Source organism: Castor canadensis, chromosome 9 (genome assembly GCF_047511655.1).
Source record: "Castor canadensis chromosome 9, mCasCan1.hap1v2, whole genome shotgun sequence".
Lineage (NCBI taxonomy): Eukaryota > Metazoa > Chordata > Mammalia > Rodentia > Castoridae > Castor > Castor canadensis.
Window position 1 is genome coordinate 135,628,191 of NC_133394.1, and position 144,179 is coordinate 135,772,369.

At 41.2% G+C, this 144,179-nt stretch overlaps 2 protein-coding genes, 1 non-coding gene and 2 pseudogenes across 4 annotated transcripts; 3 read left to right on the forward strand and 2 right to left on the reverse strand.

The window, feature by feature from the left end:
- Window positions 1-12,385: 12,385 nt before the first annotated feature.
- Window positions 12,386-42,436, reverse strand: Pi4k2b (phosphatidylinositol 4-kinase type 2 beta). 2 transcript variants are annotated; one of them, XM_020157991.2, is made up of 10 exons: window positions 41,972-42,436; window positions 32,950-33,104; window positions 31,573-31,773; window positions 30,577-30,708; window positions 28,550-28,703; window positions 27,423-27,490; window positions 24,738-24,837; window positions 21,788-21,921; window positions 18,786-18,845; window positions 12,386-14,371 (listed from the first exon to the last, which is right to left on the reverse strand). In XM_020157991.2, exons 1-10 carry the CDS (start codon window positions 42,267-42,269, stop codon window positions 14,198-14,200), a joined length of 1,476 nt encoding a protein of 491 aa, XP_020013580.2. In that variant the 5' UTR covers window positions 42,270-42,436; the 3' UTR covers window positions 12,386-14,197. The 2 variants fall into 2 exon arrangements, with proteins under 2 accessions (XP_020013580.2, XP_073898616.1); XM_074042515.1 differs by lacking the exon at window positions 31,573-31,773.
- Window positions 42,437-64,400: 21,964 nt separating this feature from the next.
- LOC141411044 (U1 spliceosomal RNA) lies at window positions 64,401-64,564 on the forward strand. Its single transcript, XR_012435901.1, has one exon. It is a non-coding gene; the product is annotated as a U1 spliceosomal RNA (small nuclear RNA).
- A 7,747-nt stretch (window positions 64,565-72,311) lies between these two features.
- Window positions 72,312-72,421, forward strand: LOC141411095 (U2 spliceosomal RNA; annotated as a pseudogene).
- A 21,183-nt stretch (window positions 72,422-93,604) lies between these two features.
- On the forward strand, window positions 93,605-131,118 carry Sepsecs (Sep (O-phosphoserine) tRNA:Sec (selenocysteine) tRNA synthase). Its single transcript, XM_020185542.2, has 11 exons — window positions 93,605-93,830; window positions 94,933-95,087; window positions 97,233-97,351; window positions 97,677-97,835; window positions 98,692-98,845; window positions 101,727-101,829; window positions 108,084-108,213; window positions 108,330-108,421; window positions 122,851-122,944; window positions 124,371-124,461; window positions 126,727-131,118. Exons 1-11 carry the CDS (start codon window positions 93,717-93,719, stop codon window positions 127,031-127,033), a joined length of 1,518 nt encoding a protein of 505 aa, XP_020041131.1. The 5' UTR covers window positions 93,605-93,716; the 3' UTR covers window positions 127,034-131,118.
- LOC109700382 (large ribosomal subunit protein uL30-like 1 pseudogene) lies at window positions 110,030-110,783 on the reverse strand (annotated as a pseudogene).
- Window positions 131,119-144,179: the final 13,061 nt, after the last annotated feature.

The window sequence follows — 144,179 nt, forward strand, 5'->3', positions numbered from 1 at the left end:
CAAGCGTGAGGCCCTGAGTTCGAAATCCAATACCGCCAAAGTTAAATAAATTTCAAGAACGCAGAGTATTTGATATGAAGGGGGCCCAATTCCTCCAAGGCTGGGAACCTTGGAAGTAACCAATGTCACTCAGCTCAGAGAGGGGCAGGGGCACTGAGTCAGGGAGCCCTTTGTACTCTCTCCTATGTACAAGCTTCAGACCTGTAGGCAAGCAGTGTGACATCTCTGAGCCTTCCTGGTTTTGTTTTTGCAGGGTACTGGGGTTTGAATTCATGGTCTGGTACTTGCCAGGCAGGCACTCTACCATTTGAGCCATGCCCCCAGCCCCCTTGGATGTAATGGGGGGGAGGGGTAACAACACACATGAAGTAAGACTTAAAAGGTGGTCACCTGTGCAACACACAGGATCCTGGAAGAAACAGATGACACAGTTCATAAGGGCTTTTTACCAAGTGAAGATGACCTTGGGGCTATTAGCTGCCAGGGTCATTTCCGCCCCCAGGCCAAGGGGAAACAGGAGGTTCTGGAAGCCAGATATGGAAAGGGGGAGGGGTGTTAAAGAAATGATAGAGAGGATCGGAGGGGAGGGGAGGGGAGAGAGACCCCTTGCTCGTTTGGACTAGAGGAATGACAATTGTTAAAATGTCTACAGAACCCAAAGGGGTCTACGGAACCTGGGCGATAAATGACTCTAACCTCGTCCTCCCCCTTCGGGCCTCAGCTGTTTCTTCTGCCTCCCATTGGCAGGAAGCAACAGGAGTGGGGAGCGGAGCGGCCGTCCACGGTCAATGCTGCGTGTAAAGGTCAGGTCCCTGGCAAGAACCCTGGGGCGGGAGGATCGGGGACAGCAAGAGAGGGCGGCCAATGTCCGGCAGCAAGGAAACCTGAGCACAGCACCGGGCGCAGTCAAGTGCTGCGCCCGGGCGCGGGGCAGGTGCCCAGCATCGCGCTCCCCGCGGCCACCGCAAGGCCGCCTGGCCAATCCGCGACGCCCCGCACCTGACCTCTAGGTTGCGTCCCAGGCCTTCTCCTTGGCCTTCCTCCCCACACAGGGCAGGGAAGCCCTCCCGGACCTGCACTGTGCTGTAACGCTCGCCATTATTTGAACTGACACTTGCAGACGGAATGGCTTTCCGGAAGGTCCCCAAACCAGCTGAGATAAAAGGCTCTTGTTCCCCCATGGCATCTGGCCCTGGCCTCTGGTTAGACCAGTTTCAGGGTCAGGGATCGGCCCAGGCTGTTTGCCCAAGTCCACTCGCCTGGGGCCGGGAGGCTGCTTTGTCCTCTGGGTGCTGTCAGAACCTTGGCTCAGGTGGGAATTGTGAAACCAGAGCCACGCTGCTGGCAGGCCTCCTGGAGTCTAAGGAAAAATAAACATTTCTCTTTGCTTACAGAGATTAGCTGCTGCTTTTTGAAGTCACATGCTTTCAACTTAAAGATTGTTAGAAATATCTTTAAGATGTTGGAGTGCCACAAGAGAGATGTCAATAGGCAAGGCAAAATTGACTTCTGCAGAAGGGTGCATACCAGCGAGTCTGGGAGGCTTGCACACCTGGAACTCTGAAGGGGTTTTATCTGATGCCATGTTGTCCCTCTCCTGCCCCTGGATTGGGCAGGTTTTGGGCTGACAGTCTAGCAGTTGGCTAATTAGAAAGGGGCCAGGTTAGGAGGGGGCTTTGGGAACAAAGAAGTTTAGAAGTTCAGGGAAGCAATAACTGTTTTGGGTTATCAGCTCCAGAACCAGGGCATCTAGCGGAATTCTTGCCCCACTGAGGATAGCAACCCTTTGTTCTTAATAGAAACCTTTATCTCCTTAAGCAGAGTCCATGAAGCGAGCGTATGGGAAGTGAGTTAGTAAGACTAACATTTGTAATAGCAGTGGTTACTGAGTAAATCCTTTGACAGAAAAGACCCAACCTAAGCTGATTCTCACAAAGATCTAGGAAAAAAAAACAAAACAAAGTGACTCCTAAAGGCACCAGACACTGACTGTCAAGCTACCACCTGACCACTATACCCAGGCCCCAGGACTTTTTTGGGGGGGGGTGGGGAAGGGTGGTACTGGGGTTTGAATCAGGGCTGCTTGCTGGGCAGGCACTCTAGCACTTGAGCAACTCCCCCAGCCCCTTTTTGTGTTGGGGTTTTTCTAGATAGGGTCTTACAAACTATTTGGCCCAGGCTGGCTTCAAACTGCAATCCTCCTGATCTCTGCCTCCTGAGTGCTAGGATTACAGGCGTGAGCCACCGGCACCCGGCAGGACAATACCTTTTGAACTGTTGCTTCCTTTCTCAGGGACTCAGGTTCAGATAAATGTCATCCCAGCTGTAGGTGCCTCTCCTCTATACCCTAGGTTACCCGTACATGCCACTTAAGAGAAAAAAAAATAGCATATGATTCTAAATTTGTCACCACGCTCTGAGAAAAATGACAAGTGTAGGGAATTGCATGTGCACATATTCCCTTTATGTAGTAATAATCCAAACTCGTAAACAGTTGCATGCCTTATTTCATCATCTAAAACAAAAATGCAAAAGAACCGTTAATACACACAGACACCTGCTCACAAAACATGCCTCATTTTCTCCTGGGCACTTGACCAGGAGGGTTCATATGTATTCTATGTGGGGAAAGTTGGTTTGACAGATTGTAATGTCTGTCGACAAGAGCAAAGCTGGGATTTAAAAGCTCATATTTCTTTCCAAGTGCCAGTGGCTCACCTGTAATCCTAGCTACTCAGGAGGGAGGATCACAGTTTGAAGCCAGCCCGGGCAAATGGTTTGTGAGACCCTATCTTGAAAAAAACCCATCACAAAAAGGGCTGGTGGAGTGGTTCAAGGTGTAGGCCCTGGGTTCAAACCACAGTACCTCAAAAAAAAAAAAAAACCCTCAGATTTCTCAATGCACAATACACACATGGAAACATCACAGTGATGTGATGATGTGTTAATGAAAATAGAAAATAAAAAATAAAATGAAAAACGCTGGTTTCTATTCCAATCCCAAACTCAAGAGTATTGTACATACTTTCCGTTCATTCAAGATAAACAATATTCAGAGCATAAAGCTTACAGTACTGTGAAATGCTGTTGCTCAGTTGGTAGAATAAAAACATTAGAGCTTAAGATTTAGGTACTTGAACAACTCTTTGCATGGATTCTTTCTTTTTGTAGTACTGGAACTCATTACTGGGATGTGCGGTGTTCTAAGATTTCCCCTCGGTCCTTAGACTCTTAGAGAGCGTCTAAGATTGGGGTGCCACGCCACATGCAGCAACAAAATGCTGAAGAGCAGAAAGATAGTAAAGAGTGATTCACTGCCAGGGGATGTAGCTCAGTGGGTGAGTGCTTGCCTAGCATGTATAAGGCCCTAGGTTCGATCCCCAGTATCACCACCACCACCAAAAATAAAAATGATTAGCAGAGTGTACATGGAAGCTTTTGGGACTTGGGGTTTTGTCCAGTGGAGTGGAGTTACAGAATGACTTGAAACTGAGAGTCCTCCTGGAGTGTCTTACAGCTGTGCTTCCCAGGTGTGGGAAGGCCTATGCCTGCACACTTGGTCCTCTTTGCTTTTCTGGGTTTAATCTTGACATGGGAAGTGGGCTCTACAGGGAGCATATGAGGCTGTTATCTTAATTTTGGATCCCAGAGAGTGGGCCACTAACCCTTGGTTGGGAATGGGGAGGAGGAAGACACACATTATGTCAAATTTTGGTCCACATGTGTGTCATTAGTTTTAGTGCTCTGCCTGCTCCAAGGGAAGTAGCCTGGGGCCTGCACTAACAGACTGACTCAGGGCCTCACCTTGTTCCTAGCTATTTAGTTTTTATTTAAAAAAATTTATTAGCAAATATTATTTGTACCAAAGGGTTTCATTGTGGTACTCGCACACATGCATACACGGCACCTGAATCAGATTCACCACCTGTATCCCTCCCTCTCGTCACCCTACCCTCTTCTTCAAACAATTTCAACAGGTTTCAAAGTCCCCTTTTCACACCTACGTGTAAAGTGCTTTGACCGTATTCATCTTTCTCCTTCACCCTCTCCTTTCGATGTCCCCCATCTGCTGGTATGCACCCCAAACAGATCCGCTTTACATTCCTATTATTCATTTTTAAGGACTAGATTCTACATGATATTTGTCTTCCACAGTCTGGTTATTTCACTCAGCACGGTGATCTCTATGCCGTCCCCTCCATTTTCCTGCAAACAGCATTTCATTCCTCTTTATGCCCAAATACTACTCCATTGTATATTATCTATACCACATTTTCTTTATGCATTCATTGCTTGATGGATAATCAGACTGACTCCATATTTTGGCTGTTTTGAATAGTGCTGCTATACTCATGGGTGTGCAAGTATCTCAACTGTATGTTGACTTACATTCCTTTGGACATATATCCAGGAGTGGAGACAGGACTCACTAACTTTGCCTAGGCTAACCTTAAGTTTGAGCACCTCCTACCTCTGCCTCCTGAGCAGCTGGGATTACAGATATGTCCCACCATATCCAGCTATCTTTACTTGGATTCTGAAGCAGGTTAAACCTTAACCTACGCTTTACTCAGCATGAATTGCATAAAGTGATGCTGACTAACAATGCAGTTTACTTGAGTGGATCTATTTTTTGATATATACTTTTACTGTGGAATCCAAGGGCCACTTAACATTAAGGGATCTTCAAATCAGAAGCATTTCGTAAAGCCAATGAGGTCATAAGGGTGGAGCCCCATGGTGGTATTAGTGGCTTTAGAAGAAGAGGGAGCCACTCAAGCTGGCATGTTTGCTCTTTCTCACCAGGTGATGCCCAGCGTGGCCCCAGGACTCTGCAGACAGACCTCAGTGAGAGGTCTTTCTCACTGAGACATCTGAGAGGTTGCTGGATGCAGCTACCCTATCTTGAAGTTCTCAGTCTTCAGAACCATGATCTAAAACCAACTTTTTATTCTCCATAAATTTGTGGTGGGAGGGGGTGGGGGCAGGGGGGAGAAATGACCCAAGCATTGTATGCACATATGAATAATAATAATAAAAAAAAATTGTGGTATTCAGTTGTAGTAACAGAAATGGACCGTGACAATACCCAACCAAATATTATGCAATTTTTAAAAGGAAGGAAATTCTGCCATGCCATTTGTGATAACATGGATGAACAATGAACATCATGCAAAGTGAAATAAGCAGGCACAGAAAGACAAATACTACATGAGCTCTCTAGTATGAGGGATGTAAAAAAGTCAAACTCATGAGAACCAGAGTGCAAATGCCGCTTACCAGAGGCTGGGGGTGGGGGATTGGGGAAATGTTGCTACAGGACACAAAATTTCAGTCAGACAGGAGCTCTATTGTACATCACAGTGACTGAAGTCAACAGCAATGCACTGTATTCTTGAAAATGGGTAAGAGAATAGATTTGAAGAGTTCTCATCACAAATATTCATTAAATATGTCAGGCAACACATATGTTGAATAGCTTGATTTAGCATACATATAAGAGATTGTATTATAAACTATAAGCATAATAAACTATAAACTTACTATCAATTTATAAATATAAAAGAAAGTCAAAATATCATCATCATAACCTTCAAAGAATCAAATTAGAGAAAATCATAGTTTTCAAAGGTATACAGGGAGATGTAACCGCACTGTAGAGAGACAAGAACAGTTTATGATTTGCAAGGTGAACAGAGCTCCTGCTCCCACAGCTCTTCTGGCTCCTGAGGATTTCCTTTCTGATCATGATGCATTCTTTAATAAAAATTAAATACCCCTTAGCTAACTCCTAATGTAAATGCAATAAGAAGTATTCAGCAGCATGGATGCAATTTTCTTGCCCAAAGTCTTTAACCTGAAACTCCTCAAGCTTCTAGTTCTCTTCCAGTCGATAGAAAACACAAAGGATTAGAGGATCAAGTTGGACACCAATCAGACAAATCAAGAACGGGGAATATGTTAACATCCGTGGAAAAGTGAAGGAGCTGTTCTAGATTAAAAGATTAACAAATGTAACGTATGATGATCCTAACTCAAAAACACCTAAGCTTTAAAATACATAGTCGGAGAATAATTGAAGAAATTTGAACAGGGTCTAGAAGACAGATAATAGGAATTTTTGTGAATTTTCTCAAGAGAGGGGATGTGGGAAGGGAAGGGCATTCTCTCTCAGTATGGCCTTTCCACGAGACAGGCTTGGGTTTCCGCAGGGCGTGATGCTCTCTGGTTAGCTGAGCTGTCATGGAGGGCAGTTGACTTCCCAAGATGAAAGGGGAGGCGCCTTTGGAATTTCTCCTACTAAATGCCAACCTACACCTCGCGAGAATCAACTAAAGTTAAGTCTTTTCTGTCAAAGGGGTTAATGTAACATATCACTGTATAAATGCCAGCCAACCTCCCCGAATTGCTGCCTACATGCTTTGTGAAACGTTGCTTGACCTTGCAAGGTTCTTTCGGTCAAACCAAGAGCTGTTTATCACCAGATGTCCTAATCTTAAACTGCTTGCTTAAAGATGAATATTGCCCAAAAGAATTTTCTTGTTCTCCCTGCTTCAAGGTCCCCCTTACTCCATATGCCCCCTTTTCTAAGTAATCAATCGCAAACCCGTCCATCAGGACTGAGGAGCAGAGAGAGATTAAGAACTGAACTGACTCCCCACTCAGTGTGTTCTGCCTATGAGACAATGGTCTGTGGCTGCACCCTTCTGCAGAAGTAAAACTTTTCCTTTTGCCTTGCTGAGCGACGCCCGCAGGTTTCTTTGATCACTGTTTGGGAACGGTTTGGGAACATTTCTAACAACCTTCGCTACATGGTGTTGGTTAAAGCAAGCTGCAAAACCAGCCTGGGTAGCAGGGGAGGAGAGGCAGATGACACGTGCTTACAAAGAGGGAAGGCGTGCTTATAAGCAACGTCTTATAAGCTATCTACTCCCCAGTCCTGAAGACCAGACTCAATTTGCCAGCAGGGGGAATGAAGTCTTATTCTCACAAGAGACACCTAGACACTAAAAAATACGCTTCCGTTATAAATAAGAAAACTGTAGACAAGTTTAAGACAGTTATCTTAATCTGTTTTGTGTTTCTACAGCAAAATACCCAAGACTGAAAACATTATGAAGAGAGGAGGGATATTTTGGGTTATGGTTTTTGAGGCCCAAGGGCATGGCACCAGTACCGGTTTCTGGTGAAGGTCTGACGGCAGAGAGGAAGCAAGAGAGAGTGAGCTGACACAGGCAAACTTCCTTTGTAATAACCCATTCTCATGGCAACTAATTCAGTCCCAGGACACCGAGGAGGCAGGTAGGGTAGTGGTTATCACACACATAGGCGCTTAATGCCTTTACACGCTGGGTGTGTTATGGACTGAATTGTGCTCCCATTCATCTGTAGAAGTCCTAATCCCCAATGTGACTACATTTGTAGATAGGTAATTGTTATGATTTGAGTATGGCACGTTCCCCCCTTCCCCAAATGCTCATGTACTGAGGATTTGGTCCCAAATTGGTGGCAATATTGAAAGGTGATTGAATAATGAGGGTTATAGCTTTGTGAATGGATTAACCCATTAACGAGTTCATAGCTGAAGGATATTAGGAGGTGGAGCCTAGTTGGAGGAAGTAGGTCACTTTAGGAGTGCCTTTGAAAGGTGTATCTTGTCCCCAGTCCCTTCTGCTGACTCTGCTTCGCAGCTGTTACAAAATGAGCAGCTCTGTTCTCCCACATGCCCGCTGCCATGATGTCTTAACTCATCAAAGGCCCAGCCAGGCAACCTTGGACTGAAACATCTGAAACTGTGAGTCAAAATAGACCAGTCCTTTTTTGATTTTCTCAGGTATTTGGTCTCAAAAAGCTGGCTGACACAGAAAATTGGCACTGAGTAGTGGGGATGTTGGTGTGAAAACTTGACCATGTGGTTCAGAAGTCTTATTTGGAGATGCAAGTTAGAAAACCCCGAGAATAATGCAAATAGAACTTAATGAGAGAGTCTAGTGGGAGCTCAGAAGGCCACAATGCTGACAGGAAGCGACTGTGCCCATGAGGACTCTACTGGAAACTGGACTAGGGGCCAATCATGTTACATGCCTACATTTTGTCCGTTCCCTGAGATTTTGTGGAAGGCTAAATTTAAAGGAGATAGGCTAATTAATTAGACAAAGGAAATTTCAAGACAACCCAGCATTCAGATTGTGGCATGGGTATTGCCAGCTGTTGTTAGTTTTACTGTGAACATTGGGAGTAAAAAGCAGAGCATAAGGATTTGAATCACTTCCAGAAAAGGAGTGTATTTAAATTTGGGACCAAGGAAGTTGTGGCTGCTGAAGAGACTAGTGCCATTACTTTGCACAAGGACAATGGGAAGGACACCTAGCAAGGATCTCAGCAATCAGTAAGATCCCTGCCATTGCAGGCTCAAGGGTACAAAAGTGTGAACTCATTTGAAAGACTGTCCCTTCAGAACAGAGCTCCTGGAAACCCAGGCCTGCTGAACTGGGCCACCTATGGAAGTGTTTCTCTGTGTTCAGCCATCTGTAACCATAGTCTAAGTGGCCCACCTACTGCTTGAGTTGGTGGCAGATTTTGTCATCGTTCACATGATGCTGTTTTTGCAGACAAGCAAAATGTAAGAACTGTTGGGTCACAGAGGCTTCCACCCAGATTTCAAAGGAAAGCCTGGGAGGCCAGGCAATTTGTGGCAGGGCTGAGATCCCTGCAGGCAGCTCCTGAGGGCAACGCCTGAAACTACAATGGAGAACCCAGGAAGTTAGATATTAGGAGCACGGAACTTCTGCCAAGGAAAGCCACAGGCAGTGTGCAGAACCAACCCAGGAGGGAAGACATGGGGAAGCTCAGCTGTCAGGGTCATGGAGGCATGGCTGCCCAAGCCCTTCAGAGCTCGTATCACACCACCACATGCTCTGCATGCTGGGCCCAGAGCTAATAGGATTAGATGTTTTCCCTGCTGAGTTTTAGTCTTGTTTTGATCCTCTCTCTCCTTTTTATACCCCCATTCCTCCCTTTTATCCTGTTCCATTTTATGTTGGAAGTACATACATTTTTTGGATTTTTATAGGGACTCACAACTAAGTTTGTCTTGAGTCTTATGGGAGACTTTGGATTTGGACTTTTGAGCAATGCTGAAATTGTTGTATTGAGACTTCAGGGACTCTTGGAGATGGACAATGCATTTTGCATTGTGAGATGGACATGAGTGTTTGGGGACCAATGGCAGAATGTTATGATCTGGATGCTGAAGTGTGTTAAAAAGGCTTGGCCCCTAGCTGCACACACCATGGAGACGTGACTGGATCATGAGTGTGTTAACTTCATCAATGAACTCACTGATGAGTTCCTGGCTGAATGGGCTATTAGGAAGTGGGTCCAGATAGGAAGAAGTAGGTCACTGAGGGCATGCCTGAAAAAAGTGTATTTGTCACTGACCCCCTTCTTGTCTCTGCTTCTTGGTTGCCAAGGGGTGAACCTCTATCACACACTTCTGCCTCACTTCAGTCCCAAAGCAATGGAGCCAACTGACCTTGAACTTAAACTTCTGAAACTGTGACCAAAATAAAAACTTTTCCCCATGAGCTGCCTTTTTCAAGTATTTGGTCACAGTGACAAAAGCCTAACAGTGTAATTAAAAATCTTTAAGAAGGTCATTAAATCCTGAAGGGGATTCTGGGACTACAGCCCCTTCCTCTCCCATTTCCTAGCCATGAGGTGAGTGATTTTGCTCAGTTATGTGCTCCAGCTATGATGTGGCTGGTATGCATGAAGCCCTGGATTCCACCCCTAGCACTACCAAAAACCAAAGCATAGGGACATTAGCCTAGATTATTTGGGTGGGCTCAGTGTAAGCACAAGGGTCCTTAAAAGTATACGGTAGCGGAGGAGGAAGAGGGATACAAGGCAAGTGAGGTGAACAGGACAAGAACGTGGATTGTCCCCTAGCGCCTCCAGGGAGGAGCACAGTCCTACTGACACTTGACAGGTAGCCCTCTGAGACGGGTCAAGACTTCTAAACTGTGGAACTATGAGGTAATAAATTTGTGTTTTTTTAAGCCACTAAGTTTGTGACAACTGATTATAGCAGCAATAGAACACTAACACAGAAAGCTTTCATTTTTCAGCACTCTGATGCTTCTTGTTGTTGGAGTTGGTGATATGTTGTCTTTTTCTGATGTTCCTTCTGGTTTAACGTGAAACATGTTTTGACCCTAGTGTTTCCTCTGAGTTCTCTCAACTCTCATTTTATTTCCTTCTGTTGCTTTAGAGCTTTTCTGATTTTGATATTATTGTTCTTTCTTAGCTTCTCAAATTCCTTCAGCAAATTTTTAAAACACTCGATTGAGTCAGGTGCAGTGGCGCACATACTTGTAGTCTTTGCTGCGGAGAGCAAGAGGCGAGAAGTTTATTTGCATGGATGTTTGAGACCAGCCTGGGCAACACAGCAAGATTGTGTTTAAACAACCAATCAACAATTAAACTATTAGAGCATGACTCTGCATTTTCACTAGTGTTTCTGGGGTATCCTCAGTTTCTGTGGTTGTTACAGATTGCTAGCCTGTCTTTTCAAAGCATACTGTTTCACTGAGATGGATTCTCCCACCATTTTCCCAAGCTCCCTGCAGGAAGTGAGATTCCTAGCTTTATGGTTATAGGCTCTCTTCTTTGTAGTTAGCAGTGTGTTGGGCCACCTCATTGTGTCACTGAAGGATAGACCGCAGGAGGTCAAGGGGACACTTCTCCTCCGAAGGAAACACCTGTTTGCATCTGAAATGCATCTCCGCCCTCAGGCATGCAAAAATAGGCTATAAAACCCACTCCCCACCCTGACCCACAGGATCACCAGTTTCGGGGTCCCCCTACTTTCCCCAATATGCAGTCTTTCTCTTCTCTTTTCTCCAACTAAATTCTCTACAAATAAAATCTTTCCGACCTCTTGCTGTTAGAGTCTGTCTGTGCTTTCATTCTCAGAGCAGGCTCAAGAACCCTGAGCACCTGAAATTCCTGTGCATGTCATCCATGCATCATCACTACCTTGTAATTCCAGCTCATTAGGTGGCCATTTCTATCTGTACCTGACCACCCTCTTCTTTCCCCAGGGCCTTGCCCTGTGGGTGTGTTCTACAGCACTGTCTCTCAGCACACACCTATGTCCTCTCACCTTGCAGAGATTGAGCAGGATACTTCTTTGGAGCTGAGCACATGGTGGCAAATTATGGGTTCCCTGGCTCTTAAGAGTCATTATGAGTCCCCCTTACTTCTGTGTGCTCTTCCAAGTTAGTGCCCATGTGATCTCGTGGCTATTGATGGTTTTTAACCCAAATTATTCAAGTTCTGAATTCAGAGCTAATCTCTCACCTGGTAGTGGTGAAGCTGGTGTCATGCTGTATTTCTTTGCTATCCTAGTTGCTCTGCAGGGATGGAGGGATATTAAAAAACTACCTACTGCTGCTACCATCCTGCCTCCTGTAATTAGCTTCTAACTGTTTATTTTAAAAATGCACATTTTGCTATCTACATTACAATGCATAGGGCGGGACGGTCTACACTACTGGTGGTAATAAATTCCAAGTTTCAGTGACTGAACACAGCACTTCTTGCCCATGTCCCAGTCCCACAAGGTCAGAAGGCTTTCCTGGTAGATTTCCTCCAGCAGTGATTCAGCCAAACTGAAGCCCAGAGCATGGCCACTCATGACAAGTTTTACTGCCAGCCCTGGAAGTCACATCTCATTGGCCACAACTCAGTCACGTGGTCCCACAGAACCTCTGCTACCAGTCCATACAGTTGCCCCACTTGGCAAAAGCAGGCAGACTATAATACCTAAGAGATGCTTTCTCTCCACATACCTGCAGAAGGGCTTGAGATGTAACTTGATCAAATAACATGTTAACATTTTTTGATAGAGCATGAATCTTACTAAATTTCAATAAAATTTCTCCAGTAACACTAAATAACAATAACTGCTGCTTCCGTTGTTTTTAAATAAGTTTTAATTCTATAAGCACAGTATATTAAATTTTGTAAAAATTGAGGCTGCATTTGTCTAGCATGTGCAAGGCTCTGGGTTCAATTCTCAATGCAAGCACAAAGCCTCAGGTTCAAACCTCAGTTCCACCCCCAAAAAAAATTCAAGTCTGCAAAAAACTGTCTACAGTTGCTAATTGCTGACAAACTCTGAGGACAATAAGACAGCATGGAAGTAAATAAAGTTAAATGACTCCAAATACAATGGCTTTAGTTCAAATGAGTTTCTGAAAATAAAAAGAGATAAACTGTGCCACAGTATCTGAAGTGAGAAGTAGAGTTCTGCTATCTGTTGTAAGCATTTCCACAGACATTCTGAACACCGAATAGTCATCCATACAGGAAGATCAGCCTCGAGCCAGTGATTTTTATTACCTTTAGTCTACCAAGTTTGACAATATAAATATAGTCATTGAAAAAAACTTCACAAAATTTAAATAAGAATTAAGTTCACAAAAGTTTAAAAAACACAGCCAATGTACTCTGAGTTGTAATCTTATCTTTAAAAATGTCAATTTTACTGTTCTGGTATGGTCAGATATTTAAAAATATTTTCACACTATTTTAATTGTAGGATATAAAACAGCAATTTACTAAGTTTTCTATTACAAAAATTAATACAGTTCTCAAAATACTGAAAATTGTTTTATGAAAGCCGTACTACTGGCAACTTCCTTCTTTTTAGAACACATCTTCAAAAGGCACTAGCATTCACCCAGAGAGCATTCACCCACAAAGAGCAGTGGGGGTTTGATTTTCCAGTCAATTTCCCACATCTCAAAGCAGAGCAAACAGAGAGAAGAATGGGAAGAGGTAGGAGGACGCCGTTCCAATCGACCCTTCCAGGGTGGCAGCAGGCTCGTTCACCACAAAGACCAAGAGAAAGACGAGGCAAGGACACAGAGCTGTCCTGTACCCAAGTTGGCCACCTGGATATACTTGTTACACAGGAGGCCAGACCACCCATTGCCCAGTCAGGTGGTTTTGAGCCTGAAGAAGAGATCAAAGCTTTTCTCTGGAATCACATTTTCTTTTTAGGCTCATTTACACTTAAATCACTTGGTGGCTTAATAGTGCTGCAAGTCCAAGAGTGTGAGACGTACTGGTACTAAAATAAAGTACAAAGTTAAATTTCAAAATCAAGTGTAAATGAATTGACGGTTATCTCTACCACGGTTCCCTTAAATTGGGGATAATAATCTAAAACTGATTCTAATCAGAATATCTGTAATTTCAAGTAGTACTATTATTTTTTAAGACTTTCTGAACTTAAGATCCCCAAAATGAAATACAATGTCCACTGCAGGTGTGGTTAACTTCTCAGTGACGTTTAATATTAAGCTGACCAGTATCACACTCTGAAGTATGAATTGATCCCATCTAAGACACAAAAGGGAATTTTTAAGGCTATTTTGGAATTTCAAAATATTGGAGATGTACCTTAATTTTATATTATTCATCTCAAGTCCCAGTTGAGTGTTCTATTTCTTCCTTTTTTTTTTTAAAGAGGGGGAATGTCTTTAGATTTTTTTCCTTACTCAAACAAAAATTCATCAAAAACATAAAGTATAAGAAAGAAAATGATCACGTGTCACTGAGCCAAAATATATCTTCAGGTCCCCAGTAATGCCACCTAGGGGCACTAATTCCAGTTTTAAAACAGTAGCTTTTAAGTTAAAGCAACACTGCTCTGTTGTTACCTGTTTTTCTGTTGACTATTCTGTTAAAATCCTCCAAAGCACTTTGAGACTCGACCACTCTCAAAGGCCTTTAGAAATGAAAGTAAGATCAGTTAACATGAATTTTCTTCTCAGTGTTTAAAGGCTATATAAAATATTATTGTATTCAAAGTCAACCTATTTCTCTACTTAGAATTCTAGAGCAATTACAATCATTCTCACATGTGTAAACCATGAAATTGCCTTTTAAACAAATAACATAATATACAAATTTTCTACAAAAATACAATATAGGACATGTATCACTTCTTCCCTGAAATAGAAATTTAATATTTGGACAAAAAACTGTAAACTTGATTACATTCAAAATATAATCTTTAAAGATTTGAGTTATTTGAGGTTTTGGCAACTGGAGGTCTTAACAGCAGAATTTCATCACTTGAGGTTTAACACAGTAACATCAACAGTTGTTCCTCTCACACCAGCTACCAGGAGGAAAAAAATGGCTTCCTGCAATGCACAGTCTGGGTAAAGGAGCTGCTCAGGTGGACAATCCGCCCCTGACCTCCACCTTGACTGCGCTCCACAATCACACAAGGCATCTGTACCAGCTGGACAGGGCTCTTCCCATCTCTCAATGCCTGGGTGAGATTTAAGATCTGTAGAAAGAAGAGAAATCTTTATCAACTTAAAGAAGACAAAAAAAACCTTTTCAATGACATTAACTATTTATTCAGTTTTTATTTCATCCACTTATACACAACAAATTGCAGTGAGGAGTAAATGCTATAAGTATGTGTTACATGGTTGTCTAACTGTTTATATACAAACAAATGCACAAAATTAGAATTAAGTAACTTTTACCAATTAATAACTTTAAAATATTCTAGAATGTACATATGTTCAGAAGTAATGAATTTAGAAATGAAGTGACAGGTTCTACTATTTCACATGACATAAAACTTAAGCAAATACTGGCTTAAATATTTGCCTTTTCCACTCATTCAACAAATAAATTTATTGCATACCTACTATTTTCTAAGTGCTGGAGGATATGACTTTAAAAATAAGACAAAACCTTTAAAAATAAGACATCCCCAACCAAGCAAGGGCTGGGGATGCAGCTCATTGCTGAGTGCGTGCCTAACATGCATGAGGCCTGGGTTTGATTCCCAGCCCTAAACACACCAAACAAACAAAATTCATTTTAGCAGGGGAGGGGCCAATAAACACGAGCAGGTAAATTATATCATGTGCTATCAGAAGGTGACAGTACTATCAGAAGACGAAGTCAAGCCGAGAACTCAAGAAGGTGCTCATTTTAGATGAAGTTTTACTGAAGAACTTGCTCTTAAACAGGAAAGACAAAGCTAGGAAAAGTCCGATGCATTAAATCCCATATTCAAGAGTACTCTTAGACTTTCCACTTTTGAGCATACGGGTAAGGTCATGAAACTCGATTGCAACCTACTATAACCTGTGCAGATAAAAGAGAATTTCAGTAATTCGCTTCCCTTTGTCCTGCATGCTAGGGAAAATTCTCTTTATTATGTACTTTGGCATTTGAATCTCTGCTTCAGGTATTTAAAGATACCTAATAGACACATGCTAAGCAATTCACTGGTTCTTATAAATACTAATTAGTAGAGATAAGCATGAAATTTTCAACATAAAGCCACAGTAATAAGTAAACTTCATAAAACTTTGACTAGTATAAACTAGGCAGTTTAGATATTTGACGATTTGGAGTATTCCAATAAGCCATTACTGGCAACAGCAGTTACAGATTGTGTATTTATATTTTAGAATGCCTTTTAAGTTTTCTTAAATTTTTTCTAGGATGGCTGTATTTGGAAAACAAGAAGAAAAGAAATTTAAGTTTCTAAGTATTATTTGTACCATGACATACAAGGTGGACCAGGATGGCTAAGGAGTGCAATGTTTTGGTAAATGTCTTCTCTGTGTCTTAAAAATACTATTCCAAAAATGTTGCTCTAAATATGCTACTTTCCTGACTCTAAAAACAATCAACTTTCAAATAGATACACAATAGTAATAATTATTCCACCCTAACCTATGCTATTACCATTTCTTTGGGAGTTCAGGAGACATTTGATACTCTTGCACTGATGGAGAAAAAAACATTTACTGAGGGTGAGGAGAGGAACTGAATAGGAGGGAAAACCATGGAGCCCTGAAAGAATTCACATTCTAGAAACAAAGGGCCACACAAACAAATAGCCTCAATGCAGGGTGCCAGACCCTGGAAGTGCAGGGGAACTGTACCATCAATTTAAAATCCCATCCCTTCCCCCACAGAGCTCCCATTTTTTTCACTGCTCAAAGAATATACAAGTTTGTTGTATGTCTGAATGTGAGAGATTTTTAAAAATAGAATGGAACAAACACTTCAGAAAGCAGGACAATTCTCCACCAATGCCACACCTGACAGCATGACAGGGGTGTTTTAGTTACCGCAAAGGCAGAGGGTTTATAATTGAGGACTTCTACATAGAGACGGCCTTCCTTCAGGTTAGCACCCTGACCCTCCAGCTTCAGTTGGCAGAATTACTGTACTGTGCATAGAAAAACCGCACATTCTACTTCACAGTCCACTTCACAGTCCACTTCACGCTACTTCTCAATAGTAATGTACTCAATGCACTGACTTAAAAAACAAAGTTCTGAGTAACATGTGATACTAGAGGGCTTGGAAGTCAGAACAATTTCCCAGGTGGCAGGAGGAGCCCAAGATGGCTGAGCTGCTCTCTAAAGGAGAGAAGGCTCCAGGGAGTAAGAGCAGGTCCCGGTACCATGAGAAATGGAAGGAGAAAGCATTCAGCTTGGCTAAGCTCAGGGCAAGTGGGAAAACAGCAAGAGAAAGGGGTAGGTGCATGGGGAGAGGCCAGAGTGCCAAGGGCCTGCTTGGCTGTGTGGGCAGCCTCGATATTAGCCTGTGCACACGGGCAACTCACAGAGGTTTTACATTGCAAAAGACACCGTCAGATTTGGTTTTGAGACTGTCCTCATTTGTTCTGCTTGTTTGTTTTTGTTCTGTGGTATAAGGAGATCAAACCCAGGGCCTTGTCTGTGCCAGGCAAGTGCTGTACCACAGCACCAGACCCCTCACCCTGCTCCTGTTTCAATGTGGAAGAACACGGGAGGACAGGTGAGTATGCCGCTTAAAGTATGTCAGTAAATCCAGTGAGGAGACGGCAAGGGCCCCAGGCAGAAGCAATTATCTAAATGCTGAAGATCTGCCAAGCTAAGACACCCCCTCCCCCCATTATTTCACAGATACAACATGCTACTTAAGACCTCAGAGCCAAGCCTCTTCCACACAGAACACATGTAACTATACAGAGTTGCTGTGAGGATAAATGATAGCATAAAAATGTCCAGTAAAAAGGGTCAAGTACTCTGGAGGGACTAAAGTATTCACTTCATTTTAACATCAATTCTTATTAAATCTGCAAATGAGTTTCTGACTTATCAACCACTAAGTACAAGTTCACTGTGTGTTCATAAAAGTTTTATTATTTCTGCCATTTTTTCAGGTCATGTGGAGAAGACACATCCACTCAAAGTCTTGGACCATATCCCTTGAGGGTAAGAGAAGACTACTGTGCACTTGAGGGGCAAGTCCAGAAGTTGGACCACATTGACATGTCAAGTCAATTTGTGTTAAGGAAAAGGTTGAACTGGTGCTATAATCCTCTGTGCCTGAAAATTTAGCTCAAATGTATTTGGGGGTGCTGGTGGAATGGCTCAAGTGGTAGAGGGCCAGCCCAGCAACTGTGAGGTCCTGAGTTCAAACCCCAGTACTGCCAAAAAAAAAAAAAAAAAAGTTTGGGGAACACAACATTCTACTGCATAATTATAATCACCGACCACGGAACTCTAGTGACCAAATGGCTCTGGTCTCCTCACCGGCTAAGCGAATCTGCACTGCTGTCCAGCCTTACCTTCTGCAGGAATTCTTTGCCTTTTTTGGATTAGGGATCCATAGGAGACAAATATCCTGTCCTCACACCCAAAATGCACTTAGAAAGAAAGAAAACCTTACACACGACGTTAAGGAGTATCCAGAAGAAACCCAGGACAAGGTTTCCTCTACAAATATTCTTTTATCACAACCTTCCTTTAATGCCAAACTCCTAACTGCTTAATCTCTCCCGGATATTCTAGTTCTTAAGGCTCTTAAGAACCTGGTTCTCTCCTACTGGTTTTGTCTGTACATATTTGATTAATGAGTACCCAGTAATTACATTACTTATATGATACAATCACCAATGCAAAAACTAGACTCATCTGCTTTGCCACAGGCACTGCAGCAAATAGTTACCTTATTAATGTTTTAGTAAGAGAACATTAATTTGGAAGTTACTAAGAGCCAATGTCTATAGTATAATTTATTTTCATTTCAAGTCTTCCTTTTGGAATAGAGTGGAAGAAGGAGATGTTACCCATGAGTCTGCCTGGCCTGCAGGTCCACACCAACAGACCTAATACCTTGCATGTCTGACAGGAGGAGGTGAAGAGGAAGAGGGCTAAGAGGACTGAGTTAAAATTATATAGTTCTGTCATGTTCAATTAGTGCTCAACCCTGGTGACATGGTTATCTACTGGCTGCTCTAGCTCAGCCCAAGGAAAACAATCCACTGACCACACAACGTGGTATTGAAATGTCCAAGCAAGCAGACTGGAGGAAGAAATAGGTAGTGACACTCAGAAAAACAGCCATCAGAATGGAGATTGGGAGAATGGGATTGGGAGTGGGGCTCAGTGGTAGAGCATTTGTCTAGCTCACAGGGGGCCCTTGGTTCAATCCCCAACACCACAAAAGAAAGTGTGAATGAAGAACTCACACTAGGGAGGAGACAGCTGGTTAAATAGCATCCAACAAGGTCAAAAGCAGGAAGTAGGATACTAATGACATCAACTTAGCTAACAATCCAAGCAATTTTTGGTTCTGTTGACCAGGTTCTTATTCTGTGTTCACTGAAGAAAAAAGTTGATGCTGTCTCCAGAGGCACTGTTCTTCATGAACAATGTCATCAGAAAGTGACCTACCTGGCCCCTCATCACAGACATCTGTCTTTCAAAAGTGGCTTTGTCAAATCCTTTGTCAGTCTATTACAGAAAGGAAAAAAAAAAATTAATTCTAAAAGCCAAGATCTTTGAAACAAAATACAGAATTTGAAACAAATGAACTCTTCTATGTAGCGAACGATTTCCTAATTGATAATGAGAGTATTTTTACCTGATGTATTTTTTGTTGACCCCCAGAAAGATGATAAGAGTTTTATTTGTTTATATACCATCTTGTTCCAGAAAGGAACTTTCTAGCCAATGAGTTTACGCTTTTTACAAGAATTAAGTTATACCAGGTTCCCAAACATGTATTATAGTTTAATGAGTAATATTGTAAAAAATCAATTTTTGTTTTTTGAGACAGGGTCTTGCCATGTAGCCTAGGCTGGCCTGGAACTCACCATCCTCTACTCAGTCCCTGAGTGCTGGGATTACAGGCATGCCTTGTCACACATGGCAAATTTCAACTTCTGAGAAACATGACTCCTCAATTTTAATGTAGGCTCATTTTAAAGAATACTCATAGTAACTGTAATTTTACAGGTTTGTGCTCCTGTAAACAAAACTGCTAATCCCTCCCTGTTACATCAGGTTCTAATACAAACAGCAATATAAGAAGTGAACTGAATTTGCTAAATCAAGAAAATCGTCTTTTATAAGATTTCATTTTCTGAAATAATCAAAACTAAACATTTTAAAAAAGTAGTATGGGCGAGGGAGGAGGAGGTGGCCCAAACAATGTATACACATGTAAGTAAATATAAAAACAATAAAAGGAGAAAAAAAAAGTTTGCTTTATTTTTTCCTCCCAAAAGCTGTGCATTCCCCTGAGCTACTGATGAGAGCAAACTAGCAGAATTAAATATAAGTAATGTTGGTAAGACAGATGTGTGCTTGCATTCTAAATTTCAGCAATGAACTTGACCTTTCTTAGCATTAGTTTCATCAACAGTGAAACTGAAATGATAAAAATAGTGCTGCAAGGTTGTTGTAAGTTTAGAGTTAAATATAAATTTCAAAAAGCCTGGTTTTTGAACCAGGACTGAATGCTTGTCCTCCCCCAGATTCATGTGTTGAAATCTCACACCCAATACAACAGTGTTTGGACATGGGTGTCTGAGGTGAAATTAGGTCATGAAGGTGGACCTCTCATGGATGTAAGTAATGTACTTCGAAGACGCAATGAATGAAAAGTCAATGGTACTAGATGGAAGGAAGCCCTCCCCAGAAGCTGACCATACTTGCCCCTGATTATGGACTTGTAGTCTCCAGAAGTGTGAGAACACTGGTTGCTTGTAAGTTGGTGGCCATTTTTCTTTCTCCCTCCCTCCCTTCCTTCTTCCTTCCCTCCTTCTCTTTTCTCCCTCCCTCTCCCTTCTTCCCTCCCTCCTTTCCTTCCTTCCTTCCTTTCCTCCCTTCCTTCCTTTTTCTCTTTCCTCTCTCTCTGCATCCTGAGATATATTTGTTGTTCAAGAAATTCAGAGGAAAAGCAATTACTTCAAACTTGAAAATTTTAGAGATGCCATTATAGAAACACAACCTCTGTACTGGAATTTGAAAGCCAGATAGGATTTGGAGGTATACAGATGCCTGGAAGACACTGTTTCTTGTTCTCTTGTTCTTTAATACCTAATTCAGGTATTATTTGTTCAAGAAAATTTTCTCTCATTCTTCTTTACCTACTAATTAATGTAGGTAGGCTGAGCCTCTGATTTAAGTATAAAATGGGATAATTTTAGGGACAAAAAATAAACAACCTGGAACTACACATTAAGAATGCAGTAAAATCTACTATAGATGTTAGAAATGCAATAAAATAAAAATACAGTACACATCAGGTTCTTAACTGAGACCTTTCTCCAAAGTCTTTGGCTTGGAAGTACAGCATAGTGAGTGGTTTAGAGCACAGTAGCCTGAACTTCCAGTCTGCCTGGGTTTGGATTCCAGCTCAATTCTCAGGCACTGCTCACCTGTGCTAAGTTATTTTAACCTCTTATACTTCTGCTTCTTCACATATGAAATAGTATATGAAATATGATACACTTTTTATTACAAGATTATTGTGATAATTAAGTGAGTTAGCATGTTTTCATGCAACTTTTCCAAAAACTATAGTCTGACTTATTAAAGCACAATTGCACTGTATGATTTGGGGATCATTAGTAAGGACCTTTTCCTTAAAACACAGCTTTCCTTACTCACTTCTTTGATGTCTTACCATATACCAGCATAGATTCATTTCTTGCCTTAAGTCTTGTATGTGTTTTAATTAATTAATTATATTTATTTTGGGCACTACTGGGGTTTGAACTCAGGTTCTTGCACTTGGTAGGCAAGTGTTCTTCTTGAGTCACAGCCCCAGCCTTCTTGTGTATCTTTTCAAATTAAACTTACATTTTAAGCTTGAGGGAAGGGGTTAGGTTTCATTTATCTTTGCTTCCCCATATTGTACAGTTCCTAACATAGTTTCTCCCCCTTTGTCCCTTATAGACTACCTGATACAAAAAAACTAGTATGATGATGCTAATGTGTTTCTTAGGATGGCCATTTCTTGTAACAGCCTAAAACCACATTTAAAATTTAATGTGGGGACTTGGGATGTAGCTCAGTGATCGAGCACTTCCCTGGCATACACAAAGTCCTGAGTTTGATCCTCAGCACCACAAGAATTAAAATGAGAATAAAATAAAGGACAAACATAGTGATATACTCCTGTAATCCCAGCTACTCATGAGGCAGAGCTACTCAAGAGGCGATGACAGAAGGATCTTGGTTTGAAGCCAGCCTGGAAAAAATATTACTAGGTCTCTATCTCAAAAAGTAAGCTAGGGGCTTAAGGTATGGTCCAAGTGGTAGCGCCTGCCTGGTAAGTGAAGGGTCCCAAATTCAAATCCCAGTATCACTAAATAAACAAAACAATACATAGTTAATGTGGAAAAACAAATGTACAAACCAGAACCCCTCCCAAATTGAACATTCACCTTAAAAAGTTCATAAAGGTCTTCACACAAGTCCTGTACAAAGTTCATATCAGAAATAGATGGCAGAATCAAGTTTCTTATTTCTTCCGAAAATGGAACTTTCGCTTGAGGAAGCCAAGCCCAATGAAATGGATCTGACAGAAAAAGAATTCTGTGAATCAGTGGCAGAAAATGGTTTATTCAGACTCACATTTATCCTGCTTCTTTCCCACAACTCATGGGCTCTCCCCAAACAGGACAGGACAGAAGCGTTACCAACACAACTATCCTTTGTAATCAAACTCCTCAGATTCCAAGTTCGTACAGCCAATTCAGAGTGTAAGGCATAGTAAGGTGCTACCTGAACTGCTTATGCTTCTGAGCTTTAGAGAGTAAAGAATCAGAATTTGATAATGAGCTTATCTCAAAAGAAAGTATCTCAACCTATCTGGTTTTGAGTTTGGAAGGTGGTGGGTATCACTTTATTCGCAACCCCAGACTGAAAAAGCCTGGATAAAGATTCTCTGTCCTCCACGCTGCAAATCATCAGGAATTGAGGCCCTTGTATATAGAAGATTTTTTCAATTTTTGATTCATTAGGAAGCAAATGGGTGGCTTTAAGGGATAAAAGATCCATGGCTCTAGGCTAGGGATGTAGCCCAGAGGTAGAGCACTTGTCTAGCATGGGTTTGAACTCCAGCAATGCAAGAAAAAAAGAATAAATCCATGATGCTGATCTAACTCTAGTTCTCCCCAAGGAGAGCATAAAATCCACATAGTCCCAGGGCTACAGACATCTGTACAATGGTGGAATCTTCTAGAGAGGGCACATATGCAGATTCTAGCCAGCATCCCCAGTTGGGAGGATCCCACCACTCAGAAAGTCTACATGAAGCAATGTGCCCTCACTTCTCTTCCATCCACCTCTTTGCATGTCGTGGCAGGTACAGCATGCACTCTAAAAAAGCCTTCCCTCTGCCCACATGTCCTTAAAGCTATCTCAGTTTCCTTTTACCTTTCCCTAAACAATTCATAAAAGAAAAGCATTTTTGCTTTGCCCACCTCTACTTCTAACCCCTATTTCTCACCTTCTTCCACCACCCAAATTCCCTTGACCCTGTTGCTTTGGGTCTGTGGCAGCACAGGACATCATGGGGAATGTGTGGCAGAGGAGGCTGCTCACCTCATTGCAGCTAAGAAATGAGAGAGTCCACGAGGCCCCACATTTAAAGGTTCCACGTCCACCCCCCATAACACCACAGGCTGGACCCCAAGCTTATAACACATGGTCCTTTGGGGAATGTTCAAGATTCAAACTATAGCCCTGTGAATTCTTATTAGGCCACATGTTTTCCTCTGGTGTTATTCTGGCCTCACCAGAGAGGACATGGGTGCTACTCTCTTGTTCTGCTTTGCATTTCACATTTTCTGATTTTCTTTGTGACAAGTATCACTGATTTAAAAATTTCTAGATAGGCTGATTTTTAAAAAAATGATCCATTGTCATTTTCAAATGTACGTTATTTTCCATTATTTTTGCAGTATGGGAATTTGGCCCCTGTGAGTTGTTTTTTGCAATTTGTTAGTAATTTCTTTATGATCTTATACATGGCCAATTTGAAGGACTATATCTGAAAAGAATGTATTTGAACACAAGAGTTTTTTGTGTCTGCCTGCTAACTGAAACTTATTAGTTGTTAGTCTTGCTTGCATCCTTGACCTATTTTTTGGTCACTTAATCTGTTAATTTTTTTTTTGGTGAGATCGGAGTTGACATGGAGTTTTAGCACTTGCAAAGCAGTCTTTTGAACTGTTTGCCTAGGCTGACTTTGAACCTTGATCCTCCCTATCTCCACCTCCCAAATCTCAAGGATTAAGGTGTGAGCCATCAGCACCCAGCTGTTAGCTTTTGAGAGACAATTAAAAGTCACTGTGACTGTCACTTTGCTGACTTGCATTTTTGCTTTGTATTTCGCATCCATCTGATACTGTAAGTCAAAATAAACTTTTTCATTCCTTTTTTTCTCAGGTATTCCTTCACAGTGATGGAAAGCTAACAAACATTCATAGGAAAGCTAGAGAAAAAGAGTAATGGTGGAAAGCACAAGTCAATGAAAGAAAAAACGGTAAAGAAACTGGAAACTCTGATTGATAAAGTCATCCGAGGGAAGCAAGATCTAAACAAACAAACAAATAAATAAACAGGCTGATGCTTAACAAGAGAAATCGTTGGCAAGCTCAAACATGGAAAAAGCACACTAGTAAACAGTAGGAATTTAATAGAGGTAGACTCAATTATAGCTGCAGAGATTATTTTTAAAATTTATTCTATTTCCAACTTGAAAAAGTTTTAAATTCCAAATACCCTAATCTGTTAGGTATCTGTTCCCCCAGTTCTGCCTCCACAAGTACTTTAAGGAAAATTCTGGATAGTACTTCATTTTACTGTCTAAATACTTAATATGCTCAGAGGGAGTTTTTAAATTATAAGAAAATTCTATATAAATCATTATACTTATAAATCTGAAATTCATGGACAGCTTTAAACAAAATACAAATGTCTAAAATTGTCCCAAGATGTAGAAAAATCTATCATAAACCATAGAAGAGACTGGGAAGGGAATTAAAATATACTCACTAGAAGGCGGGGAGAGGCCATAGTCCACCAAAATATTAAAAATAGATAATCTCCATGTTATATATACTTTAAGAATTAGAAAGTTACCAAACCCAGACCAAGGCTAACAGAAGGCTAAAAACCAAAACCAAACACAATCATCCTAAAATAAGCAAATGATACCCAGCAAGACCCATGTAGACATTTGCCTCCCTGCTGCCTAGAACTGAGTGCTAATGAATGGTTATCCTTTGTTTAGTTTTCCTCTGCTATTCTGGTATCTGTAAGTTTTGTTCCCTTCCCATTTGGGAAAAGGGGTAATTACAGACTTTTCAGAAGGCTCTAAGTACTCACATGTTCTCCATTCATCAGGATGTTTAAAAGGAAATGCTAGGCCATTATCAATTGCAGCTATTTTAATAAGCAGTTCTTTATCATCAATCCAGTTCGATTCCTAAAGAGGAGAAAAATATCTGTTGATAAAAGAACCTATATCAGTATCTACAAAGGAAAACTATAATAATTATTGAGGTTTAAAGACATATTGTCTATCAAGAGTCCACAAAAAATAAGTTGTAGGAAAGAATACAAATTATCCCAGGAAAGGAAGGGACTGTCTTAAGAAACAGTAAGAATTCATAATCACTGTTTTTTAAATTTGGCATTAATTGTTTACTTAGTAAATGGTTTCACTGCTTTTTCCTCTCTGGAGAAGAGAACTTGAAAATGTCAAGACTTTAAAAACTGGTATTCTAAGCCAGGCTGGTGGTTCATGCCTGTATCCTAGCTACTTGGGAGACTGAGATTAGGAGGATTGCAACTCAAGGTCAGCCTGGGCCAAAAGTTCATCATCTCCAAAATAACTAGAGCAAAAAAACTGACAGGAGGAATGGCTCAAGTAGTAGAGTGCCTGCTTTGTACAAGTGAAGCTCTGAGTTCAAATCCCAGTCCTACCAAAACAAAACAAGTGATATTCTAGGGAATTCACTGCTAGATTCATCTCTTAATGCACTTTCCAATTTTTTCAAACAACTTAACAAAATTACCTTATTGAAATGTAGTCTTCTCTTAAGAGTATCAGACAAATAATTAGGTCAAATATAAAGTGAAAAATAAAAAAAACCCAAAGACTATAACTAAATATGATTAAGGTTAGCAGAAGGAACCTCAGGACAGGATAGTCTTTTTTTTTTTTTGTTGGTACTGGGGTTTGAACTCAGGGCTTTATGCTTGCAAAGCAGGGGCTCTACCACTTCTACCGTTTGAGCCACACCTCCAGTCGTCAGGTATCCTTGACTTATAGAATGTAGATCATTCTTCCTAGCAGAAACAAAGACCTCAGGAGCCAGACATAGTACTTCCTGTTCTTTAAAGACAAAGGGTTGCCATTAGTAAGTGACCTAGATAAAATAAAAAGTGAAAGAGGCAATTTTTAAATTAAAAGTGCTACTGTGAAGACTGCCAACATATGCCAGGTTTCTCTTAGTTTATATCAAATATCTCATCTCAATGAAAATACACCAAATAACTAGAGCAAAAGAATGACGTTCTCAGCAAAACTTAACTGCTGTAGATATCCCAATAAAATAAATTCAGGAGCTGCTACAAATGTGCATTTTAAATCAGCATTTGCAATAACTGCAAAATGTTCAGGTTGATTTCTATCACTCTTTTCTATACAAAACTTTACTGAGGTGCTACAGTGGACAGCTTGCTAACCCCTGACACATGTGAAGCTTTTACACCTTACCTGTGTTCCTTGGCAGTCCACCCTCCCTCCACCCTCTCTCTGGGCAGCCCCTGGTCTCGCCTCACTAGGGACTAATGTGCATCTGAGATTTTTATACAAATGGTACCATTTGTTATGCTCCTTTTTCCAGCTTTTTTCACTCAGGGGAGCATGAAGTTTCCTCCATGTTATTTTGTATAGCAAGTTTTTTTTTTTTTTTTTTTTTATTGCTAAGTGCTACACTTACGTGTTTTTAAATTTCCTGGATACGTAAAAATACAATCATTTCAGAATGATGCAATAGTTCTGAGTGAGCACTAGAGAACACAGAGATTCAAAGTACTAAGTAAGTTATTTTTTTAGTTTCTTTCAATTTTCTTCAAAATTTTAAAACTTTAAAAACTATTCTAAAAATGTCTTATGTAAACATCTAAAATTTGAGTTTGGGTACTCAAAGTTGATAGCAATGAATTTAAATCTATAATTCTGATATTGCTAAGGGTCTATTCAGGGGATGTGGGTGTGGCTCAAATGGTAGAGCACATGCCTAACAAGCCAGAGGCCCTGAGTTCAAACCCTAGTACTGCCAAAAATGGGGGGAGTATCTTTTGGTTTATTATGTAAGTCTAAAACAGTTTCTTATAAGGAATAGGAGTACTGTTTTTTTAAGTTAAGTGGACATGATTCACAAATAAAACACAAATATACCGTTTTATTAGGTTATACTGGATTATCTAATGTTGAGAATACTCAGAAGGAAATTAGTTAGTATTACTACAAAAATGTCACCAAAAATACTAAAAGCCTTTGTTATATAAAAGTAAAGTAAAATTGAAAGTTCCACAAATTTCCCAAGCTCCAAAAAAGTACTGAGCTGTCATCATTCTTCTATTTTAATACAAAACAAAGAATAAAGCAGCCCACAGATAATTTAAAAAAAAAATCAAGAAATGCAAAGTAAACAAATGACAGAAAGAAAAAAGATGAGAACAGAGAAAGGGGTTTAAAAACCAAGAATCTATAGGAGAATCGAAGTTCAAGGCTAGCCCAGGCAAATAGTTCAGAAGACCCTATCTCAAAAATACCCAACAAAAAAAGGGCTGAAAGGGGCTGGGGTGGCTCAAGTGGTACAACACCTGCCTATTGAGCAAGAGACCCTGAGTTGAAACTCCAGTACCATCAAAAAAACAAAAACAAAAAAAAACAAGGCTCAAAACGAAGGAGAAAATGATGAAGAGAAATGTGACTCGAAGAAATAGTTTATACAAACTGAATATATACTTGCTGCTGTTTAATGAAAATTTTCTTACCTGATGATCAATTTCCTTTTCACACTTCTCCTTTTCATATTTGATCAACCAATTATCATTTCCCCTGTCTTTCAAAAGAAACAAAACTTCTGTTAATTGATGTTTACAGATATTAGAGCTTAATAGAAAGGGGTGAGACCTAATCAACCCATTATTTTTGAGACTTTCACTGGTTTTTCTGTAGCATGTATTAAGGTTAAAGATTCCAATTTATCACAAACTAAAAAAATATATAAATTTTAGCTGGCATTTGTTGAATGCTTTCTTTGTGCCAAATACTGTTGCATTAATTCACTTAATCCTCATAACCGCCCTGTGAGGGTGCAATCGAGAGATCAAGGTTATCAAAATCAAGGATAACGTCTCTTCACCTGAGAAGAAAAAGCAGGTACTCCTGTTCAGGAAATTTCACAGTAGGCTCCCCTAATCTGGGCTATACATCAATTTTAACATTAGTTTAAGCCATGTTAATTAAGGAGATCAATCTAGAAAATTATATGATGCTTTTTCAGAAGCTAATATAAATGGTAAGAAAACTTTAAATCAGTGGTTCTTAAGCTTTAGATTGCATCAGAATTAAAACAGAGGGCTGGTGTAAACACAGGCCTGTCCCCTTCTCGCTGCAGTTTCTGTGTCGGTGTTTCTCTGAGAAGCTGCAAATTTAACAAGTTCCTGAGTACTGCTGACCTTGAACCAGGGAACCACAGCTTTTGATTGTCTCCATTACTGTTCCCTCACAACACAGAACAAATGAAATGTTTACTGTTTTATAACTCTGCTACCGGTTACATGCTGTTCAAATAAGGATCTAATATAATTTATGTAATCAAGTGTCAATTTTTCATATTATTCAGATAACAGTTCAACCATCTGCTCTTATCCTGGTCCCTGGGGACAGGAACTGATGCTCTCTATAGCCTGGGCAGGAGACTGCAATGAGTGGAGGGAGCCCCCATACAGGATGAATTCTGCCCAGTAGAAGTCAGTACCACATCTGTTTTTCAAAACAGGTAGAGGAAATGGACTTAATACTTCTGCTCCAAAGTTTTATGGCTTTGATTTCAATAACAAGAATCTAGTTGGAAAGCTAACAAGATGGGAATGAACAAATGAGAGAACTTCAATACCTGTGTTTCTGATGATGTAATCCAAAACAACTAATCTTTCAAATTGTGACTGAAATTGTTTTCTAATATTCTCAGGCAAAGGATCGGCTTCAAATTTCCTGAGCCAATATTCAGCCTCCTTGTAACCTTCCACAAATAACTGAAAGGAGCCAATCTGTAATTTTAAGAACTACAGTTAGAAAAGAAAGTAAAAGAACAAAGGGATTAAATTTTTAAATTTCTCAGCAGTACTGTCACAAAATGTTACATAAACAAAATAAGAAAAATAGACTAATTTAGATAAACCACATTTATCAAGAAAGCTATTTTTAGGTACCAATTTCACTGAAGAACACATAGCAAGTACCTTAGACTTTCAAGGAGCATGGCAGCTATTTTAGGATAATTAAAAAAGAAGATAAACATGTGCCCTCAAGGTGACACTCCAAACAAGAATGCTGCTTCCTAAAAATAGTCATTAAAATGAATTTAATTATGGAGGCCAAACTGTATACCTGCCTTGGTTATTTCATTATAGTGCAATTTTATCTTATGAAGCAACATTTCAGGGTTCTTTTTGCAGCATCCAATACAGAAAATAATTTTACTTAAAAAACAAAATGGATTCTTTGACTATGCAAATTAAAGATCTAATCATAAATTTTAAAGAAAAAAATCAATTGATCATACTCTCTACTGTGGCTTGTTTTAAAAAAAAAAAAAGTCCTTTCCTTGAAGATACGTCTATTTGAAAAGGCAGTTTTATTCTTAAAATTACAAGTTAACATTAAGCAATATATTGAGGATGGGATACAAATTTTAACAGAAGATACAGAGATAATGAGTAACCTATTTGTCTCACAAATGCAAACAAACAAATCACCACAAAAAAATGTATTTCTTATCTTAAATTCTTTTTTTTTTTTGGCAGTACTGGAGTTTGAACTCAGGGCCTCATATTTTCTAGGTTATCCAGCATTTTACATTGTTGTTGGTGGTGTGAAAATATTAATAACTTCCTAAAGGTTTTCTTTAAAGCATTTATAAGTAAGTACTAGTAGTCACAAGCAGGGAAATGAAAGTTCTTTAGTCATACATATTTTAGCTCAACCAGGGAAGAACATGCCTTATAAAAATTTCCAAAACTTCTGCCTCGGTTGGGCAGGGTGACTCACACTTATACCCAGCTACTTGGGGATGGTGGGGGGGCAGAGATAACAAGGGTCATGGTTTGAGGATAGCCAGGGCAAAAAAAGGTTAGCAAACCTATAAGTCCAGCTATGCAGGAGGTGTAAATAAGAGGATCATGGTCCAGAGTAGCCTGTGCAAAAAAACCTACAAGACCCTCTCTGAAAAATAACAAAAGAAAAAGGGCTAGAAACATGGCTCAAGTAATAGAGTGTTTACCATGCTTGAGGCCCTGAGTTCAACCCCCAGGCCCACCAAAACAAAAACCAAAAACCATTCCTCTTACTTAGAGTACAATTAAAAGAAAAAGAAAAAGTTAGGTTAACCATGAATTTCAACTCAAGTTCTCTTATCTAGGAACCTGTATAGCAATAACAAAATCGTAAGTCAAATATATCAAAAAATAACTGCTAAAGCTTTGTCTTTTAGGCCTTTCCCATTAGCCCTCTCTACCCTTGCTTGTATTGGGTTACTCAGAAGTGTAAGAGGAAACAAAGTCTAATGCACCATGAGTAAACAGTCACTGCCACTGCCCAAAGCCTCAGAGCTAACTTGTGTCTGATACCAGACCTGTGCTTTTAGCCATTACTTTATAAAACCTTTGATGCGACATCCTTCTGACTCCCACAGATTCAGTCGGCTGTCCATCTTCTTTTTCTTTTGCAGTGCTCCAGAGACTTGGGCGAGTGCTCTACCACTGAGTTACATGTCACCCTCGCCACCTCTCTTCTAACCTCTCAGAGCTCCCTGAACTTACCATCCTACAAACAGCTTTATCAAACTGCATTCACTTCTTGTTTCCTGGAGTTCAGGACATGCCTGCCCAGCCGCCTCAGAGTAAAGCTTATGGGAGCACTTACCTTGGGAGGAAGTCCAATCCGGTGAAACTTTCTACCTACTTTTGGCACTTTCTCTAAGGCATACTTTTTGCCTCTTGATTTTGCACGGTCAATTGCACTGTAGTTAAATGTTTCACTGACAAGCCAAACAACCTAGAAACACAGAGTTTAGAAAAACGGTTGCAATTTGCATTATAGTACTTGTAGTCACCCACACCATCAAACTCACTCTCATGTTGAAACGAGCAAATGTTAGCCCTGTAATAAAGGCTCAAAGAATCTAAAATACGAAGACCAGCTGTGGCACACGGTTTTTCTAAAAGAGGTCTAAAAGCAGCCTAGAATTTTTCAGTAGAGAAAAGGTACAAGCCAGAGCCTTGAAGTGCAGAATTAGGAATGAACATTTTGAGGAGGCCTCAAGTAAAAACATACAGAGAACAAAAAGAAGCAAGAGCAGCGTTGTGGACAGCCAGGAATCTCCACCTTCAAGGGCTCTGCAGACACAGAGCTCCCCAGAACCTTTCTCCCCTCCCTCCTCTCTCTCCTTTGTTTTTTTGAAACAGGGTTTTGCTATGTAGTCCATGCTAGCCTAGAAACTCGCAATCCTCCTACCTCCACCTTCTGAGTCCTGGGATTAAAGGTACGCGCTTAGCTCCTTTTCTGCTTCTTTGTTTTGGTTTTACTGTGTTTTGTTTTGTGGCAATTGAACTCAAGGCCTTGGTCTTGCTAGGCAAGCACTCTACCAATTGAGCCCCACCCCCAGTCCTCTTTTCTGCTTTCTAAATGCTCATTAGTCTTTTCCCTCTTTTCATTAGCCTCCTGTGATTTCACAGGAACTGAAGACAGTGCCTTGGATACTCTGTGGATCTATAGTAGGGGTCAATTTATTAGTCGTTCATGGCTCTTGGATTACCAAAAAGGGACTCCAACCTTAGGCTCTGTCACTAGGAGTACCCACAGATGAGCAAAAGCAAGCTGTCAATTAGAAGCGCTGGACTGCTAGCAATTTTCCTTTACCTTAGTCTTAGGTACAATGCCCAGATGAAGCTTTTCATCCACCAGGTGGGCCCCAGACTCAGAAAGGTAGCCCTGGTTAGGAAGCAGGCAGCCTCTGCCAAAGCAGCAAGGGCAGCAGACCTTGTGAACATATTTGGTCCATTTTGGATTCAGTTGACCATAAGGCTCTTCTGATTTGGGTTTAAATACACCAATAACTTTCTATAGGAGAAAACAGTAGAAATCTCACTGGACTTTTATATACGTATGGACAATAATCCACAAAATACATTCTGATAAATCATTCTCTATTGCTCGCCTCTGCTACTCCACATTTAAGCATAACCTTCAAGTGTTAAGAGGTGTAGTTCCAATCACATTTTTACACTCATTCTCACTCAGCGAGCTAAGAACCAACAATCCTTTGGCCCACTACTTTTTGAACTGTGCTCCGACAAACCTTAGAGGGTGAGTGCAAGGCTTCCTGCCATTTAACCTGTGACCCCACACCTTTTAACTAGTTGAACTCTGATTTCACTTGTTTTTTATTGTTGGACTTTCAAGTTAAGAAAGGACTCCATTCATTTTGTTTTGTTTTGAGATGGAGTCTGCTATGCTGCCCAGGCTGGTCTTGAACTTAGGAGCTCAAGTGATCCTACTGCTCAGCCCCCAGTACCTAGGACTATAGGCACACATTCCCCTATGCAAAGATATTCAAATCTCAAAAAAGGATTAAGTTTTAAAATCACTTTTGAAATATAAATCTTTGCAGAAAAATTGGGTGAAATTATGAGTTTTATTCCCCCTCAAAAAAAGAATCACTGCTTAGCATCACACACAAAGCTTTTTAGAAAAGCTAGCATCAAGTTTTGAAAAATTCTGGACTATGTGGAAGAAAGCGCAGTGTTAACTTCTCTTTTCTGCTCCAGAGCCATATTTCGTTTCCTTTTACTTTGTTGCACTCTAGTGCTTTTCAAGCTTCAGGTCTCCCAGCCTCCCTCCACCCAGTACACAATGCCAGAAAAAATATTCCTAGGGCAAAACAGACCTTTGGGACAAAATCCAGCACTTGGAAATGACATTAGGTGGGTTTTGATGCTTGGCTAATATGGTAGGAGGCTTCTATAAGGTAAGGACTTACGAATACATGCTCAGTAAGTCTACAGGTAAATGTGGCTATTAAATAAATGCTTAAACCCAAATGCAAAATAGCAGAACAGAAAGCTACAACTTAAAATGATTAGCTCTACTTCTATGCAGTAGAGTGCTTTACTAATAAACAAAAACCTGACCTTTATTTTAGAAAAGAGGGTGCAATTAGATTTAATAGGAAAGTATGATTTAAATTAGTGTTTTCCAAGATTTCTGTAATACACAGTAGGTCTGGGAAATTCTCACCCTCTTAGGATCCTTCACAAAGTAACTTCCACTTGACCCTTGAGTGATTCTTTCTGGAAAAACTCCAATTTCTATTGCTTGCTCTGCTCTCAATATGATATCAGCAAAATCTGGATCATCCAAGAATGAATTCATCTCTGCAGTAGCAGTGGTTACTGTATCAAGAAGAGAGACCAGCTAAGAGGGTGCTCATGTTAGGAACCTGTATGTGTGCATTAGGTTATTGGCTTCAGGACAGTAAGGTACAGAAAAATGTAATCAAAGCACAGACAGCTTTGATTCTCCTGGCTCATCCCAATCCCACTTCTCTGAGTTCCAAATAATAACACATAGGGAAAAAAGTTCACTATTTGTTGAAAAAAGATCACGTGGATACCCCTCATTTCTTTGCATTCTCCAATGCTGTCTTCCATTCCCCAGCAGCTCTACCTGCAGTCTGGCCTCTCACACCGCAGCCTCCCCGCACTTTCACTCTCAAGCACCACCTGTCTCGCTCTTCGGTGCCTCAGGAACTCTGAATGCAATGCTTCTTCCATCCCACAAGAACCTACAAAGCGCAGAGTAACCACGTTGTACTTGGGCTTCCCCCTTCTTGTCATTTCCCTCCTTGGCCAGCTTCACCTGTGGCCAATCATTACAGAATCACTCTACCTGCCTCCCTTCATCATGGTCATCAGGAAAATCCCCATCCTGGTTAAACACAACTGTCTGTTCATTCTATGCCTACGCCAAGACAGTTGAACTCCAACAGAGAAATGCATATAAACCAGTTCCTCAAATTCTCTACATCTCCTCCCCCACCCTCTCTCTCAGCAGACAATCTACCATTCTACTTCACTAAGAGACACAATGAGAAGAACTACCGCCAGCCAGCCCCACACCACATGTCGTGACCCATCCTTGACTGTAGGCGGCCATGGGTCCAGTTTCTGCTCCTCCTCTCCCCTTTATAATACTAAGGACTCCTCAAGTTTATCACTTCTGCCCTGAGCCCCCACCCACTGTACTCCAGCACCTGGATGCTAGTGGACAGCTCAGTCTTTACCACGCTAAACCCATTTCCTCATCTTCACCATCCCTCCTGAAGTGTCATCTCTATGCTGCCCTATTCCAGCTGCTGGCAAGTCGAAATCTTCCAGTTGCTTAAGAACCAAATGTTAGACTCATCCACGATCTCTCATCCTCACACTCTCCATCCAATCTCCCAGAAAGTCATTTTGTTTCTACCTTCGGTAAGTATTAGTACTCAACCTTCTTCCCTATCACCTCAAGCCTCCTCCCTAGCTTCCCCCTTCCGCCCCGCCTCTCTGTACTCAACAAGTAAGCCCTTAAAACATAGGGCAGATCACATCATGCCTTTGTACCAAACGGCCTGAGGGATTTCTCATTTCACTCAAAGAAAAAAGTACAAGTCCTTAGGACTTCTAATACCCTCACCCAACTGCCACTAGCTCTTACTTTTCTGCCTACACTGATCATCTAATGTACTGCGTAATTTATGTACTTTGTGAGCGTCGAGCAGACAGCAATTTCTTTCACTGCTGTATTCCCAGAAGTTACATATTTCCCAGAACACAATAAGCACTCAATAAACACTGAATGAATGAATTAATAATTAATGGTTTAAAGCAGTAGGTAGAAGCTGGTGGCTCACTACTAGTTACTTGGGAGACTGATACTGAGAGGATCACGGTTCGAGGCCAGGCCAGGCAAATAGTTTATAAGACCCCCCCCTCCCCATCTCCAAAAAAGAACCACAATCTCCAAATGGACTGGAGGTGTGGTTCAAGATGTACAGCACCTGCTCTGAAAGTATGAAGCCTTGAGTTCAAACCCTAATCCCACCAGAGGGAAAAAAAAAAAAAAACAGAAAAAAAACCCCAAAAGGTAGGTAGACAAAACAAAAGCTATTTATGCTTTCATTTGGAAGGTATTTTAATGCTGTATGTGCATTACTATGAAAATTCAAAACAGCCAACTTTCCTTAATTCAGACAGAAACAACGCTATTCACCGATTTGTAAGTTTGTGCAGAGCAAAATACTACAAAAAGGGCTACTGGGCATATTTACCTAGTCAAAAGCATAAATAATTCAAGTATTTTAGTCACTTCTGTTCAACTGGTAAGCTCATTCCAAATCATTTTTACCTTCAAATGCTCAAGAATGAAGGGAGGAACTTTGTCTTTCGTGTGCATTTGGAAGAGGGGTCAGCATTTATAAATTTATTTAAATAAATGCAAGTGCTAGTAACCACTGATCATTTGTCAAATGAGATTTCTTCCAAACCAGATATTCAGACTCCTGTGTTTGTTTTCTTGGAGACAGGGTCTCATTGTTATAGCCCAGGCTGGCCTCAAGATTGCGATCCTCCTGCCTCAGCCTCCCAAATGCTGGGATTACATGCCCAGCTCAAAGGCTCTTTTTTTTTTTTTTTTTTGTCTTTTCTTTTTTGGTGCTGGGATCAAACCCAGGGCCTCACACATGCTAGGCAAGCGCTGTACCACCGAGCTACATCCCAGCCCTCAAAGGCTCTTAATGACAGAACAAACTTGAAAAGTTACTTATATCAACTGTTCCTAGTTCCTGCGCACTTTCTGTAATATGTCACCCAGCAAGCGGTCTTTGGCCCATGTGCAAACATTTGCAGAGACAGATCACACCTTTTCTTTTTAATGTTCCTTTCTGTGTGTTTGAAAACAAACACAAACTTCCTATTCCATAATGAAGTGTATCCCCTGAAATTTTACCCTCTATCCTGGACTTCTGTCTAAAACTCTCCAAAAGACTGAAGATGACTCACATTTCCCCATGACTCATGTCTCCTCTGTCCCCCATCTCCTGCCATATGAAGTGTGTTTGGGTTTTTCAGCATCCTAGCTGCCCACCTGCTTCATGCCTCAGTATTTCAGTGTTCCTCCTTAAAACAAGGTCTCCAGCTGGGCACCAGTGGCTCACGTCTATAATCATAGCTACTCAGGAGGCAGAGATTCAGGAGGATTGTGGTTCTCACCCAGGCAATTAGTTCCCAAGACCCTATCTCAAAAAAAACCATTACAAAAAAAGAACTGGTGGAGTGGCTCAAGGTGTAAGCTCCAAGTTCAAGCCCCAGTACCGCAAGAAAACCAAAAAAAACCCCCAAAAAACACAATCTCCAGAACCAAGCAGCCCATTCAAAGGACAAAGGCACCTCAGTCTTACATGAACCTGAAAGAAGAGGAGTCCTGCCACTACTGATTTATGTCAAAACATCTAACACTACACACAGGCCTTCACACTGTTCCTATGTAACGCCACACTGGCTTATGAACTGCATTTTGAAGTTCATCACAGAACCTGCCTTTGTTGCTGTCAAGGAGTCCACCATCACTCTCTGAATACTTAATAATGTAGCTTCCATTCAAATCAGATCAGTCAGAAACATTTCTGTCAAATAAGCCAGGCTGCTCTCAGCCCCTTAATGAGACAACACCCTCCACAGGAAAATGTGCATTTTTTATTTGAAGGTGGCCTGCATTTACTATCACAATCTACAAAACCACTTAAAAAAAATAACTGGTCCTATTACCTAATTACTGTCGGCAACAAAGCCCACATATCAACTGTTCTAAAATCAAAGCAATGGGTTTTTGGAAGGTAACTTTTCCTTGACCGATTCATGACTGGTGATTGCGCTCTACAATTCTCTGCATTCTAGTTGTGTACATGCACAGCAGTAGAGTCTCACTTGGAGGCACCCAGATGCTATGCTGCTTCCTGCCACACGTGCTACGGGGATGTTCTGTTTGAAGGCTTTTTGTCGGTGGTTTGGATTTTACTCTCTGAGGACACAGCTACATTTTCTTTGATTTTTATGGTTCTGGAGCCCTGGGAATTGAAGCCAGGCCCTTTCACATGCTAAACGAGGTGCACCACTGAGCACACCTCCAGCCCTCTTTTGAGTTTTTTCAGTTGATATTACAGTCACACTTTTAAGGAATAAACCATGGTGTTTTTTTGTGTCTCTCTCAGAAAATTTCAAAGTTATTTTCTAAGGAGAATCTCAGTTTTACCTTTGGACACTCTCTTTGAGTCACCCCCTCAGAAGAGGTGGCAGCCTTCTAGTCAAGTGCCAGCTTTTCGGGTTCCTCACTTTTCACCTTTCCTTTTCTATTCCTGTGAACACACCAAGCTTCTTCCCATGGCTGGTTCTTATTTGTCATTCACAGTTACTATTCTATGACAAAACCATCAAAGGTCCAGGGAAGAAGCAATCTATGCTTTGTTCTCTGATGTATCCCTCACACCTAGAGTGTTAAGCCCTCAAGGAATTTTTTTTTTAAAAACTAACATGCTGAGCATGGTGGTTACATGCCTGTAATTCCAGCACTTCGGAGACAGAAGTAGGAGGATCATGAGGTACGAGGCCAGCCTGGGCTGTATAGTGAGTCCATGTCTCAAAAAAAGACAAAAATTTAACAAACTATTCCCTGGACCTTAATCAAGGGCCATTACTGGCCCTATGGAAAGCAAGAACTGAAAATGGATTAACAAAACTCATTGTATAAACTTTCATATTCAGATGGATGCAAGCATGCATGCTAACTTACCAAGTGTTTTCGTTTTTTTTTTTTTTTTCTTTTTTTGACAGCACTGGAGCTTGAACTCAGGGCCTTGCATTTGCGAGGCATGCACTGTACCACTTAAGCCCTTTTTGTTTCTATTTTTCAGATAGGGTGTCAAATTTTTTGCCTAGCTGGCTTGGGCCACAATCCTTTTATTTATACTTCCTGTATAGCTGCATGACAGGAGCGCTCCACCATGTCCAACTTTATTGATTGAGATAGGTTCTTGTGAACTTCTTTGTTGGGGCTGGCCTGAAACTGCAATCCTCTAGATCTCTGCCTCCTGAGTAGCTGGAATTACAGGTATGAGCTACTGTACCCAGTCCCCAAGTTTTCATTTTAAATAAATAAATCAAATGAACTTATTTTCCCTTGAAGATTAGAACCCTTCTTTCCCACATCTCACTCACTAGCCGGAGTATGACGTGCTGACAAGTTAGGTGAATTGACCCCTGCCTCAGGCACTGCAATGCTATTCATCCCTCAGGTCTTACACTGGATACCACTTCCCTGCTAAATCTCTTCCAGCCCCGACAGCTAGCATGGGACTCCACGTCTCCACGGACCCTTACTCAGCATTCACCTCAGAGCCTGTGGTTTCCACAGGCACTCAGTGGGCACTCACATATCTGATGATGTGTCTCTGTAATCAATGGAAAACAAAGAGCTGTATTTTAAGCACTGGCTAAGGAATAATCTCCAACACATCACTGCTTACTTTCAAAAGCTTAGTTATGGAGGACTGTCAAGGCACATAGGACATCTATTCGTCTAAACCTTTCTCACATTAGATCATAGTATCAGGGTCTTGAACCTAGATCAATCAATACTGTCAACACCAGCTATTAGACTACTTCTACTTCTGCTTCTAGACAAGGGCTTCAGGGATGTTGTAAGAACTAGCCCTACGAAATCAATCATTCTTATTACAAAGACTTTGGTCAGCATACGGTCTCTTCCGTGACAGGTTATCCTGTTTTGGTTCAAATAACCAGTTTAGAACTGGCTATGTATTCCAGGCTGGCTTCAAACTCACCATCCTCTTGCTGCTCAGATTTCTGAATGCTAGAATTACAGATGTGCACCAACACCCCGAGTCCTGGTCAGAAGTTTTAAAAGTCAAACTTGTGGGCAGCCTATAGCTGATGTGTATTTTGTCTACCAATATTGCAGTCCCCATCTTGTTCAGCTCCTCACTTGTATTTCTTGTCCTCTCCTTTCTTCTTCGCTTTTAAATAATCTTCCTAGTTTGTTTGTACATTTATATATTAGCCATGATGAATCACTAAGTGATTTACACTGACTGCTCCTTTGTAAATTCAACACTGCTCTCTGTTAGGTTCTCTAACAGAAGATATATGCTCAATATGTTTGTATTAACTCAGACCTTGGAGAGTTTCTTTACTCCTCCCTTGCCTTTTTGGGTTTTTTTTTTTTTTTTTGTCAGTACTGGGGTTTGAACTTAGGGCCTCACACTTGATAGGCAAGTGCTCTACTGCCTGAACCACTCCACCAGCCCTTTTATGTGTTGGGTCATTTTTTTTGGTACTGGGGCTTGAACTCATGGTCTTCACCTTGAGCCACTCCACCAGTCCTATTTTTGTGAAGGTTTTTTTTTAGATAGGGTCTTGCGGAAATTTGCCTGGGCTGGCTTCAAATTGCGATCGTCCTGATCTCTGCCTCCTGAGTAGCTAGGTATTATAGCATGAACCACCAGCTCTTTTTCGTGTTGAGTATTTTCAAGATAGTGTCTCCTGAACCATTTGCCCAGATTGGCCTCAAATGGTGATCTTCCTGATCTTTGCCTCCTAAGTAGTTGGATTATAGACATGAGCCATGGCACCCAGTCCTCTTTGGCTTCTTTTATTTTTTTGGTGGTACTTGGGTTTGAACTAGGGGCCTTCAGCTCCTACCACTTGAGCCATTCCACCAGCCTCCTGCCCCTTGCCTTCTTAAATGGGAACAAAAAAATAGTCACTTTGTAGGGTTAGTTATGAATTAATACATGTGAAACACACAGAGCCATGCCCAGTGCATGTAACTGCTAATAGGTAATAGGTTCTGGCTATTATCATCTTTATTAGGATCTGATTCACTGATTAAAATGATAACTAGACTAAGGAATGCCACACCTTTCAACTTTGACATTGACCTAACAACTAAAACTGTGGTTTATGCTATTTCCGGACGTTGTCAAATGCCTTGTTAAAATAAAGATAACAGACATATGGCATTCTTCCACTTGGTAAAGTATGTACAGCTCCTGTTTATATAAACAGAACATTTAAGCATCATAAATGATGCTACTACAAACCTAAAGGTGATTATGTCTTTTTTTGTGTCTGTGGTCGTAACTGGGGTTTGAACAGGACCTTGAGCTTGCTAGGCAGGTACTTTACCTCCTGGGCTAGGCCCCCAACAAGAATGTCTTGTAATTAAAGGTGGTTTTATGGAAAATGTATGGCAATGGACACACTTAAAAAACTAAAACTTGGGCTGGAGGCATAGTTTAATCGGTAGACTGCCTGCCTAGCAAGCACAAAGATCTGAGTTATAACCCCTGTAATATCAAAAATAAAAATAAATGGAATCATACAGTATGTGACCTTAAAATAAAAACAGCTAAAGCTGTGGCTCAAGCCATAAAGCACCTGCCTAGCAAGCACGAAGCCCTGAGTTCAAACCCCAGTATTTCCAATATTACCTGATCATAAACTGTTTTAGGAATCTGCTTTAAACATTTCAAACAGTTTTTAATAGCTCAGAATTATTTTTAAATCTCATTAAAAATGAAATATCCATAATTACCAAAACTAACAGTTACTTTTATAACACTTAGGGATCTACAGCAAAACAGAAAAAGTCCAGGACAAGAAAAAAGAAAAACGGCTCAGTCCTAGCTTTACCACATCCTCAGTATTTGGCTTTGGGCAAACCACTTACCCCTAAGTTCTAAGAACTGCAGTTTCTTTAATTTTCAATTCTCACAACAAAAATAACAGTCATTAACAACTAAGATGAAAGCTATTGTAAGAATTAATGAAATGGCCAAAAAAAAAAAAAAAAAGAACCTAGTAAACTGTAAAGTGTGATAAATAAGTTATTACCGTTAGGAAGGTAGAAATTCTCAACAAATGCACTTTCAACACAAGCTCTATTAAAATCTAGCTACACCAGTTAACTTTGGGGTGGAAAGAGGCAAGAGAGCCATGTGGACCTTAGTCACCTCAGTCTCAATTCTATTACAAGTGCAGACTCAATAAAGCTAGGTGAATGTGGGTCCACTTGTGACCTGGTTCCAACTCTGCGTTTGGGCTATGAAGTACTGTATTGCAAATGCATCCACCAGCTAACACTATAATGGTAGCGAAAACACTCTCACATGTTTTGGACAGACTGTTTCCTTTTCTCTCTGATTTTAGAACATTTATTTATGTTGGTTAGAACTTGAGTGACTTACTCTGCCCAAAATTCTTTAAAACTGCTAAAAGCACATATAACAACTCCACAAAAAGTAAGCAGTATTAATAAAAACTTCCTTAAATTGTCACATGGAGTGACACTCAGGCACTGTGCACACACCACCTTTCTGAATCATCCTAACACCAAGTGTTACCATCAGCCTTTTACAAACAAGCCTGTCTCAGCTGTGGCTGGGACTCTCATAAATCTACTCAATTTCCACCAAATTAGTTTTAACTCCACACACCATTATCTCACTCCATAACAAACATCCAGGCCTGCACTAACACGCCTAAATTTTACCAACTTTCAACAATGTTTCAATTAAGTCTCTCTCTCGAAGGCAACCAGTCCACTTAATAGTCAAAGTGGTTTTTTTTGTTGTTGTTGTTTAATGCCTAAGTACAGAAGCGACTCAAGAAATAAAAACTTTGCAAGAGCGACAACAGCAGGATTTCAACTGCCTCTGCCCCTCTGGCTAACGTCACAATCTCAACATTTAGTTTTGAAACGTGTCCCAGTGGCAAATGGTCATTCTTTGTGAACATCACTCTGCGGTCATCCACCCTGCAAATTCGCAGAGTTCTTAATTCAGAACTCATGTCCTGAGTAAACGACATCACTGTACCGGGCTAAGTTTTTTCCTTGGGGTTTGATTCCTTCGGACCCACTTCTGGGCGAGGGAAGGGGCGCGGGGAGGCGGGGGGGAAAGGCTGAAGATTCAGAGTTTAATGACAACCGCTGGCCTTAGGGAAGCAGCCTACAGCAGGTGAACGGTGGGGCAAGGGTCTGGCCGGCGCTGCCCAGGGAAGGGAGAGCCTTTCCCGCCGGGGCAAGTTCAAGTTCAACTGCAAGGCAGAGCGCCGCGCGGGACACCGGGAGCGGCGGGCAGGGGCCGAGCGCGGAAGCAACAGGCGCTGGGAGACGCGCGCACGCGGGGACGGAAGGCCGGGCGCACCTGAAGTCGAGGGGTGGTTACGGTCCATGTCGGCGGGCGAGCTCCAGGAGGCCCCCGGGTCCCGGGAGAGGAAGCCGGACGCGTCCCTAGGAGGGGGCAGTGGCTCCTCGCCGCCGGCCTGGGGGGAGGCGGCCGCGTCCACAGCCCCCGCGTCCTCCAGCTGCCTGACGGCGCTGCCCGGCGCGCCTTTCCGCGGCCCAGCCCAGGCGACGCGCGACAACAGCGGCTCCCGCTCCTCGTCATCCTCCTCCTCCCGGCCCGCGGGCGCCCGCCCTGCCGGCTCGCAGAACTCCGCCATAGCCTCCCTCCGCGCCTTCCGCGCTCAGGCCTGATCAGAGTGGCCAGGGGCCCGGGTCTGGCCTCAGCATCGCGGGGAACAGGAGCGGATGGGTCCCACCAGGGCCACCTCACCAGCTCACAGGGCCACGAGCCGCCGCCCCTTCCCGCCGCCGGCTCCGCCCTGGGCCGCCCCGCCCCTCGCTCTGCTAGGGGGCCGAACTCGCGCCTGCGCAGGAGGGACGGGGCGGGGCCGGGAGCGGGGCGGGGCAGCTACCGGCTCCTAACAGTCTGGGGTGGGGCTCAGGTTGCTCCTTCTGGAGTGCTGGGATCAGAGTAATTTCCTTGGAGGTTCTCCCACCCCCAACCTAAATTGGCCTCTCCTCTACTACAGAATTCTCTTAGAGTGTTCCCAAATCTATACATCATACAGATTTATTTGAATGACCAGCATCCTCCCTGAGCAGTCAATGATGGCAAGAACTTATCTTTGTTCACACCTTCTTGATTAGTGGTAGTTTGTATTTTCCTTCTTGCTGACTAATCTAGTCAGAGATCTTTTCACAAAACCATCGTTTGTCTCCATTTTCTGTTTTTTAGTTCATTGATTTTTTGTTCTTTACTACTCAGGGTTTGATTTGTTTTTCTAGTTGCTTAGAGAAAATTGCATTATTGATTGAGGATCTTTCTGTCTTTTTCAGATACATATTTAAGAGCTATGAGTTGCCCTCTCTGCATTGCTTTAGCTGCATTCTACTATTTTTGATGTGTATTAGTTTCATTTTCTTTCAGCTAAAAAATAGTTTTTAATTTCTGTTATGATTTCTCCTTTGACTCACTTCTTTGAGATGTATTGTTTGAATTCCAAACATTTTTTTCTAGATATTGTTACTTTTAAGTTTATGTGGACAATGAAGAAGCTCAAACACTTCAGTCTTGTAAAATGTATTCAAACATATTTCATAGTCTAGCATGCTACGTAACTTGGTGAACATTCCATGTGCATTTTAAAGAGAATGTATACTCTTCAGTTGAGTGGTTTTATAATTATCAATTGATTCTATAAATATCAATTCAGTTAATTAGTGATAATGTTGCTCAGGCCACCTATATATGGATTTTTTTTGTCTAGTTCTATTACTGACTGAGTGAAGATTATTACAATTCTATTTGTTATTGTGGATTTCTCGTGTTTTTAGTTTGGTGAGGTTTTGCTTCATGTACTTTAAAGCTTGTATTATTAGATTCATGTGCAGGATTTTGATCTCTTTAGCTGGTTTTTATGTCTTCTTACTGATTTTTTAAAAAATTATGAACTCTTCTTATCTCTGCTAATTCTTCTGACTTGAAGTCTACTTTGTGTGATACTAACATAACTACTCTACCTTTTTCAGCTTACTCTTTGCCTCAGATAAGTTGTTTTCCACTCTTTTCAATCAATTTGTGTCTATGTTTAAAGTGTATATATCTTATAGTTTATAGTTGGTTCCTGATTTTTAAAAATTCAGTCTGATACTCTGTATACCTTAGTTTTTTAGTCCATTTACATTTAATGTAATAATGATGTAGTTGTATTTATAGCCCTCATTTTGTAATTTTTATTCTATTTACTTCATCTTTTTTTCCTGTTCTTCTGCTTTCTTTAGTATTGATCTATTTCTGATTAGTTTGTCATAATTCTGACTTTGGTTCTGGTATATTTCTTTATATTAATTTTAGTAGTTGTGTTAGGATTTTTAATATGCATCCTTAAATTATCTTGATGTATTGAGAGCTTATCTTGCACTATTTGACTTAAAATGTAAGAACCTGTTAAAAATGTATTTTCATTTACTCCCTATTCTGTATTGTTACTGTGTCATATATAGTAGATCTACATATATTTAAATTTAGTAAATAATTTTTGCTTTAGACATATGTTTTAAAGACATTAAGAAAACATTTTATAGCATTTTCTATTTACCCTAATGTTTACCATTTCCATTATTCTTCAATCCTTCTTATGGATCTGAGTTTCTATCCAGTATTATTTCCTTCCCTATGAAGAACTTAAAATTCCTTAGATCTGGTGATAAATTCTGTTTTTATTTATTTGAAATTGGCTTTATTTCACCATTATTTTAAATGATATCTTCTCTAGATAGAGAATCTAAGTTGAGGTACCCCCTTACTCATGTACATTAAACTCTAAAAATGTCATTTCATTGCTCTGGCCTTCATTGTTTCTGAATCATATCCATCTTTGTCCTACCCATCCAATTTGTACCATGTAATTTTTTTCCAACTGCCTTTAAGATTTTCTCTTTCTCTTTGGTTTTAAGTAGTTTGGCCATGTTGCTTTTGGTGTGATTTTCTTTTTCCATATCCTGCGTGGGTTTTGCTAAGCTTCTTGAGTCTATGGATTTATGATTTCCAAAAAAAATGGTAGAATCTCAGTTATTATGTTTTCAAACATAATAACTAATTTCTGACTCTGACTTCTTTTTTTTTTTTTTTTTTTTTTTTGTGGCACTGGGGATAGAACTCAGGGCCTCATGCATGCAAGCCAAACACTAAACCACTGAGCTATATCCCCAGCCTGTCAAACATAATAACTAATTTCTGACTCATTCTCTCTTCTTTCCTTCTGAGGTTTCTATCACCTGCAGGTTAGACTCTTACATATCTTCCCAAAGGTCAGTGAACCTTTAGTTATTTACTTTTTCAGTAGTTTTTAATCTCTGTTATTCACATTGGATAATTTCTCTTAATCTGTTTTAAGTTCACTGACCTGATTATTTTCGATCTGCTCTTAAACTCATTCAGTGAATTTTTTTTTTTTTTTAATTTTGGACCTTGTACTTTCAGTTCTGGAATTGCCACTTAGTTCTTGGGGTCTCTCTCTTTTTTTCTTTCTTTCTTTCATTCATTCTTTCTTTCTTTCCTTCCTTCCTTCCTTCTTTCTTTCTTTCTTAATTTCTGTTTCTCTGCTGAGATTTCCTATCTGTTAAGTTGTTATAACCATATATTTTCTTAAGTCCTTGAGTATATGTATAAGTGTTTAAATGTCATTGCTAATTCTTACATTTGAATTATATTGGAGTCAGTTTCTATTCACTGCTTTTCTCTTAACTATAAATCAAAATTTCCTGTTGTATTACATATCTATTAATTTTTTGTTGTACTTTGGATATTGTGGATGCTTTATTACAAAGCCACTAAATTCTCTTACCTTCCTCTAATGAGTGTTGATTTGTTCTAGCAGGTAGTTAACTTGACTGGAGTCAAATTCTATCTGAAATTTCTGATAACTCCTTTCAACAATCCAGCTGTTGTTTTTTGCTGGGGTCCTTTGCAGTCTCCCCCAATGCAACACAGTTCAGAGGCCAAGTAAGGATTTGGGTAGGGTGTATGTGCAGATTTGGGGCCCTACCTGTCTCTGACTTAGTCCTTTTCAGGGTTTTCCTCACCCATTTCCAGGTCCTCTGAGTTAGACTCTATCTAACTCCTTAAGCAAGTAAGACTAGCTTTCGGATTGAGTGCATACTAGGAGGTGCCTTCAGGCACAGTATATGGACATAAACTTCATTTATTATATGTTTAACCTTTGTGGAGTAACCACCTCCTCAATTCTGCTGGCCTGGTTTTGCTTGTTTTCCAGTGTCTTCACTTTTATATTTTGTCCAAAGTTTATCATTTTTATCCATAAAAGGGTTAGTCTGACATAATATCCTATGACATACTTTTATTGCAAATGCATCTTTTAGTGAAATGAAAAGTGCTACCTTTTCCTCAGTTCATGGGGCTAGTAGAGAAATATTACTTACATCAAGATGAGATAGAATTCAGCATCAATTCTTTTCATAGTTTTATTTTTATAGACTTAAGCACTGAGGAAATCTGTCCACATAAATAGATGGATATGGGAAACATTTGGTTAAATCATTCAAATCTTTTATCTCCTTCAAGAAGCATGCTAAAAATCATAGTGCATTACCATGAAAAATATTTTTGCGATCTATCATAAGACACCTCAATTAGGGCTTTGTTTGTTTTTTGATTTCTGGAATGTGTACCAAAAGGGTTTTTAAATGACATCAAAAACAACAAAAGATTATCAAATTATTAATAATTTTACCATAACTTTTCTTAGGGCCCCTTATTTTCTATTTCAGAGTTGAGAAAATAGAACTATTAACATTTCTATAGGCCTTTTTCCCACCAATATTTTTTTTTCTAAAAGGCTTTTAGTATGAACTACAAGCATATATTTGTCAAAACTTTGAACTACAGATTTGTCTCATTCAATGTTTGTTAAACGTCTAACACATAAGTTAATGAGCAATGCCAGGCTTCATTATCAAACCAATCAGCCAAAGAGAACATCCTAAAATATATCTTTGTATCGGGCTGGGGATGTCACCTGGCATTCATGAGGCTCTCAGCTTGATCCCCAACGCACAGACACACATTGCTGTGTCAGTGTCACAGTTTTGAACGCTAAGGTTCTGTCACCTTCAATAATTCTTACTGATACTTTCATTACTTTGTCCCATGGAACACTCCCTCTGGAGTGCATTCTTTAAAAGACCTTCAAGCGAAACTTGTCATTACTCCTACAATCTCGTTCTAAACACATAGGAATTCTGAACATTCCAATATGGGCCAAAATACACTATGTTCAATGTCACCATTCTCCTTTAATGAGAAGAGACAGGAAATGGTGCTGTTACTTCTCGGGGCCTTTGTCAAAGGAGACTTGGCCACACATCTGCATTTCAAATTCAACCTTTGCTTGTTTGCATAAACATTGGAGCAAAGAGCCATTGGAAGATCCAGGATGAGTGTTCTTATGTTCTGCCATTCAATCCTGGCATTAACCATGCAGAGTTAGTGCCACAACTTAAGGGCTCAGTCATGCAGGAGACTTGCTTCAGATGCCAGTACACTTCTGGGCCCCTTATGACTGAGTGGGGGAAGAAAGTGTGTGCTTGCCATATAAACAAATGAGCAAATGAATGAATGAGTAAAATTATATTTAAAGGAGTTCCATAAATAAATTTTACAGTGATATCCATTAACTTTTCTTTGGCAATGCTGATATTTTTCCTTGTAATCAACAAGACAGCCTGTGTTAGAGGTCCCAAGGCCTTCTGCAGATTTGGTGAGTCACCAGGGGACTCACAGTGTTCGTCATTTAGTCTTATTACAATGAAAAGATACCAAACAAATCAGCAAAGGGAAAAGGCACAGAGGCTGTCTAGAGGGAGCCAAAACTGACTCCAAGAGTCCTCTCCCAGCCAGGTGTGGTATTACACAACTATAATCCCAGTACTTGGGAGGTGGAGGAGGGTGGTAAGTTTGAGGCCAGCCTGGGTTACATAGTGAAACCCTGTCTCAAAAAAAAAAAAAAAAAATCCTCTTCAGTGGAATGGGTTGTGAAGCCACACATGAAATGGTAGCCACCTAGTAGACATTAGAGACTCACTGCCTGGGGATCTTCGGGACTCATCCTGCAGGCATCCTCTACCTGGCATAAACCAAAAATCCAGGCATGCAGAAGCACAGCAAGTATTCAGCATAAGTTATATTTTTGCATAAATACTTTAGGTATAGTTAGCCATTCTTAACAGGAATGATGCAACTCTCCTGAAATCCAAGTCTCCAGATGTCAGCCAAGGACCAATCCTTCTAAGAACAACAGTCTCAGGCCTGCTATATTAACTGATTTCTGCACACAGTGTACTAATAAGACAAAGATGAGTTCATAGCTTACCATGGAAGGAAGACCAGCACCCCAAACTTGGCAGTGACCCTGAGGTGAAAGGGCAAGGTTAGAATGTATTAAGATCAGGAGTTTGATTTAAGGTCTTATATAACCTTGATTAGGATTGTGTTCGAGTTTGTGGAAAGAGCAGAGCAAGGATTTTTGAGACAAGAAATTCAAAGAATTTCAGGGCTCCAATGTCTTCAGGTGTTTCCTGTTGAAGAGCTGATGAGTTATTTGTCTGGACCAGAGTGCCAAAGCAGTAAAGTTACACTGAGAAAGACAATGGATAGGAAAGTTAAACTAATACAGATGGATGGGGAGGATGGTAGCTTCCTTTCTCAGTAATTATGCATTTTTAAAAATAGATTTTGCTCAGCACATATTCCAATAGTGAAAGTTAATTTACACCTGAAGTTTCTAAGAAAAATCATGAGCAATTAATTCAGTGCACTGCCAAGTCATGGGGAATCTGGATGGATTTATTCTACAGAATCGACTCTAATCTCCTACCATTCTATTCTGGGAATGACCTCCACAAACAAAGTGAATGTGTGCTGACATGAGAGACGATTTGAGCGAAGAGGAGAAATGCAGCACCAGGCCTTCCAGAGCATCTGCCATGGAGCAGACATGTTTTCTACTCCACTGCCTCCATTTCTGCCCCAACCCAAAAGGTTTTGTCATCACCACTGTAGATGAGAAGCCCAAGATTCAGAGGAGCTGAAGAGTCATCTGTGTTCTCATTGCTAGAGTAGAGGAGTTGGGATTTGAACCCAGGTTTCTTGGGCTCCAGAGCCCATGTCACAGGGCTACATCCCATCCCCTCAGATCACTTTAACTTTCATAGATTCTTACAGGTGCTGCCTTCCTCAGGCAGCATTCGAAACTCTGGCTTTTCTCCACGCTCAGATTGCCCTTTGCACAAAAAATCTGCAGCACTTTGATAGCTGCTTAATGTAGCATACTGTGGGAAAGGGTACAGCTGAAAGGAGGACTTTATCTCCATTTAACCAACTGACCATCTACTAGGAATAGGGCTGTGTCGGGAAGAGTCCTGGCCTAGCATGATAATGGGTTCATGAAATGCAAAGCTGGGACAATGGTTAAAGACATATGTACTTGGCACCACATCTGGTGGTACACACCTGTAATCCCAGCTCTTGGGAGGCTGATGCAGGAGATTGGGAGTGTGAGACCAGCCTGAGCTGCACAGTAAACCCTTTCTCAAATAATAATAATAATAATAATAATATAAATGTACTTGATTACCATGAATTGCCATTTCTAGTTTGTGTCATTTGCATTATTTTTAAGAAAAAGTTTTATAACTGTAGAAGTAGACAATTCAGTTGTTTGTTTTTTCATTTTACTAATAGAAAAGTGTAACACCAAAGTGCCAATATAATTCTAGATGCTAGATAAATCCAGGAACTAGAGTATAGGAACTGAGATTTAAGAGTTTTATACTCTTTGAAATTTCTCCGGGATTCTTATTTGTGTTATTTGTGTGGTTGCCTGTCTATTCAACTACAATAATTAGTTTTAAAAAGCAATTAAACAAAAAGAAGGCCATGAGTCTTGTCTGCAGGACAGTGGGGAGCTGGGAAGAGTATGTAGCAGCCTCAGGGAGAGCAGAGGGCGAGTGAGGGCAGTTGCTGCAAGGAATGGAAAACAGTCCAGGTCCCCCAGCCCAGGCAGAGGGAAGGAAGTGGGCAGAGAGGCCTGGGGCAGCCCTTCAAACCCGACATAGTTTCCTGGCACTACTATAACAAATTACCATACACTGGGTGGTTTAAAAATACAAACAGCTTGTTCCCTGGCTCCCAGAGAGCTGGAGCCTAGGAGTTCAGAATCAAGGTGTTGGGAATCGGAGTGCTTCCTCTTGAGGCTCTGGGAAGATCCTCCCTTACCTCCTCCCAACTTCTGGTGGCTCCCAGCAGTCTGTGAACTGAAGCTATGTAAAGAGGAAATGGGGGGTGGGGGGCAGGGGAGAAAATAGAAAGATGGAGGAAGGGTGAAATCAACTATGATATATTATAAGAACTTTGCTAAATGTCACAGTGTACAACAGGGATGAAAAAATTTTAAAAAAAGAGAATTTTAGGATACCTAAAAAATAAAAAAGAAGGTAAGGATTGCATTAGCAAGTAGCAGGCACTACTTTCTCTGCTTTAAGGTCATACTAGGTCACTAAGCTGCAACATACAGCTTAAAAAAAAAGGAGCAGCGCGCCCTCTGACCTTGCCCATTAGCCCAAATGATGACTACACTGTGCAAACTGAGCAACACTATCAATTTTTTGAGGCTTGAACTCAGGGCCTTCACCTTGAGCCACTCCACCAGCCCTATTTTTGTGAAGGGTTTTTGAGATAGGGTCTTATGAACTAATTTGCCTGGGCTGGCTTCAGACTGCAATCCTCCTGATCTCTGAGCCACCAGCACCTGGCTCCTTTTGGAGCCCTGCCTGGAGCTTCACCAGTTGTAGTAACTGCTGCAGGCTGCTTGACCTTGGTTGATTCGAACATGGTGATTGTGGAGAGATGGAAGGCTGTAGGTCTGGAGCCAAAGTTATCTTGGGCTATCTCAGTCCCTTTTAAAAACCAATTACCTCAACTTTTGCTTTTGACCTAATATTCTCGTGACTCACAGATAACGTTCTTGGAATGTACCACTAAGATTGGCAGACCTCCAAACAGTTGATGTGGCAAGAATGCTCTAAGACAACATCTGAAACAGATGACAGAGATTGCCCAGCTTTGCTGTGAGCCGCCTGCCTGAAGTTCCCACCAGAAATTGGAAAATGTATTGTGCTATGACTCCCTTTTTGCTCTGGCACTATAAAAGTTCACGTAGCAGTGTCCATAGTGGAAAACGCCACTCAGAGTAACTTAAATTCATATTCCATGGTCACTAGCAATTGACTTAACAAAAACTGTTTTCTTATTTCCTTTAAAACAGAGTTGTTACTTTAGGTCGAAAAATTCTTGGGGTTTCCTAGCCTTCATTCTAATGTATCCTCCATTGTCACTTGGCTTTCCCTATGTTTATCTCTATGAGTTTCTCCTCTTATAAGGACACCAGGCATTGGGTTTAGGGCACACCCTAAGTAACCTTAACTAATTACATCTGCAAAGATCCTATTTCCAAATAAGGTGACACGCTGGTTTTTCCAATGGATGTGATTTTCTTTTTTTGGGGGGGAAGTGTTCAGTCCATTATAAAACCACTCACAGTAACTTACATCTTTATTCTCTGAGGCAAGGTCCCCCCTCAAGCCTCAGTGAGTCTAATAGCATTTGCATATAACCATCACCAAAAAGGCACCACTGAGCAAACCTAAGTAGTCACAATAAAACCAGACTACAGGAAAATGCTCCCGGAGTTATGCTGCTGTGTGGATGAAAACACCACAACTCCACGTTTCTGACAATAAATGCTGTCTGCTGAAAATCTGCCCCCAAAAATCTGTCTATGAAACACCACATGCCGAATGCTTTCTATAAACTTCTTCAGGATGTCTTGTATGTGCCCGACCTTCATTATCAGCTGTGTGACAGGGAGAGGACAGGACATAAAAACCTATCCACATATCCAGATCTGTCTGGGCCATCCACAAAGACTGATGTGGCCTGTACAGCTCCCTTCCGGAGACTATCTCTCTGCTAGGTTCTCTCAAGCTAGTCTTGGGATAAGGGAAAACAAACAGTAACTATATGTTTCAAGTAAGCTCTTTGAAATTGTCACTCTTGGCTCCGAGTAAATGCTCGAGAGTGACTTCAAAGTAGTTTTTTGTGCCTGAATTAGACTTTTGGACTCTGGCGTATAATAATAAAAAAAAGCAACCTTGCATTCTGATACCATTTTTAACTTCCAATCTCAGAGTTGGTGTTGTTGGGTAATGAATTAGATGCAAAAGAACGTCAGAAGTACAGTCACACTCATTCTTGCTTGATAAGAGACTCTGAAGTAATTGTCAACGCGTACAGAGTTCCTAATGATGTGACTATGCACCCTTGACCCCACTGAGGCTATTTCTGAAATCTCTTCAATCTCTCACAGTTCTTCCTTTCCGCCACTTAAATCCATAGGCTAAAAATCATTAATTCTCCTAAAAAAGTAAAGTACAGACTTTGTGCACAGAGGTTCACGTCTGTAATCCCAGTTCTCGGGAGACATAGGCAGAACGATCATTAGTTTGGGGTCAGCCTGGGCTACATAGCAAGACCCTGTCTCAAAAACAGAGAACAAAAAAACACAAAAGCACCTACAGTCCACCACTTCCCTATGAATAGGGTATTTGGCTCCCCCACACATGTGCATGTGTGCCCTTTCCTGTTAGTCTATTGTTGATTTATTTCAGCAGCCTCAATTTCCAAGTCTTCAGAGGGAAAGCTTGAACTTCCCTATGCTTATTCAGAGGCACATGCCCTGTGGACGCTGGACCCTGCCCCGCACTCAGCTAGCCCTCCTGGTTTCCTCTTTATGTTAGCATTTAGATGTCTGTCTATACCTGGACTGTATCAGTCAAGGTTCTCCAAGGAAGCAGAAGAATAAGATATATGAGATTGATTTTAAGGAATTGGCACATGCAATTGTGAGGCCAGGCAAGTTCAAAATTTGTAGGGCAGGCTGCAAGCTGGAAACTCAGGCAGGAGTAGAGGCTGCAGTCTCAAGGAAGAATTTCTCCCCAATTGTTCTTTTGGCCTTTCAAACGATTAGATGAGGCCCACCCACATTGCTGAAGATAACCTCCTTTACTTAAAGTTAACTGATTGTAGATGGTAACCACACCTACAAAACATCTTCACAGCAACACCTGGGTTGGTATTTAATCAAGTAACTGAACACTGTACCCTAACCAAGTGGATACACAGAGGAAGCCATCATGGACTCTTCTCTTCCCTGTCCACCCCTCAATGCACTAGAACAGCCTTATCATCCAGGTCACAATGTCCCCCAAAAGGACTTCTGGGAAGGCCTCCTTCCTCAGCAATAAATGGGCTCTGTCTAACATAGGTTAACATCACACACTTTTGTGTCTAGCACCAACACAATCATAAGAGCCAAAAACTATGCTTAGTTCACTATTAGGCCCAATTATGCAGCATAATTGTCACAGAACTTGTCACACAGTGCCATTCCATAAATATAGCAAATGAATGCTTGCTGTCCAACCCCATTTTTGTGGCTGAAGTGGTGGGTTTGGAGATGCCAACCTCCTCGCCTGTGATTGCACCACACACAGTAGTAGAGCTGGGTCATAACTCCCAACTCCTGTCTGTAAGTTTGGGCCCCTCTTCACTTGGCTACTGCTTTTTGTGCTAGAAGGTTAAAGCCAGCAAATGTGGTGAGGTTCATTTTTAAAGGTGTGTGTGTGTGTGTGTGTGTGTGTGTGTGTGTGTGTGTGTGTGTTGGTGTGTGTTTGACTCTTATATCTTTAAAAAGAGAGACACACTCAGGTTCCTGCAAATAATAGGTAGTTCTCCTCCTCCTCTTCCTTCTTCTTGCTTTTCCTGTTTCTCTTCCCCTCCTCCTCCACCTTCTTCTTGCTCTTCCCCTTCCCCACCTTCTTCTCCTCCTCTATTTCCTCCTCTTTCTCCTTTTTCTTTGTGACGGTAGGGATGGGACAGATCAAGTAATAGTGTTTTGCTGTTTGTAAGTATGCCCATGATGGTAAGCACATAGCATATTGATGAGACAAGAACTGCCATCCAACAGGCCTGAAAGAATCTGGCCAGGAGCTAGATTCTCTCCTTGCCCCTACACAGGTCACAAATTCTGTGCCTTCCTGCTGGCCCAGCAGGCTTCTATGTCTTCTGCTCTTCCTGTTAGTGCTCACTGATGACCCGGCTTCTGCTCATGCCTTCCCAAGCTTGTGACTGCTGTTCAGTTTCCACTGGGGGCTCAGTCATAATTTCCCTTCACAAGTTTTTAGTGTTTCTTCCTGCTACCCAACTTATTCTCTCTTCATGTTTTTCAGGTCTAGTTTCTGGCCAGGTATTCTGGTTGGTTTCTTTCATCACTACCTTTTCTAGTTAGGTAGTTTCTCGTGCTTGGCAACTTCATAAGTGGCCCCCAAACTGGCTGTTTTTACAGCCAATTGGCTATGATGGGAATGAGAGGAGTCATGTGAGTAGACTGTGGGGAGCCATTTTGCTCTCTTCTTGTGACTGAGAGTGAGGCAGGAAGATCATTGACCTGTGTGGGGCAGTGGAAAATAGCAGAGAGCCAAAGCTTTTGGATAATAGTCTTAGTCTGTATTCTGTTGCTGTAACAGAACATCATAGACTACGTCATTTATAAAAAGCAAGGTAATTTTGGCTCAAGATTTGGAGGCTGGGAAGCCCAAAGCAAGGCGCAGCCTCTGGTGAGGATTCTTGCTGCATGATAACATGGTGCAAGGCATCACATGGTGAGACAGCTGACAGAGAAAGTGTGCTACCCTTGGTCTCTCCTCCTCTTCTGGAAAAGCAACTAATGCTACCATGAGGGCCCTACCCTCATAACCTCATTGAATTCTAATCACCTCCCAAAGGCTCCACCTCCAAATACCATAAAAATATGATTTTAGGAATTAAGTCCCAACACTTCTACTTTTACAGGACACACTCAAATCATGGCACACTCCAAAGTAGTATTTTAAGGCAAGATATGTAGTATTTTTAAAAGGATCAACATCCTTCATTTCCGACATATGGTGACTCTCAATTTTCTTCCTCACGTGAAAGGACTGCAGGTAAACCATGCTGGGGATGCTCTGAAGAAAATGGAAAAGTAGAAAATGACAAGAAGCAAAATAACCCTGAGATTGTAGCATCATTTGACTTGGACAATAAGTGAATTTAAATGAAGCTAGATCTCAAAAGTGATTTATATAAAAACAGACAACTAAGTTTCATTTTTCTTTCTTTCTCTTTAAAAAGATTTAATCTAATCTGGTAGAGTAGAAGAAAATAACTCAATGTTCTGAAAATAAATTTCCCCAAGGAGGCCATTAAGGCAACCCTTTTGTTTCCTGCCATCCTCTGAATCAGTTACAAGGACAAACTCTATTTGTTTGGGTACATTAATTTTGCTCAATGGCCTTTCTATAAAATGAGCATCAAATTGATGGGACTGGACCTCAGTAAAGAAGAAGTTCCAATTTTCTCTGGATGGATTGCTCTGGACGTGCAGTGGAAAATTATTATTAATAGTAATTCGTGTTTACTATCCAGTGAGCATGAGAAAAAGATGGAGTTTAGAAATACAGCTGTATCCAACCAAGCATGGAGCACCACGGGACAGATTAGGGAGCCATGACCTTTGACTCCTGCATGGCAAGTCCATTTGGGCCATCTTTGGTGGATTGGGCCATGGGTGATCTCTGATTGTGTGTTACCTCAGAGACTTCAGGGAAACGACACAGGTTTTTATTATGATCTAGTCATTGAGTTATCTTCTTGAAGGTTCCATGTGGTCCCCATCAGCCAGATGCATTCCTGTGTTTAGTTCAATCATTGCGCTGGACCACGGATGAGAGAATAACAGACATGCTCTCTTCCTTCTTGGAGTTTCATCACTCTAGTGATGAAATCTCACTCCTACTTCTTTTTGATTCTGACTCAGCCTTCAAAGCCCAAAGCAAAACAGAAGTATGTGATGGTTTTATATTTCCTTTTCAGGTTAAGGGACTGAGAGCAAAGCATGCTGGGAGAAGGTATGAAGAAGGAAAAAGAAAGTGGTAACATAACTTTGTCTTCCTGGGGCTGAATCAGAGCCCAGCCAGTACCTTTAGGCACTGGGGTGTGGACAGTGCTGTCATCCTCATTCTCACAAATGTAAAATGAACTTTTCACTTGCGTCCTGGTCAGTACTTCATCCCTGAGCCCTTTCTCTTCTCTTCTGTGGCAGAGACTCAAAGGCAGCTCACAGTGGAGGAAGGAGACGGCAGGTTGTTGCCTGGGGACCAGGAGGCACCCAACCAGAAGCAGGGTGTCCTGTGTGATTGGCTTAGGGAAATAATTGGCTGTCTCTGATTGGTCCTGAGTTGGAAGCAGGGACAAAAACTAGAGAAGTTGTCAGTTATTAATCATCTCCTGGCTGTTTTGTTTCAAGGGTTATTGGTTTTTTGCTAGAGATAAGGTGCTCGTTGCTATAGGCTGTGGGTCAGAGTTCTAGTTTTTATATACTCTGGCTATTGTCTGTTTGTATATTTAGTCGCTCACTTATTTTACCCAGATTGCTTCATATATTTTCACTTTTTTCTTTGGACTGGGGTTTGAACTCAGGGCTTCACACTTGCAAAGCAGGTGCTCTACTCTTGCGCCACACCTCCAGTCAATTTTGATCTGGTTATATTGGACATGAGGTCTTGAGAACTATTTGCCTGGGCTGGCTTTGAACTGTGATCCTCCCTATCTCAGCCTCCCAAGTAGCTAGGATTACAGGTGTAAGCCGCCGGCGCCCACTGTTCTCACTTCTTAAATCCTCTCTCATACATATCCATCAAGTGGATGAATGTTTGGACTGATGGACAGAGGAATTACAGTGCCTTTAATTATTAATTATTAATTCCTATGTTACTAAGGATTTAAGTGTCACAGTTCTGACTGAATGTGTTGTGGCCTCTTAACGATAAGGGAGGCAATTTTGACTTCTGCTCTCTGCTTTGTTATTTCTTCCATTTGTCCATAACAGTTATTTAGTCAGTTACCAAATGCTCGTGTTGATATACCCTTCTCATCTGTGTATGCATTCAGATTTTTTATAAAACCGCTATCTCCCCGTTGTAAGTGGACGAATCATTTTCATTTTTCAATTACTTGAGCTCCAGTTTAGGACTTCAGTTAATGGTTTTGCAAGACATTGACTAGAGAACTCTTTTTCTTTCCTGATTAAAAGAAAGCATGATATCTTCTCTCCAGCTATCTTTTATTTGTAGCCAGTAATTGAGTACTTAAATATATGACTATGGTGGTAATCTGTCACATACTATATTCTGTGAGTTTTTCAGAAAGCAAAATAGTTTTTTCTTTTTAAATCATTTCAGGAGATAGTCATTAGTCAGACTGGGGTTTTAGAAGTGAACCGTGGTAAAATGATTTGTTTTCAATAAAGTACTATAATAGCAAATTACGGTTGCCAAGTCAGATATTCCTCCTATGGTAATATCTGTGTATAATATCAAGAGAGGAGTCATCACATAAATTATTTCTAAGGCTGTTGATCTCATGGCTTGGTCCTTCAAAACCCCAGCTGGTCATGGGGGCTGGAGGACAGAAGGCAGAACAGCATCGTGAACTCCCTTTGTTTCTGGCTCTATGTCCTGTAGGGTCTGAGAGGTTGGCTGCATTGTCTTCCCTGCTGTTGCCTGTGATTTGGGGGTAATGTGACCTTGCAGCAGGTGCTCATTTATCCCCCACACACTCACTAGTCTAGGCAGCAATGTTGGGGATTTAGCTCCATGCACAGTGTATCCTGGTTGCTTTGGGGGGCTTTGGGTTGCCATGGGGAAAGAGGCAGGGAAGGCTTTGCTGAGCCTTCTGTTGTAACATTGGTCACTCAAAGAGTGGAAAGAGGACGCTCCTCATTCTGGCATGCTGGAGCTGGACAAAAGAGGGTTGGGTTTGAGTCTGTGGTAATCTGATTCTGGAAAACTGAACTTGTCCTTTGAAATTCTCTCCTGAGGAACATGTAAATACAGTCACATGTGAATAAGGATGGGGATATGCTCTGAGAAACTTGTTGTCAGGTGATTTCATCATGCAAACCTCACAGGATGGACTTGCACAAAGCTAGGTAGGATAGCCTACTGTGCACCCAGGCCACATGGCACGCGCACGGTATGGCCTATTGCTCCTAGGCCCTGCTGAACAAAATGAGATTAAATTAAGCATCAAGAGGCATTGTAAATAAACATGAGATGAGCTGAGTGAGACTACTGCCGCGTAACAAGGCATACTGTTTGACAGTAAAGTCTTTGCTAATAGGTATGAGTACACTCTAAAATAATGATAAAACATGTAGTACAGGGCCAGGTGTGGTGGTTCATGTCTGTAATCCCAGCACTCAGGAGCTGAGGGAGGAGGATCGTGAGTTTGAGGCCAGCCTGTACTATGTAGCAAATTCAAGGCTAGCCTGATCTCCACAGCAAGGCCCTATCTCAAAAAAGAAAAAAGAAAGAAAGAGAGAGAGAGAAAGAGAGAGGGAAGGAGGGAAGAAAGGACGGAAACAGAGAGAGCGAGAGAGAGAAACAAACTAGTCCATGGAGGCAGAGTAGGGTAGCTACCTAGCAAGTGTGAAGCTCAGCGTTGAAACTCCAGTACCACCAAAAAGAAAATTAAAAAGAGAAAGTATAGTGCTGGTCAATAACACGTGAAGCAGCGACACAGTTGGTAATTGCCATCACCGAGTACCACAGACTGTCCACAAGGTGTGCACCACGCTCTTAGGTGACTGCCAGGGCAGTGGGTTTGTTTACACAGCATCACTACACACGTGAGTGATGTTGCACACAACATTATAATCACCTCCATGTCGCTAGGTGATGTTCCATGACAATCCTATGGGACCACTGTCATACACGCAGTGCCCTGAACCAAAACGTCATCGTGCCATGCCTGACCACTACGGCTTCTGCTTCACTCACTGCCCAGAGCTGCGTAGGCAGCTCACATCCACCTTACCTTAATTAAATACGATCATCAAAAGACATTATCTCACGAACACCTTTGTAAACTGGAAATACATCAGTAAATATTAAAATCCTTTTTTTTTTTTAAATCTCTGATTGGTTTGAGGAAAGCAATATGAAAAACAATGCTTGTTTCTTGGCTAAGGGTTAAACTTTCGAGAGAATTCTGGGAACTCTTCTATGCAGCCAGCCTGGAGAATCTGGCCACAGCATCAGCTGAAGGCCTCCCTCCACCCCCTAATTAGCCTTAACTGGGAAATATTTTTAAAATACTGAGGCCTGGATCTCATGGGACAATTAGATTGTAACCTCTAGAGGTGGGCCATTAGAGGACTGGCCAGGTCATTGTGACAAGAAGCCATGGTGGAGCAGCACAGCCCCAAGGAAAACTTTCCTAACCCAACACCTGGAACTCTTCCAGGTGAGCCGCACAATTGCTTGGGGTGGGTGGTGACCTCCCCCCACTTTCTGGATAGCTTTGGCAGGTGGATAGAGTCTGCCCTCTGCCACTGCAAAATGACATTGCCAGCATTTAATGTGCTTTACAGTCGTAATAAAATTGCTTTTGCAACTGAGTGCTTCACCGAGTACAGGGTACCTTCAAGTGCATCACCTCCTTGAAATGAGTTTACTTTTAAATTCAGAGAAACATATGCTCATCGTATGAATGTTAGAAAGTGTAGAAAAACTGAAAGAAGACACTTAAAAATCTCTCATGCTGGGTGCAGTGGTGCGTGCCTGTAGTCCCAGGTACTTGGGAGGCTGAGACAGGAGGGCCATTTGAATTCAGGAGTTCGTATTGTGTGTGTGTGTGTGTTTTATTTTGTTGTATAACCAGGGAGAAAACTGGTAAAACTTCCAGGAGGCTTTCCCTCTGGCCCCAGTGGCAAGGTTGGGTGATACGCACAGCAAAGAAGTGTGAGACAGAGATTTTAAACTTCCTTAATGGGAAGCAAGTTCAGCCAGCAAGGAGAAGGAAATGTTATAAACAAGCAACCACCACAGCTGTTTTACAGCTGTTTAAACTTAGGTAAATAACTTGATATTGTTAAGCCTTTCCCATCAGAAAATAAAGGAGACCACGATACTTGCTTCGAAGATCAGAGCTGGTATTAAATGAAATAAAATAGCACGTGACGTGGGGACACATAGTAGGTGTCTGGAAATACTGGTCCCGTTCCTTCACACTGCTCTTAACTCCCACGGAACTCAACCTTTGCTAAGACTTCAAAAAATTGTTTAAATGAAGGACCAGATGAGAAAAGCAAAGGAAAGAAACAGAAAATGCATTTCCTGTTGTGATCTAAGTCTATGGAATTCTTAAATTATATATGGCTAGAAAAATTGTAGTTTATTATTTCAGGATGCAAAAGAGAATGTGGAAATCAGAACCATTTCCAGGGCGAAAGATTGCAGTTAGCCAAATTGCCATGCTTCACAAATGCACGCAAAAATACGATCAGAGAAGGATATTGGATACCAAATGGGCTTTATTTTTAACTGTTTGTTTTAATAGCTCATGAAAATATGGTGGTGCTTTTTATGACCGTAATGAATTTTAGGAATACGAGACCTCCTTGCAGCTTCCTGGTGTTAAATCTTTCTCGTGGAGAGATAAGAGACAGTATGCTGGAGTTTTTCCATGCATCTGTGTGATCAATTCTGGCTGTGCCTGCTTTTCTAAAACTTGCAGGCTGTGAGGGGAAAGAAGGGGCGATGATTTCAGGAGCTTGAGAAATTGGTATCATCCCCCATGAGTTTCATTTGTTTTCCTGAGGTTCATTCTCAGTTCTTAAATCTTTTTCTTTCCCGTTTAGGAGATTGTGATGGCTTCTTTGACTTGGGGACTTTAAAAAGGGGAGGGTATATGTGTGCAAGACTCTGATTTCGAGATCAGAAACTTAGCTTAGCTTCTTAACCACAAGAAAGAGGATCGGTTCACATGACTGAAAGGTGTAGGTCATGCTGACGTCACGTGGCTGGATGCAGAAGCTCAGATGCCATGGGACTGGTTTGTTTGTCTCCTGTCTTGCCTGCTTCCTTCTATTGTGGGCTTCTTTCTCAGATAGGCCTGTCCCTAGTGGTGACAGAATATGTGACCATGTTTTGTTTTCTTAGCAAACTCAGCAAAAAAACAAAAACCCACATTCTTATTCCAATAGTTCCAGGAGGGCAAAGGGTCAGGACAGGGCTGATGTCGAGCCAGCAGGGTCCAGCACAGCGAGTGCTTCTGCAGCACCTCGTTAACTATTTTGAGGGAGGGAGCATTGACAAATGAGTTATCCAATTGGCTCTCTTTGTAACTTTCATGTGTTTATTCCTCTGCATCTTCATTTCCCCCTTACTTCTTTCCCCTCCCCTTCAAAGGTTCAGGAAGTCGGTGGATGGCAGTTGATCTTCATTGTCCATGGAAGGGTGATGAGGGTGATAGAGCTGCAGAGCATGATGTAAGTGCAGTGGTGGTGACTGTGTGTTTGGGGGTCAGACCTGGTTAATCCAGCCCCTGTTTCTAACCTTGTTCAAGGAGAAGAGTAGGAAAAACTCACCTTCACTAGCACAAGTAGCTGGTGTCTCATTCACTATCACATTCTAGTTCTGTCAGAATCTAGTCCCTGGCCCCTGAGAGGTATTTGCCAAATATTGTTTAAATGTAAAAAAGACAGCTTTTTAAGAAGCTCCAGGACTTTCTGCCCTTTAGTTGTCTTAAAGAGCTTGGACTATGGAGTTAGAGCTCCTGAGCTCACACCAGGCATCTCAGCTTTGTCCTTACAAGCTGTGTGACATTGGATGTACATTCCTTAACCTCTCTGTGGCTCAGTTTCTTTCCCCAACAAATGGACATAATAACAGGGGGTTGTTGAGGGAATTAAGTGAATTAATACACACAAACCAATGATGTGATAGATCAGATTTTTAATCATCCATATCTAACCAGCTCTGAAGAATGCAGTTACCTATCCCCTCCAAAATTAGACTTGGCCTTGTGGCCTGCTTTAGCCAATAACATGGGGGAGAGAGCAATGTGTCAGTTCTGAGAGGAAGCTTTAAAAACCAGTGTGTTCTCACATACTCTGTTTCACTCAGACTTTGGCCTTGCCTGCAGAAAGGACTGACCTTTGGCCTATGCTTCTATGTCATACCTGATAGGAATATCTGGTTAGGTTGGGGGCTTGCCATATTTATTAGTCTTAAGGCGGCGATCGTCCACACCCAAAAGACTCATGATTTCTGTGGGGGCTGTGGGTAATGGGGTGTCAGCCACCCTGAAGGCTCAGTTCAGCCACGTGGGCAGTTATGTACCAATCAGGCTTTTATAATGAAAGGCCAGAAAAAACTCTGGACATGGAGGCTCAGAGGAGCTGACTTGGCAATGCTCTGGGTGATCTTCTCACACGGGAGTGCTAAGAGTCCTTTATCAAATCTCCATCAGTTCCTCCTAGGAACACCACATACACAAGGTAATTGAGAGGATGCAAATCTGTGCAACTTCTCAGAGATCAGATTAGAAATATTTACCAGAACTTTAAATGTACTTGCTCTTCCCCACTCACAAATTCTACCTCTTCGAACACACTCTACATACATTAATTATCTTAACAATAATCAATTATATTAATTATGCCTCTGAAATATATTAAGGCAAAAGAACAAAATGCAGATGTGGGATGTTCAATGACATGTCATAGCATAAATTTAGAAACAGCCTCAGTATCTATCAATTTCTGTTGGGAATACCCAGCTCTTGTTTAAAAGGATATATATCCCATTGCTGGGCTCGTGATCCTTTCGCCTTCTGATTTTTTCCTCCTTTGAAGATGAAATGAACAGACAGGACAATCATCTATTTTCCTTACTCGCCTCTGGACCCAATTCCCAGGAGATGAGCCATGCGTTTGAAACACAAAGGAGAATGTGTAATGGTGGCCAAGTTTTTCTGAGCAATTCCTCTTTGTCCCTGAGTTACTTCTGTATCTGTATTTCTGTTTGAGGACTGGGGGGAAGAAAGATGCCCCTCATTGTCCTAAAAGAGACAACAGAGTGGTGATTGGGAGAGACCAATGCTTGTAATTTTAGCCTGAGGAAAGTCAATAAAAGAAGTAAAGACAACTCCCACCTCAGAAATACCAGCCTCCCCCCCACCCCCGCCCCGGCCCACCTCCCCAGACCTGCAGATACAGACTTTCGGAACACCAGGAGCCCCTGTTTGCTCCCCAATCACGGAGAAGTCTTCCCTTGTGCTGCTTGGGGTTCAGCACCAATTGACACCCTACATTTGGGCAGGGGCTGGAAATAGTATGGGTCACTGCCCAGACTCCACTTAGAATTGGGTGGCCTCTGCATGTTTTGGCCCTGAAATTTCTCCACAAGGCAACAAGTCTAAGTAAAACCTAGTCTTAGGTCAGTGGCCTGTGGCTAGGTACACACTAATACATCTATGTGACAGTTTGGACCCAGTTTGTCCCCAAAGGTGCATGTGCTAGAGTGGCAGTGTTGAGACAGTGAAACATTAAGAGGTGGGTCCTAGCCAGGCACTGATGGCTCACGCCTGTAATCCTAGCTACTCAGGAGGCAGAGATCAGGAGGATTGCAGTTCGAAGCCAGCCTGGGCAAATAGTTCATGAGACCCTATCTTGAAAAACCCATCACAAAACTAAGGCTGGTAGAGTGGCTCAAGGTGAAGGCCCTGAGTTCAAGCCCCAGTACCTCAAAAAAAAAAAAAAAAGAGGTGGGTCCTAGTGGAATATAATTAGATTGTGGGGGGAGGTTCCACCCTTGTGAATGGAATGTGCTCTCTCATGGGAGTGGGTCTAGATTAGTTGCTGAGAGATTACGTTGTCACGAGCAAGCCTGGCACCTCTGAATCCCTCTTCTCACACACATCTATGCTATGTGATGCCATCTGCCATGAGACCCTTACCAGAGCCAAGGAAATGCTAGCACCATGCTTCAGGACCTGCTGACTGGTAAGATTTTCTTTACAAATTACCCAGCCTCAGGTACATCAAACAGACTAAGTCAACCTATTTATAAAAAGGGAAAGATGTCCACTATATAGTAAGTAGGAAACCAAAAGCTGACTATGTTAGGAGATAGATACATTAATTTGCTTCATTGTAGCAATCATTTCAGTTTATATATCAAAGAATCACATTGTATACCTTAAATATATACAATTTAAAGGACTAAAAAATAGCATGTATTGTGATTTGTACTTTTATATTAAAAGCATACAAGGATATGCATAGAAAAAACATTTTGATAAGTGTATATCCAGAGTGGTAACAGTGGCTACATACCGTTTTTGGAAGTGATATTCATTTTCTTTTATGTATATCATTAGTGCTTGATTTCTTTCTGCAATAAGCAAATATTAATTTTGTAAACAGAAAAACAAAACTATTTTTTAAATAGCAATTTGAGAGATTCAGCAGACATTATTGATCTTAGTAGGTAGACTTTAGATTTAGCAGGTGAATGAGGAACGTGGAGAAGCACACAGCACAAGGACACAGGGTGTTTGCTTCCTGCGTGCTTCCAGTTACTGCGTGCTGGTGTGCATGCCTCCCGCTGGGCCTTGTGGAAGAAAGGGATGCTGGAAACTGGTATGCTAAATAAGGGTTGTTAAGGGCTGAATCGAACCCGCCACACCAAACACATATGGTGAAGCCTATCCCCCAGTTCAGAATGTGCCTCTATTTGGAGATGAGGCCTTTAAAATACCATTCTTCATACTTACCTGGCAGGGGAGATACCATGATCACGAAGGTGGTTTTCCCAGGGCGAGGCTTATCCATTGCACTCCGGATGTGCTGACCCCTGCGATTTCCCCAAATGTGGGAAACTCGACTGCATAATTTGTGGTAGTGGGGGACTGCGTTCGCGCTCTCCCCTGAAAAAAAAAAAATAAATAAAAATAAAATACCATTCTTCAACAAACATTTCCTCAGCAAAACCTCATCAAATAAGTTGTCTCTATTTATGCTTTCATGTAATTACAGGCCTCCTCAATTTCATTTCAGAACATAAATTTATCCAATTAAAAATAGGTGCTTCAGCAAATGACTCATCTGCAAGTTGAGATGCTCTAAAATGCAGTTACAGGATTGCAGCATTAATATTGTGTGTCATTTGAGGACTCATTGTTTAATTTGGTGAGTGTTTTCTGTACCTACAAAAGCATTAATTTCATAGGTACAGGTTCTCTGTTTGCAAATTGTGTTTTCATTACTGTAATTGTGTGACTTTATTTGATAAATAGTTGATTAAAAATTTTCATAAGCATATGACATTTCTGATTTTGTTAGTCATGAGAAAAATGTCAGTTAAAAGTCACAATGAGATAGCATTACACACTAGAACAGATGAAGTCATAAAGACCAACACTACTAAGTGTTGGCAAAGATATGGTGTAACTGAAATTGTCACACATTACTGGTGGGAGTGCAAAATGGGATGGTAATTGGCAAACCGCATGTTATCCTATAAAGTTAGTATGTTTGTTACTTTTCTTGTCACTAGACAAAATACCTGATAGAAACAAGTTTAAAGGTGGAAGTACTTATTTTGGCTTGTGGTTTCAGAGGGTTCAGTCCATGGAATCTAATCCCCATGCACTTGGGGAAAACATGCCAGTGGGAACATGAGGTAGAGGAGAGTTGTTTGCCTCATAGCAAACAGGAAGCTGAGAGAGAGAGAGACATTGACAGAGAGAGAGACAGAGAGAGACCAGCGACAGGGACAAGATATACCCAAGGACCTGCCCTCAGTTGGGGACCAAATTCCCAATACATGAACCTTTTAGGGGAGACTTCATATACAAACCATAGTGATTAGATTCATTACAATTCAGAAATTCTACTTCCAATATCTACCCAAAGGAAATGAAAACAAATTTCCAAACAAAACGTGTACATGAATATTCATAGCAGCATTATTTGTGATCGTCCCACCGGAATCAACTCAAATATCCATCACTGTTGAATGGATAAACAAAATGTACTACACCCTTACCCAACAATAACAAGAAAGGAAACATTCATACAGATTACAGCTTGCATGCATCTCAACAATATTATGTCAAGAGGAAGAAGTCATTCACAAGAGACTGTACTCTGTAAGTCCATTTATATGAAATTCTATAATATGTAAAACGACAGTGACAGAACCCAGATCAGTGGCTGCCTAGGGCCAGGTGAAGGGCTGTGATTGAACATTGTCTTACTCAGCTTTCTATCACCGTAACAAATACAAGAAATAAGTCGACTATAAAGAGAAGAGGTTAATGTAGGTCATGGTTTTGGAGCTTTGTTGCTTTGGGTCTGTGGCAAGGCAGCACGTTATGGTAGGGAGCTCATGGTGGAGCAAAGCAGTTCAGTTCTATTTATATGAAATTCTATTATATATGCATAGCCCAGGCTGGCCTGGAGTTTGCAATCTTCCTATTTCAGCCTCTTGAGTGCTAGGATTGTAGATGTGCACCACCAGACGTGACAAGTCCTTTGTTAGATATGTATATTACAATTTTTCTCCCTGACTGTGGCTTGCCTTTCATTTTTTCAAACATTTTTATTAGCATATATTAGTAATATAAGGAGTTTTGTTTTGACATTTCCATATATGCTTACAATGTTCCTTGGTTAGGTCCATCCCCACCATCATTCTTCCTTATCCCCCTCCCCCACCTTTCATTTTCTTAATTGTGTGTCTTCCAAAGAGTAGAAGTGTAGAATATTGATGAAGGAAAATGTATCAGGGTTTTCTTTTAAAGTTAATGCTTTTTGCATCATTTTCTTAAAAGGTATTATCAGATGAATAGTTTTTCATTTTGATGGAGTCTAGAAGCACTATAGTTCTAACTTTTATAGTTAGATGAGTATACTCATCTCACATTATTATTTATGAGTAATGTGAGGTAGGCATTGGAGTGACTAATTTTTCATTTATTTTTATTAGGATATATTCATTGTACAAGGGGGGATTCATTGTGACAATTCTGAGTAGGTTTATATTGTAGATTGGTTAGATCACCCGGCACCATCACTCCCTCTCGACCTCCTCCTAGCCCAGAGTGATTAATTTTGATCTATACCATGCAACTTGTTTAACTTCCCCAAGTGTCATTTGCATAAATGCAAAGCAAGAAAGCCTGACTCAGAGAGTAGATGTTGACTTGCATAAATCAATAGCATGTAGCACACAGTAGGTGTTCATTCAACATCACTTTAGATTTTTGTGGGTCACTTGAAGACTGTATCTATAATTCTCCTAGGCATTTTCCTCAGCGCTTGCTATTGTGTAAGACCCTCGATTAATATTAATCCAAACACAATAACTCTTTGAATACTACCATGAACTTGGCAGTGTATATACAGTTCCTTAGAGGAAGTATGGTCTTTGTTCTGAAGATAAAGCTGGCTGAGGGAGCAGGAACAACTTGCCCAAGGAAACAACCAGCAGCTGGTGAGACTCATGTTCCAAATTAGACCCAAGTTTAAAATTCACATCCCATCCGTTACATGCCTTTCACTTCTTAACCGGGCCTGATGGTGGTTAGTGTTTAACGTGGTCTTTTGGAGTCCTTGGAACTGTGTTGTGTGTATTCTACAGCCTCGACCTCAGTCACCAGGCCCTGTTAATGGTCTGTGGTGAGCCCTAGGGGCTCCCTTCCACACCTTGGCTCAACCATTTGCATCACCTCCACTTTCCCCTCTCCATCTGCAGTTCACACCCAGGAAAGAACTTGAAGGGAGCACTTGAAAATGCTGGGAGTGGGTAGCTTGGATCTACTGTCACTTAGAGTACTGAATTCACGGATACTAAGTACCATGCCATGTGTCACTTAGAGTACTGAATTCAAGGATACTAAGTACCATGCCATGTGTGACCTGCAGGATGAATCATCTATCCTGAGTGCCTACACCCCTTCCAAAATGTTGGCTAAACCCTGTGTTTACACGCAATTCAAGACACCTCCTGTGTGAGGCCTTCTTTGCCCTCGCCCCAAGTCGTCTGTCCCTCTGGACTGACTCTGTGTTGTGGCCACCTCTGCTCCTTTGTGAATGGTACTCCTGTGTTCCCCGCCTTCCTTCTCTTAGTACGAAAGCCTGGCTGTCAAGGCACATTGAAGTCCCCCAGGCTTCAGGAGCAGGTCTGCTGTTCAGCTGTCCCCAGCACTCCATGAGCTCAATGCTTCATTTGCTGAACCACTCAGTCAAAAAATGATTTAAAAAGGCTTCAATCAGTAGAGCGGTCGGGATTTCTTCAGGGGTTGTAATGAGGGAGGATTGAGCAGTGGCCTTTCTACAGAATGAGTATAAATATGTATGCCACAGATGCGTGGGAGAGAGCTGGGGGCAGGGCAGGTGGGACAGAGACCTCAGCCATGGCTGACCCTCGCCTAGGGCTCTAGACGGAAGAGAGCTGAAACCTCCTGTCAGCACTCAATTCTGCACTGATAGTCACCGTGATTCATGCACCAGGCCATTAATCCAGTAAGAAACCACTAAATGGGCAGACGAACAAAAACAGGAAGCCCTTCTGAGGGCTGTAAATGATCTCTCAGCAGTTTCATATACTTGAAAGTGAAGGGTATTCCAGGAGCATGTGGAAAGTACCTGGAACCTCAGTTTCTAACAGAAACCTGGGAAATTTGATTCAACTGCTAATAAGTTGAGGACTTATTTTATACCAGTGGCTGGGCTGGCACAGAGATGAATAAAAAGACAAGACTTAATCTTTCAGGAGTTCAAAACCTGGGGAGGTTAACTGGTGAGTTCTACTTTTCGGTGCCCTGCTCTTAGGTCCTGTCCTAAGGACTCTTCCTGTAGTGCCTTCTTCAGTCCTCCTCTTCACCATGTTACTGATGCCACTTTCCTAAAGTCTGTCTGTCTGGCTGTGACATCCTCTTAGCTGCTTTCCCTGACAACTCCTGCTTCTTCCTCATCTACCTCCTCCTCCTCCACCTTCTTTTTTAATTACTCATCTCTCTCCTTCTCCTTCTCCACCTTTCTTCTGGGATAGAATCTGGGGCCTTTCACCACCGAGCTACCCCCCTACCCTTCCTGCCCCATTCTGTTCCAGAATCACACACCAGCAGATTCACTTTCTCCAAAAGCAATGTGCTCCTATCTCCATCCAGTAACTAATGTGAAACCCTTCAATATGCTCTGTTGTTTTAAGGATTAATTCAAATCCCTTCCCAAGCCCTTTCTCATCATGGCTCTGTTTGCTTCTCCAGCCTTCCCACAGTACAGTTCTCCAACCCAGACATCCTCCTCCTCTGGCTGCTTCCCAGACCTCCATGTTCCCACCAGCAACTCCCCCTACAGTGCATCCCAGCCCCTAATTTCCCCAGCCAGACTTTCAAGAGACCACCCCCATCTCCTCCTACTGCACCGTGGGTGAGGGGTGCCTACTACCTGTGCTTCCACGCCCCCTACACTTTCTCCTCCATTATCTGATTCTTACTTGCCCCTCTCAGTCAACTTTGACTGTCTCAACTAAACTGTAAAACGGTATCTAACTCGACTCTGCCCACTCAGCACCTAGCAGAGCTCCTGACATGGCTAGATGCACAGTGTTTGCTGACTGTACTTGAACTTGTGCCTTTGGAAGGTCATAATAAATAAGACAAGAATGGCTTCTTCGAGATGACTGTAATGGGCATTTGCTCCATGTAATCTCTGCTTTGCTTCTAATACTGCTATTGGAAAAACTGTCCTGGACCACTGAATGGCTCATTGCTCCTGAATGAAGTGGAGGAGAGGTACGATTTTTAAAAGGGATAAGGTGTATTATCTTGGAGGAAATAAAAATATAAGTCTCTGATATAATTCTGTTTCTCAAGTGACATGAGCCTTCATGTTCTAATATTAAGTGCACATCTATGGTTTGGTAGGTAGAATGTTTTGGTTGAATTTGAAACTTCATGATTTTATTAAACAAAATTTTCCTGGCTTTTTGACTCAATTTTACTTATTTGGACTGTGTATCAATTTCCTAGGACTGCCATACAAATTATCACAAATTAGGTAGGTTAAAAACAAACAAACAAGCAACTTCGGGCTGGGGACATCGCTCAAGTGGTAGAGCACCTGCTTAACAAGCCAGGCCTTGAGTTCAATAACCAATATCCCCCCAAAAAACAAAACAAAACAAAACAAAAAACCCAAACCACCTTTTATTCTTTCACAGTTCTGGAGGCCAGAAGTCCAAAACCAATTTATCAGCCAGCTGTGCTTCCCCCTGCTGGCTCTGGGGGAGAAGGCCTAGCTGCTTCTTCCAGCTTATGGTGGCTCCAGTCCTCCATCGGCCTGTGACTACATCACTCCAGCCTCTGGCTCTGTTTTTACAGGACCTTCTCCTCTTCTGCTCTTATAAGGACACCTGGCATTGGATTTAAGTAATTACCTGGGTAGTCCAGAATTACCACCTCTTGGGATATCAAATTGCACTTGCAAAGACTTTTTCCAGGTAAGATCACATTCACAGGTTCCAGAGATTAGCATGTGAACATATTTTTCCAAAGGGGAGAGAGTAATGACCACAATTCACCTCTCTACCAACAGTGGTAATTTTAAATACATTTCTAAAAGCCATTGGGATGGAACTCCTTAATTATAAGTAACTATTTCCACATATGAGACATACTTATTCCCTCAATTTGGTGGGGGCTGCAACTTGAGCATTAAATATTAATATTAAATGGGGATGTTACCTACTGGTTGCTAAGATTCACATCTGGCAGAATAAGAGGTAATGCTGAATGCAGGGTACCTGCAGCAGTACAGGTAATAAACTGAGTATGTGATATATGTTAGCAACTTGGAAATGTAAAGTAGGTATTCACATAGAATCCCCTTTCCACCTGAGCCTCAGTTTCTTTACAGGGACTCACTCACACATTATTATTATTATTATTATTATTTTGGTGGGACTGGGGTTTGAACTCAGGGCTTTGCACTTGCAAAGTAGGTGTTCAACCACTTGAGCCACACCTCCAGTCCATTTTGGATTGGCTGTTTTGGAGTTGAGGGGTCTTGAGAACTATTTGTCCAGGCTGGCTTTGAACTGGGATCCTCCCAATCTCAGCCTCCCAAGTAGCTAAGATTACAGGCAGGAGACACTTCACCCTGTTTCCTTTATTTACTGAAACAGTATTATCTGGGCATCCACTAGGTGACAGTGGAAACAGATACAAAGATGAGCAAGATGCGTCTAGTGCCTCCTGTGCACCTAGATATTGCGTTGCTCTTTATAGGAGGACCAGTGTGAAATCTGGCCACCAGCGGATCTTTCGGATCTTTTTCCTTTCTTTCTTTCTTTCTCAGACAGGGACTCACTATGTTTCCAGTCCGTTAGATTACGGTGGGACTTCCTCCCTCCCTCCCTGCCTTCCTTCCTGTCTTCTTTTTCTTTCTTTTCCCTCCTCCTCCTCCTTCTTCTTTTTTTCCTTTTCCTCTTCCTCTTCCTCTTCCTCCTCCCCCTCCTCTTTATTTTCTTCCTCTCTCCCCCTCCCTTCTTCCCTTCCCTTCCTTCCTTCTTTCACAGGGTCTTACTGGGTTTCCCAGGCTAGCCTTGAACCCACAATCCTTCTGCCTCAGCCTCCCCAGGGATGGGACTCTAGGTGTGTACACACCCAGATTTTCCTTATCCTTTTATAGAGGCTTTTCTCTCCCTAATACTTACCTATTTGTATTGTTTACATTTTTCCATGCATGGATGGTATTTGTGGGGAGAAAAAAATAGCAAAAGACTTTTCAAGTGGAATAGCACAGGAGAAACTCAATTTGCCTTGAGTTGGGAGCATGAACCCACAAACAGAAACCATGGAAAACCAGGAAAACCCATCCTCTACCCTGTAAGCATCGGCTAGAAATTTTTGACTAAAATGCCTCCATTAGCTGAATCCTGACTTAAAAATCACTGACAACTAGAAAAAATCAACAATAAAGTTTCATAGGGAGAAAAAAAAATGAGCAAGAAGCATGGACACAGTCCCTTATGAACAGTAACTCCTGCTCCTAGGATTGCTGTATGGATCAAATGGAATAATTCAAATAGCAGGCCTGGTGTGGCGTTTGTTAATATTATTATTATTGGTCTTAAATTCTACTTGTTCCCAACATCTGATCAGACCAGCCTGCCTTCACACTTGGTCTTACTTGTCGAAGAGCTCCAGGTTTTTGGGAGCACATGCTGGTTCTGTCCCATTGTTATTTTCTCTGACCCAGAGAAATTCCATACCACCTCATCTAGCTTGGTTTACTCCTGGGATCTAAACAAATTATTAAGTACCTGGAATTTCAAAGAGAAAAAAAGGAAGGGTCCTGGAGACATACTTCCTTCTCCACTTTCCACTCCATTTTGGATTTCCTTTGATTCGTGCATTCTAGAGGAAACCTTTCATTTTGTTGACATTGCTGAATATTTTTTACACATCAGATAATGTACCCAATGTCAAATATTAAAAAACAATGAACTACGGTCCTTGAGGAGCTAAGGAAATTCAAAATCCAGATTCTGAAAATGGACCAGGTAGACCTAGTGTCTCCAAGAAGAAGAAAGATATTTGTCAATTGAGTGTTTGAGACAGTATTTGTCAAAATGTAGGTCTCGTGATTTTTATAAATTGATATGCAATTGCTTCTTGGCCTTTTGACTAACATCAAATGTGGTATATGTTCTGATTAGTTTAATATCTGCTGTGTCCTCTTCCCATGACAATATATTTGAGGAGGTAGAAATGCTTACCTTGCTACGGACATTATACAAGAGTCTATGCACAATTTTTGATGTGTTGATTAAAAACCCCAATACAGAGCCAGGTGCCTGTGACTCACGCCTCTAATCTTAGCTACTCAGGAGGCAGAGATCAGGAGGATCGTGGTTCAAAGTCAGCCCCGGCAGGTAGTGTTGAGAGCCTATCTTGAAAATATCCATCACAAAAAAAGGACTGGTGGAGTGGCTCAAGTGGTAGAGCACCTGCCTAGAAAGTGCAAGGCCATGCGTTCAATCCTCAGGACCACCAGCTTTTAAAAAATTCAATACAACATAGTCTCACTATGATATCTTCATCGTCTGCCAGTCAGCTGTTTGCCTTCATCTGGGTTCATGTGCACTTCAACTGGACTTCTCATAACATCCTGAGAAGGAAATGTCTCTAAGCTACAAAGAACTTGGGATGTATCTTTCAAAAGAACATATTTCAATGTTCACAGAATTTCAAGAAATGTAGCATTTGCCTAAGGGCAGCTCATCGTTCTCTCTTGTGATGATTGGAAAACTGATACATGAGTCTCAGGCAATATTATTCTGCATCAGTGCTTTAGGGGAATATTTTCCTCCCTACCATTTTATCCCTGCTGATATAAGTCAAAACACCCAATGTTCTTTGTATTCAAAGGTGACACTGATACCAGCACAACCGTCAGCTGCTGTCAGTCTCGGCTTTGGAAGCAATGTCAAGCCGCTTTAACTCGCTCTCAGTTTGCTCTGCATGTCTTTGAAGCATTGCTCAAATTATCTCTTCCACAGCTCACTGTTCAGCCGAATTGCACTATTTCAGCAGGACATCAGCTACATACTTAAAAGCTAGCGGGCCAGTTTTCTCCTTCTTGAGTCTGTAAGCCTGTGTTTTCAAAGAGTGGTTCTCAGAGAGGCAGAAATCAAATCCCCCAGGGTGCATATAATCGTCCAGATTCCTGTACCTCATCCCCAGATCACTGGATTCAGGAAGTCTGGGAATGGATCAGGTAATCTGCATTTTAAACAGATGCACTGATGGTTTAGACCTTGGCCTTGAGGGATTTTGTGAACTCACGAACTGTGCTTTGGTTATGTCTTCATCTCTACATGGGAACATCAACAATCTGCAGAAGACCACTCCCAGAACCTCACTTGGCCATCTCCACAAAGGGAAGGCATTCAGATGACTCAACCCTTCCCCCAAGCCATCTGTCCCTTAAGTATATCAAGGCTTATAGCTGGAAAATGTCCCACTGGCAATCAAGTGATACCTTCCTCCATGACTTGGTAGTTCCTAAACAGAGAAAACAAATCCAATTGAAAATGTGAACAAATTTTGAAAGAAGAGGAGTTTGAGTAGTGAAAGTTGAATTCTGTCTAACCTTCAAGAGCAAAGGAAAAAAGTCCTCAGCTTGGCTGGTACCTAGGCCAGAACCCTTTCTGGAATATGTCAAGAAAGTGAAAATCATCACTTCCTTCCTAGATAGAAGCATCCTTCCTAGATAGATGGCCTTGGGGGTCTGCTCAGGGTGGGTTGTGTTTCCTTGTCTGTTGTCTAGATCCCCTCTCATGGGAGCAGAGCTCTGTTTCCATCTGTGACATTCTGCAGCCACAGCCAGTATTTCTGCTTTTGATTTTGACATAATTATAGATTTGCAAGAGATTGTAAAACAACTACAACAAAGTACAGAGGGGTCCTCTGTAGCCTGCATCATTTCCTCAGTGGAAACTGGCACTACCACAGTGCAGAAGCAAAGCAGGAAGTTGACCTTGGCTGTTGGAATGATCCCCAGAATTTTTTCAAATTTCACCAGCGTTCCATGTACTGTGCCTGTGCACATGCACGTGTGTGCATATGTGTGCATGTGTGTGTGTATGTGTGTGGTTCTGTGCAATTTTATCCTGTGTAGATTAAGAGAGCCACCATAGCTAAGCTACAGCACTGTCCCATTACCACAGCGTCCCCTTCATAGCTATGCCAGCCAGTTCCAACTCCGTCCCTAGCCCTAGTAATGACTAATCTATTCTCCTTCTCTATAATTCCATGCCATCATTTTTAGTAGCATTTAATAGCCTTGCAGCAACCTCCAGCCTCGCCGAGCTTCCTGCCTGGACTGTCCAAGTGATCTCTCAAGATACCAATTACTGGTTTTGTTAGCGCTCTGCTTACAAAGTTGCATAAATGTTTAGTGGTCTGAGTATAATCCTAATAGTTCTAAAAGCATGCTTTTGCATGTATAATTTTGCTGAGTGTGTGGGCAACATCTGTCCTATGTCACAGGAGAAATATTTGTATAATAAGTGAGACGTAATAGAAGTTTAGTTTTTAATCAGAAAAGTTCAAGGAAGATGTTCTGTCTGAAAATGTGTTTTGTTGCTATTGTTCATAAAAATGTTTAAATTTCAAACCTGTTCTTTGTGAGTGGTGTAGGCCATTTTTTTGTTACTATAACAGAATAGCTGAGATAGGGTACTTTATAAAGAAAAGTGGTTTTATTTGGCTCATGGTTCTGGAGGTGGGAAGTCCAAGGTTGAGAGTCCACATGTAGTGGGGAGTTTTGCAAAGTCCAGAGGTGGCATAAGAATCACATGGACAGAGGGAAGCTGTAAGAGATAGAGTCGATTGGTTTTGTAACAGACCCACTCCTGAGATAACTCACTAACCCACTAATCCATTAATCCTTGACTGGATTAAGCTATTGATGAGGGTAGAGCCCGCACAACCTAATCATCCCTTAATGACTCTACCTCTTAATTCTTCACAATGGAGATTAAATTTTGACACGAATTTTGGTGGAGACATTCAAACCATAGTTTTCCTGAACTTTGAACCTAACCGCTAAGCTCTGCATTTTTTTTTTCAATTTTAACAGAAGGTCATTTCATTAGTCTGCAATTATTAAAAAGTGTTTCTAAGCAATTTGGCCCTTAAGAAACTTCTAAGCAACCATGGTGACCACATGTGATAGAACTCATTCATCGCTACTCACATGCCTTTCTCAATCCTGGCACTTTCTTTTGTGTGGTGGTGCTGGGGGTTGAACCTAACACGCTAAGCATGGGATGCCACCCTAGAGCCCAGTGTTTAGTGTTTTCTTTCACATAGAGGCAACTCTCCCAGCTCCCTCCTCCCCCTCCCTTACTCCAGCCACCCCAGCCAGGCCTTTCTTCTTCCTTCTCCTTGGGGAACACAGCTGCTCCGCATAAGGCAGCTCTGATCATAGATAAGTCTGGCCATTTCTTTCTTTTCTTTTCTTTTTTTTTTTTTGTTGGTGGTACTGGGGCTTGAACTCAGGGCCTCATACTTTTCATACTTGCTAAGCAGGTACTCTACCCCTTGAGCCATGTCCCCAGCCTAGGTCTGGCTATTTCTGGATGCTGCTTAGACGCCCACCTGACAATGTCTCTGACAGACTTTATCAGGGATAAACATGGTATCTTGACTTCTATCTGTGTTATTCTTTGTCTTTTTTTTTAGACAAAATCTCACTATGTAGCCCCGGCTGGCCTTGAATTTGAGATGCTCTTCCTTCAGCCTCTTCAATGCTGGGATTACAGGTATGCACCACCATGCCTGGCTGTTTTACCTTCCTTCCTTCCTTCCTCCCTCCCTCCTTCCTTTCCTTCCTTCCCTTTTTCCTTCCTTGTTGTACTAGAGTTTGAACTCAGGGGCTTACACTTGTGCTTTACCACTTGAGCGACACCCCAGCCCTTTTTCGCTTTACTTTATTTTTCAGATAGGGTTTCATGCTTTTGCCCAGGCAGTAACTGGGATCACAGACATAAACCATAAATCTCAGCTTGTTTGTTGAGATGGGGTCTTGCAGACTTTTGCACAGGCTGGCCTGGAATCAAAATCCTGTCATCTCCGCCTCCCATGCAGCTGGGATTATAAGCATGAGCTAACATTCCTGGCCCTGTTTCATTTGTTAATTGGTTCAAAACCTGCATGGGGTTATCTGTTGGTTCCCTACTCAAAATTCCTAAGAAAACACACACACACACACATTTGTTCGATAACACAATTTCAAAGCATAAGGCTAGTATTTTGGTTTTTTGTTTTGTTTGCTTTTTTAAAATCTTAAACTGTGGCAGGGAGCAAGGGAAGGACAGGATATCAAGCATCTACGGAAGTAAATCTGATCCAAATAGGAAGGATGAGGTGAGTGCTTGGCCTGGCAGCGCCTGTCGAGCTGTACCAGTGCCACAGAAAAAACTGAGGAAACTCCTATTAGGATCCCTGGATCAGGCATGGCGCCCAGCTTCTGTATTTCCAGGGAGCTCCCAGCGATGTGATTTTGTGCAGTAAGATGCTGTGAAGCATTACATTTTGCTTTCAATAATCACTTGTCAACTTGTTTGTTTTGAAGCAAATTTATGCTAATAATTATTTTGATTAATCTAATATTTCTGATGTGTCTCCAATTTCCTAAGTACACATCCATCTGGATAGCATTTCAGACTTGCTCATGTCGCTCACCTGCTCCACCTTCTAATGGCAAGCCCTTGATTCTTTCACAAGACATTCTAAAGTGTAATGGCTTCAAACAACCAACCTTTTTTTAGGTCACAGTCGTGGACTGGGTCCAGCTGGGTAATTTTACTGCCCTTGACTGGATTCAGTTGTACACTGAGTCCAGCTTCAGGGAGGTAGACTGCTGTGTGATGGCTGTTGACTGTGACGTTGTAGTAGACCAGGTCACATGTTTCCCATCCTTCAATTGGCTAGAGCAGGCTTGCTCCCATGATGGCAGAAAGGTTCCTAGTACAGCGCATGGAGCAGCCCCAACGTGCAAATCCTGTGTACAACTCTACCTGACTCGCATTTGTTACTTCCATCCCGTCAGTTAAAGCAAGACGCAAGGCCAAATGTCAAGAGTCAGGCAGGACTGCCGAAGGGTGTGTACACTGGGAGGGGAAGCCTCTGAGGCTGCTTTTGAAATCTGACTATTCAAGTTCAAGTTAGCCTTTTAAGATCTGCCCCAGAAAGGTCTATCAGGCTTATTTTTATTACACACAATTGCTCTTTCATTTCCCTCTTCCTGGAACTTTCTTTCTACCAATCTCTGAACAGAGCTCCAGTCTACTTTGAAAAGCTTGATATCTTAAGTTGGATGTGGGCTTTAGTCACAAAGCACATCTCATTCAGACTATGACAGTTACTTATGTATAACTTGTGAACTCCTCTATGATGCTGGCTGTTTCTCAGGGGTGTCGCTCGGTTTTGCATTCCTGTAACACTCAGCAGAAATCAATAGCTACTATTTATCTATGCCAGGTACTTTCTACATTTTAATCCCATACAAAATAGGTGTTTTTTTTTTTTTTTTTTTAGGTACTGGAATTTGAATTCAGGGCTTCATGCTAACTAGGCCGGTACTCTATCGCTTGAGCCAGTCCACCAGCCCCAGGGTAGGTGTTCTTATGGACTGCTTTCTACAGAACAGGGAACTGAAATACCGAGAAGCAAAGGCACGTGATCACAGAGCTAGGGAGCTGCAGACCAGAACACCCCTCTCTTTCCAGCTAGTCTTCTGATTCAAAGACAGTGACTGTTCCTGAATAAGCTACATGTAGCTTGCACACTTGCTGGGACTACAAATCCGGTTTGGGGAGCAGAAGATCTCAGGGTTAATGAGTTTTTCATTTCAGCCTTTGATTTTGGACTTAGGTCTAGAGTTCACAATTTTTTTTTTTTTTTTGGGTCAGTTCTCTTAGAGAATCGAGAAACTGTGGAACTCAATAGCGATAACCAGAATCACCAGGGCTAATTAGCGTCTGGGAAGATAAGAGACGTAACACCTGGGCCAGCATGAGTGTCAGATGGTCAGAAGGATCTTTTATCAATAGAGAAACTGAGTAAAGAGTAAGTTTCTGTTCCTTGCAGAAAGAATTTGAGCCCATTGCAAAGGGACCTGCTGTTTTTAAGGAGGCATGGCAAGTAGCCCTCCATGAAAAGGACGGATCTGGCAGGCAGAGGAGGCTCATGCTGGGTCATCCGTACTTCATCTCTCTTGGATGATGCTGTAGGATTCTTTCCTCTCATTTCTCCATTTTCAGTATTCCGCGAAATCATCAGCATCGGGCTTCACTTTATGGGTCTGGGATCTGGGAGTCTGCTCTGTGGACTCTGTTCCTTTCCCAACGTGATAGTTGGAGTTTGGACTGCTAGTCAGAGAATGGTGCTGCCGTAGGCTTAGTTATATAGGGATGGGGAGGGGTTATCAGTCTTTCTATGAGTCCCAATAACTCAGGAAAAACAATAACATGGCCAGAAGAAGTGAATGATCCTTTTTCTTTTTTTTTAAAAAAAAAACTACTTCCACTTACAAGAAATATAGCACGAAGTTGCCATTGTGAAGGAAAAGCATTGCTAACACCTAGTAGAAGAGGCAGGATTGGGTGCAGAAGCAGAAACCAACAGATATTTCGACTTTGAACTTCAATGCAGGAGATGAGGTATCCAAAACAAGCACTGGAAAGTCTTGGGGTGTAAACTTGGGCTATAAACTAGCTTTCTAGAAATGACTCCAAGACTATTGCAGAACTGATCCACCAGGGCAGCTACCACCTCAGAGGCCATTGCCAGGGATATTGATTTCCAGAACCCATTGCTGAGACTGTTCCTTGCTATCAGGAAGCCACATGACCATCTCACACTGACTCCAGACCCCAGAAGGCTGGGAATGGACACTGAAAGGCCAGAAAGCCTCATGGTTCTACTACTTTGTATGGTAGTTGGTAACAAAGTTGACTGGGTTGGGGACATTAGATCTACTTCCCAAATCTCAGGTGAATACAGTCATTCCCTCCATAGTGGGTTCCAGGACTCCTATGGGTACCAAAATCCTCAGATGCCTAAGTCCTTTATGTGAAATAGCCTAGTATTAGTCACCCCGTATTTTAAACCATCTCCAGGTTACTTATAATACCTAACACAATGTCAATTCTATGTCAATAGCTGTTATACTGTATTGTTTAGGGAATAATGACAAGGAAAAAAGAAGTTTGTACATGTTCAATACAGGCGCAGTTCTTTTCTGAATTATTTCTGATCATGGTGGCTTGGACCTTCAGATGTGAAACCAACAGGTATAGAGGGCTGACTATATAATTTAATAGGTCAATTTTTTTTTTTTTTTGCTCACAAAGCATGTGCTCTACCATTTGAACCACTTGAACCACACCTCCAGTCCATTTTGCTCTGGTTATTTTGCAGATGGAGTCTCACAAACTACTTCCCCAGCCTTAGTCTTCCAGATCACAGTCTCCCAAGTAGCCAGGATTACAGGAGTGAGCCACTGACACCTAGCCAAATTGTCCAAACTTATTTTGCTTCTAGAATGCCTGTTGGGAGGGGCTCTGGAGAATGCAGTTTGTCATTTTCTAGTCCCTAGGATCAAGTGGGACAGTCACTACTGTGACGATCTACCATCACGGTCACAGAGAGCCAGCTAAAGGTTGGAGGGATTGGGTGATTTGCTCAAACTTTCACTAGAAGAAGAAGGGAGGCAGGCTCTGAACTCCATCTCCCCATGGCCGAGACGCGCTCCCCAGCTGTCCCCGGTCTTGCCCCTGCTCCTCATGCTGCCTCACCACTTGCCATCGCACTGAAGTGACAGGCCTGGGAACTCTTTCCCTCTGTTTCAGCTGTCATCAGGCTCCAGGCTGGCACAGGCTCCTGGGGCTTTTCTCTTGCTTCTGCCTTCATGGGAAATTGTGACCATAGCTGCAGTTCCAGTGCAGGAGGAAGGGTGCTCTCTTCCCTCTGCGGGGAGAATTGCTTTACTCATCCCAGGAATGTCTTAGTGGCCTTCTGTGATGTCCAGAGCTACTTTTGTTTCATCCCTTTCCATCAGAAGTACAGAAGATGAAGGAAGGACCTTGCTTCCTGGATTCTCTTAGTCTCAGCAAAATGTAATTATTATTATTTTTTTCTTCTTTTTCTAATCGCAGGGAGCTTCTCCTGGCAACCTCATTACTGATTCTTCTGCTCATCAACTCCCTTTTCCCAATTGCTCTTTGAAGCTTGTCTTTGGTGTGGAAGCTATTTTCCTTCAAATTGCTTAAGAGACCTCATTAATGAGGACGGTGACAGCTAGACCCTGCTTCTTAAGAGGCTTGTCATTTCCCCTGCCCTAAACATTTTAAATCATGTGTGAACAGAATGGTGATGCAGTGCAGTCTTTATCTGCCTATTTGCATCTGCCATTGGAAAATATCTCCTCAATTTAAAATACCCTCATCATGTGGGATGTCACCTATTCCCTGTCCCTGCTCACTGTCCTCCCTTCTCATCTGCATTCATTCAGCAACCACCAACTGCTAAGCAAGCATTGGGACCCATTGTTATATATTTTTTCAAAAATATTTATGAATTCTTACTGTATGCTTACACTGTGCTAAGTGCTCAGAGAAGTAGGTGAAAAGGTATTCAGAATTCTTGTCTTCTAGAAGTTTCTAATCCAGACATTATACAAACAATCAATTCCTTAAAACCAAGTTCTTACTTAAAGCAGTCAGGGAAGACTTTCCAGAGGAGGTGACATTTACACTAAAGGAAAAGTTGAAGGTGGCCCTTCCAATCAAGGAGGGGAAGAACAGTTAGGGCAGGGGCATGGCATGTGGGAAGGTCCTGAGGTGGGAAAAGAAAACTGTGCTGTGTTTGGTGCTCTGCAAGGAGGCTAACTGGGTGGGACAACACTAGGCAGAGGAGCTGGCACTCAATGTCAGGGAGGCCAGACCAGAAGGGCCTCCCAGGATCTGGGATTGTAAACTCAGTGTGATGGGGAAATGGCAAAGGGCTCCAATCAAATCAGGATTGGCCTGAGACAAGGTACTATGAACAAGGTAGACCAGTTGTCCCAGGCTGATGGAGAGGGGAGGGAGGAGACCTAGTAAGATTTGCTAGTAGGCTGGATATAAGGAAATGGAGGAGCCAATGATGCCTCCTGTTTTTCCCAGCTATTGAGGCTCAGAATCAAGGAATCCTGGTACCAAAATGGTGGGAGGGGCTTTCCGGTCCACAGGAGATTAACAGACTTTAAGATTTTGTAACCCGCCTTTTGAAAATCTGTCTTTTTTCCCCTTCTGGCCATGTTCTTGCTATTTCATACACATCCCAGTGACAACCCTGAGGCTGCGTACTCACCTGCCTGAAGCCAGGACCACGGCATGCCTCTTTGCTCTGCCAGTGTTGACTTGGCTGAGAACACCGTCTCCAGAGCAAGGCAGTCTGTTCCAAATTCTGAATGTTTCTCTTGACTAATGTTGCAATCTCACCTGGCTTCTCTGGGCCTGAGCTCCGTCAGTTGTAAAATGAGGTGAAGATCAGACTACTTGTCTCCTGCAGTCACTGGGAAGATTGCATGAGTTACTGCAGGGAGCTTGGAGGAGAGCCTGGAACTCAGGTCAGCTTTCTTAGTGTAAGTCAGTATGGACCAGGTACTTTTGAGTCATCTTCAGGATTTGATGACTCAAGATATCCACAAGTAGATCCAATGCCACAAGTGGGTTAATAAGAAAAAGCTGTAAGTATTTCGTTGGGGCGGGGGATGAGGCTTCTACAGCGTCCAGCATTTCATCTGGACACAAAATCTCTACTGCAAACCTGACCCCTTCTCCCTCTTTGCCCTCTTGCTTCTCTGTCTACCTTCCCCTATACTGCCTTTTTGCTATTTCCTTGGCCTCTATGGCTGGACTCTCCTTACCTCAGCATTGGTCTTTTCCCAGAACCGTCTCCTGGTTTTGCTAATCTCTTCGTTTTCTGCTATAGACACCCCCCTTCCCCCAATAAAATGTTGCCATCCTACCCTTGAAGTGATGTTATTAAGAGGTGGGTCTTTTGGGAGGCAATTAGGTCATGAGGACAGGCCTCTCATGAAAGGGATTAGTGCTTTCAAAAAGAGACCCCCAGAGAGACCTGTCATCCTCTCAACCACGTAAGGACATAGAGAGAAGGCAGCCATCTGTCTATAACAGAAAGCAGGCCTTCGCCAGACTCCGACTCTGACAGCACCTTGACCTGGACTTCCCAGCTTCCAGAACTGTGGGAAATAAATGTCTGCTGTTTGCAAGCAATTCAGTGTATGGTATGATGTTATAGCAGTCCGTAATGGGCTAAGACATTTTCTTTTTCCCCAATCTCTGGTTTTATCTTTATTAATCCTTTTCTTTTGGGTTATTTTTGTTAGCATTCAGTTGAAAATACTTTCTGATTTCTGTTATATTTTCTTTGATCTATAAGGTTTTTTAATAATATTTCTCAATTTTTAAATGAGGCTTCTCTTGTTATGAATTCCTATCTTCATTGCACTGTGCCAAAGGATACACTCTGCATGATTTCACTGCTTTGAAATTTATTGTGACTTGTTTTATAACTCAATATATTGCAAGTCTGGTCACTGTTCTGTGTGAGCTTAAAAAGCCTATGTGCTCTGCAGTAGTTGTAGCGCTCTGTGAATGTAAAAAGATCAAGTTTGCTAACCATGGTGTTTCAGTATCTTTATTTTTTCAGTTAACTGAAAAGATTAACCAGCTTAATTTTGGGGGGGGGGGGCAGGCATCAGTGGCTGACATCTATAATCCTAGCTACTTGAGAGGCTGAGATCAGGAGGATCATGGTTTGAGGCCAGCATGGGCAAATAGCCTGTGAGACTCCCATCTCCAAAATAACCAGAGCAAAATGGACTGGATATGTTGCTGAAGTGGTAGAGTGCCTGATTTGCAAGAGTGAAGCCCTGAGTTCAAACCTTAGTCCCACCAAAAAATTAAATATGTATGTATGTTTACATATACATCATATATAATATTATAATGTATGTAATATTATATATACATATGTATATATTATTTTGAGGGTATTGGAGTTTGAACTCAGGACCTTGTGCTAGGTAGGTGCTCTTCCCCTGGAGCTATGCCCTCAACTAGCTTTTAAATGTGCCTTGGGGGGGGAGAGGGGAAGGGTAGGGGGGAGAGGTGGCCCGAACAATGTATATACATATGAATAAATGTAAAAACAATAAAATTTTAAAAATTAAAACTTAAAAAAAAGGAAAAGCTTTAATCATATTCAATTAAATTAATTTAGACTTAAAATGTAAATTTAATTGAATGACTGAAATGAGAATGGGCTCAAGCACATTGTTTTCCATCTGAGCTGGGAATGATGTTGTGATAAAGTTTCATTGTGTTAAAAAAAAAAAAAGGTGCCTTAGGTACTCCACTCCAATTGCAGATTGTAGACTTGTCTCTTGGTGCTTTCCGTTTGTCATTTGGGTTTTGCACATTTTGAAACGACTTTACCAAGTGTACGGAAACTTAAAACCATTCTACCTTCCATGGGAACTAGACGTGTTCTCGTTATGAAGTGCTCTTTGTGTTCAGTTATGTCTTTTTAGATGGAATTTTTTTTTTTTTGGTGGTATGGGGGTTTGAGCTCTGGGCCTCATGCTGTCTGTGCTGGCGTTCTACCACTTGAGCCACTCCGCCAGTCCCATAATGTCTTTTTATCAAATGTAAAGTGCTGGGGACAGCACCCAGGCCTCGCACATCTAGGCAAATGCTCTGCCCACGAGCTGCACCTCCAGCCCTGCCATCTACCTTAAAGTCTTTGTCTAAAATCTAACCGAGGCCAGCCTTTTGTTGTGGTTGTGTTTGCACGCTACATCTCCCTGCATTCTTTTACTGTCAGTGTTCAATGTTTCCAGGAACTTCTGTTCTACATGTGCCCCTGAGAGATGGCGTGGAATTGTTTTTTATTTTAAAAGACTAGTCTGACAATCATTGTCTTCTAATCAGAATAATCAGCTCATCAATATTTACAGTGATTTCTATGTAGCCTACTTGTGTTTGTTTTTCTCTTTCCTCGCCTTATTTTGGGCTGCTGATTATTACCTTTGTTTTTCCACTTTACCCTGTGTTTTACCGGGAAGTATGCAATCTGTTTCCTTTAGTTGTTACCCCAGAGATCACAAAGCAATGTCTACATTTACAAAAATCTCTTGTCAATTGGTACTTACAGTCTTTTTTTCAGAGAGTACACACACTTTGGATATAGCACTTCCCAAACTTCAATGTGCAGAAGAATTGTGGGGACCTTTTTAAAATGAAATTTTGATGCACTGAGAGTCCCTAGATTCTGCCTTTCTATCTATCTATCTATCCATCCATCCATTCATCTAGCTATCTATCTTTCTGTCATGACATTGAGTTTCAATATTTAGCCCAGACCAGTTTTAAACTTTTGATTTTCCTGCCTCAGCCTCCCTAATGCTGGGATTACAGGCATGTGCCACTACTCTTGGTGGTTCTACCTTCTCGTAAAAGCTATGAACCTCTCTACAAGTAGAAAGATCTTAGAACCCTAACCCTACTTAATCTAGTTAGAGCCTTCTAGTAACATGTTTTAATTCTCTCTATACTTTAAACCCTACAATACGTTGATGTTATTTTTATATAGATATTAATCTAGGTTCACCACGGACTCCTCTGGGGTCTCTGATATTTTTCTCGCATCTTTAATCTTTTTCCTTTGGCCTTATGAACACGTTTTGGTTTTACCTTTAGTGGAATTCTGTCAGCAAAAGTTCTCTATTTGTGTCTGAAAATTTCTCTTTCATGTTGTAAAAATAAGCCTATTTTATTTAGAAAAAAAGTTTGGTTTACAGAGATAGAATAGAAGCTGCCACATATCCTTTACTCCCCCAATGTTAACTTTTTATTTATTTTTTTGGCAGTACTGGGGTTTGAACTCAGGGCTTTGCACTTGCTCTCTACCACTTGAGCCATACCTCCAGCCCTTTTGGCTCTGGTTATTTTTAGATAGAGTTTTGCTTTTTGCCCAGGCTGGCCTGGCCCATGGCTTCCTGCAGTCACTGGGCTGATAGGCATGTGCCACCACACCCAGCTATTGGTTGAGATGGGGTCTGGCTGGGCTTAAATAGTGACTCTCCAAATATCAGCCTCCCAAGTAGCTAGGATTACAGGAATGAGCCACCTGTGTCTGACTTCCGTATTGTTATCATCTTATATTTCCCTAATACATTTGCCAGGACTAAAAAACCAACACAGTTACATACCCTTGACCATACTTCGGATTTTATTTGCATTTTTCTACTTTTCTACGAACTTCTTTCAACAGAAAGGACCCAGTTGAGGATGCCAAATTGCATTTAGTCATGTATCTCCTTGTCAGTTTTACAGTCTTCTTTTCCAGGGCAATGACAGTTTTGAGCCAGACTGGTCAGTGTTTTCTAGAACACTTCCAATTGGTGTTTGTCTGGTTACTAATTTGCTAGGACTTCCATGACAAGACTTGGTGGCTTAAACAGCGTGATGTTATTTTTTCACAGTTCTGGGAACTAGACATGTAAAGTCATACAGTTAGGAAGTTTCTTTTGAGGCCTCTCTCTTTGGCTTGTAGGTGCTGTTTTCTCCCTGTGATTTCTAATGGTCTTGTGGTGTGTGTGTGTGTGTGTGTGTGTGTGTGTGTGTGTGTGTGCCCTGACCTCCCCTTCTTATATGGACACGCGTCATATTGGATTGGGAATCCACCAATTACCTCATTTAGCCCTGTTTACCTCTTTAAAGTCTCTCTCTCCAATTCAGTCACATTCTGAGATACTGAGAGATTCCACTTCAACATATGAACCTTGGGGAAAAAATTCAGCCCCTAAAAGCCTGACACGTTTCTCATGGTTAGACCAGGGTTATAGGTTTTGGAGAGGAATGCTCCAGAGATGAGGTGACTTGTCATAGCATCTTTTCAGGGGTACATGATATCCATATGACGTATCATCTGTGTTGTTAAATTTGATTGTCTGGTTAATAAAGTGTTATACAGATTTCTCCACTGCAACATTTTTTTCTTTTTTTTACAGGTTTTAAGGAGTTAATTTTAGTTTTTTTAAATTTTTTACATGTTTAATTTCAATTGTTGGCAATTGTGCTTTAATCATTTTTTCTTTTAAAATTTTTTCCATTTTTATTAGGATATATTTGTGTGGGGCAGGGTCAGTGTGATAATTCTGAATAGGCTTACATTGTACATTGGTTAGATTGCCCCCACCATCTCCCCCAACCCTCCCTTCTTCACTTAAAACAATTGCAAGAGTTTTATCATTATTTTTTGTATATGTGTATGAGCTCTATCAACCATATTCCCTTACCTTCATCTTCTCCATTCACCAACCCCTCCCACAATTATCCCCCAATACACACATACACTATACCTATTTTATAGTCCTAACTGAGGACTTTGTGTTTGCAAAGCAGGCAGTCTACTGCCTGAGCCACACCTCCATTTCTTTTTTTTTTTTAACAATCTTCTATTCACCTTATTGATGAGGGAAGCAGTCCTCCTTTAGGGTAATGGTGATAGCCAAATACACAACACCTAACTCTGGGCAGATGACATTGACAATAGTTTATTAGTCACATTTACTCATGGTCTGGGGAAGCAGGGCACTGCACGACTTCCAGGGTCACATGAGGGTTGCACTCAAGAGCTGAGTGAGCCCGGAGGGACTGTGGGAGGCAGGCTTTGCACTACCATCTGGGTGGGCTGCCTTCTGTTCTCATGGCAGGACGTGATGGGCTTATTCAAATAGTTCTCCAGGCTGGCAGTGATAATAGGGATAGGAATGTGTCTGACCTTTGATAAGGAAGGTTGTTTGACTAGGGAACCTCATTTGCTGGAGCATTCAAGGTTCTCCTGATTTTACTAGAGGTCAAGGTATCATAAAATATTGAGCTTTTTTTTTTTTTTTCGTGGCACTGGGGTTTGAAATCAGGGCCTACACCTTGAATCATTCCATCAGCCCTTTTTTTGTGACAGGTTTTTCCCAAGATAGGGTCTTGAGAACTAATTGCCTGGGCTGGCTTTGAACTGTAATCCTCCTGATCTCTGCCTCCTGAGTAGCTAGGATAAAATATTGAGCCTTAACTTTAAGTCACTGTCTTAGTCCTTTCCTGTTAGTATAACAAAATCCTTTAGCCTAGGTAATTTAGAAACAACAGAAATTTATTTTTCACAGTTCTGGAGGTTTGGAAGTCCAATACCAAAGTGCCAACAGACTTGGTGTTTGGTGAGGGCCTGTCCTCACGGACGGTGTCTTCTTGCCGTGTCCTCACAAAGCAGAAGGGACAAGGCAGATCCGTTCCATGTCTTTTATAAGGGCACAGTCCCTCACAATTTAATCACCTCCTAAAGGCCCTAACTCTTAATACTATTACACCAGGTAGTTAGGTTTCAACATGTAAATTTTGGGGGTCATTAGCATTCAGACTACAGTGCACCCCCATTTACATTCAGTTATTTGGAAACATTTTTCTTCCTTTGTGAAAGATATGTGCCAGCCTACAGAATTCTAAATTGGCAGTAATTTGTTTCAGCACTTTCTCAATTCTTTGTCTTGATTTCTGTTGTCTTACTGCACCCCATTCATCTCTCACTCACTTGCACTCTCCTCTACTTTTCCATCTCATTCGGAACCACCATGCTTTATTCTGAATGGTTTCTTCTAGCCATTGTTCAATTCAAACACAAGGGTCTGATGGAGTTTTTGGTGACTCTAAGCCTGTGTGACTGAAGGACACCCATGGGAGTAAGAGGGAACCTCAGGTGAAAATTCAGTGTCTACCAAAAAAGTCCAGGTTCCTTAGACTGGCAAGAAAAGCCTTTTGACATAGGGCTCAAATTTCACTTTGTAGTTTTTTTTCCCCCTATTATTTAAGACCAAACATCCAGACATATATCCTTGTGAAATATATCTTATCCCTGATTCCAAATTTAACTCACAGTTTCCTTATTTGAAAGAAATTGAATCCTCCTTTGATGATGATTCTGCCTTCTCTATGCTGAGATAATCATTAACTTTCTGGCTCAAGTGCCTCTTATTCCATGAAGCTATCACTGAAGATTTTGGGCCAGATGTCACAGGGACTCTTAATATGTGTCCACTTGGATTGTCAGTTATCTTTGAATGTTTATGCTTATTTATTTATTTTCCAGTACTGGGGTTTGAACTCAGGGCCTCACGCTTACTAGGTAGGCGCTCTACCACTTGAACCACTCTGCCAGTTCAATTTATGCTTTATTTTCCAAATAAATAGTATGATCGTTGAAGGAAGAGTCTACCTTATTTATACCTTTTAGCATCTAACACCTTAGCCTAAGAACTTAAAATGGGATTCTGAAATATTATGCTAATGAATTTGGTTTTTCTCCTTAATTATTTTCAGTGTGCTAGAGAGAGATCCTCTAGTTATACACATGTGTTTTATCTTTTGGTGACTTAATTTTATGAAGGTGCAGACATAAAGGAAGACTGTCTAATAAAAACAAGTGGGGGTTGTTTGTTCAGAGTTTGCCATAGTTGGGGAGCCAGCCACCGTCACTCATGTCTGGTGGAGACTCAAAGGCAAGCAGAGGAATGAGAAAACTTGACAGTGGAAAGGGAGAAGACTTGAGGAGTGGCCTGATTGGAGGCTGTTGGCTTGGGAAGTACATCCTCTGCGATTACTCGGAGAGCGTATTTGGCTTTCTCTGGTTGAGCCCTAGTTGGAAATGGGAGTAAAATGAAGGGAAGCTGGTCTTTGAGTAAACCCTGAGTATTTTGGGATGACTGCTGCAGAACTGTGGTTTGGTTTTGTGGGCTGGTTGCTTCCAAGTTTATGGGTCAGAATCCTCTTGTCATAAATGGTCTGGCCATGTATGGTCATTTGTATAGTCAGTCCCTCTGTCCCAGTTTTTGACATTCTTTTAACATGCAGGAGGCTGACTAAGTGTTAGGATGCCAGGCATCCAGATCATCTCCTCTTGGCATGGTTCAGATAAGATCTCCCTAGCTAATCTTATCATGACATCTTTTTGAATTTTTGTTGTTTCATCAGCACAGTGACAAAATCTGGTAAGAGGATGGCCAAACAGAATTTAGGACTCTAGATAGAATGCAAAGCCCAGCATCATTACAGTCATAACAAAAAATAAGAACAAGTAATAAATAGTTTCTTTCCAGGTGCTGCCCAACTCAGGCCCTGAGAACACAGCTCACAGTCCATAAGATCAACTTAAGGTTGCCAAATAGTGTTTTCCTCAAGGTTGCGAATAGTCTCTTCTACCTTGCTCCCAGTACAGCAGGATATTTTAGCGATGACCCGGATGCGAGTGTGACTGGGTAAAAACAAACCTAGAGCAATGTGATTGTCCATCATTGCTCATGTAAATGAACTGCAAGTGCTCTGGATTCCTCCTAGTGCAGTGTGGCATTACTGACAACTCTTGCTTTAGTTAATGATAAGTTTCTCACAGTCATTTCTATTTGTATCACTCTCGACATGAACAATGAATCAGTAATCCCCCCAGGGAGAGTTCCTGAATAATGATGAGTGGCCTGGTTTTGGAACTTATGTGTGAGTCAGGATTTTCAGTTTTGGTGATTTATAAAATTGAAGTCTCTGTGTACAGATAAGTCTTGGAATACCATTCTTAAACTACATGAGGTGTTAGTCTGAGGCAAACCAGATTAGGTGCTCTGGCCAACAGGAAGTTGTATTTAGTAGGGACACATTAACATATGGGGGGAGAAAAGAGTTGCTCATGATATAAGGTAGGAACCAAGGCTTTACATTAGCTGGTCTACATATTTGCATCTCAACTAGTCTCTTACAAGTGGCAAGTATTTGACCCATCACCCTACTAAGTATGTTGAATTGAAATAGAAATACCCAGGGTCTGATCAATACTATAATAATTGGTTCTCTCTTAGGGAGAGAGGGACACTAGCAAAGTTACAGGTTGATTCATTTAAGATCATTTGTCCATGGAATTACAAATGGAAACACCGTTGGTTGTAATTCCCTATGGTCTTGTTTAATGACATTGGAATAGCTCAGATATTTTTATCATGGCAGTCTAGTGATGGATGGCATATATACCAGTCAGTAAGATTGAGGGCAGCGGCTATTGTTTGAATGAACCTAAGAATGGCGATTAGAATAAGTATGTTTTGATGTAACAATGATATGGGAATAAAGAAAAAGAGGTCATTAAAGGAGGGCAAAGGCTAGGAGTCTATATAAAATGAGAAGAGTGATTATAAGCAAGCAAATTTAAAAATCAACAAGAATTAGACAGCGATCTTGGTTTTATGGCCTAGGAGGTAATTGTCTACTATTTGAAGACATCAGTTTGTCCTAAAGGTCTTCAGTAAGTTGATAACTTCAAAAGATTGAGAATTCTGTCTGAAGTACTATATTGGGTTAACTTTTCAATTTTGCAGAATTCTGAATTGCTTCTTTAGTTGTGAAATGTGAGCCAAGAGATTGACTCCCTAGACTTTAACTGTTGTTATTAATAGTACCAGGTAAGATTCCTTCAAGTTCAAGAACAGTCTGTCTCTGCTATCTCTTCCAATAGACGAAATTTCCTTGTTGAAGATCATGAAGAAGTTGTTGTGATCTTGGTGACAGGACTGGGTATAGAACACCAATCCCTCTCACAGGGGGGATACATGGAGAAACCCCTTTGGACATTGACTTTGGAGGTAATAATGAAAGACAGGACTATAAAATAGATACAGTGTGGGGGATATTTGTAGTTGCGGGGTAAATGGAGCGATGAAGGTGAGGGAATATTGTTGATGGGCTTCATATACATATATGAAAGAGAATGATAAAATCTCTTGCAATTGCTTTAAGTGGAGTGGGGAGGGGTTTGTGTGTGTGTGTGAGTGTGTGTGTGTGTGTGTGTGTGTGTGTGTGTGTGTGTGTTGGGGGGGATGGTAGGAGAGATCTACCCAATGTACAGTGTAAGGCTATTTGGAATTGTTACAACAAATCTTCCCGGTACAATGAATGTATCCTAATAAAAATGGGGAAAAAAAGAAAGGCTCTCAGAAAAAAAAAAGTACACCAATCCTTTTCCATACTTTGTCATGTTTATGTGTGGTAGGGAAGTCTATTACAAGACATGGAGTCTCTCAGTGAATGGCCATTCATGGGAGATAACCTGCATTTCCCCACAGGAACAGACCATGTGGTCATAAAGACTGGGAATGGGAGTACGTTTAGTCAAGGAAGTAGAAGGATTTGCCAGTTTTGTTAATCTAAATGTAAGGAAACCATTAGTTCTCCCCCACACCCCCAGAACCAGGAGACTGTGGGTGGTAAAAACAGAGCAGTTTTGGTAAAAACTTGCAGATTCTTTTTATAATTTTATAATCGAGTAAGAGGTAATACCTTAAGTGTTTGCATAAAGTGTGTACCTTGGTCACTTAATATAAAAGTTGGTTTGCCTCAGGTTGGAAACATAAAATCAAGTAACTTTTAGAGACTGTAAGTGTATAGCTTCTTGGCAGGGAAATACTACAAACCTCATTGAAAACAGACATACAATGATGAGTACAAACTATGTCCACCTGTTTTACCTTCCTGTTCATTTTTTTGAGTGTATGTTGATTGTTCAAGGGGTTTTCACACATGTACGTATCTACTTTAGTCAGATGAACCCCCTCTCTTACTTACTCTTTTCCCTCATTCATTAGAAAATATATATGTAAATATGCATATGACCTTATATCCATATACACACAGAGAGAAAGTATTATTATAAAGTAGTTCTGTCTGAGCAGACTATGGGGAGGTTCGAGAGTGTAGCGAGGTATACTGAAAAGCAAAGAACAAACACCTCAGTGAAGCAAGTGGCTTCAGACAAAATCGACTCCAGGATAGTGTTTTGGTTAGGTAAAGCAAGGGGCAAAATTTTTGTTGACTGCCCTGAAGGTTGAAAACCCATTGGTGAGGCGTAATGCCACAAGGCCTAGTGCAGACCTTTGGACATGAGGCCTTCAGCTATGGCTTTGAACTTGCCCTTGGTTCTGTCTGTAAGGGGTATTTGGGATGCTTAGGTGACAGTTTGGTAGGATATATCTACTTTTCAGGATCTACTTAATTTCTTCCTATGTTAGTAAACTTCATACCCACCTTTACGTGGGGATATGTCAAGTATGACTCCAAGGCAAAGGTATACCCAGAGCAGACACAACTTGATTACGATAGAGGATCCTCAGTAACTTTAACAATCCCCCTGTTGTGCACTTGTGATCTGTACTGTTTATTGATTTCTATGGTGTAAACATTCCTACTATGGCCAATTTCAAATTACCATCATGATGTCATTAAAAAATGGTGTAGGAAAGAGATGTGCAGAGGTACACCATTATATATTCTCACCATACAGATGCAATGGATGCGTGGGTAATAATAAAATAATTAGGAGGTAATATAATTAGAAAAATAATTTTGAGAATTTATCACTTTTGCTTTCAGTAGTGTTAAGTGTAAGCTTATATAACTAATTTTTAAGAGTGGCCATATTTAAAAACTAGCTCCAAATACTACTGTTAACGTTCAGCTCTTGCAATCGAGTGTGAAATGATGCAGGTGGGCTCTAGTACCCTCCTGGTTAAGAGCAGAGCAGGAGTTAGTGGGCTCAGCTGAGGTCTAGGCAGCAAGGAGACTGAAGACAGGGAGGATGGGCTTTTTTTCCTCCAGTACTTACTGCTAGGTTGTCCAATGGTCAAAGTAATTTTCTTAATTCAATATGTAATTTGATTTTTTTTTTTTTTTTTGCCCCTGAACACTATTTTAGCTACTTGGGGGATACTCCAGCAAAAACCAAGGCCCTCCTTTTATAGTTTTTATTCACTGATGTGTGTAAACAAACATTGTGCGTGACAAGTGTCATGGCTAAAATTTCAGTAGTGCAACAGAGAAAAGCAGAGGAGCACTGCATTTCCCATGGGTTGTCAGGCGGTAACAAATGTGGAAATGGAAGGTAAGCGTGGAAGGTCTGGCAAACTGGGTGAAGCCAAAGCACATGTCTGCACAGAGCTCAATTAAGTAACAGGATTGGAATTCAGAGCAACCCAGGAAATTTTCTTTCTGGAGAAGCTCTTGCACTTCAATCTCTTTAGCCCCTCTACAAGGGGACAAAGTCCTTTTTGGAAGTTCCCGTCTTCTTGGGTCTCAGGAATTACGGTTTAAGCGACCCGATGCCTTGTAATGCGAGCGGGCGGGGGAGCGGGACAACGTCTGCGACCCGCGCATGCTCAAACGTCCCAAAGACAGCGCTCCTGGCGAGAGCGGCGTGCGCATGCGCACGACAGGACGCCGGGTAATTTTTTTTGGCCCCAAGGCCCAGCCGTACCGTCCAGGGGGCGAGTTGCATTCTGGTTCCCTTGCGAGTCCAGCGTGTGGAGAGCGTTGTCCCGTCCACCCGCCGCCGGCACCCTGCCGTCATGAACCGCGACAATTTCGCGGCGGGCGAGCGGCTGGTGTCACCGGCGTACGTGCGGCAGGGCTGCGAGGCCCGCCGCTCGCATGAGCACCTCATACGGCAGCTTCTGGAGAAGGTACCGAGTGTCGGTCCCCTCCGCGGCCACCGCGGCCGAGCTCGGCGCTGCCCGCACCCCCGCGAGGGCCGGGTCCCGGCTGTCGCTGCCCGCGGTTCCCTGCGAGGGTCCCCAAAGCCGTAAAGCCCGAGGGCCTTTTAGGGGCGTGCGGGCCGGGTTTGACGGCGGAAGGGGCAGCGCTCGCGCCTGGCCGGCTCGCGGGGTGTCAGGAACACGCAGCTGGGAAACCGGGGTGACGTGCCCGTGACGTCATGAGCCCTTACCCGCCCAAGCCCGACCCGGGCGGCAGAGCCCTCCCTGAGGATGGCGGTGTTGGTTCCCGCCACCCCAGCTCAGGGAAACCTCAGAGTCCCGGCGAACCCAGGGAGGCATTTGCACCGCTGCCCGCAGTGCGGACGTCCTGCAAAGCTGAGGCTTCTGCGCCGTGCCCAGCGCATGCCCGAAAGTTGGAGGAGCACGGCAAAAGGAGCATCTAAGACAGCTGCAGCCCCTCGATGACTTTACTCCTTCTCTGCCCCCCTGCGCCCCTGTTCCTCATCAGCTTTCAGTGCACTTCGCTATGCAGTCCTCATACACAAGTGCAATGTACTGCAGTGCTGTGCATTCTTTAATTCTCTCTCCCACCTCCTGTAGTCCCCTCGTGCGGACATTCTCTCTGTATATATATGTGTAGAAGGTTATATGTATTTATTTATACATTTTTTAGGTCTAGCTTCCACTTGTGAGGGCAAAGATTAAATAATAGAGGGGGCTTAGATTAAGTAATCTAACTAAAATACATGCGTACGTGTGTGAAATACCAAGGCAACACCCCTTTGAACAATCAACATTAAAAAAAAAAAAAAGGAAGGTAAAACAGGTGGATGTATTTTGTACTCCAGTATGAAGCTAAAACAAAAACTGTTGAAATAGTTCTAAGAAGTGGGGGGATGCGGGAGAACGATGGGGGGGTGAATATAATTAACATACACTGAAAGCACATGTGTAAATGTCACATGAAACCCCGATTGTAACTAATATATGCTAATTTCAAAGTTTTAAAATAACATGGGTGTGGGGGTTTTCTTGAATATAATTATACGATTTTTTTCCCCCTACAAAGGGCAAGTGTCCTGAGGATGGTTGGGATGAAAGTACACTTGAACTCTTTTTACACGAACTTGCCATCATGGATAGCAACAATTTCTTGGGCAATTGTGGTGTGGGAGAAAGGGAAGGGAGAGTGGCATCTGCCTTAGTTGCACGTCGTCATTACAGGTATGTATTTTAAAGTAGACTGTGAAAACACTTTTTCCTTTTTTTAGGAGAGGGCAGTATTCATCTTATTAAATTATAAATTTTTCCATTTACAAACCAAGTCTTCCTTATTCAAATGGACACAAATCAAATGCAGCAGAAAGATGGGAACATTTTATCTGGGCCCATGATTTTCAAGACAATAGAGTAGAAGCTTTAATAGATGGTGGTTACCCCATCAGGGTCTGGGTGGGTGACAGCACAGGCTTTTTTCTTTCTTTTTATTTTTTGAGACTATCTCAACCATGTAGCCGGGCTGGTCTGAAATTTGCTATGTGGCCCAGTCAGGCCTTGAACTTGAGATCCTCCACCCTCAGCCTGTTAAGCGCTGGAATTACAGGCATGAGCCACCACTCCAGACTCAGGCTGTATGTTCTGATAAGAAACCTTTTTGGTTGTAAGAGCTTAAAGTACGTTAAGGATATTTATAGTTTTCCATATTTCCTTTCTCACATTGCAGGTTTTATTGGGGAATGATGTATAGTTAGAACTTTAAAGTATTGTTCATCAGTATGTAAGCTGAGTCCCCTTTTATGAGTAACTCTTTTGCAATTAACATAGGAAAGGGTGTATTAAGTCACTTTTTGTATTTCAGAAATCTTTTTATCAACTCTGATAATTAATAATTAATTGATGTGGTTCTGAATATAATTTATCTATCTTCTAACCTTTCTGTGAGACATATGTAAACTCTCTTAAAAACTGTCTACCATTTTTTAAGTCATGATAAAATTTTCTAGGCATACTAGACTTTTAATCAAAACTGTTGACATCAAAACTAATGGTAGTGAGTGTATAAATTGGGTGAAGATTTCATTTCTAACAGTGGAGTGGTAACAGCTGATAATATATGTAAACAGTGCTTTGCTCATGAGAATTCAATCTTAAGTAATGTACTGCGATAATCTGTGTGACTATAAATTATAAATTATTTAGGTTGCAAGGATTGTTAGAGCATTTTCAGAGGCATCTTTAAGTAGTGTGTAATATCATGTCACTTAAAGCGAGTAGATTTGAGCACTGATTTTTAACAAGCACATCATTCTTTTAAGATTAGCACGAGTTTTGAGATATCAGTTCATCTCCATTGGACCTGAGCATACTAATCTGGTGAAGGGCAAAGAAAAGAGAACTTAACATTTCCTGTATTCTGTTTTTCTGTTGTTGCATAGCAAGCCACCCCACAACTTAATGGCTAAAAAACAATTATTTACTATTATTTATCATATTTCTGTGTGTTAACTGGGCTCAGAAATGTGAGTAACCTTTTGGGCCTCTGGTGCAGCTGTGGTGGGATGCTGGCTGGGAGTTTCATCATCTGAAATTCAGTGGGAAGTATATATTTTGTGGCCTGGGCTTCTCCCAACCTGGCAGCTGGATTTTGAGAGGGAACACTCCAAGAATAAGCTCTTCGTGGGAGCTAGGGCTTCTTATGACTTAGCTTAGGGCTTCTAGACAGTCATTCCTGCTAGATTCTTCCTGGCCAAGCAAGTGACTAAGGCAACCTCAAATTCAGGTAGAAATGAGTCAGTTGGTGTGGGCCTAGGGAGAAAAGGAATTGCTGGTGACCATCTTTGGAAACTAGCTATTTCAGCATAGTTTGTACAGTTTTTAATTTAAATAAAACATTCCACATTATAGAGAGATTGTGAAATATATCTACAACAGCTGAATATTGCCTCTTTGGTTTGTTTGGTTTTGGTACTGGTGTTTTTAAGTGAGGGCCTCATGCTTGCCAAGCAAGTATTGTACAACTTGAACCATGCCTCTAGCCCTTTTTGCTTTTAGTTATTTTTAGATAGGGTTTTATACTTTTGCCCAGGCTAACCTCAATCTGTGAATCTCCTACCTATGCCTCCCTCACAGCTGGGATTACAGACATGCACTGTCTTGGCTAGCTTGTTAAGAAAAGGTCTTACTTTTTTTTTTTTTTGCTTGGGCTGGCCTCAGACTGTGAGCCTTTTATTTCCACTTTCCAAATAGGTGGGATTACAAGTAAATCACCATGTCTGCTCATTTTTTGGTTATTGTATTTGCATATTTGTACATTGGATTACTCAGAACACTGAATGTATTCATCCAGTTTTTGGCCCACTTTTTGCTTAGGTTCATTCATGGAATTGGACGATCTGGTGATATTTCTGCTGTACAACCAAAAGCAGCAGGCTCTAGCCTTTTAAACAAAATTACCAATTCTTTGGTCCTGGACATCATAAAATTGGCTGGTATGTATCATACTAAATGATCATCATTTGGAGATGAGACAACACATCTTTGACTAGTTTTTTTTGCTAATGCCTCTTTCCAAAAGGAATACTTGTGGCTTTTAAAGGGATGCACATATGAAAATTGTTTCACATTAATATAGAAAGTCAGAGCTATAGCCCTAGATGGCAAATTTGACAGTGACCTTTCTGAGAACAAATACAGAAAAAGGAACACTAGGGCTACAGCTCAAGTATTGTTTAACAAAATAAATATATAATTTACTAAAGAAGGATGCTAGTTTTTTAGTGGGATAACTAATTATGTTTTACTTCTTATCTGTAGGTGTCCATTCCGTGACCAGTTGTTTTGTAGTGCCCATGGCAACTGGTATGAGTCTAACCCTGTGTTTCTTAACATTACGACACAAAAGACCAATGGCAAAGTACATCATCTGGCCACGCATAGACCAGAAGTCCTGCTTTAAGTCCATGATCACTGCAGGTAAAAGAAGAGAAGTGGCACATGAAATGCTTTAATGACTTCAGAAATGATTAAGAAATTCAGATTTCTTATAAAGAGAAATGGATGAATGAACTAAATCTGTTCCAGATTCCTTTTTTTTTAAAGTTGTGGAAAAATATTCATGTTTATTTTGCTTTATACAACTTTTCAGTTTATGGATATGTAAATATTTACTGTTAAAGTTTATATAATTCTTATTTGTGGGAGGACCTTTAATGATATGTTAGTTAAGTGCTATTTCAATTGAAAATTTGAGGAAACTTTTTAAATTACAGAAGTCCTTTGTGAGCTATAGGCTAGGCCCGTGATCTTTAGGCTACGAAATTAGTTTTCTTTACATGTAAAACATAGTTGGTGATTCTGATTTGTTTCAATATTTATATTATTATTATTTTTGCTATATTATGTTCACCTTTGAAATAGAGTGAGCTCTAAGATAAAATTGAGACGTTGCCAGAGAACAAGCAGACTTACTTGTCTGTGCACTAAAACTGAACTGGACTATGATCTTTTTCCTGTTAATGTCTGTGTTATTACTTCCGTAGATACCATTCAACATTTGTTTTCCTTACTTCCCAGAATTCCTCTTTCTTGTCCCATCAAAGTGTTAAAAAAAAGATTCATGGTCTTAATTGTCTAGTTCTCCTTCACGTTATTTTGACCTGCCTTTGACTAAAGCCAGTATTGAGCCAGGTCTTTACTACTAGAGGAAGTCTCATCAATCAGCATAAGTAGTGAAGAGTAATCATGTGGAATAGCACTGCTTCCTAGAGTTCTAGGAAATTCCCTTACTTTAGTTCACACTAATGTTTGGATTTCTACTTGGCTTGGTCAGGTTTTGAGCCTGTGGTGATAGAAAATGTTTTGGAAGGTGACGAACTCCGCACAGACCTAGAAGCTGTGGAGGCTAAAGTCCTGGAACTGGAGCCTGAAAATATTCTGTGTATTCATTCTACTACGTCATGTTTTGCTCCAAGGGGGCCTGACAGGTAAATTATTTATGAATGTTGACCTTTAGGTGTTCGTTAGTATTTTAAATAAAATGCTATCTACTCGTTTTCAAAAAGCTTAAATAACATTTGGTGGTAAATAGTGAATGGACCGTCCTAAGAGAATAGATTGACCTTGTGGAAAAATAGCGTAATGACTTGGTAAAATTTGATGTACAAGTAGGAAAAACAACCAGTGTGGGGTGGAGACCCTCTGTTGCCCAAATACATGCAGTCTGTTTGTTTTCTTGCTCTTCAAGCCTGTTTCCAGTCTCTGAGCATCTTGTCCCTTATTTTATAGATCTTTCTTTCCTAAGCTAAATGCTGGGTTTAGATGTCTTCATCGCTATTTTCACTTCTTTGACCTTGTTGTTTTATATGTAGGAACCGTCAGTACTGACAGATTTTAATTTGAAGATTTTAGGATTATTTACTGTCCTTTGAATTTCTTTTAATTGGAAGATTAGCTCAGATGTGAACTAGGTATGCACAGTGGTTGTCTACATTTTGAGACTAATATAAATATTTAAGAAAATAAGTGGAAGAGGGAGAAATGAAAGTGTCTGCTTCTCTTAAGGAGAGCCACAAATTTTTATTCTGATAGTGTAATAGGGCTTAAGTTATTAATATAGATTTCTGTTTTTGACAACTCTGGCTTTGTTTCATTTAAACATTTTAAAGAGAAGTGCTGTTAAATTTTAAGAATTATATTGATTTTGTACTTTCCTTGTTATCAAATTGTTATAACTTTGGTTTTCACAGATTCACATTATTTGGCAGTAATGAGATGCACATTAGCTTTTATTATCTTATAGGCAAATTTTTTAAGAGATAATTTTAAAACCATGCTCTTGAAAATTGACCTTGCTGCATTCATGGGTCTGTGATTCTGTTTGAATATTAAAGGAACATCCCTGTTCTTTCTTTGGTGGTTTTGATATCTAGAAAAATTTTACTGTGATAGAAATGAGTCACATTTCCAAAAACAGCATGTGTGTATTTGTATTAGTTGGATTATTTATCTTTGGAGAGAATTCTGTTTTGTTTCATTTTGACAGTTTTTCCAGTGTTTACATTATGTCTGTACTATGTTAAATATTTTACACACATTATTTTTGTGAGGAAAAATATCAAAATTTTTATCGGTCAGCAGATTGTTACCACTTTTTAGTAGGAGTACGTAGTGAATGTTTTTGATGAGAATAAAGTTTAGAAAAATAGTGATGTACAGTTAGTGTTTGTCTGGTTTTATTAAATTTAAAACTACATTTTTACATCAGGTGAAGTTTCTTAATAGTTTTAATTTTCATGCTGTATATTTTGTCTGTTAATGATTTGGACAGGGAGTATTGTAAAAGGAATCTACTTAAATATTAAAAGCAAGGTATCAGGGTTGGGGGTGCCTCAAGTGGTAGAGTACCTGCCTGGCAAGCTCATGGTCCTGAGTAAATCCCAGTAACTGAGAGGGAGAGAGAGAGAGAGAGAGACACACACAAGACACACACACACACACACACACACGTCATTTCTTTCAACTGATAAATTCCTTAAATTAACTTCTACCTGAATACAATTTGATTAATTTAGAAAATATAATTCTTTTATTTAATACCTTTGTATACATCCTATTAATGTATTTGATCAGTATTGCCTATTAAAACTATTCACAAGTGTTCTTTGTTTTTCTTTTTAAAACAGAACTTTAACATTATAGTACCTTATTTTCAAAGAAGTTCTTTATTAGGGAATGCTTTCACTAGATCACACATACATGAAAGTGTCTTTTATCTTAGGAAGAAAATACTTGTGTATATCCCAGGTCTGTTTTGTTAAAAACATCTGATTAAATAACAAAAGAAATTTATGTATTTGTGAGGTTTCTGAAAATGATAAAATAAATTTTTAAATCATAAAGCTTTAAGGAAGCAAATTGAAAACTTCTGAAAAGTAAGCACAATAATTTTATTCTTACTTATAGTTTTAAAACAAATTCAAATTTGTTTAATGTTTTATGCATAATTTGGTAATAAAACCATAATGTATATTTGAAATACATTCCTTTTGGAAAAGACCTTATATAAAAATGCAGTGCTTCCAATTCTTTTATTTGTGAAGGAAAACTTTAAAAAAATTAATTTTTTGTAGCATAGGATTAGTCTGTCTCACAGTGTGAAAGTGTCACTAGTATTGATGGCCTCAACCGTGATGGCATTAGGCTTTGTAAAGAAGCCGCTATTTTTGAAACTTACTGCTTTACTCCCTCACTGAGGGAGGTGTGAAATGAGAAAGTAGTATGAATAAGTGTAGATTTAAAATGAGCAGTTATTTAAGATTCTTTAGTATCCAGGTTGTTGTAAATGTCAGTGATTTTGGTGTTGAAACATTTTAATGTTCTTTTTTTTTTAACGAATTAAAGTGTGTTTGAATATGCATGTTTTTATTTTGTGAGGTGTTCAATGTGAGATTTCTTAAAATTTGCACATGTGTTAATTATCTTTTGGGTACTAGTTCCAATAAGTTAAACAACCAAAAGCACAACAAAAAAGAGTACACCGCTTTGTGAGGGGTCATTGTAAATAATCTTCTTGCTTTGTATATGGAAGTTTTAGAATGATTTAAAAGTTACCATCTGTATAAAATTTTATGTTTTTCCTCATTTATTGATAGCATTAATTTAAAAGGTTGTTTTAGGTTTTTCTAAAGTGTTCTATATGTATTTCCAAGCTGCTGAATTACATGCTAAGCTACTTCAGAAGAAATTTAATTTTTTTTCTCACTTTTTTTCCTTTTAGTGTACTTTGAGGTTGACTTTTAAAAAGAGTTTTGACATTATGATTTTTAAAGAATGGTATATGTCTTTCTGTTGAATGTTTGTTTGTAGATTGGAAGAACTGTCTGCGATTTGTGCTAATTATGACATTCCACATATAGTCAACAATGCTTACGGAGTACAGTCTTCCAAGTGCATGCATCTCATTCAGCAGGTGAGAATTTAAAGAGATCTATCGGAAAAAGTAGATTTTACATGGCACAAGATTAGTACTTTTTCTCATAACCTAATACAGTAAAAACAGTTACGTTGTCCCTCTTTACTTCAGGGAGCTCTGGAAACTTGGATCCAATATTTTTTTAGTGAAAATCTTTTTTCCCTGGTAGTATGGTGGTAATTGGACAATAGTTTTGGCAGCCCAAATGAACATAGAAATAGTACAATAGAATTTTTAACTTTCTGAGAATGTTTCTTTACCAATATTCTCATATTTCTAATATATTTATAGTATTTAAAAACTGTATTGATGATTATATTATGGATTTCAGGAGTTATTTTACCTTATTATTCTAGACTGGAAATGACTTCATTTGTAAACATTTTAGCATATAACTGTGGAGTTTTTTTTTTTTTTTCTTTTAGCATTAGCTAGATCATGTTTATTGAGTTTTGGTTCTAATTTTGAAAATATGCCTGTATTTCCTATCCCATTCAGAATAAGAGTCAGAGCTATGGCCTAAGAAGCTTGTGTGCAGGCCTCTGCTGCTCTCAGATTTCATTTTCTGCCAAACTTCCTCTCACCTGTTCTGTTCAGTGCCCTCACTGCCTTTCTGTTCCATCATGCCATGGGTCTGCTTTTGTTCTTGCTTAGCACTCCTTGGACTCCTCTTCTAGAGTGTGACATGGCTTCTCCTCATTAGGTCAGTGAGACTTTCTCAGACATCCTGTCTAAAATAACACTCCCTCTTTCTTGCTAGTGTTTTCTAGTCCCCTTTTCCTGTTTTACCATGCTCATCAATTTTAAGAAACACAGTTTTCCACATTATGACATCTCTAAATTGGAATGTTTATGAACAGGGATGTTTTACAATGTTAATTAGCAATGTCTTTTCTTACCTAGTAATATGTAAAATAATGATGTTTCTTAAAATCAGTGGCCCCTTGGTGTTTTTCTCCATGGCATTTATTACCATTTGATGTTTGTATATGATCTAGTTATTGATAGTAGTTAGAATAAAGGTTCTGTTAGGACTACAACTTTGTGTGCTGCTATGCCCTTAATACTTAGGACACTTCCTAATACATAATTGACACTCAGTACCTGATTACTGAACAGAGTGAATGGATAGGTGAAGTGTTTATATAACTTGGGTATATAATTTGTGTGCATAGGGATAATAGCATACATAGTCACTTTTGGCGTATGTGATTTGTGTTAACATGGACATAAGTTACTTATGGATTGTGACCTTCTGCAATGTGGTGAATGTACTGAAGCCCAGTAGATCTTCTAGTAAATTCTTGTTTGTTATCATTTTGCATGTAATTTCATCTTTGGCATAAATTTGGTTGTATGATAATAGTAGCAACTGATTTGTTTAATTTCTTTACTCAGAGTTTGTACTAGTTAGGATGTCATTTCAAGTAACAGAAACGTAATTCAAATTGGATTATCTGATAAGGAAATAGATTAGTTTATGTAATCTAAGTCAGATGTGGAGTGGGTTGTAGGCATGATATGTCAGGATTTCTTAAACCTCTAGAGAAAATTTTCCTTGGTATCTTTTTCATAACTTTTTAAGGCTTCCTTATAATTCTAGACTCGATTATATGTAATTTGTATGGTAACAGGAGAAGGGTATATAATTTTCTATGCTGGAAATCTTGAAAACATTTTATATAGCTGACTCATTTTTATTTCTCTTTTTATCCTTGCTCTTTAATTCTTTTTGAAATTCAAATAAATCAGCTAAAACATAGAAAAGTAAGGAAGGAGTAGAAGATTCACACATCTTACCATCTTACCCTATTGAAGTTATCTTTAATAACTTCTGGGTTGACATGTTCTGTTTTTATATGTATGTATTTTTGTTTTGTACAGTTATGGCAAATACATCTCATAGTGTTTTATTTCTATACTCTCCGTCTGCTTGTATAGTTTTTGATCCATTAAAAGGATCAACCTGAACAGTTAATCAGATGTTTTTACCTAATGTAGAAGTACCCCATGTTTTGGTGCTCACAGTCTATTTTCAAATACTGGGAAGTTAGGAGCATGTTTCACGAAATAAAGACAAAAAGAAACTGAGCTGCAAAACATTTGGAAGGAGTCCTTAGAGTTGTGTACCTTAGCACCCTTCTTTTCATTCTCTCTCTCTGTCCATGAGGTGTTTCATACATTTTTAAACAGAAAAATTAAAACTAGAAGATGGGCAGATGAATTTTTAAAATGCAGATATGAGTGTGTTGCAGATATTGTATTATCTTCTAGAATTGACTTGTCTTTTAAAAAAATTTTTTTTTTCTCCAAATTGACGTTCACAGAAAGTGGTTGTGGCAGTGTTGCTTTAAACTAGTAAATGGGACTTGTTGAGTGCTGGTTGTTGTTTCATGACATTCTAAATAATTAAAGCTAGCTTTATCTCACTCGGTGGTTCTCATTGGTAATCCATAACCCTTTACTGAGGACCCTCCACGTGTGTCAGGCATCCTGCCAGGCTTTTAAAGTTTCTTGATGTAATCCTAACAGTTTAAGGTGTACTTCCTGTTGTTCCCATTCTATACCAAAGAAACACACTCTGTGGGGTTAAGTAACTTGCCCGAAGTCCCACAGCTGCAAAGTAGCCCATTTAACTCCATGTGGCTCCAGGGCCCCACATTTTCCTTTCAAAAATGAAACACTAAAACTGCAAGTCTTTTCTTGAGAAATAGTAGTGCAATAACCAGACAATCAATGAAGAGAGAACTGTAACTGAAACTTTTCAGAATTTAAAAAGTTTTTAAGGCGATGCCCTAGAGTTACTTAGTTTTGAGCAGAGAGGATATTCTGGGATGTACATGCACTCTTGAAGTATAATTGTTTATGTTTACTGAAATGACTAATTTGGGAGATTTGTAAAACATGGATTTTAGGGCAGATTAATGGAGAAGAATATATTAGAGTTACAAAAACATGTATATATGATTATTATTTTAGTCAGAATATATTGTAAAGCTCCAAAAAGTGTGGGAGGCAGTTACTTGGCTTATTAAGAATCTGAGCAAAGTGTTATTACTACGTATGCACAGACCTAATGGTCACTTTATTCAACAGTATTTACTGGATTCCCACTAGTGTGTCAGGCACCTACAAGGGTATGTGCTGGAGATGCAGTGATGAATGCATCAAAATCCTGACCTCACAGAGCATTCTGTTTTTGGAAACAGACAGAAAATAGTATGGCAGGTCTTGATAAGTTTTCTGGTGTTTGGGAGGGATGGGTGTCATATTGGATGGAGTGATGAAGGCCTCTTCCAAAAGTAACCTTCCACCAGATCCCTGAATGATGCGAAGGACTGAGCTGTGCAGGTCTTGAGAGAGAGAGAGGCCAGTTAGAAGGTATAGCATGTGCCAAGACTCTGGGTAGAAGCATGCTAGGAATGTGTGAGGAATAGCAAGGAAGCCTGTATAGCTGGACCGGGTAGTGCATTTAGGGTGTTTGTAGTGTAGCCATTCGCTATGCTGGAGAGTAACATGTGCGCTGTGGGGAAATAGAATATTGATGGCAGCAGTGGCTATTGTAGCGCTCCATGTGAAACATGTTAACTGCTGGGACCAGTGTGGCTTCTGTGCAAGCAGAGAGAAATGGTTGAATCCAGATGTATTTTGAGAGTGGATTTGATCGAGTACGCTGGTGAACAATATGGAGGGTAGGGGAGTGTGAGAATCAGGGACAACATGCATTTTGTCTGAGTAGCGAGAAGAGAGAAATGCCATAAGAATACTGTTTTATCTTTTAAACATGGCCTCTGTGTCTAGATTCTAGTCTCTGCTGTGTCAGGGTGCTTGGGTAGCCTTCAGTAAGATGCTGTAATTGCCTGGATTTGAATCTCAGCTTATCTTGGGCATGCAACTTTAATTTCCTTGTGCTTTAATTTCTGATATCTATGAAACGGGTATTATAATAGGATCTACCTCATTTAGTTATTGTGATGATTAAGTGTGTTTTGAACATACAATGCTTAGAACAGTGCCCCACACAATAAGCACTCAGTACATTGTAGCAGCATTTTTTTTCTTTTTTGTGGTACAGTATATCAAACTTAGAGCCCAACAATGGATGCTAGGCAAGCACTCTACCACTGAACCACATCCCCAACCCTTTTGTATTTTGAGACAGGGTCTCACTAAGTTGCCCAGGGTGGCCTTGAACTCTTGATCCTCCTGCCTCAGCTTCCTGAGTGCTGGGTTTACAGGCATGTGCCACCAGGCCTAGCTTCCTGGAAGTGATTATTATAGGAACAATTACTTGCTTTATTCACTGATGCTATTGTCAGAACTTAGAACAATGGTAAGGGCTCATATATTTGCTCTGTGAATAAATGAGTGGATGAGATTAATAGATGGCAAGCCTTTGTTTCATGGACCATGCGCCTATGTTTCCTATTCCATTTCAGCTCTTCCAACCTCCTGCTTGTTCCCCTCCCCCATCCTAAGGTAGCCTTCCGTGGTAATATGGGTAATGTGGCCTTTGTGTCATTCTGAGATTGGGTCTGGCCTGCTTATTTTCTTGTCAGAGTGTGCTGTCTTTTGAGCCCTATGTTTTAGTTATCAAAGGGTTCTACCAAAGTCTGGTGTATTGATTCCTCTCTTAGTATTCTGCTCTTAGTTAACGTTCATGTTTTTCTTAGGAAGCTTTGATCATTCTTACATAAGCAGGCAACCATGACTGCCACTTTATTTTTACCTGCTGTTACTTGGGGGTGTTTCTTAGTTATTTATTGCATTAGTCATGTATGCTTCTCTGTGTTGCTCTGAGATACGGTGGGAATTTCCCTGGTCATAGTTTATTAAGAAATAAGAAAAGTAGCAGGGGAATGTTAAGATTTAAATAATTACATAATGGCCTCTGAGTAGCCTCCCTTTCCTGCTTTTGCTGCCTCTACCTGTTGCCTGAATCTGGTCTTTGAGATTAGGCCAGCTATCTGCATTCCTTTCTCCCTAAGATATGGAGGTGGGTAGAAAATGTGAAAATAAAGGTCAAATGTGGTTATAATATTAATAGGAATGTAGATTGTGAACATAGATTGAAAATCTGTGGCTATAGATAAAGAAAAAAACTATCTTAGTTGAAATTTAGATAGTATCTTTACTTTCAAGAGGAGAAAATTGAAGCACATTAGACAGAAGGTCATGTACTATGGTGGATGGGGACCAGAACTTACTTTTACATTACCAATAGGTAAATATTCAGTTTTTCACCGTAATACTAGATTTTCTTTTGAGTTCATTTCAGTGGAATGAGATCATCTAAGATTATAATACTAAGAAACATGAATTGTATAGAAACATTGCTTTTGGAATGGTCAACAGTATACAAATACAATTGCCATTAGTTGATGTTAAAAATAAGAGTCTGCTTTTCTCTTTTGTTATTTTAGAGCTGTAGCAGAGCTTGTTGTCTACTACCGTGTCTGTTACTACTTCGTCTACTACAGTGGTCATAAATGTAGTAGATTGAGGGGCCAGGACTGTATCTCAGTGGTAGATTGCTTGCTGGCTCATAAGGCCAGAGGTTCTGTCACCAGCACTGAAAAAAAAAAAGTTAGTAGATTGCCCAAGCATCAAAAGAAAGGCACTTACCTGTCTATTTAGCAGCTTGGGTGGCTAAAATTTGTTAGATTGTGGTGACCACTCTTGAACTCACAGGGGCAGTTTAAAACTGCTTAATAGTTGTAGGACCCACTGTAGACATTTTTTGTCAAATCAAGGATCACAGATAAAGAGGCAGAGGAGGAATCCATTCTCTCTTAATCCAGTTTTAAGGTAGAAAGGTCTGCTTCGGTAAAATTTGCACTTGCACTGAAAATGAAAACTTGCCCGCTTCCCAGGGTTGTTATGAGAATGGCTAGTTTGTGTGTGAACAGGCATAAATTACAAAGTGCTGTTGTGTTTATAAGGAGCACCATTTAAAATCTTTGTTCAATACTGAAAAACACTGGCATCGTTTCAAAGCAAATAACAGACTTTGGCTTGTTTTTTACTTTTGTGCATTGTTTTAATGGTACTTATTTAAATTAAGGTATTGTATATATTTACGGTATAAAATACGGTGTTTTGAAGTATGTATGTCTTGTAAAATGGCCAAATCAAGATAATTAACAGAGTCATCATCTCAAATATTTATCATTCCTGTGGTGCTTATTTGTTAATAGAGGTTGTTTTGTCCTGGCAACTAATATGTAATATTACATGTTATTTGATTCTAGGGGGCTCGGATTGGTAGAATAGATGCTTTCGTTCAGAGCTTGGACAAAAATTTTATGGTTCCAGTAGGTGGTGCTATAATTGCTGGCTTTAATGAGTCCTTTATTCAGGAAATCAGCAAGATGTATCCAGGTAAATAAGTTCTTCAGAAAAAGTAACTAACAAAAATCCAATTGCACATAGACTGCTGTAATAAATCCTAATGTTCAGACTCCCCCGCTTAATGGAAATTCCTGTCTTTATTTTAGGAAGAGCTTCAGCTTCACCTTCCTTAGATGTCCTTATTACTTTATTATCACTTGGATCAAATGGGTATAAGAAACTGTTAAAGGAAAGAAAGGTAAGCTTCCCCTTTAGGTGAAGAATAATACTCTTGACTAGAACAGTGCTCCAACTCATTGGTGGTTTTGCCTATTGATTTATCACATTGGGAATGCAGACATCTGTCATGATCCTAAGGGATTCACTCAGATCACTTTAAGTGGTTTTCAGTTAGTCATTCTGTCTCTCCATATATTCTGAGGAATCTTGGACAGGCAATTTTATTCTTAGTATTTTTTTTTTAAAGAAACTCTTATACCAGGAATTCTTATTTGTCCACTAAAATTCATTTTATTTATCACTGAAAGACAGAGGTTCTTGAAAGTCAAATGGATAGGTCTTCTTGGTTTTTGGAAGCCTAAAGTTTTATTTAGGGCCAGGCATGGTGACTCATGCCTGTAATCCTAGCTATGGGAGAGGTAGAGATTGGGAAGATTGTGGTTTGAGACCAGTCTGGGCAAAAAGTTAGCAAGACACCATTTCAACAAAATAAGTAGTGATACACATTTATAATCACAGCTACGTGGGAGGCATAGATAAGAAGATCATAATCTAAGGCCCGTTCTTGGCAAAAACACAAGACTATATACTAAACAAGGGCTGAGAGGATGGCTCAAGTAGTAGAGTACCTGCTTAGAAAATGTGAAGCCCTGAGTTTAAACCTCAGTACTCCCCAAAACCCAAAAAGGTTTATTGACCTGTGAGATGTTAGTCACAGGAGGAAGAATTAGGTAGAAGTTGGCCAGGTGCTCATACTAAAATAATACATTTTTCCCTTGCCATTGTTAGAAAGCAGAACTCAGTGGTTATGTTGGCTATGAAATGTGACATTTTTGTTAACACAATAGACTTTAGAGCCAGCCATGATGGTGTGTGCTATAATACCAGCTACTTGGAAGACTGAGGCAGGAGGATTGCTTGGCTCCAGGAGTTTGAGGTCAACCTGGGCAGTGTGGCAAGACCCTTTCTCCTAAAATAAAGCAAACAAACTGGACTTGGTCTTCATTGTAGAAAACTAGTTTAATTCAGCACAATTTCATAATTGTAGATGGAGACAGTGTTGGCAGGGCAGATCAGTTTAAGATCTTTGATTCACCTGCTATCTGGGAGAGCTAGAAGCCCCGGTACAGTTTTTATATCTATAACTTCAGAGCACTCATTAGCAATTACAGTTCCTTAGACTGACTTTTCATATTTTAAAAGTTTCATGTGTATTATTTCATACATACTTTTATTTTTTTAATTAATTAACTGTTTTTCTGTACATGCCAAAACTGTATTACAAGTCTTCAAGGCCCTTGAACTCCTAGATTCAGGCACACTCCTGGGCTTGGTCTGTTGTGCAACAGTCTTGGGGACATGGTACATGTGCTTATTTATCCACCAAAATTAAACACCCAAAATTGAAGATAACAAAGTAGGGCAGCTTCCTCAACGACATGTGTTGATTGGAACTTTTCCTTTGAACTGGGCTGTTACCAGGGGCTTGCCATGATCACAACTTGTCTTTCCCCCTACCCTTTCCTTCCAGTTTCTGAAGGTAAAAAATAATCTTTGAAGATACTTGATAACAGTTCCAAAAGATAAAGGCATATGCTTTTGTATTATGCTTTCAGATATTCCAGGTCTAGTTCAGCTGGCAGATGAGCTGATTGATGTGTTCACTCTGATAGCCAGGTGAACCCATCTCCTTAAAGGAAGCCCACTCTATTCTTAATAGTGTGATGGGCCACAGAGAGGTGGTAAGGACGCAAGAATCTGGAAATCTCCTGGAAATGCTTCCCCAGGAAGGCTATTTCATGAATGAGGTCTTGCAGCAAATGACACCAAACTTCCCCAGGTGCTCTTTAATTACAGTGTTGTCTGTCAGAGGGATGGTCTTATTCTTAACCTTTGCTTGTCCACATTTCAAGATGAGTTCTCGGACACACTTCAGATTTGGAAATCCCCAGGTCACATAAGTTTCCAATACACAAAGCACTTTTACGTTGTGGGGCGTGACTCTGACAGAGACACCACTAAATAATTTCTTCAGATGAAGTCTTGCAGTGAAGTAAACTGACACCTTCATTCCTTTGGATGCGCACAACAAAGGCCAAGGAATGTTTATCAGGCACTGCCAAAGCACGAGGTTTCACTTCCAGATGTCTGACACGCACCATATTGCGTTGCAGTTGCCAGGAATCATGTAGGAATGATTGCAGCCATTTAAACCTGAACTCTTTTCCTTTACTCTCCTTTTCCAAAAGTGCTTGCTTTGCTTGGGTAGCTTTGAGGGCTTCATAAGGCTTCCTCTTTTTCAGGAGATTTTCTGGAACCAATGGGAACTTTTTTCTTTCTTCTCTCGCCTCCATTTTTCCAGTGCTGCGGGAACTGCGCATGCACCTCATAGATACTTTAGCTGGATAGAGAATAGAAGCTTAAGAGTTGTGTGCCCTTTTACTGCAGTCCTCTTTCCCTTACTAATTTGGTCCATGGCATGTGGTCATATGCTTTTTATTGTGAGGACATGCTTACAGTTTATGTGATAGAGGAGAAGATGCTTAGTAGTCACTTGGGATATGCAGAATAGAATAAGCTGTATCTACATGAATGGCTAATGTTAAAAAAACACAAATAAAAACCTGCCAGTACTAAATGCTGCAAAGACCTCTTTCAAACTGAACTCTTAGACATTACTAAATGGCACAGCAACTTTGGAACACTGGCAGTTTCTCACAAAGTTAAACACGTCCCATTTTTAGTTGTCTACTCAAGAGAATGAAAGCTTATGTCTGTGTAGAAATCTATATGGGAATGTTTGTAATGATTCTGTTCATAATTGCCTAAACCTGGAGACAACCCAAATATTCATCACCTGACAAATAGATAAACCATGATACATCCATACTCAGCAATAAAAGGAATGAAACACTGATACATGCAACAGAGTAATGACTCTCAAATGCATTGTGACAAATTAAATAAGCTTGCCTTAAAAGATTCCATAGTGTATGCTTTTTTATGCTGCAGTCTCAGAAAAGGCAAAAATACAGGGACAGAAAAAAGATGAGTAGTTGCCAGAGGCTAGGGATTGAGGGGGTGCTTTTAGGGGTAGTGAGATGTCTTATATATTGGTAGTAGAAATGGTTTCATGGCTATATATGTTTGTCAAAATTCTTAGAAGTGGATGCCTGAAAATTTATTGTTTGTAAATTACACCTCAGTAAACCTGGCAACAAGGTTTACACAGTAAGAATAAAACTGTAATCATCACAGTCATAGATTGTTGTAGCCAAGAGAAGACAAATCATTCATGGAACTGTATCCATATGATCAGATGTTTATATATGCAGAAAACCTGCATTGGTTTTCGGTTTTTTGGAGAGTTTGGTTGTTTCAGATGCCAGTGGATTTTAACTCTTCTGCAGCTAGTTATTTCTTTCACCTTGGAAAAGTAACTTGAACCTGAAGACTTTATTTCCCTTTTTGTAAAAGAAACATTTGCTATCTTGGGCCACTTCTGTTTCTAAGAGACTCAAATATTTTTTGTAAATGGAAGGTATATTCGGAACTTTGGACGTATAAGACATTGATAATTTAGAAATGGGTATTTTTGCAAGTTTGAATTTTTCACACTGATAGTCTCTTCAGTTTTGTGGATCCTCACATCCGTTTTTGCCCCCGTCTGGTTGTCTTGGCCCCCATCTGACAAATGACAAACCCATGTCACATAAGGCCTTCTGAGCCATGATAGGGTCTTTGTCTCATACTTGTGAGAAAAATGGGGAACCACTGAAGGACTTTGAATCTACTAACATGACCAGATGAATTTGAAGGGTCAGTCTGGTTACTGTTTTGAGAATGAATTAGGGGGGGCAAGAGTAGAAGCTGGGACACTGCTTAGGATTTTGCAGTATTAAAGAAGTGATTTTTTGACTTGGAGCTGGATGGTGCAATAGAGATGATGAGAAGTAGTTAGATTCTAGGTATTTTGAAGATTGAATCCACAGGAATTCCTGATGCATGTGTTGTGTAAGAGAAAAAGAGAAGTCATGTATAATGTTGAGATTTTTCACCTGAGCAATTGGAAGGATGGAGGAACCATTAATTATGCTGGGGAGACCTGTGGATTTGGGGGAAGACCAAGTTCAGTTGTGGACAAAATTGAATCAGGGATATCATTGACATCAAGCTAGAGATGTCATGTAGAGAGTGGATATGAGTCTAGTGTTGAACTAGAGAGCTGGACTGGAGAGAAAAACAGGGGAGTTAGTTGACCAGAAACCAGCTTGGGTTGCAGGAGAGGAGTCGAAACAGCAGAGAAGCCAAGGAGGGAGCTTGAGGTGCTCTGACATTGATTGAGACGTCTACAAAGAGAAAAGGAGCAGCAAAGAGACTGAGGAAGAACAGTCAGAAAGGAGGAAAAGCAGAGTTCGGCATCCTGGAAATCACGTGGAGAAGTGGATCGAGGAGGAGGGAGGGATTAATAGCCAGTGCCACATAAAGCAGGGTGAAATTACGACTTGGCCACTGGTTAGATAAGTTTCATTTAAAATTATTCTTGGTAGCATTTGAGTTCAAGGTTGTGTTGTCTACATAAACACCTTGTGTACATTTATGTACCTAGGGAATACTGGCAATGCTGAATGCTCAGTAGCGGCAAGCACTCTTCTAAGCACATTTTCAAGTGTTTATTTCATCCTCACAGCATTCCTGTGTAGTAAGTTTAATTGTTACCCTTATTTTCACAGGAAATGGAGGGAGAGGGAACTAACATGTGTGGCGTAAATTGTGGAACATGAATTTAAATCTTTGCATTAAGGCTGGCGGAATGGCTCAAGGGGTAGAGTGCCTGCCTAGAAAGCATGAGACCTGGAGTTCAAACCCCAGTACTGCCGAAAAATAAAAAAAGAAAAAGGGATGAAATCTTGGCATTTGAGGCTCTTACCTCCATCTTAACCTGTAGACTGTACTCCTTTTTCTTATATAGAAAATAATCTAGCCTGGTAGCTGTGTAGCTTTGTATAGCTATAATTCTGAAGATGTGGGTTACTAATATCTACAAGAGGCAAAACCAGTAAATAAATATATCTGTTCTTGCCAAAAAGGCTCAGCTATATTTTAGAGAGGATATGTGTTACTGCTAGTGTGTAATCACTGTCCTCAGGGAAGTGACCCTCACTGATTTCAGGTTGTTCTGGAGAATCTGATCATCACAGTGCCCTGTCTTCTTCCTTCCTTCTTGCCTGCCTTCCTCCCTCCCCTGTCCCTCTTCTCTCTCCTCTCCCTCTTCCCCTTCCTCTCCCCGCTCTAGCTTTTTAAAAGCTTTCTGCAAGAACATTTCTCTCACGTGGTGGTCTGGATATTTGTTCAAAATAGCTATTACCTGAATAATATTTCTTTCAAAAAACTAGAATAAAAAATACAAGCATAATCAAGTTATTTCAAGAGACATTTATTAAAAGTCTGTATGCTGGGTACTGTGTGCTGTGTGCTGGGGACACAAGCACAATTGCAGTGCTTTCTGTTTTGTAAGGGTGGACATGTGATCTGGCTACCCTTGTTCACAGGTAGGCATGTAGAGGTGAAGTCCTTCCAGTAGATTTGATGCATCCTTTAGATAAAGGGCCTTTTGCTTTATAGATAGTAAGCTGTAAGGATAGAATCTTATGACTGTCATATTTCTGGCCATGCCAAGAGGGCCTTCTTGAGACTAGGGAACATAGAGAGAAACAGAATTGAGCTACTTGAGACTCAGAATCCAGCCATATCTGCTTATAGACTGAGTTATAAGATGAACCAATAAATTTCCTCTTTAAACTAGATTTGTAATGCTGACACTTTCAGTCCTCTTATATCCTTCAGTCCTTATATTAATAAATCCTTTGCAGTGTTTCCAGTGTTTATATCTTTCAGTTTCTGCTGTCGCCACTCTAGCTTAAGCCCTGTAACATCACACCTGGCTAATTACAATGATTTACTAACTCCCCACCTGATCCCCAGTTGTGGTCAACTTTAGTTTGTCAATTGTAGAGCAGTGCCAGATTCATATTCTAAAAATAGTTGTGTTTTCTTCAAATTAATTCTGCTTTCAGTTCCTGTGGTGTACAAGAAAAAGTCCCAACTCCTTAGCCTGTCATCATGATACTTTATAATCTGATTCCTGCTTATTTATTTAATCAAATGAACATTTATACATAGGCACTAAAGTTAAATTCACAAAGAAGACTGGCATAGTTTTTATTCTCATGGAAATTATACTTTGGAGAAAATCTGGATATTAAACAATTACAAGTGTAATAAGAGTTGCGAAAATAAAAGCAGAATCTGAGAGCTTCCGTGATGAAACTCTGGGGCACCTCACCTGAGCTCTGGAAGACCTCCCTGAATAAGAGGGATGCGTTGTAAGAGCCCAGCTTGTGCATTCATTCGTGAGGAATCACCAGCTGTGATGGCCGGTGAACTGCAGAACTCTGAAAGGGTATTTCTAACTGACTTTAGAAAGCAAAGTACTGTGCAGTCATCAGAGTTAACATTTTGGTCACTTTATAGAACTAGCTTTCTTTTAGGGTGAGTCAGATTCAGTAGGTCTGGAGTAAGGACTCAGATAATTGCATTTTTGCACATTTCCCTGGTGGATTTGATGCACACCCAAGTTTCAGGGCACACAGGTCACTTGCAGCATTCTTTTTGCTTGTCTGTTTTTGATCTTTTACAGCTATTAAGTTGGTTTTTGTTTTATATTGACCACTGCGTGTTTTGCTAATAAGTGGTTTTTAAGCTAAATAAATGAGACTATTACAAAAAGTCTTAAGTAAGTCATTTTACTTCTTGATTGGTTTTTTTTTTTTGAGACAGGGTCTTACTATGTAGCCCAGGCTGGCTTCAAAGTTACAATCCTCCTGCCTCAGCTTTAGAGTGCTGGGATTATAGGTTTGCACTACATGCCGGCCTATTAGTCATTTTACAAGTATACTTTATTGTATAGAAACTTGATAAAGATTTTTACATGTTATTTATAATGTCACATATGCATGCTAGTTAGTATTTCTTGTTTTTGTTCTTGAATTGAAACGATTAAAAAAAACATGAAATATTTGCTGTAGTAAACTAAACTTGGGTAATTTTTTTTTAAATTAAAAAAATTTTTTTTAGTGTTGGGTAATTTTGGACTTAATTAAGCAACATAATCTGATAGTTTGAATGCATACTTCTGAAAAATTGCCTTAGGTACCTGAAATGAAACTTGGTCCTTGATGGGTAATCTGGTAGACTAGCACCTACCCTTTGGAGTTTGCCAAAGTCCACGTACTTTCAGCGTCAGACACGCAGTGGCTGCCTGTCAGGTGTTCATTCAGTGAACTCCCAAAAGGCATGCAGGACACCTGGGCAAGTGTTTGTTGGTCATCTTGTTTTACACAGAAAAAGGACCTTTCTGGAAAATTAGTAAGAAAACAACATTTTGACTGACTTGTGTTATGAGTTTAATATTCTTATGGAAACTTTCCCTGTATAGCTATAGTTGAAGACTTGTGGAAATGATCTGAATTAAACTGGTGATTATCTATATCATATATCTAGGAATTATTCTGCCCTCTTAGCTCAAGATTTTGGAATTGTTTTATGGTAGGGATGTTTTGTCATCTTTCTGGAATCTTCAGAATTTTTTTTTTTCTGTGTAGTACTGGGGCTTGAACTCGGGGCCTACAGCTTGAGACACTCCACCAACTTTTTTTTTTGTGATTGGTTTTTTTTGAGGATCTCATGAACTAGTTCCCTGGGCTGCCTTCGAACTGAGATCCTCATGATGTCTGCCTCCTGAGTAGCTAGGATTGCAGGAGTGAGCCACTGGTGCCCGGTTGGAATTTTAAGAATTTCTATGTGTCTTGGTTCTTCTGTCTTTTCACATTTAGGGTTTGACTTTAAAATTTTCATAGACTTTAACAATTTTATTATGTATAGATGATTCAAAATACCCATGGCCCATGGATGTGTACATTTTGCTTAGCATGAATGAAAATCCACCTGTTTTGAGAATGACCTGCAGGAATATGTAGCTCAGACAGTGAATGGATCCCCCGGCAGCACAGCTCTCTTTTTCATTGGGACTTTGCTCTTTAGTATCACTGAGCAAATACTTTATGTGAGAACTTTCATGTTGGAGCGGTATCCATGAATTAGATAGCTCTGTTGCAGTTGTCAAGAGGTACCTTCCTTTGTAACATCCAGGACTTTGTTCTTTTTCTTTTGTCTGGAGATATATATCTATATATACATAAATATAAAATAAACAGGGACAGGATAAGAACAGCATTATAGCTATAGCATCTGTAGGGACTCTGTTGAATCCAAGTCCTCATGCATGCTTGTAAGCATGTTATACCACTGAGCTACACTCCCAGCCCCCAAGTTTTTTGTTTGTTTAGTTTTAACCTCAAAACTCTTGGTAGAGAACTAACATTTTTATGAATGTCTGCTGTATGCCAGGAACTATGCTAGGTTTATTACATTCATTATTCCATGTAACACACAGAGTAGGTTCATGAGGTAGGACTTACCCCATTTTGTAGATGAAATTGTGGACTTGTAGTTAAGTACTCACCAAGGACTAGTCACACACAGTTACCAGAAGTGCTGTTGAACCCTAGGCCTATCTTGCTGTGTCTTTTCACTGCTCCAAATTATTCATAGGCTGGGGGAGTGATTGATTGCCCCTCACAAAGACAATGGTTGATCTTGTGACCATCCCACTCTGATTCTCAGAGGTTCTCTGATGTACTAATTGGTTTTATTTAAACCAATTCTCTTTATAGGGGTTACTTAGAACAGAGAACATCTATTGGGATAATTTTCAAAGTATTAAAGTGCTGCTCTTGGAAGCTGCACTTGGAAGTGAGGGGGTAGGGGGGAGAGGAACGGGGCGGGGGAAAGACAGGGGGCAGGGGGAAGGGGGGAAGAAATGACCCAAAGATTGTATGCACATATGAGTAAAAGAAATAAAATAAAATAAATAAATAAAGTGCTGCTTTGAGGATTCTTTTATTGTAACAGCTTCATTCAGTAGGTCTTCCTGTTGAAAAATGTGGCTGTTCTCCATAAACCGTAATTGCATATATGTAGCATAAATATTGTTTTTTATTGGATTTGTTGCAGAAGTAGAGCCTCTTTTGTTTAAATGGACTTGCTTTTGAACTGTGAAAATTTCATAGTGATGGTTTATTGGTTTGGCTCTGGAGAAGCTGAGGCAAAGCTATTTTGCTCCAGCCAGAGCTATTTATATACCATCACAGAGCTCCTTTTTGTATTATTGGTGTGATGTGCACTAAAAAAAGAAGTGTTAAAGGAAAACTTTTGAGTTTCTTTTTATTCTGTGCCCTTATTTGCCACAATGATATTTTTAGAGGTTATTTCATCTAGCTATATCTCTTCAGAAAAGGCTTTATCTTTTCCATAGTAGAGCAGACAAGAACTCAGCTTGAAGCCATTCCTTCTCAGACCTTCCTTTTTGAAGAGTGAAAGGATCAGAGAAAGTGGAACTTGGTGTGTGTGAATTGAGCCTCTGCCCTTAGCCCTTTCCCGATCAGCCCATCTGCTTCATAGAGGGGAGAAATGATCAGGAGTTTAATGGAAGAGGCCTTTCAGAAAAGGGGTTAAAATATAGGAGTCTGTTTCTTTGAGTTTGTCTATGCAGAAAGAAAGATCAGTCTTAGAAGTTTATCCTCATTTCTGCTTTGCTTCCAGACATGACCATTATTCTGCTCAGCTTTCCTTTTACAAGACTGTTTTGCTCAACAGGATGGTGGGTAATCATTTATTGTTGCAAATATCTGCTGAATTGGACAAGTACAGAAGACGAATGACGGCTGAATGGCTGCTGTAGTGACTAGGATTTGTGAGATGAAAGAACACCAGTTTCATAACTTCAGTGTCCTCCTATTACAGAACTAAGTTTGGAAACATTGGTAGATTTGTAGTCCTAACACTGAATTCTGAAAGTGTTAGATTTCAGGCCTGGACACGGGGCCTCAACAGCTTGAGGGAAGGCCTGCTGAGTGTGCATGGATCCTTGGGATCCTTGGCACTGGCTACAGGGGTAGACAGCAGTATATTGCATTTAATACTGTTTTTCTCAAACATGGGCACCTGTGTGTGTGAATATGTACCTTTAGTGTTGTCCATCCGTCCATTCATGTTATTGAAATGTTAGACTACTTGTTATGTTTCCTTCCTGGTTTATTGCCTACCTTGTGAGACATTATAATAATATGTGGAGTACCATTTTCATCTTATCCTATAATATGAAACAGCGTGTTTCAAAAGGCATGATTATATAAGGCCTTTTCCTTTAAAATTTAGTGAATTATGTACATTTTTAGATTCTGAGGAGGGATAGTCTAGATGTTGACTTTTATGCCTGCAAATCAACTTGCAAAAGGCCATATGAAAGATAGTGCTTAATATAATTCAACTTCCTTTCCATTAACATCTTGAACTATGGTGCAAAGTTTTGTATTTTTCTAGCCTAGAAATATAGCTGACATTAGCATTCAGGTATATAGTTCAGTTTATCTCTAGTGAAAGTCTTTTAAAATTAAATACAGCACAAAAGACATAGAAAATCAATAATATTTCATCTCTTTTCAGTAAGATCTTTCTATATACATTTGCTTGGGTTGCTTATAAATTTCTTCCTTCACAGAAGTATTTTATAATAAATGTCAGTTATAGATTTAACTGTAGCAAAAAATAGTGCAGGTTCTATAGTGCCTTTAATATATCAGGTAAAAAAAAAAAAACTGCTTAGCTAAGTATTAGTGTAGAGTGGTAGTACAGTCCAAAAAGATATTTTTAAAATGTGGTGATATCAGTAGGAGAGCACTTAGGACATTCATGTGGAATATTGTGGAATTCAGTGCATTGTACTTTGAGTTAAAACTTCATTGCTTATTGGATTACCTATCATAATGCTTTACACAGAGTAAAGATAATATACATATTTGCTGTTGAATGTGAACTTGATTTAAAGGTATTTTTCTCTTATCTAATTACCATATACTAGTGATATGCAAGATTTAGTACTTTACTGTTTATAGTCTATAAAGATTTCTATCCTGATAGCCACAATTAAAACTGAATTCTGGGTGGGCATGGTGGCTCAGGCCTGATAATCCCACCGTTAGAAGGTTATGGAGGATCAAGAGTTTGAGGCCAGCCTGGACTACATCATTAGATAATGTCTCAAGAATACAAAACAAAAAACCACTCTGAATTCTGGCGGCACTGGCAAGTGACTTGATAGGACTGGTTAAAACCACTTTATTGAAGTATTAGGAATTGAACATAGGCAAATTCAGTTTTCTAATAGCCATGCAAGCATAGTAAGTTTAAAACCACTCTCTAGGGGTGTTGCTAAGGAAACATTTTCCCTTTTCTTCAGAAACAGCTCACTCAGGTAAGTATAAGGTAAGTATTCATCAGGTTTCTTTTAATCCACAAAGGTGACCACATTGCTGTTTAACATGGCAGCTGTTCTAGAAACAAATTGGTGTTCACCCCTGAAATATTATGAACTGGAGAAAACTTTGCTTCATTATCAGTGGTTAAGGACAAAGGAAGGGTGGTGGTTGTTTTGTTGCTAGGAGGAAAATGCAGAGGTCCATAAAGGGCATTTCCTGCCTGCAGATTAGATTCCGCTAATGAGAGGCTGATAAACTTGAGAGTAAGGGAGAAGTAGATAGATGTAGCTTAAGACTTTAGTGAATAATGTAAGTGAAGAAAAACATTTTATTTTATTTTTTTTTCATTTTTTTAAATTTTTTATTATTCATTTCTCCCCCCTGCCCCCACCCCCTCCCTTACCACCCACTCCGCCCCCTCCCTCCCCCCCCCCAATACCCAGCAGAAACTATTTTGCCCTTATTTCTAATTTTGTTGTAGAGAGAGTATAAGCAATAATAGGAAGGAACAAGGGTTTTTGCTGGTTGAGATAAGGATAGCTATACAGGGCATTGACTCACATTGATTTCCTGTGCGTGGGTGTTACCTTCTAGGTTAATTCTTTTTGATCTAACCTTTTCTCTAGTACCTGTTCCCCTTTTCCTATTGGCCTCAGTTGCTTTAAGGTATCTGCTTTAGTTTCTCTGCATTAAGGGCAACAAATGCTAGCTAATTTTTTAGGTGTCTTACCTATCCTCACCCCTTCCTTGTGTGCTCTCGCTTTTATCATGTGCTCATAGTCCAATCCCCTTGATGTGTTTGCCCTTGATCTAATGTCCACATATGAGGGAGAACATACGATTTTTGGTTTTTTGAGCCAGGCTAACCTCACTCAGATTGATGTTCTCCAATTCCATCCATTTACCAGCGAATGATAACATTTCGTTCTTCTTCATGGCTGCATAGAATTCCATTGTGTATAGATACCACATTTTCTTAATCCATTCATCAGTGCTGGGGCATCTTGGCTGTTTCCATAACTTGGCTATTGTGAATAGTGCCGCAGTAAACATGGATGTGCAGGTGCCTCTGGAGTAACAGTCTTTTGGGTATATCCCCAAGAGTGGTATTGCTGGATCAAATGGTAGATCGATGTCCAGCTTTTTAAGTAGCCTCCAAATTTTTTTCCAGAGTGGTTGTACTAGTCTACATTCCCACCAACAGTGTAAGAGGGTTCCTTTTTCCCGCATCCTCGCCAACACCTGTTGTTGTTGGTGTTGCTGATGATGGCTATGAAGAAAAACATTTAATAGCTAAATGAAAGTATGTGACTGCCCTTAAAAAAGCAAAACAGCATTTAAATTAGTGACCTAGGTACTTTATAGTAATTGAAAACATGTGATGAAACTCATGAGTTCTGCCCTTTTAACAATGATGGAATACTAAAAGGTGATGATTTGTTTTAATTGCTATAGAAATTGTTGGGTTTTTTATTCCATTTGTTATTTTTTTTGCATTTCTCTGAAAGAGTATTGGAGTATTGGTTTAAGGAGCCAGGAAATCTTTATGTGTCTAAGAAAAGGTGCCTATGACATCTCTTTTTTCTATATCTGAAAGTGATGACATTGCTGCCTAAATGTTTCGCTACACTTTTTTTTTTTTACTTTTGTGACTGATTTTTTTCATTTAGTATAATTTGTTTTTCATTTTATTTTATCATTTTTACATTTATTTAAATGTGTATACATTATTTGGGCCACTTTGCACCTCCCCTCACTTCTTTTAATGACAAGAGAAAGTCTTATCCTATGTCTAAGTGATAGTTACTGATACCTTTCTAGTTTTTGTAATTGTGGATCTTAACTTTTTGAATATAGAAAGAGCCAATTTATTTTAGTGATCTATTGATAGCATTTCATAATTCTGACAGGCTGAGAATTGATCTTATAAAACATTCTAAAATTTAAGAATGATTATTGGTTTAAAATTTTCAGGTGAGAATATTCACTGTATTGACAAGAGTAAAATGTTTGTGGTCACTAATAGACTAGTAATTTGTAAGCCTGGAAGGAATTGTCCTTTTTCTTTTAATCGTTAACCTATGAAAAGATGGAGCAGGTCATGTATGTGCTTCAGACGTGAAAAACTTCTCCGAGACCTGTTGTGGGGTCGGAATGTCTACCCTACCTTAGGGAGAAAGCTGAAGCAGTTTTTGTGGCTTTTGAAGTTGAAGAACTGTTATTTCCTGCAGTCTCCACTTGGGTACTCTGTTAGAGTCTTTATGTTTAAGTATGGTTGGAGGAGGTCAGTGCAATGGGTTCATTCAGCTGTGCTTGGGCAGGTTGGCGTGTTTGACACCTTTTCAAAGGCCTTACAAAGAGAAGAAAGTAAAATTTTAAATAGTTACTAACTTTATTTGTAATTTTCTTGAACTACCACTTCACATATATGTGTGTGTGTGTGTGTGTGTGTGTGTGTGTGTATACATAGGACATTTTATACTAATAAAACATTATTTTCTGCTCCTGACTGTGGGCTATTTTTCAGAATAGGACAGTTTTTTAGCTTTAGTTGCTGTATTCTTTGAATTAAGGGAATTGCTGGAGGGTGCAATGAGGATCGAATTCAGGGCATCACCAGCTCAGCCACACCCCCAATCCTACACTAAGAGAATTATTCATTTAAACTTTGTATGACTTACAAGAAATTTTATTTGGGGCTCAGAACATGACTCAGTGGTAGAATACTTGCCTAGCATGTATAAGGCCCTGGGTTTGATGCCTTGTACACACAAATGTATTTTTAAACTATCATTTACTCTGTAACTTGCATACAAATCCAGTACATTATTCCTGGTGTTAGGGAAATAGTGTGAAGAAGAGAGAGCCCCTGCATTCTATTATGGCAAAGGAAGGCATGTGGAGAAGGTCATTTATAGCAGACTTCAAACCAATCAGATTTTGTATTCTTAAATTTGAAGAGTTACACTAAGTATTTGATTGTTTTAAATGTAACATTTTGTTATTGCAGGAAATGTTTTCATATTTGTCCATCCAACTAAAGAAGGTATCAGAAGCCTACAATGAAAGACTATTGCAGACACCTCACAATCCCATATCGTTAGGTAATTTGCTTTAATAAAAGAAAGTCAATACTTCTGATCCATGCCTAGGAGGAAGTTGGTATTTATAGAAAAAGAATTTTTTATTATGATACTTCTAAATTCATTCCAGTATTAATTTGTAAATTAAAAAAGTTTAGTCTTAAAATAAATGCTTTAATACTTTCCTAAGATAAAACCTATCTACTGAAAGAATCAGAATCAGAATCAATATTAAATATAATGTATAGGAAATAATAATTATACTTTTAACCAAAATGCCTGGATCACTAGTAAGAACTCTATATAAATAGTTAAAACTGGATGCTGAGGGTATAGGTTAGTGGTAGAGCATTTGCCTGACATACCCTGGGTTTGACCTCCCAGCACTGCAATAAACAAACAAGCCTTTCCAATAAACAAAATACCAAAATATCCGCTAGGCCTGGTGGCTCACTCCTATAATCCCAGCTATGCAGGAGGTGGAGGTAAGAAGATCACCACATACCAGAAATTAAAGTTCTGCTTACATTGATTAATGTTATTGCTTATTTTCTTTAGCCTTTATATGTTAGATAAATCTGTATTTATTATAATTTGATTTGTTTGTATAAGGATTATATGGTTTTGTCATGTAGTTTAGGGGCTATTAAAATGATAATGTGAATATTGACTTTTATACACTTACCTATCTTAAAAGCTTCATAATTACACCTTTTAATTTGTGAATGTATGAATTATAATCTGTTAATGTTTCTCATATATCTGAGGAAAGTAGAGAATGAGACATTAACTGAAGCTTTTCAGGAATGGGCTTCTAGGAAAGCCATTTGGGCACTGACACGTCCTTGCTGGCACGTAGGTGGTGTGGGTAGTTACAACATCATTTGTGTCATATTTTGTCCTCTACCTCCTTCTCACTGTCTGAAATGCAAAGAATGATCCGTCACATGCAAAATAACCAAAAGATGGGCTGTGGTTATGTTTGTAAAGAATAGGTCAGTCTTCAGTGAATGGGAGCTGTAGTAGTGTCATGTGTATAGATTGCATTTCACCCACACTGATTCCAAATGATAATTTCTATTTCCATATGCAGAAGTCAGTCTTATGTATCCACTGAAATGGATCTCACATTCTCATCTTACAAGTTCTTAAAACGGTTGAATCTGAATAAACAACTGTACTGATCATGTCATTGTTTTATCTGTTTAGCTGGAAAAATTAAATTTCTAGGTGATAACAGAAATTCTGTTCCTAATTCTGAACATGTTAATTTTCATAAAAGTATGTTTGTCTGGTATGCAAACAAATTCCTGTAATTTATTAAATATATTATGGTGACATTGTGCCACAGCACAATGAATAAAATAATTTCTCTATCATTGTGTGTCTTTGAGTGACTTTTGTGCTGGTAAACCAAAGCTTATTGGGACACTTTTTTCTTTTTCAGCTGTGACACTTAAGGCACTAGATGAGCATCATGACAAGGCTGTCACTCGTCTTGGCTCAATGCTTTTTACTAGACAGGTTTCTGGAGCCAGGTGAGTATGTTTAAAAGAGACATGGCTTTATTTGAATTTCAAAGTTAGCCCTAATAAAATGCCTTTCCTCAACAATAGTCCCCCAAGTCCATACTGAAGTCTACCTGAGACTTCATTGTGGAGCCAAAGGATGCCAAGGTAGAGAATCTGTAAGACTATGATCCACTCACCTGTGGACTTCAGTGACTGAAGTAGTCACAGAAATACAGGAATCCTGTTTGTTTTAGCAGAGAAAAACAAAGGTTCATTACCTCTCTGTACAGATTTTTGTCTTTATTTCCTTTATTAAATGCTCTTCAGTGATGTCACAGACATGCACTAGAACTGTCCTTTTTAGTATTAAATTCAAGCGAATATGTTGCTAAGGTAGTGTTCTCCCTAAACTAAAAGGGCTGTGCAGTTCTTGCTTAAGTACTGCCTTAGAAACGTGTAGTTTCTTTTTATGTATACATGACATGGGTCTCATATATTTGATGAGATCAGAGAAAGCTGACCTGAAAAGAAGTATCTTGCTCTAAATACTTTACATACCTCTATTAAAGAATTTCTCTCTGATTAACAGATGGTAGAAATTTTACATCAAAGGACAACTTTTTTTTTTTTTTTTGGAGCTAGGATCTTCCTATGTAGCTTCGGCCGACTTCAGACTCTTCATGCTGACCCTGATCCTCTTGCCTCTGCCTCCCAAGTGCTGGGATTACAGGCCTGTGCCATCATGCCCAGTTAAAGGACAACTTTTTCAAAGAAAAAACCTTAGGTTAATAAAGCTTTTCCCCCGATGAACCCTATATATAACATCAGTATTTTTGGGGTGGGGGAGTTGGTAATATTAACCCTTCAGTAGTAAGGGGTTTCATCATGACATTTCCATACATGTGCCCAGTATATTTTGTTCACATTCACCCTCCGTTATTCCCTCTTAGATTCTTCCTCTTGTGTCCTGCCATTTTTCCCTGCTACCATCCTAGTAGTCCTCCCTCTGTTTTTGTGTCTGTTTTTCCCCCCTAGGCAGAATGGCTATTATCAAACAAATAACAAATGCTGGCAGGGATGTGGTGAGGGCACTCACATTTACTGCTGGTGGGACTGTAAAGTAGGGAGGCCACTTTGGAAATCAGTGTGGAGGTTTCTTAAGAAAATAAAAATAGAACTGCCATATGACCCAGCCATCCCACCCTTGGGTATATTCCCACAACATTTAAAGCCAGCTTACCATAGAGATACCTGCATACCTGTGTTTATGGAGGCACTGTTTACATCATCGTTTTAATACTTCCAACATGGTTTTCTGGACCTTGCTTTTATTCTTACTGCTGTGCATCTTTTTTGGGTTGATCTTAATGACTTCTTTAAAAACAAGTAAAAGATTAGGAAGCTACTTGCATCCAAGTATGCCAGTGAAGGCCATCTAAAGTAGCATGTACCATTGCTAAACGTTGCTGGTTGCTACAGCACCCCACGTACTGACCGAAGTCACATGACTTCTTCTGGACACTGGCTTATAGGCCTGCCTTTGCACAGCTCCAGCAGAGTTAGGATTTTGGCTTGTTGGACATTGTTGGTGACACATGTACTTAATCAGAGTGGTCTGACTGATGTGTGAAGTCAGACTCTACATTTAGCACAAAGACAGTTTCCTTTATTTCTTTGAAAAAATGGAAGGTGTTTGAGATTCCTAGAGGTTATTCATCTTCCATAGAATATAAGTGAATGTTCATCACCAGACAGGCCTTTTTAAATGTGAAATAACAGTATATTGTACAGTTTCATTTTAAGGCTGACGTAGTCTGTATAGGCCACAATTTACGCCTGTTATTCACCTTTTTTTTTGGCCATGCTAGGATTTGAATTCAGGGCCTCTCACTTTCTAGGAAGGTACTGTACTACTTGAGCCATGCTCCCTGGCCTTTTTTCTTTAGTTATTTTTCAAATAGGCTCTCACGTATTTCCCTGGGTCTGCCTGGATCCTGATCTTCTTATTTATTCTTCCCTTATAGCTGGGATTATAGGAGTATACTATCCCACCTGGTTTATTTGTTGATCTAGGGCAGTGTATCACTAATTTTTTTGCCCTTACTGGCCTCAAACCCCAGTTGTCCCTATCTTGGCTCCTCAGTAGCTGGTATTACAGCAGTGAGCCACTGTACCCAGGTCTGTTTCAATTTAGTGAATGTACATCTTAGTAACACAGATATCTTTTGTTTTGGGGTGACATTCTGTTACCATCACCAGACACATTAAATTGATAAATACTTTCCCTTTCAGGGTCGTGCCTCTTGGATCTGTGCAAGTTGTGAGTGGCCACACGTTCAGAGGCTTTATGTCTCATGCAAATAAGTACCCTTGTGCTTACCTCAATGCTGCAGCAGCCATTGGAATGAAGACGAAGGACGTGGACTTGTTCATAAAGAAACTTGACAAGTGTTTAAAGACAATAAGAAAAGAACTAAATGAAGAGAGCATTGTATCTGGAGTTGAGAGTTATGACGAAACGGAAGATGTAGATAGTGAAGAAATGGCTCTAAAACTAGATACTGTTGTTCTTGACACACACCAGGACACTTCCTCATGACATGTGAAGGGTTTCTTTTGTTAGTCTGAAAGAAAAGATGAGGCTACAGTACAAACAAGCAGTTTAAAGACCAGACTTGAAAAAGTTTTGAATTGAGATTTTTACAAAGATATTCAGCCAAAGAGCATACTGGTCTGAGGTAGCCACTAGTGATTGCTATGTTTCTTTATTAGACTGCCTCAATCCTTATGACCCTTAACAGGTTATAATGTACAATTAGCATTTTTTAATTGTTAATCATCACAATTCAGGTAATTCTTAATAATATAATGACTGTAAAATTATGTCAGATTCTCTTTGAAATGCAGAGTGCTTCTTCCTAACCATTCTCTTAACATTCATAAATCACATTTCCCATCACACAGAATTTGGAAAGATCTCTAGTGCTGCTTATAACTGGATATTTGATCAGGTGTCTCAGTGTACCTGTAGAAGGGACATTCCCCAAAGAAGCAGAGCCATGTAATAAACTTTTAATTTAGACTTCAGAGCAGTGGCTCTCAAATGGGGCTGATTTGCTTGTTTCTAAGCAACAGCTACCCCAACTGGTAGACTGCTGTTGACAGCTAATGGGTAGAGCCAGGGGTGCTGCTCAACATCTTGTAGCCCAAGCGTTATGCAGCCCAGAGCAACAGTTCTGCTGAGGTTGAGGGACGCTGCTCTGATGTAAATGAATTCCTCAAGGAAAGAGAGGTTCACCACAGCAGCCAATTGTTCACTGCTGTTGGGTGCTGTGTTATGATGCTTTGTCAGTGGTGGACTGCTTGTAATACGGTGGGCCCAGGTTGCATCACCTATATGGTGACATCTTGGTTTGTTTAAGTACATGCTATGCCGTTCACACAAGTACAAAATCAGCTAATTCCCACACTTCTCAGAACTTGTCTATTCAGCAACTTGTGACTATTCTTCAAGAAAGATAGCTGTAAATGTTATCAAACTATTCTGTGTAGAGAATCTTAGCAATAACCAGGACCACTGATTCTAGGTATGTTATTATAACTTGTTTAGATGGCACTGGTATATTTTTCCATTAGGTGAGTGAAAACCGTATTCCACTTACTGTTTTTGCTTTATGCAGCCTTTCTGTATGGGTTTATTTGCTCAGGTGTTGCACATAGACACTATCAGGATTGGCTAACCTGGTTTTTTTTTTTAAATATATTTTTGCTAAGGTGGTGAAAATGATGTAGGATGATAAACAGATGCATTATTCTTTGTGCCCAGGTGTTCAATTTTGAGTCTGAAATTCCAGACTTACTGCTTTAACAATGATTTTTGTTAATTTTAAGAAATAGGCATTTTAAGAAATGTCTCAGCCCAAGGAGTTAGTGATGCCTCTGAATACACCACCATGCCAGAGCTGTGCCTCAAAAGGTGCACTGTGGAGTGTTGTTGACGCTAAGAGATGTTTATCAGGGACAGGGCTCTTGGACAGATCATTTTGAAATGCCTTTGTAACCTGCCTAGGTTATATTAAACACTCTAAGAGAATTCCTTTTGTAAAGACTAACTCAGTTTGACTATATCCTTATCCAAAGAGGAGTTTTTAAAGTAAAAGTAATTAGCATTTCCTTGGATACACTACAACAGCAAATGCTGTGCTGACTTCTGGATCCTGTTTTCCGTGATTTGGTATGTTGGTGATATCGTGCATTACCTTAGGTAGTTTGTAAACATGAACTTGGACAGGTCCACTCCCTTAATGTATAAGTTACAACTCCTTAGACACTGGCTTGCTGGCTGTGCAAGTAAAGACTTGGTTGAGACAGAGTACTTACAAATATTTGGAAAAAATTAAATTTATTACCTCTTTGGTGTTCAGACATTTAAACATTTCTTTAGTAGCTACAGTAACTCGTTTCAAAGGAGTAAATCCTGAATTAAAAGAATGTGTGCTGTTTCTGTGTGAATCTGGGACTGAAGTATAGACCCAGTAAAGCTGAAGAGGTGCACAGAACCCTAGGATCTAAGGCAGAATGTTCATGGGATCCAGATGCTGGCAGTGCAGCTTACTCTACATCAATTCAGAATTGTTTTCCAGAACAAGTAACCTGTACTGTGTGGTCATTTCACTTAAGAAAGGCCGGAGTCAAGAGATGAGCAAATGCTTCCTCACCTGCCGCATATCGCAATTCTTGGGCTTCAGCTGCTGAATAGATAATAATTCTAATTGAAGATAAATTACATGAACTCACATGTGAATGATAGATATAACATTTGTTCCTGATGCATAACATCAGCTACAGTTTTTATAATTAACCTTTTCTCTTTCTAGTGGTTCTGAAATTCCAATTCCATTTCTACTGGCTTCTAGTGTGACCCTGAGGTCCCAGAATTCCATTTTTGAAGAGACATTTTAACTCTCTCTAGTCAGGCTTTCCTTTGCCCCCACCCCAGTGTCATTTTCCTTGTTTTCCCATGCTTCCACATAAGAGTATTTAAAAGTGTGTACATAATACTACTTCAAGTTGTGATTGGGCTTTGTTATCTTTGAACTGTACTGGGGGGCAGTGGAGGATCTATTTCCAGTTTGTGATCTAACTACCCACATCAGTAATACTGTAGGAGAATTTTGGTGTTTGGTTTTCATGGGGCTATAGCAGTCTGTCTAAAAAAAGAAATTGACCAACACAAAATACTCCTTTGATCACTTCATAACATGTTACTATTCACACGGCAGGGAGAGGTATTTTAAATAAAACTCAATTTGGCTTTTAGGACCTTTGCTGTTGAATTCTCACTTTATCAGGGAACGGTCTATGGTACCAGCCTTCCTGTGTTCAATTATAAATCTTTCTATTTAGCTTTTTGTGTTCATTGAATTAAGTTACAGAATGTATGGAATGGTACGTTTAAACTTAACTTTTACTTCTAATAGCTCATCCCGTCACCTAATTCTGCTTTGGCTCTGTTTCTTTAGCCACCTCATAATAAGAACGGTCATTGAGGCCTGAGCTACAGAGTGTGCTTTTATTTTTAAGACTATTCCTATGGCACCATAGATTTCAGTAAAATTTAAATGTCATTTTTCTTACTGGTGATACTGCTTTAGTCTTGATTTAGTGCCTCATTCTGAGAGTTAAATTCTTATGTTCTTAATAGAGGCAAGTAACCAGCAATTGAAACAGTAGTAAGAAAACACTGATGAATCTCACTAATACCCTACTCAGAGAATTTTTTTGTTTTTGGCAGTGCTGGGGCTTGAACTCAGGGCCTCAGGCTTCCTAGGCAGATGCTTTATCAGAAATGTTTGACGTGCGTACATACTTGATTCATATAAAAGTTGGGTGAAACAGCTTGCTATGTGCAAGCTCTGGGTTCAATCTCAGAAAAAAAAATTGGATTTAGATCTCCACTTTTCTAATTTCATCTAAGTCCTCATGTGGTCTTGTCATGTTTTATATTCATGAGACCTTATTTTATAGTTAAAAAAATCCAGTTTTTTTTGCACAGAAGTTGGGTCATTTCAAAAGTTGCATAATCTGTAAATAACTTGATAAGAACCAATTGAATATGCTGTTAACAGTTTTAAAAAAATATCCTGTAAACTCTTGTCTGTCGCGCTGTGTGGGTGCCGTGTCTCTCGTGGTCTTTTACCTGCTGCATCCCTTTGTGCCTTACTTTCTACTTTCAGTTTGCCCATTGTGCTATTCCAGTGGAAGATGATGAGTTTAAGGCTAATCAAGATATCTTTAGGGCTGGGATGTAGCTCGGTGGTACGGCGCTTGCCTAGCATGCGTGAGGCCCTGGGTTCGATCCCAGCACCAAAAAAGAAAAGACAAAAAAAAATATATCTTTATAATTTCCCACCTAGTATCTGAGGTTTAAACTCAGCTTTGGGCAAAATCTGTTTTGTTCTTATCAAGTGGTGTCAATATGAGTGTTCAGAGAAACATGGAGAAAGGCTGTGTCTAACTTTAAGTGTGACTGTGGGTTTTAGCTGTAAAAAGGTGGCGTCAGTCTGCTAATCTGTGTGTCTTACCGGAAGGAAAAAATGGTGCAAAATATTTTTGTTGCAGACTGTTTTCAAATAAAAATGAATTGTATAATTTATTATATGAAATAAATTTTGAACAAATTGCTGACAGTACTTTATCTTATCTACCTAATCACTACTTCAGATAAAACCTGAAGGTACAGATAACTGATCTAAATTATTTGCCCATTTCTTGATTCAATTGTCAGTTACCAACTTGCCTAGAAGTCAGCAGGAAAAGTCAGACCTGTAATGAGGATCAGGAGACATGACTAGGACTAAATTATTAGAAAAGGAAAACAAAAGGGGGAGGAAGGAGATGACATTACAGCATCCATTCTACCAGGGTATGTTGACTATGGAAAGTTTAATATTTTCTAAAAGAAACACTGCCTTTTATTTGAAAACAAAATAGATGAGTAACCCTTCTTCACATTTCACTTTTAATGTGTGCCTTTTGGATTATGTAGGCAGTTGTCTTTGATTAGGAGGCAGATTGCTGACTTGGTGCTTACTCGTGAGCTCACATGTTGACCCTTCGTAGATCTCAGTCTCATCCTCTCTGGAATGGATACAACCTTCCAGGATTGAGGATTAAATGAGATAAGACACAGGAAGTGAATGATTGATTACCTCAATCACTGAGGAACAGCCTTCACTGTAACTGCCGTGCTGCTCTGCATATAGCTGTACCGTCCTAACTTCCCTAGATTGAAGTTGAAATGTAATTTTATCCATTCTCCAGTGGAAATTTTTTTAAAATTGTGGTAGATTTTAGATGACTACCTTTTTTTTCCCCAGAGGTTTTCTAGTTTGTTTTTTATGAGTTTCCTTTGGTTTTGCACTTACATTTGAGAATTAAGAAAATATTTGAAGCACATTAACTACTTAATGAACCTGAAATTGCAAGTGATTACCTGGAAGGGATGAGCCGAACGAGTCATGTTACAGTTCCTCCACATGGAATGTGCTGTCTGACCACAGGTTCTGGTGTAGTCAGACTGACAAGCATAATAGCTGTTCAGTTATTGAGCCTTGTTATGATGTGACTTTAGAGTGGGATGCCTGACCATGGGCTACTAAATTTGTATCTTCCCATAGCTTATTCCTGAACCCCACATTCCTGTCACCTAATCACTATCCCTGGATGTCTGATAGACCTGCTGAAGATGTTCCTTTGATCACATCCCCTCAAAAAATGTGTTCACCCACAGCCTTCCCACACTCCTTTTCCATCACTTAGACCACAAGTCTGGAAGTTCTCTGTATGTCTTACACCCTGTGTCTGATCAAGAAGTCATGTATCTACCTTGAAAATTCACCCAGAATCAAACCATTTCCCCTCCCCTGTATCCAACTAGGTCTAAACTATCAGTGTTTTTTATTTGTATTATTATAAGACCTCTTTCCCACTCCCCTCAAAAGGCCTCCTTGCTTCTACTTAGGCTCCCTTTAGTCTTTTCTGTGCAAAAGCCAGAGTGACCTTGAAACTTGAACACAAAACTCTTGCCCTAGTTTTCCTGTGCAACTCAGTGTAAGCCAAAGTCCTTGCTCTGTTCCTAGAGGCTGACAGCATCTAACCATACTGCTCCATCCCTCACCCTTTCCCACTTTGCTCCAGCCACTTTGGCCATCTGAGAAGGTTTGTGAAACCCTCCAGGCACATGTGTCTGGTCTCTGGCTGGTCCCTTTGCCTAGGAATAGCTCTTAACTTGGATGTTTGGCTGTCTAACTCCCTGCATGGTTTCATTAAAGCCTCCCTTTTCAGTGAGGTCTGTCTTGACTACCATGTTTAATCTTATGACTCTCTCAACATTGTGTGAGCACTGTCTTAAAATTGAAAGTGTAAGCCAGGTGTGGTGGGGGTATTCCTGTAATCCCAGCTACTCAGGAGGCAGAGACAGGAGGATGGTAAGTTCCAGGTTAGCCCAGGCAAAGGTAGCAGGGCCCTGTCTTAGAAGCAAAACACACATACACACAGGCTGGGGAGATAGCTCAAGTGGAAAGTGCTCTCTCAGCATGTGTGAGGTGAGGTCCTGGGTTCAATCATCAGTACTGACAAGAAAAAAAACTGAGGGTGAGGACTCAGCTCTGATATTCCTAAGAATCACTTAGGATCCATGTCTAAATGCAGATTGGAGCTCAGTAGGCCTGGGTGGGGCCAGCATTTCTAGCAAATGCCTAGGTGATACCATGGTCCACACTGAAGCAGAAGTCCACATGCTACCTGATGTGTCAATGTTTGTTATGCTACTGTTTACCATAAGCATGCCAAAACAAAGTGTTCTGTTCACTCATAGATCCCACGCACCTGCACAGCACCTGCTGCGTGACACTCAAATATTTGTTATATGAAAGATTCAATAGGGATTATTAAATATTTATAGAGTTGTGTGTGAAACCCCATGGTGTTGGATTGAAAGTATTCATTTGTTTTCCATCTCTCCTATAACAGAGCTCCAGAACTTTACTTGAGGTAGCAGACACAGATCCCCTCGCAGGCAGACTCGCTCCCCAGCTGCTAGGAGGCTCAGCCCACAGCTCCCAGCCCTTGCTTCCTTCCAGGTTAGCTCAAGCCTTGAAGCGTCTGCACCAGCTGCTGAGCACGGCTGGGGTGTAATGCCATGTCCTCCAGCGGGCAGGCTTCCCTTGGGAGTTCCCTGGGGTGGCAGAGACTGTATCACAGTCTGATGGCCCCCTTCCCTGACCTGCTTCCCTCCTTTCTTTGACAAGGTGGCATTCCCCAGTGAACCTTTTGCTCTTTTAATTTGCCTGTCATCTTCCCAGAGGGTGCAGTCCACGCTGTGCCTTCTACTATCCTGCGTACCTTTCTCCTCTCGTTCCTTTTCCACCCTTCTCCCTTGCTCTAAGCCAGCCTGCCAGACCCCACCCTCACCCATTTAGTACTGTTAGAGGGACACTAGGAGTGTAGCTCACCAGCCTAAGGAATCTATCATCGGTAGCCATCACAGACTATGAGAATTACAGTCTGGCATCATTTTTTAGTTAATGGTTTAAAATACTAATTACTGTTATCAAATATGGTTCAAGACTTCATGATTGAGCTCACTTTTGATAAGTGGTCCATAGATGATGAGAGAAGTAAGTTGACCAGTGCCTGATCCTCAGGAAATTTCCTTCAAGGGCAAATAGTGACTGCAAAGTGAGAAGCCAGACTTCAGCCCTGGTCTAGGGTTTGAACTCAGGGCTTCACACTTGTGAGGCAGGTACTCTACTGCTTGAGCCACACCTTTTTTTCTTTTCTCTGGTTATTTTAGAGACAGGGTCTCACATTTTGCCCAGGCCAGCCTGCACCATGATCCTCCTATGTTTCCCTCCATTGTTGCTAGGATGACAGGCACACATCATTTCACCTCATCTCAACCCAGCTATTGGTTGAGATGAGGGTCTTGCAAATTTTTTGCTGGGCTGGTCTCTAACTGCGATCCTCTCCATCTCAGCCTCCCAAGTAGCCAGGATTACAGGCATAAGCCACCAGCACCTGGCTACAAGTTACTGTTGACTCATCTGTAAATAAGACCTCACAAGATTGAGATAAATATCAAAGAAAATAATATACTTAAACGCATGTACTTTGCCATACGTGATGCATAGTGACTGGGCTCATACTAACTATTATAAATGGTGGCTAACAACAGCACAACAAAATAGAAAATAGAAAAGATCTTTAAAGAAAGAGCACCAGAAGTAGGCTTTATGACAAATAGCTGTGTGGCTATTCATTAAATCCTATTTGTCCAGATAGAAAAAGAAAGTCGAGACTGGTTCTCTTCAGTGCTCTTGGTCTAGTGGCCTCATGGCGGTGGCTTTCTCTGGCCTCCTTGGCTCTTGTCTGACTTGCCACTATTGGATTTACTTCTTTGTCTGAAGTTTTTTTTCCTCCTGTTCAAATGGAGTCATTTATCCTTATTACCAGTTACTGATCTCTTAGCTGGAACCAGTGTATCAAATGTTTCCCTAAGAGTGGGCCTTATTAAAACAAAAACAAAAACAACTTTTTATCACAGAAACTTTCAAACATATATCAAAAACATAACACCAAGTGTCCATCCCTCAGGTGGCACTTATTATGGACTCCACTGGCCACTCCTCCCCCCATTATCTTAGAGAAATTTTTGGACATCATCAGTAGAATGTCCCTGGCTGACACTCATTGAAGTATCATTGTGCCACCCAAAATTACAGTCGTGTCTCGATAACATCCTATAATGGGTTAGTACTCATTTTTCTAATTACCTTTCTTTTACATTTGAGTCCAGATCCAAATAAAATCACTTGAGTGTTGATTTTAGTGCAAAAAGGAGAATTGAGACAGAGGGAGACCCAGGAAACAGAAATTTAGGGCAGTGCACAGAGGAGAGCCTCGAGGTGCTTGAGACAGTGTTTCTCCAAAGCTTTCTCCGGTTAGTTATCTGGGACTCACCGGGGTGTTCATACCTCCCCCCCACAGGCTCCCGAATGCCTTCCACAATTCTGGAGAAACCAGAAGCTGATTGGCTCCAAGTCCCCAGTTGTGTATAATGACTCACTTTCAACTCCAGCTTTCCTAATATGAGGCTGCAAGTTAGGATCCCACATAGAGTTAGGTCTGTAAGGCCTAAGCTGGCCTAGAAGTTCTGGCTACACAGAGGTAGCTTTATACCAAAATGGATGGACGGCCAATAGAGCTGCAGGCCTTACTGAGCAGTGAAGGTGGAGCCTTAGCTCGAAACCAGTGTTCAGAGGAAAAGGGAGGCAGGAGGTTCACCTATGTGAGATCAGAGTGAGTGGGAACTGGGGGAGGGTTCTAGCTGGGGGTCGCCTGGATCACACTAGAGACAAAGGAAGTTGGAGCTTCTGACCAGGTCAAAAGCTGAGAGAAACTCCCTCCAGAACTCTTGGTCCTGGGGTCCGTCAGCATGTGTCTAAAGACCTGTTTAATTAGAAGCTACCAGAAGACAACCAAACCAGGCCCGTCTTTGAAGTTCACTGGAAACATGACCCACAGTCCTTGGGCACCCACGAGTCTGCTGCCATGCCGTTTGGCGCTTCATAGGAAAGGGAACTTTGAGAACGATGTTAAGCGTAAGGACTGGATGGAGCCACCCCTGGGTCCTTGGGTGCGGGAGTCCAAAAATGCTTTGCTAGACTATTGGCCCAGGACAAATTTTCACGGCCTGTGGCTAGACTTTGTGTCTCCTCGTTCATTCGTTTCCCTCAGCTGTTCTTACCGCGCCTGCTGACATACTGCTTGCCATTGTCCACGGCCTGGTGACTCAGCCCTTCCTGGGAGTGGGATGAAGTGGAGATAGGACAGTAGGAGCCCTTTGAACAGTGACCCCCTACTTAGTTTTAAGTAAGTTTTACTTACTTAGTTTTTTATCTACTAACTAAAAGCAAATGGACCTGTTAACATTTTTTCGGTTTGCATTTGTGATCATCATCATTTTTCATTTATTCCCATCTATTTTCAATTCATATATTTCGGGACCAATGTGGTTTATGCTGCTATTCCCCAGGAAAAAAAAAAAGGAAAAAAATGTACGACCCACAACCAACCAAACGGCTTGCAGAGCCATCCCCACGGAGCCCCTCAATTCCTAGGCATGAAATTGACTGACGTGCACGAAGGCAGCAGGTGCTGGGCCACATGCCACTTTTTTTTTTATTTTTTAAACTGTTCAGTAAATGACTGTGGCTATTTAAAATGGTTCCCTAATACTGATGGAGAGCGGATGCTGTTATAACTTGAACTTGGATTGCTACACAGATGGTGGGCATAAACATGCAATTGTGCACACGCTTTTGTTTGCCTCACTTTTAAAAGATCAGCTGCATGTCAGGCATCCGTGGTGCCAGCAGGGGGGTGGGAGCTGGATAGAAGAGCAGGGATGTTGTGGCTTCCAGAGTGACTTTTGTGCTGAGAGCTGAGCACAGCAGGTTCTCCTGCAAGTGGAAGGGGGTTGGTCACAGGCAGCCAACCCTACTCTCGTGTTAAAGGAGGCGCAGCTCCCAGTATCCCTCACACAATCAAAGTGCATTTCATGACACTTAGATTTTTTTGTTGGCTTTAAGATGGGGTCTCACTGCTAGGTGCTGGTGGTTCACATTTTGTGATCCTAGCCACTCAGGAGGCAGAGATCAGGAGGATCTTGGTTCAAAGCCAGCTTGGGCAAAATAGTCCAAGAGTCCCTATCTCAAAAAAAAAAAATTACAGAAGAAAGGATTGACAGAGTGACTCAAGGTGTAGGCTCTGAGTTCAAACTCCAGTACCGCAAAGAAAAAAAAAATAGGGTCTCGCTATGTATCCCAGGCTGACCTTGAACTCGTGATCCTCCTACTTCCACCTCCCAAGTGCTGGGATCACAGGTGTGTGCCACTACACCTGGTGCCTTTCACATTGACGAACACCCTGAAATACGCTGTCAGTTCAGCACAGTGCTGACCACACCAGATTCAGTTTGGCCTCCCAGCCTCCTCTGCCTGTCCCTTGGATGACCTAACGCTACAGTGCTTTGTGGGATCTTACGAAATATTTGTCAAACAGTCGACTAATTTGTTCGTATTATTGAAACAACCAGGACGGTTAAAGTCAGCCTAGACCACAAATAATTGTACCATGTTTTGAGTCTTTTTCTTTTTATTGGAGGCACTGGGGTTTGAACTCAGGGCCTCATGCTTGCTAGGCAGGCGCTGTACCAGTTGAACCACTCCACCAGCACTCAAGTTCGAAATAATAGAAGTGAGTCCTGGTGAAATTCTGCAAACCAGCCAACAGGACAAGCGGGCTAAATGTGGGGCAGGGGAGTCTCTCTAGAACCTCAGGTCGCCTCGGGTAGGAAGCCCAGGCCTTGGAAGAGATCAGAACGGGGACCACCCTGTGTGCCGTTTCTCTGGGGCAGACACACTGGCCCCAAAAGTGAACACTGACGACTGCATTCTTCAGGATCAGGCACTACATGAGCGAGCAGAGCCTACAGGGCTTTGACAAAGGTCACGCTAACAGCTTTGGTTGCTTTTACTAGTGAATGATGCCAAAGCAAGCAAACCCTCACCCCACCCCTTCCACCGGGCTATCTCCTCTGAATTGAATAGTGCGTGTATTTCTATAGAGTGCTTCCCAGGTTGCAAAGTGCTATCAAACACAGTATCTCCTTTTTATTTTCTCACAGGCTTGGGAGCCTGCAGGGTGGGTGACTATCCCAATTTTGCAGGTAAGCCCAAGAGAACTTGGGTGACTGGATGGCTTGTCTGGCATCATTGCAAGGTTAGGTCTGTGTCTTGCTCTAGTTTTTTTTCCTGTAACAGAATACCTGAGACTGGGTAATTTATAAAGAAAAGTGGTGCACGGTCTTGGAGGTGGGATGTCTGAGAGCAGGGTGCTAACAACCCCTCTCGGCTTGTGGTGAGGCCTTGTGCTGCTTCAATTCACGGTGGAAAGTGAGTGCTTATCAAAGAGACAAAACCCAGGGACCCTTCTGTGTAACAAGTGGCTCTTGCAGTAGCTAACCTGGTCCCAAGAGAGCCAGAACTCATTCCCAGGAGACTGACAGTAATCACGGCTTACATCACCCACCTCCCAACAACAACACGATGGCTATTGAATTTCAGCATGGGTTTCAGAGTGGACAAAGTCTCTGAAACAGCAGAAACCCTGGGCTCTGGCCTCAGAACAGTGGGACGGGGTTCCGATCCTGCGGGCTCGTCAACAAAAGCTGTGTGCAAAGGGCCAGGAGGTGGATTGGAGGCTCTCTGGCCAGAATGTCTCTGTTGCAACCACTCGAAAACAGCCACAGTCTGTAAATGAACATGGTGTTCCAATAAAACTTTACGGACACTGAAGTTTGAATCAATCAGCGAGTTATTTTAGTTAGTTTTGGAATAGGTTGTGTCATGTTTATTCCTGACCTGGACTGGCCTGGACCTCCGTCCTCCTATTTACACTTCCCGAGTGGCTGCGATGATAGGCGTGTGTCACTGCATTCAGTTTTTCTCAGTTGGTTGATTTCTTGAGAACTTTTTGCCTGGGCTGGCCTGAAACCTCAGTCCTCCAGAAATTTGCCTCCTGGGTAGCTAGGATTACAGGTGTGAGCCTCCACACCTGGCACGAAATGCTCTTCTTTGATTTCCCTTCGTCAGTCTTTTAACACTGTCAAATCTATTCTTAGCTCACGGTCCACAGGAACACAGGTGGCTAGCTGGATCTCATTTGTGGGCCATGTTTTGTCGCCGCTTCTTTCAAGCAGGACCTGCTAGGTGTCTAGTACATAATCTTGGGCAGGTTTGTGGATAAGGCTTGGTGTCCTTGGCTACAAGATGGGAGCGGTAGGGAGGCTGCTTCCTTCAGGGTCTGGACAGAGCGGGTCATGGTTAGATTATGCTAATCCACGGAGTTTGTCCTCCCAAAATACCTGAATGGGGGATTCTGGTTTCTTCCAGCCACCTCAGCCTTTTCTGCACCTGATGCATTAGGAAAAGTCCAAATGTGCCCACAGCACAGACCTTCTTTTTTCAACCAAAGCTAAGCCTTTTAAAATAACTTAGGAGAAATGAGAGAGTCCCAGACTAAATAAGAGCAGGTTGCACGTGTGACCTGCTGACAATGGCCTCAGTTTCCCTATCTGTGAAGGAATATTTAGGACACAGTCCTCTCCCTGGATGACCCAGCTCTCATCCTGTGTGTCTGGGCTGTCACCAAGAGGCCTAGAGCCAAGTCTACATCCGCAGTCCCTTCCCAGGCCAGCAAGGCCCTGCACTGCAGCGAGGCCACAGTCCTTCTGGACATTCTTCCCCCTCCCTGCAGGTAAGCGAGGGGGCTGTCCCGTGGCTGTGGTCCTCAGGCAGTCAACCTGTCCATCCCTCAGTTTCCTCATGTGCAAAATGGGAGCAGTCACAATGGCCAGGTGTGACGAGCCACCTGCACTCAGTTCTGGTGACATTGCTTGTGGTTTTTGGGGCAGTGGCTGTAGGGATCCCCTGTGAGCCACACCCACACTCTTCATTCCCAAGGCCTAAAGAAACTGAACTGTGGGAACCTCACTCCCAATCCTGGGGGACACAGTCCCAGGCCAGGGTCAGGTTTGGAGGCTGTAGGGGACTGAAGTGGTGGAAGAGGACCGTGTGCACAGCAAACTGTGAGCAGCTCCATCCAGGGGTCCTGGGGCTGTCTGCTCAGCTTGTGAGAACTGGCCGGGATTGGCCCACCTCTGGCTGTCCCCCTCAAGCCCCCTTCAGAGGCAGAAGCTTGTGACTTGGCACTTGGTCTGGACCCTCCAGAGCCCAGCTGTCTCAGGAGTGTTCACCCGGGAGTGGGGAAGGTGCAGGCCGCAGGGAGAGCGGGCTCTTAGGATCAGGGAGTCATGTGAGTGTCTCCCCATCTCCAGCCTGAAGTTCCCTGCATCAGCTGGAATCTGTGCACCTGCCTGGAGGACTGCTGACATCCCTGCTGGTGACAGCCTGTTTCCCTGGGGGTGGTGGTAACAAGCAGCCAGTGGCCAAGCAGACAAAGTCCCAGGAAGTACAAGGGTCAGTCTTGTCCCTGGCTGTCCACTCCCCTGGACAGCCACCCTCTCTGTCAGCCATCCCTCTGGGCCTGGGACTGTGTCCTCTGGCAGTGACTGGGAACTTGCTTATGAGATGCCAAGGATAGAGGAAGGGCTTTTCCTGCTCCACCCTGCCCCCTTCGCCCCACCCAGCCTTGGACCCCGCCCCCCCTCAGTCATGCAGCTGTCATACCTGGTAAGCAAAGCTGGTGCCAATCACAGGGCTGCTGTGGTTTGCTCTGTGGTGCTGTGGGGCCCAGTGTGTGACTGGAGAAGACCCAGGCTCCCTGGGACCATTTGTCCACCTGACTGACACTTACTGAGTCTGGCCAGAGACTGGTTTCTTCTCCATAGTCCCCACTCCCCTAGAACACCACCTTTCCAATGGATTAACTATCCCAGGTGGTGCAGCCAAGTGGTAAGGTTAGGCAATGAAATATAGGCTGAATTCTTTTATAGGACTACTGGAAAATTTTATTAAAAGGGAAGCAGTACACCTTTTTGTGTTTTCTTATTCCTAAGAAATCTTATGTGATGGCTGGAGCTCAAGCAACCATATTGGACCATGAAGTGGGCAACTCAGCCTGGTGGAGTAGCATGGTGGAAGGAGTTTGGGTTTCTGATAATGACAGCTCCACAGAACTTTCCTTGGACTTCACACCTCCAGACATTGTCCACAAGAGGAAGATGAACTGAGGCCTTTTAAAATCAGAATTGTTTTGAGTTTATCTGTTATGCAGAGTCAAACCTGATCCAAACTAAGCTGAGTCCTAGGTGGTGATGACAAAGCCTTGAGCAGGGTACCTTCCATGGTGTCTGCCCTGGTGCTCGAATTCCAGTGAAGAGAAAACTGTGTGAACAAACCATAAGAAAAATAATACCACATGTGTCGAAGCCTGCCTCGTGTGTTACGAAGGTTAACTTTTGTGTCCTCTGGGGGGTGTGATTATCCCCACCCCCCTGCCATTTTACAGATGGGGAAAGGAGGCACAGGATGGGCAAGTCGCCTGCGGAAGACACACAGCCAAGGAGTGATGAAACCACATGTGTCCCAGCCTCCAGAGCCACCCTCTTACCAGTGCCCCCACTGTCCCCACAGGACACAGGAGATCAGAAGCACCTCCCAGGGACGCTGCCTGGACCCTGCAGTGGCCTTTATAATGATGCTGTGACCTGTTGGGCATGGTGACTGCCTGCCTGGCAGCTCCCCTCCCCTCCAGAGTGGGCATCTCAGGAGCCCTGGCTAGACGCCGCACAGCCTTTCCAGTGTGACTTGTGCTGTCTCTCTGCCATTGCATTTCATTAGTCATAGGGCTGGCCCAGCTTCAGGGGAAGGAAACACAGGCTCCCACCTTCCTATGTAGGAGTGTCACAATCTGCAGACATGCTTAAATCAGCCCATGTATCCATCAGTAAGTCATGTACTCAGTAATGGTTACTCTTGTTGGGGAGACTCCTGGGAAGCAAACAGAATAGACATGATGGCTGGAGCTCCAGCAACCATCCTGGATCATGAAGACTCTGCAGAGAGACACCAGGAGCTAACATTATGGCTCTAGTGTGGATGGGTTTCAGCATCTGTGAGGCTCAGGAAGCCTGTGTTGCCCTGTGCATCAATACTGGTCAGTGGTCTGTGCTGGCTGGTCCCCTCCCTCTATCTGTGGGCCCTGTGCACTGCCAGCCACTGTACTTGGTAGCCTAGTGTAGGGGGTCCGTGGCATGGGGAAGATTGGAGGACACACCTGCTTGGCTTTGACCTCCCAAGATCCTGTCCTGTCCTCACCTTTGGACAAGAGGGGGGCTTTGGGCCTGGACAAGCTTTGGGGTCTTCTAGTGGCAGCAGAAATGTCCCTGCAGCTGCCTTGTTCACTCAGGAATATGCCAGGGGTTCGAGGACAGTCCTGGACATCTCCATGCCTATGGGGACCCATGGGGTACTCCGGACCCTGCTAGGGCCATCTGCAGCTGGCCAGGGATAGCTGGGTACTGGCAGCTGAGAAGGTTACTGCCCAACAATTCCCAGAAAATGGAGAAAGATGGGAAATGGGGCTGTTGGGGGAGGGGCAGAGGGGTTTGAGCTGAAAGGACTGGTTTTCCAAAAGCTTCTGTCCCTGCCTCTCACCGGAGAGTTTGCGCTGATGAACTAAGTGCCACCTTTCTCCATGCTGAGCGAGTGTTTCTTCCTTACTGGTTTTCTGTCCTTGTCCTCACTGGGGGACAAGCTCTCTGCCCAGCTCAGCTCCCTGGTTGGAAAGGATGAGCAGTGTCACCTCAGCCCAACTTTGCCCCAGAGACTGGAGTGCAGGGCCACCTGTGCCTGTGAACTCACCAGTCCACAGCTCTAGTCCTCACTCATCCCAGTGTGCCATAACGATCGGCAAAGGCCATGCCAGTACAGGACCGTCCAAGCTCTTGTGACCCATGGCCCCTCTTACATCTCCAGATTCTGAATACGGAAAGCATCTAGTCCCCAGAGTATCAGACAAGGCATGGTGGCTGGGGTCAGAGAGCTGACTGCACATCGTTTGTTCTTCTCACCCCCACTCCCTCTCTGTGTTCCTTCTCCCTCTTCTCACTGCCGCCCTTTTGAAGAAGTGTTCTGCTGCTGCTCTTCCTTCCTTTCCTGCTTCTCATCTTCTCTGAGCTTTGCCTCATCACATCGTTCAGGGTCACGATGTGCCAGGTAGGTGCCTTGCAGGCAGCTGATGTCCTCCAGCTTCAGGCTCTTTCAGCAGCAGGCACCACACGTGGGCTCAGCAGGTGCCACCCAGGCAACCGTCTCCAAGTCATCACTAGCCTCCTCTCCGGCCCAGTCCTCTTCAGTAGGACTGTGGTCCCACCTGGGGCAGCCTTCGCTGAAGAGGGAGGTGAGAAGGGAGGGCTTCATTAATGTGGCCTCCATCTTTCCCCTGGTATTCAGTGCGCTCCTTTTCCAGAGCTGCGTAACACAGCAGCTAAAGAGCAGAAGGACCCTGGTTAGAGGCTGAAGTCTGAGGTCAAGTTGTCCTTAGGTGGGATCCTTCTGAGGGCTGAGCTGGAGGATCTGCTCTGTGCCTCTTTCCTGGCTTCTGAAGCTTTCCTGGCCATCTTCAACTTCAACGCCCCCCCCCTTTTGCCCTCCACCCCACACCACTTCCCATGCATTCTCTGCAAGCACCTCTGGGTCTCCCCCACCCCCACCCCGCTGTCTCTTCTCTCTTGCTGGGGATCAAACCCAGGACCTTGCGTGTGATAGGCAAGTGCTCTACCACTGAGCTCCTCCATCCAGCCCTTGGGTTTTTTGAGACAAGGTCTTGCTATGTAGCCCAGGCTGGCCTGGAACTCACAGTCTTCCTACCTCAGGCTGCCAAGTGCTGGGATTACAGCTATGCTTCACCATGCCCAGCCAAATTTCCCCTTTTTATAAAGACACGAATCATGGTGAGGCCCACCCTACCCCATCATCTCATCTTATCTTAGCTAATTAATCTGCAATGACCCTGTTTCCAAATCAGGTCGTATTCTGAGACCATCGTTAGACCTCCAACATCTGAATTATAGGAGACCTCTTTCCTTCTTTGCTGCCAGGTGCTGCCAGGAAGAGACCTTTGTCCCTACCATGAAGCTTGGTCAGTCTGTGACTCTG

Bases quoted from the DNA above. Each gene is read 5' to 3' on its own strand.
- Pi4k2b (XM_020157991.2), bottom strand. From the start codon at position 42,269: ATGGCGGAGTTCTGCGAGCCGGCAGGGCGGGCGCCCGCGGGCCGGGAG. The intron at 30,709-31,572 runs GTAAAGGAAAAT...CTGTGTTTCTAG, and splicing joins GCATTGTACCTAAGACTAAG to GTTGTTTGGCTTGTCAGTGA. The intron at 21,922-24,737 runs GTGAGTACTTAG...TTTTTCTGTCAG, and splicing joins TCCTGATGAATGGAGAACAT to ATCCATTTCATTGGGCTTGG.
- Sepsecs (XM_020185542.2), top strand. From the start codon at position 93,717: ATGAACCGCGACAATTTCGCGGCGGGCGAGCGGCTGGTGTCACCGGCG. The intron at 101,830-108,083 runs GTGAGAATTTAA...ATTTGATTCTAG, and splicing joins GCATGCATCTCATTCAGCAG to GGGGCTCGGATTGGTAGAAT. The intron at 124,462-126,726 runs GTGAGTATGTTT...TTTCCCTTTCAG, and splicing joins AGACAGGTTTCTGGAGCCAG to GGTCGTGCCTCTTGGATCTG.